Source organism: Neomonachus schauinslandi, chromosome 11 (assembly GCF_002201575.2).
Source record: "Neomonachus schauinslandi chromosome 11, ASM220157v2, whole genome shotgun sequence".
In the NCBI taxonomy this organism is placed as follows: Eukaryota; Metazoa; Chordata; class Mammalia; order Carnivora; family Phocidae; genus Neomonachus; species Neomonachus schauinslandi.
This window is the reverse complement of record NC_058413.1, coordinates 40136395-40265346: the sequence shown is the minus strand read 5'-3', so window position 1 is coordinate 40265346 and position 128952 is coordinate 40136395. Positions and strand designations below refer to the sequence as shown.

At 38.0% G+C, this 128952-nt stretch overlaps 1 protein-coding gene and 1 pseudogene across 1 annotated transcript; one reads left to right on the top strand and one right to left on the bottom strand.

The window, feature by feature from the left end:
• Positions 1-7295: 7295 nt before the first annotated feature.
• PIK3C2A (phosphatidylinositol-4-phosphate 3-kinase catalytic subunit type 2 alpha) lies at positions 7296-105603 on the bottom strand. Its single transcript, XM_021685318.2, has 33 exons — positions 105492-105603; positions 78157-79288; positions 65532-65635; positions 60050-60207; positions 58049-58169; positions 57179-57290; positions 55035-55114; positions 54841-54904; positions 49095-49238; positions 47888-47936; positions 47597-47807; positions 45742-45864; positions 44408-44575; positions 39625-39736; positions 39114-39259; positions 37128-37316; positions 36183-36276; positions 35650-35744; positions 35123-35303; positions 31082-31186; positions 29569-29661; positions 27678-27807; positions 22692-22828; positions 20056-20225; positions 18518-18674; positions 17766-17875; positions 14415-14622; positions 13087-13211; positions 11841-11958; positions 11683-11755; positions 11232-11341; positions 11022-11147; positions 7296-9165 (listed from the first exon to the last, which is right to left on the bottom strand). Exons 2-33 carry the CDS (start codon positions 79228-79230, stop codon positions 8983-8985), a joined length of 5070 nt encoding a protein of 1689 aa, XP_021540993.1. The 5' UTR covers positions 79231-79288; positions 105492-105603; the 3' UTR covers positions 7296-8982.
• LOC123326200 lies at positions 32773-33857 on the top strand (annotated as a pseudogene).
• Positions 105604-128952: the final 23349 nt, after the last annotated feature.

Sequence of the window (128952 nt, the reverse complement as noted above, 5' to 3'; positions counted from 1 at the left end):
CCATTTTCCACCTAGCAGTGATTTAAAATATATATATATATATTTTTAAGAATTTATGTATTTGAGGGGCGCCTGGGTGACTCAGTCGTTAAGCGTCTGCCTTCGGCTCAGGTCATGATCCCGGGGTCCTGGGGTCGAGTCCCACATCGGGCTCCCTGCTCAGTGGGAAGCCTGCTTCTCCCTCTCCCACTCCTCTTGCTTGTGTTCCCTCTCTCACTGTCTGTCTCTCTCTCTGTTAAAAAATAAATAAAATCTTAAAAAAAAAAAAAAAAGAATTTGTGTATCTGAGAGAGAGAGAGCTAGCCCGATCAGGGGGGAGGGGGGTGTTGCAGAGGGAGAAGCAGGCTTCCTACTGAGCGGGGAGCCCGGGGCCGCACTCCATCCCAGGACCGCACTCCATCCCAGGACCGCAAGCTCATGATCTGAGCCAAAGGCAGAGGACGCTTAACCAACTGAGCCACCCAGGCACCCTTAGCAGAGTGATCTTTATAAATTGAGGTCGGCCTGCGTGGCTCAGTCGGTTAAGCTTCTGCCTTCACTCAGGTCTCGATCCTAGAGTCCTGGGATCAAGTCCCACATGGGGGGGGGGGGGTCCTTGCTCAGCAGGGAGCCTGCTTCTCCCTCTGCCACTCCCCCTGCTTGGGCTTGGGCACTCTCTGTGTCAAATAAATTAATGAAATAATAAAAACATAAGTCAGATAATCTATTACTCTTCTGAGTAAATCACTCCTATGTTCTCAGTGCATTTAGAATAAAATCCAAACCCTTGATCTTGCCACACCCATTGGTTCTAAACACTCCAGCCACACTTACCCCTTTCTGACCCTCTGAGGTAACAGGAGTGTTCCTTTACTGTTGCGGTTGCCACTACCTGAACTGCTCTTTCCCAAGGTTTTCTCAGGTCTGCCTTTCAGATCCTGACCTCTAGGTCATCTCAAAAGAAGCCTTTCCTGAGGAAGACCATCTAAAGTAGTCCTCCCTTCCAACATAACATCCTATTATCTTCATAGTGCACAAATCTCTGACATTTTCCTTCTAGTTGTTTGGTTGTCAGCCTCCAAAAAAAGAAAAAAAACCGCTGACAATAGGCTGACTGTTCATTGCTTTTTCATTGCCTCCAGCATCCAGAACAGTGCCTGGCAGGCAGGAAGTTAGGCACTCAGTAATTACTTGAATGAACCTAAATAATTTTTTTCCCCATTTGAAGATGTCTAGACTACTAACTTTATTTCAGGAGGCAGAAAATAGTGAGAATTAAGATTTGGCAAACTAGACCAGATCACAATACATCTGTATGTGATTTGGATCAGGTCAGTTACTTAGTCACATGGGAGTTTAAGCCCTCAAGCATTGCTGGAATGATTTGCCTTGAGCCCCCTGACTTGTCATCACAGTTATGTCTTATAGTGGAATTGACTGAGGGATTGATAAAACCAACAGTAATGCTAGATAGATAGTTTTTTGAGAATGTCATTCTGGTTAGAAACAAGAATCATTAGAATCAGTTGCTAAAAAGACCATATAACTCTTCTAATAAGGAATGTTTACTCAAATATTCATGAAATAGGAATTATAACGGTTATTTCAGAGGGAGAAGCAGGCTGCAGGCAGAGGGAGCAGGCTCCCTGGGGACTCAATCCCAGGACCTTAGGATCATGACCTGAGCCAAAGGCAGCTGATTAACCGGCTGAGCCACCCAGATGTCCCGTTCCACCAGTTTTTAATTCACCTTATCTGGCTGTTTGTAGATTCAGTAATGTCAAAGGTAAAATGTAATGTGTGTGCTGAATGTTAATCAAATGGTGTTTACCTTCTATTATAGCATGTCCTATTGCCTTTTTTTTTTTTTAAGATTTTATTTATTTGACAGACAGCGAGAGAGGGGACACAAGCAGGGGGAGTGGGAGAGGGAGAAGCAGGCTTCCCGCGGAGCAGGGAGCCTGATGTGGGGCTCGATCCCAGGACACTGGGATCACGACCTGAGCCGAAGGCAGACGCCCAACGACTGAGCCACCCAGGCGCCCCTCCTATTGCCTTTATATGTGGCATACTTTGAAATCTTTTGTAAATCAAAACCTGATTTTTTTTTAAAAAGATTTTATTTGACAGAGAGAGATAGCGACAGCAGGAACACAAGCAGGGGGAGTGGGAGAGGGAGAAGCAGGCTTCCCGCTGAGCAGGGAGCCCCATGTGGGGCTCGATCCCAGAACCCTGAGATCACAACCTGAGCCGAAGGCAGACACTTAACGACTGAGCCACCCAGGCGCCCCAAAACCTGATTTTTTTAAAGACAAGAATTCTATCTAAAAAGAGTGTTAACACAATTATTAAAAAAGGGGTTCAGTGGGCACCTGGGTGGCTCAGTTGGTTAAGCGACTGCCTTCGGCTCAGGTCATGATCCTGGAGTCCTGGGATCGAGTCCCACATCGGGCTCCCTACTCAGCAGGGGGTCTGCTTCTCCCTCTGCCCTCTTCCCTCTCGTGCTCTCTGTCTCTCATTCTCTCTCAAATAAATAAAAAAATAAAAATTTTTAAAAAAATTTAAAAAAGGGGTTCAGTGATCAAATGGCTTTTAAGGATTGAACTTTTTTTATTTGAGAGAGACAGCGTGCGAAAGTGGGGGGAGTGGCAGAGGGAAAGGGAGAAACAGAATCCCTGCTGAGCAAGGAGCCCAAGGTGGGCTTGATCCCAGGACCCTGGGATCATGACCTGAGCTTATGTCAGACACAACCGACTGAGCCATCTAGGCACCCCTAGGGATTGAACTTTTATTTAAAAAAGATTTTATTATTTGAGAGAGAGAGAGAGAGAGAGCACGAGTGCTCGAGCAAGAGGGGGAGGGGCAGAGGGAGAGAGAGAATCTTAGGCAGATGCCTTGCTGAGCGCCGGGGCCCAACACGGCTCAATCCCACGACCCTGAATTGAAATCAAGAGCCAGATGTTCAACCAAGTGAGCCATCCAGGCCCCCCAGTATTGAACTTTTAGATTTTTTCTTGAGGTAAAATTCACATACTATAGAATATATTTTAACCATTTTAAAGTGTACAATACAGTGCCTTTTAGTATTTTCACAGTATAATTAATCACCACTAATTCCAGAAATTTTCATCACCCTGAAAGAAGTCTTGTACTCTTTAAGCAATTAACTCTCCAGGCAACCACTAATCTGCTTTGTCTCTATGGATTTGCCTGTTCTGGACATTTCATATAAACACAATCATACAGTATGTGACCTTTTGTATGTGGTTTCATTATCATGTTTTTCAAGGTTCATCCATGTTGTAGCATCTATCAGTTTTCCATTACTTTTTATTATTTTTTTTTAAGTAGGCTCCATGTCCAATGTGGGGCTTGAACTCAGGACTCTGAGATCAAGAGTCTACATGCTCCAGTGACTGAGCCAACCAGGGGTCTCATGCTTCATTACTTTTTATGGCCAAATAGTATTCTACTGCATGGATATACCACATTTTACTCACCCATTCATCAGTTGATGGACATTTGGCCTATTTCTACTATTTGGCCATCATGAATAATGCTATGAACAGTTGTGTACAAGTATTTGAGTACATGTTTTCAATTCTCTTGGAAATTATAATTATATTATGAATTGCCAGGTCATAGGTAACTGTTTAACTTTTCTGACAACTGCCAAATATTTTGTAGATCAGCTGCGCCACTTTTCATTCCCATCAGAAATGTATGAGGGCTCCAGTTTCTCCACATTTCTTAATTCTAGCTATCCTAGTGGGTATGAATTGGTATCTCATAGTGTTTTTTTTTAAGAATTTGTCAGAGAGCGAGCGAGCGAGCAAGCATGGGGGTGGGGGCAGAGGGGGAAGCAGGTTCCGAGCTGAGCAAAGAGCCTGATGTGGGACCCAGTCCCAGGACCCTGGGATCATGACCTGAGCCAAAGGCAGATGCTTAACCAACCGAGCCACCCATGTGTCCCTCATAGTAGTTTTTTGTTTTTTGTTTAAAGATTTTATTTATTTATTTGAGAGAGAGAGAATGAGAGACAGAGAGCAGGAGAGGGAGGAGGGTCAGAGGGAGAAGCAGACGCCCCGCTGAGCAGGGAGCCTGATGTGGGACTCGATCCCGGGACTCCAGGATCATGACCTGAGCCGAAGGCAGTCGCTTAACCAACTGAGCCACCCAGGCGCCCCCTCATAGTAGTTTTGATTTGTATTTCCCTAATGACTAATAAAGTTGAGCATCTTTTCATATCATTGTTGGCCATTTTGGAGAAATGTCTATTTAAAGTTCTTTGCCCATTTTTAAAATTAGGTTAGCTTTCTGTTGAGTTTTAGAGTTCTTTAAATACTCTGGATACCAGAGCCTTATCAGATATATGATTTGCAAGTATTCTCTCTCATTTGGTGAACTTTTTACCTTAATAGTAAAAAGTAGTAAAAACAGTAAAAAAACAAAAAACCCCAAAACAACAAAAAAAACCTTTGATGCACAAAAGTTTTTAATTTTGATGAGCCAATTTATCTATTTTTTCTTTTGTTGGTTGGGCTTCTTGTGTCATCCTTATGAAACTCTCGTTTAATCCAAGGTTACAAAGATGTCCTATGTTTTCTTCTATGAGTTTAATAATTTTTAACTATGTTTAGGTCTTTGATGTGTTTTGAATCTTTGTATATGCTGTTTATAGTCCTACACTTCATTCTTTTGCATGTGGTTAGCTAATTGTCCCAGCACCATTTGTTGAAAAACCTCTTTCCCCATCGATGAGTGACAGTCTTGTGTCTTTCCTGGTTCATGATGCAAACAAAAATAACCAAATAGTTGTTTTAGAAAATAAAAATACAACAACCCAAATTAAAAACTCAATGATGAGTTAAACAGTTGAAGAAAGAAGTCGTTAATTGGAAAGGAAGTCATAATAAATTATTCAGAACTGAAGAAAAATTTAAGAATAGCAAATCCTAAGAAAATAAAGATTTTTATACCTAGGCCCATCCTAGCTAATATGGATAAAACAAGATTAGCCCTAAGGTAATAACTATTGAAGGTATGTGATGGATTCATTCATGGAATTCATTACACTGTTGTCTAATTTTGTATATGTCTAAAATTTGCATGATAAAGTATTTCAAAAAAGGGTGAAATAGAAGGTTTTTTGTTTTTCTGACAGAAACCCAGTTTTTGATGGAGGTGATAAACCCCCCAAGAAACAGCTCTAATTGTTTAAGTTATTACTCTTTCACAGTCTTTGGGCCCTTTTGCATGTTCTTTCTAGGGCCAGAGAACCATAGCCTCACACTGGTATCATTCTGGAATGACGGAGGTAAAATACTAGAAGAATCTGCATTTCAGGACGCCTGGGGGCTCAGCTGGTTAAGCATCTGCTTTTGGCTCAGCTCATGATCCCAGGGTCCTGGGATAGAGTCCTGCACAGGGCTCCCTGCTCGGCGGGGAGCCTGCTTTTCCCTCTGCCTGCCACTCCCCCTGCTTGTGCTCTGTCTCTCCCACTCTGACAAATACATAACTAAAACCTTTCAAAAAAAAAAAATCTACATTTCTCTGTTCTGTAGATAGGTATAGAACATGTTCTTACTATACTATTATAATATTTAAGTAAACCACCAAAGGCCAGGGACCATACTTACAGAAGTCTGTAACTGTTGCATTATTTCATCATTCCAATTATATGAAATGGTGATGGGGCAAAGTGGCAACCCAGAACCATGGTTTGGTTTCAAAGAACCATAGGTAGAAGTCAGATTTGTCATTTTTAGGGGCAACTGACAGGCCGGCTTTGAAATTCAGGATTTTTTATCTAATAAACTCCTGGGTGAGATACAAAGAACACAACAGTGAGCTCATATTAAAGTTTATTTTTTTAATTTTTTAAATTTAAGTAAACTCTGTGCCCGATGAGGGGCTTGAACTTACAACCCCAAGATCAAGAGCTGCATGCTCTACCAACTGAGCCAGCCAGGCTCCCCAAGCTCCTATCAAAGTTTAGAACCAAAAATGTTAATATGTTAATGAGGAAAGAAATGATAGCAGAGTTCCTTTATTCCAGAAATAGTTTAATACATAGTACAGTTATGAGTCACATTCAATCCACTGAATATATTCAAGGTATTAATAAAAATATTATACATCTTTACTCACTATCTTAATATAATTAAAGTATTTGGTTCTTATAGATGAGACTATTTGCCATATTCATTCATATTTGCACTGCTAATCAAACAGCATGTAAATAAATCCATGGATTATGGTAGTGGGGCTTTTAGTCCTTTCTGATCTGAAGTCTCTTAAAGTATCAAAATTGAATATATTTTTTTAAAATGCCACAATACTTGAATCCTAGAAAGAACAGTCAACCAATTTAAGGCAAGATATTGAAACTTTTATACAACTTTAATTTGAAAAGATAAAAGAATACTTTATCAAAGATCATACATGCCTTAACAGTTAGCTACCTATAGTTTTTTATAAAGGCAGTAATAAAAATGTCAGTGCAAGTTCTACATTGGGTTCCTCAGTAGAGAAAATAATAGGTTCTTGGAGTAGACTATTATTTTCAAATCCCAAAACACTGCAAGAAGAAAGAATTCTGGTGCAGGACTTATATGTAGCATAATTATTTTTATTCGGTAAAGATAGGTATAAAACATTGTGATTATACATAAAAATTAGTGTCTTGGCCAGTTTGTTTAAACCTTTGCTTCAGATGTACTTTATTGCAAGCTTTTAAAAAAATGTTTAAAAAAAACTGACTTAAAATCTACTTAAAGTAGTAGTGCAAAGAGGCGCCTCTGTCCTTTTTTTTCTTTTTTTTTTGGTAAGGGCTGAAGATTAGCGTTTTACAAAGAAATAACTTATATTAAAATATATGTAAAATATGTGTATATTTTTAATGACCAAAGAAGGCACAAAATGAGTTAAATTAAGAAAAACATTACCACTTGTCCTGAACTCTGGTTAACTGTACAGTATTAATCATAATATACATTTTTAGATAAGAAATCCAGATTTCTTATAATTGAAAAGTGACATCCCATTTTCTAGTTCTGTTATTTGTGCTAAAAGACACTGCTGTAACAGACTGCAAATAGGCAGTACATACTGCGTCCCATTAATAATGACCTTTTACCAAGACAGGTTTGGGGTGTTTTTGTTTTTTTTTTACAGTGGCTAAGTGACAATTCATGGAATGGAATTAGGTCTCAAAAGCTTAAGTGAAAATATCTAACACTTCTTTATATCTGCAAAAGTACTTACACACTTTAAGGAAATGTTAACTGGATGTGGAAAAAGTAAATAAACGGTGGTGCTTTGATTTGCATTTTAATTAAATTATTAAATATACATTTGAACATTAAAAAAAAAGACATTCATATATCATACTAACGGGCTTTCCTACAAATGGACCATTAGTGTTAGGCACCAAAAATTTCAAGTGGTTTTTTTTTTTTCTAAACCTATCTCACTGATAAATCCTCAACTGTTCTATTTCTGCTCTACAGGTTTCCCATTTACATTGAACATCTGCACAGTTCATAAAAATTATGTTACGGGCGACTGAATTGGAGATTGTCCTTTACTGGTATTCTTCATTGCATATTTTGTCAGTTCTCTCACAGCAACTAGATTACTACAATCTCTATTACCATTTAAAAAGTGTCTGAAATTCCATTCTAGCCATGAGAATTAATATATCAACATATTTATTCAACTAAACACAAAATTATGTGTGCAGTTGAATGAATAATAAAAATGAATTTTATCCTTAATGGTTACTGCAGAATAATTTCAATCATGTCCCTTATGATTCTGAATCCCGCTGTATTAAGGAAAGTAATTCATGTGAATGTATAATGTTTACAAATATAAGTAAGACACCTTACAAGACCAACTTTGCTATAAAAGTCTACATTAATATTCAGTCTGGACCCTAGAATTCTTGTCCTGGGCCTCCTGTGAAGAGTCTGCCCTATTCATGGAGTTCTACCAAACAGGAATGGGTACATGAGTGAACAATTTTCACTTGCTTAATGAGTAAGTGGAGTATAGATACATGGAGGTGGATTACTGAAGTTTAATTCACACTCCTGGGAGTAAATGTAGGATTATAATGGAATGATGGCATTTAGTATACAGTTACATCGATGAATCTCATTCAATTACAGGGCAACAAAAACATAAATCAAATGTCTAAGTCACATGAGAAGTAGAAAAAAAATCATATTTCTGTGGGAAAAACATTAGTAAATGTACATAATTCTTTAGTAAGTTGAAAGTGAGTGAAAACTCCTTACTAATTATTTATCAAGTCAGGAAAAAATCAGAATGAAGTGCCAGGGAAGCATATGAAGTTAAGGCACCAGTATTTACAACTTCAGTGATTGGCACTTATTCTGAAAAGGTTTTAAAGACATGGGTGATAAAAAGCAGTATTATTTTCCCCTACTTCTATAAACTACGTAGTAGTTCTGAACATAACTATTATTTGTGCTTTGCTCTCGGCCCTGTGAATAGCAGCTGTTATTTTCTGGTAACATCCTGCACCTTTCCTTTCCTTTGGTGTTTGTGAACACACACTGTGGTAAAGGCTATAAAAGGTGCAAAACAGGAAAACATGCTGTGTCTGTGTAAGAAACAATGCAAAATAGATGGCTGAATTGACACAGTACTATCAGACCAAACTAAAGCTATTATTCTGAATTACTCAAGAAAGGATTAAATCCTTCACCAACTCAAAGTCTTTTTCAGGACTTATTATATATTAAGTTTAGGGTTTATAGCATTCTATACGACTTTAAAACAGCAATGGCTTCAACAAGTTCATAAAAGTTAATTATGTGACTGTTGGTCCAACAGATGTATTGAAATGCATTAAGTACATTTACTTTATAATTTCTGTCCAAGTATAAAAATATTATACAAAGTTCCCAAGTGTGTATGTGTGTATACATGTTTATAACTGTCCTTGCTTTCAAAGCTCAGAAATTCACCAGCTTACAAATAGGTTGCTGCAGTCAGCTGATACCACTTAACTGTCTCTTTGCTCAAGTTGAAATCTTTTAAAGGCAGGGTCACTCCACCCAGGAAAAAATTCTCCCGCAGAGACTCTGCACTGAGGACACTGAGTTGAAGTTCTCTCTGTCTTAGAGTTTCCTTGCTATATCCACTGTACACAAGCTACAGCAAAGGTAAAAAGAAAACAGTAAGTTACAAATTTTTTGTTTGTTTGGTTTCTTGGATTATTTTAAGTAAAAACAGAAGTGAGATCAGTAGTTAAAGAGATAATGACATTAATTATGCCACATCTGATAGAATCTGCCTCATACTTTAGATGCACATTTTTTATTTCAGGAGCCTTGGATTTTATTATCATCCTTCTGACTGTCTGACATAGAAATGCACAGAGTAGAAAATTATTATTGGCTAAAAACTGAAAACAAGGATTTTCTGAGATGGAAGTATGGGGAAGGGAAAAGCAATTACAAGGCGGCATGCCTTGAGATGATCTGATGACCTGGAAAAGAGAATGGAAAGAAGCAAGTGGGATAAACATAACTATTTTACAAAATATGAGGGATTAGAATTTCTTTTTGTTGTCTTTTTTTCTATTAAGATTTTATATACCATGAAATAATTTCTGATTATCCGTACTTTAAAGCAAACTCCCCAACTACCGATACGGTTTACAGCCAATCTGGAATGCTAAAAAGCTCTCTGACACACCACATTCAACACTTAGAATTTTTTTCCCAACAAGGCCTCATCATAACTTCTGAGAAACATCTCTTTAATTTAGTCCTTCTCACTGTTTGACTAATAAAAACTAAAAACTGACTACATTTTATTTCTTGGAAGTACAACGCTACTAACTAGGAAAAAAGCCAATACTACTTTTTGAGAATAACACCAAGTTGTCTTCACCAAACATTGTATATGCTTTTCAGAAGCTAAAAGGCTATTTCTGCGATTTTAACAAACTTATAACCCTGATGAAAATCCACATTTATTTTCTTCCAAATCTCTATCCAGACATTTTTGTGTGGATGTAATGTTAATGTACACAAATAATATGGTGTTTATCTTAAAAAAGTAGTTGACTAAGGGTTAGCAGGTTTTAATAGATGAGTAAGTTTATAAGTTGACCATGAGTAGCTCAGGAAAGTCACAGTTCTGCTCCATCCTGTTCAGCTAATGCTTTGCTTACTGCTTTTAGTTTAGAGCACCCTATCTGAAGTGGATTGCTGACAGATTAAAATGAATTAGAAGGAGGATTATTTTGAAACTACATCCTATCAAACAAAGGTAAAGGTAGTGAAGATGTTTTAAAAGGATAACAGGAAGCGCTTTTGAGAACTTCAGCTATCTGAAGGGCTGCTACACAGGAGAAAAAGAGTAAATTCTGTGTGGTTCCAAGCAGTACAACTGAGACCCACAGGTGCAAACTACAGGCAGTGAAGATTTAAGCCCAGTATAAAAAAAAATGTTAAGAGCTGGAACTGCCCAAGTGAAAGTGGGTGGACTGGAAGTATTTCAGCACAGACTGGACATCCACTTTTTGAAAATGTTGTAGAGGGGGTTCAAACACTGGAAAGGTGGTTGAAATAACCCCTAGGATCTTTTTAAAACCTAAGGGTCAATGACGGCAGGTTTAATTCCACAACATTTTGATAAATCATCACTGGATTGCTATTGATTGGCTTTACTAGTACAATAAATAGTTCTGCAACTGGTACCTAAAAATTTTAAATTTAGGGCGCCTGGGTGGCTCAGTTGGTTAAGCGACTGCCTTCAGCTCAGGTCACGATCCCAGGGTCCTGGGATCGAGTCCCACATCGGGCTCCCTGCTCTGCAGGGAGCCTGCTTCTCCCTCTCCCACTCCCCCTGCTTGTGTTCCCTCTCTCGCTGTGTCTCTCTCTGTCAAATAAATAAATAAAAATCTTAAAAAAAAAAAAAAATTTTAAATTTAAAGTGTTTAAAATTTAAAATCTCAAAAGAACAAATCTAGGACATCTTTAGAAATGATTTTAACTTACCATCTCATTGAATGTTGGATTCCGAGTTTTTCGTGAAATTTTGGTTTTACGTTTGGATGTTTTGTGGGTATCTGGAAGTAGGTACGTTTTGACATATGGATTTGGGTCAGCTCCATCCTCAGTAACCTATAAAGAAAAGTTTTCCCTTAATAGTAATGCTTCCTACCAAGGTATAGGTTTTCTCTACAATCATTATTTATAATCACTCACAAGGTCTTTGATGTGCATCACCATGATGAAAAGAGTACCATTTCGGTAAGAGATAGATAATTTCACTGCTCCTCCAATTTGGCCTGGAGTAGGACTGAATGGACCTGCATCTGAAAGTATAAATACGTTCATCTTTATTTTATCTTGCTGCCAGTGGTACAAACTATGACAAAACAATTTTTGCTTTAATTCCAGGATCATCATATATGGGGAAAGGAAAAGGTAAATAACCTAGTAGGCCACTGATTTATGGTCTTTAATAATCACATTCTATTAGGAAAATTATGTTTATCCAGAAATTGATGGGCTTAGAAGGAATACCCTCCTCTCATTCCCACTGGAGTATAGTCAGTAACCCCACTGTCACTCTACCACATTCATTGAGAAATGGTAACTTGCAAATCATAGGGAAGCCATGAATTATCAATAAAGAAAAAAAAAAAAATCTTACCTGCAGACCTAGCTATTCCTTCAGCTTTTTCATCACGAAGTAAAGGGTGGAAAAAAGTACAAACAAGATCACACTAAGATAGAAGAGAAAAAAAAATATTAATTTAAATATCATGTAGCACAAAAAATAGTATGTTCTTTTTCAATTAGGACAGTCACCTCTGCTACATCTGTTGAAGCACTCATCAAACTCTGTAAATAACTGTTTAACTCAATTTTCCTTTTGGCTGCTACATCTTTTATGTGTGTTCTTCCTAGAACCATCCTATTAGGAAAGCTACAAAAGAAAACACAAGTGGGATTTAAATTATTTCACTTGGAAGTATTTATAGAATTAAGCACAATATTTATTTAGAAATACATATATTTTAAAAATATATACTTAAATACAAAGTGGAATCTTAATCTTCTAGAAAGTAAATTTTTGTAATTTCTTTTCAGAGTACTGGAGAAGAAATAGTTCAAGTACGTGTTAGCCTTTTATAAACCTTGGTACAAAAGAGACACTATTTTGCTATTTATTACTTATTTTCTACTATTTTTTTCTAAAGATTAATCCATTCACAAATATTTTATGCATATCTTATCCTCCAAAATAATCATTACTCAATCAGCCAGTTACTGTTGATATCAGTCCCATACCCTGTCAATACTGTGTCCACAAGTGACGTAGGGCCCAAATCAAGAATAATCTTAACTCTACTTATTTTGCTGCCAATGAAAAATGATACTGCATGTGGAAATAAACTCTGATAATGACACTTTGTTGACTCTACTTCTGAAATCTAGTCTGAGAATATGAGCAACCCGAAACAGGAAATCTATTGGTCATTAGCTATGTTAAAAATGAGGGTTTTGAAAGGGTAACAGATACAAAACTAAGTACTAAGATTTTAACCAACAGTCTCAATGCCTCAGCTTATTTTTTAGAGGAGCTTGGTATGGCCGTAATTATTTCTGCAGTGACTTAAAATCCGACTTTTCTAAAACCAAGATTCCAAATTATTATCTTATGTTGCAGACTATGGTAGAGACAACAAATTATAAGATTCAACTAAGTTCCTTGATCTCACTTGATCTCACTGTAAAGGTAGTTTAAGTAATGATTTACCTAATCCGGTATGATTCAAAAAAAAAAAAGCTTCAACTGAAATTAGAAAACTAGAAAATCCCCAATTTTAAGTTTAGGATCTTGATCATTTATTCATTGTTTATTCATTCAATAAAACCTTATAGTTCCTTTTCTATGTCTAGTACTTTTATCAAGCCCTTGTGATACAAAGGAAAATAAGTCACACATGGTCCATTGTATCCTACTAAATGTTTACACAAAGCTTTTAACCAACACTTGGTAAGAAATTGTTTCCTATAAAAAAAGGATTAATGCACAAAAATGGGAACATACCCTGGTAACTTCCAAAGTGGGAAAATAATACTGAGCTTATTGTGAAGTTCCTGAAATTCATCAAAAGTCCGGAACACAAATGATGGCTCTAACTGTCCTTCCCTCAAAATTCGGACTACATAAATCTGAAAAGAAACCACACCCCAAACATATTAGATTAAAACAAACAAAAAAAACCTTTCCCGACAGAAAATTTACAGCTTGACCATTCTATGCAGCCCAAGTGCTTTTAACTTAGTAATATATATGTCACCGAGAGGAAACAGCATATATAAAAGTCATTGTATTTATAGACATCTAACTGTATCTAAGAGTGATATTAACCACCGTAAGATATAAAAACAAGAACCAGAAAGTGAAAGTCATTTATTTCCAGGATTAAATTACAATAAATGTACTTCCTGAAATTTATAAATTTAGTACATTTCCAATAAACACATTAATAAGTTCATTTAAGAGTAAATGAAAAAGGCAAAATTTATGGTGGCAGGAGGATGAGGGAAAACTTGTCTTACTGGATATTTAAAGTGTTATAAAGTCACAGTACTTTACAGAGTAAAATACTGGTGTAGAAAAAAGTCATATTTATCTACAGAAGACCAGAAATAAATTCACGGATATATATAAATTTAGTACATTTTAAATATGCTAACATTATAGTATCTACAACATAATGTAATATACTGTTATAAATCATTGGGGGAAAGAATGGAATATTCAATAAAATGGTGTTAGGATAAAATACTACATAAACTTACAAAAATTTACTAACAATAGGTGAAAATCAAAATAATAAAGTTGCTTTCTAAAATATCAGTCTGTCTAAAATTTAAAGACTGTGCTGCAAAGTATCCCCAAATAAAAATATTAGCACAAGGGTGAAAAACAATAATAAAACAGATAATAGTGCTATCCATGGGGTGGTGGGAAGCATAGTAAAGATCTTGTTTTTGTTCAAAGATGAATTTTATGTGTGTCTATTTAATAATACTTCAACCCTAGAAAGTGGAATGAGAACTGAAGACTTTATGTGCTTTTACCTAGGTTGAATTTGTTACAATGAGCAAGCTTTACCTTAAGATTAAGAACAAATTGAAGAAAAGAGAAAAAGCAAAATAGCACCACCTTTTAAGCCTTGTCTCTGGAAGGAAGAATATCATTTGTCCTCCATGGTTTGGGAGCAAATTTGCCAAGAAATAAATACCAAAAAACAATTAGGGATTCCTCAAATATTTATTTATTTTTGGACCATCCATGGAGGAAAGAAGTATGAAAAAAACAACAATAATGCATGCATGAGTCTCTACAAATACCAAAACCAAACTTACATAATGTTTATCTGGGTTGTATTTCTTATGATAGGTGAAAACAGAGACTTCCTTGATTCGACCATCTTGTCTAAACGAGTATGTTTTGGGTGAAAATGAAAGGATGGGCTCATCATTGGAAGGAAGACCAGAAAAACGCAACTGAGCAAGATTGTGAATGAAGAAGTTAAACTTTGTGGCAATGCTTCCCAAACTTGATTCGATAAGCCTACAAAATAATCAGAAAATATGTTAATAGTAAATATTCACGAGAAAACCTGTTCAGTTCTTTGAACATAATAAAGGATAAAAATATTTCATTCCTTTTTAAAAAAATTTTTTTTAAGATTTTATGAGCCAGCCAAGAGCCCCTTAAATTCTTGTTCTTTTTTTTAATCTATCTGTCTATCAATCAAGATATATAAATTTTCTTTTAAAGTAAGCTCTAGGCCCTTGGGGTGCCTGTGTGGCTCAGTTGGTTAAGCATCCAACTCTTGATTTCTGCTCAGGTCATGATCTCAGGGTTGTGAGATCAAGCACTGTGTCCAGCTCCAAGCTGGGCATGGAGCCTCCTTAAAATTCTCTCTCGGGCGCCTGGGTGGCTCAGTTGGTTAAGCGACTGCCTTCGCTCAGGTCATGATCCTGGAGTCCCGGGATCGAGTCCCGCATCGGGCTCCCTGCTCGGCAGGGAGTCTGCTTCTCCCTCTGACCCTCCTCCCTTTCATGCTCTCTGTCTCTCATTCTCTCTCAAATAAATAAATAAAATCTTTAAAAAAAAAAATTCTCTCTCTCCCCATCTCCCTCTGCCCCTCCCCCCCCCAAAAAAGTAAGCTCTAGGCCCAACATGGAGCTTTAACTCACGATTCTAAGGGTCACATGCTCTACTGACTGAGCCAGTCAGGCACCCCCATTTTCATTTCTTTTAAAATATTAAGCAGATTCTCACTTTGCCAAGGATTTCCTTTGTTCTTCAGGCCAAAAACCCGTGAAAAGATATTCCATCCCAACAAAACAGTTTAGCACAAGAAAGTCTCTATTCCATCCCATCCCACTGTCTCCCAAGAAATGATGCTGTATTTCTTTTTCTTTTTTCTTTAAAGATTTTATTTATTTATTTGACAGAGAGAGACACAGCGAGAGAGGGAACACAAGCAGGGGGAGTGGGAGAGGGAGAAGCAGGCTCCCCGCAGAGCAGGGAGCCCGATGCGGGACTCGATCCCAGGACCGTGGGATCATGACCTGAGCTGAAGGCAGTCGCTTAACCAACTGAGCCACCCAGGCGCCCTGATGCTGTATTTCTTGAACTCTGTGGGATCTAATACTAATATAAAACTATTAGGGATAGAAGATGACTGGCATAATGCCAAAAAAGATGATCATTATTTAATTCCCTTTTAATAAACAGGGAAGTTGACAACTAAACAAGTATAGAAGGAAGCATCGAAAGTAACCCAAATTTAATAAAATCTTCTCCAACAAATAGTAGAATCTGGTATCAGATTCCTTCTTCAGATAATCATCATTTCCCTCAGTTGGAAAAAGAAGTTTTGACAGAATAGGGAGTTTGGTGGTGATAAATCTGGAAAGCAGGCTTGGATAAAACATTTTAGGCATGCAAAAGAAACAAGAAGTCTCAGAAGCAGGATAAAGAAATCCAGAAAGAGGAAAGAGATTCAAAAAGAAAAGTCTACAACTTCACACAAAGGTTCTTGCTTTGCTATGGACTGAGTATCTGTATCCTCCAAAATTCCTATGTTTGAGCCCCAACCCCATAGGGCCTTTATGGAGTCAGTAATGAAGGTAAGATGAGGTTTTAAGGATAAAGCCCTGATCCAATAGGATTAGTGTCCTAATGAGAAGAGACAAGAAAACTTATGCTTTCTTGCTCTTTATCTCCTTCCTTCCTGTGAGGAAACAATGAGAAGGCAGTTGTCTGTAAGCTAGAGCCCTCACCAGGAAGTGAATGAGTTGACACGTTGTTCTTGGACTTCCCAGCCTCTACAATTAAGAGAAAATAAGCGTCTGTTGTTTAAGCCATGTCGTCTATCGTATTTTGTTATGGCAGCTCAAGCAGACTAATACATGCCTGCTATATAGTTTTCCCCAGAGGAACCAATGAATCTCTTTTGAAAAAACAAAACTCATCAATACCTAAATTATCAGGATTAGTTTGGAAGGCTATACAAAAGTCAGCTTCCTTCAATTCAATTCAGCCCAGACTCTTGAGACTAGAGAAGTCCAGTCCAGTTTTCTATCTCTTTTCCACTGAGAGGAAGAAGGCAAGAAAAAAAGAAAAAAGAACATGAGCTCATGGGTCCTCCCTGCTGTGGCATAATAATGAGGTGGTACCACTAGACAGTGACCAACCTGGTCACCAGACTTTTAGAACGTATTTGCCAGGAAGATCTGCTTTTAAAGCAAAAATGACAAGTTCAAATGCCAATAATTAGTATATGTGTTTTAAGTACTATGTCATATAGTAACAATTTACTATAGCAGTGTCTCAGAGTTTGCAGTTTTAAGTATTTATGGTATCCATGAAAACTGTTATGGCAAAATCCTGAAAAAGATTAGTACAGATATTATTTTAGAAAAAAACACAAAAACTTGTACTTAGCACTATCGAAAATACGCTTTGCAGAAATAGTTCATAAATAAGATGCTTATAATTCAAGTCATATACTAAATAAAACGAGTCATTTTGAGAGAAATAAATTTTTATTTTATTATTTTATTTTTTTATTTTTTTAAAAGATTTTATTTATTTATTTGACAGAGAGAGACACAGCGACAGAGGGAACACAAGCAGGGGGAGTGGGGGAGGGAGAAGCAGGCTTCCTGCGGAGCAGGGAGCCCCATGCGGGGCTCGATCCCAGGACCCTGGGATCATGACCTGAGCCGAAGGCAGACACTTAACGACTGAGCCACCCAGGTGCCCCGAGAGAAATAAATTTTGAAAGTGTTACTGCAAATCCTTTACATTTATTCAGTAAATAACCCTCTGACATAAAATATACTTTTGATAAACCCACTATTTGCTAACACTGTGAATCACAATTATTTCCTAAAAATCAGATTTTTTTTTCTTCAAGATTTTACTTATTTATTTGACAGAGAGAGACTCAGTGAGAGAGGGAACACAAGCAGGGGGAGTGGGAAAGGGAGAAGCAGGCTTCCCGCCGAGCAAGGAGCCCGATGCAGGGCTCAATCCCAGGACCCCAGGATCATGACCTGAGCCGAAGGCAGATGCTTAATGACTGAGCCACCCAGGCGCCCCATTAAAATCAGATTTTTGATATATAGCATTTGTTTAAACTAAGGAAAACAAATCAAAGCTCTGTGCCTTCTCTAATGTATTTAAATATGCCTTACCTAGTAAAGAAAATTGTAGCTTCTGCATCTGTAGTTTGCGGTTGAAGTGCATCTCTAACATATTTCAAGTCTTGAATACTTGTAAGTTCTGGTAACCCTGAAGGAATCATCTATAGAAAGGGAAAAAGAGTTTGTGAGTTACACTTTTTAAAAGTCTGTTCCCCACCCATCCCTTAAAAGGCGGCCAAGTAATTAGAACTAAAGCAAATAAAACAATCAAAGTTTTGAGGAATTTATATTAGTCTTATAAGGACCTAAGTGATTCCGTTATAAATGAGAAAAACCGAGGTCAAGTCAGTCAATTGTTGGAAGTCATGAAGCCAGTTTATGGAATAAAACCTGTGAAATCCAGACCTTTTGTCTAGTCCTTTTTTTTTTTTTTAATCAAGTTCAGCCATAATAATCCTAGCAAAAGTTTAACTTTTAACTTAATACATATCCAGAAAAGTATAGAAATCTGAACACACCCAAATTAAGACACAAAATATGTTCCAGCATCCCAGATGACTCTCTCAGGGTCCCTTTCAGTTACTTTTACTCCTCACCCCCAGAGTAGATTTGGATTATGTTTTGTATTTTATATAAATGGTGTCTGGCATATTTTACATAGCAGCAATTTTTGAATATTTTGGTAATAATATTTCTGATATTTGAGACTACAGTAAATTTTATTCCAAAATATCCTTCTTTAGATATTGAAACACAGAGCATTAATGTAAATTAATTAAAGGCTTGTAAAAGAACACAGTTACCAGTGAAAGGAGGTTAAGAAAAAGGTTTGTCTGCTTTCTTATTAAATTGTAGGCCTGACAGCAGAGGTCCACAAACAACTGGAAACGAATGGTAGGCTTTTCACCCCCATTAATGACATATGCCATATCAGAGGTCAGCACAAAAGGAGCCCGATCCCTATTTAAAAAGAAAGTACACAACACGAAGTATTATTTACAGAAGATATTCAAATAGTGCTTTTGTTACCACATGGTTATTCAACTAAGCTATCTGAGCCATAACAATTTCCAACTGGGAAATTTAGAATCAGGCAGGTTTGAATCTGCATTAAAACTTATAAATTTTGCATTTTCAGGAAAGCCATCATATAATCAATCTCATTATTTAGATAGAACACATACATGAATTTTTTCCAAGATGATATCTATAAACCCACACATTCAAATAGAGATCAAACAGTAGTTACAAACGTACAGAGAAAAATTTGGCACTCACTACCATTATACAAATGGGAACATTTCTAATATGTACCACTAACTAGTTAAATACACCTTAATTCATTTCAACAAAGGTTACTACATACACACACACACTCTTATCTACTACATGGTCAAGTCATCTCTTAGGGTCTTTTTTAATCCCTAGTCATACTCAATGGGAACTGCAAGGCAAAGAACAACAAGAAAAGAGGCAAGGTTGGGAACGTTAATTTGTGAAAAACTGCCTTTTTAAAAAAATAAGTTGTGTCCAGGGGCACCTGGGTGGCTCAGTCAGTTAAGCATCTGCCGTTGGCCTGGGTCATGATCCCGGGGTCCTGGGATTGAGCCCCGCATTGGGCTCCCTGCTCGGCAGAGAATCTGCTTCTCTCTCTCCCTGCCGCTCCCCGCCTACCCCCTGCTTGTGCTCTCTGTCAAGTAAATAAAACCTTTAAATAAAATAGTTGTGTCCACTAATTAAAATCAATGTTATGGCTAAATGTGTCAAAAGAAAGGTTCCTCAAAATACACATAGATATCAATCTTCAATAATATTCTGATCCTATCGAAATGAAAACATCTTTAGCATTACTTGAAATGACTGAACTTGAAATCAATGAATGACCTCTTGAATTAATCTGAGAAAGCAAACCAACAACTTCAGCTTTCTTGGGAAGAAAAAAGTGGACAGAGAAGGAATACTTAGATTGTAAAGAGATTGACATTAAAATCATCAAAAACTTAACCATTGTGTGGTAAGAGAAGTCTATTTCTGTTTCCTTCAAGTAAAATTATGGAAACTCTTCCAGATATATATACACATGATGGATGGATACAGATAATTTTATTAATACCTTTTGAAAAGTGATCCACAATGTGGAAATCTGCTTCAGAATTACCTGGAATACTTGTTTTTCTTTTTTTAAGGTAGGCTTCACACCAAAGTGGAGCTTGAACTCACAACCCTAAGATCAAGAGTTGCATGCCCTACTGATTGAGCCAGCCAGGCACCCCCTGGGGTACTTGTTTAAAAAAAAAATGTGCCCCCTTTTCTTTAGCAACAACAATAACAATATTAGTACCTTTTGAAGCTACCAAACATCTGTGCATGGCCCAAAAACTTTCCAAAGTCAATGTGAAACATGTGTCCTGTGCTTCGAAGCATTATATTATCATTGTGTCGATCACAGATACCTAGAACATAGGTGGCTACACAGCATCCAGCACAAGAATATATAAAATTTTCAGAAGCCTATAATAAAGATATAAAATTATTTTAGAAAAAAACCTATTTTTAAAGGAGGCAGGTTATAAAGATTAAAGTAATTCATCACCCTTTGAAAAAAGTATTGTAATTCACTTTTTCAACAACTTATAAACTGGGTTATGGTAACAAAAGCCAGCCTTGTCGTATTTCAAAAACAAAACACCCTTCTAAAGGTGGTTACTGCCCCATATCTCTAGGTATTGTCTTTTAACAGGCAGATACTGCCAGTCCCTACTTAGGGTACATGCTGCCTTTGAACATCTTTTAAGAATCATCTTTGTGGAACTCTGCTCCTCACAGGCTCTGCTATTTAGTAAAAGTGGTGGTAACACTGTGACAAAGATTAATCTGAATAAAAGAATATTTTTCCCTTTTTTGGCTTATATAGGGAGGGCATGTATGAAGAAAGTCAGCTTGTATCTTTAAACATACAATAATATAATTAATGTGTTTTGTTGACTCCTTATTTCATCTCCAAGTTTTTCAAAGCTGGAGATCTTCTTTCACTTCAGTCTTGCCTGCCCTGGGGATTAAATTACTAACATAGTATCATATAGAAGTATCATTATATACATCTTGCTGTATATAATGAGTATATATTGATGTATATAATGAGTTTTATCTAAAGCATGTGCATTTAGTTTATTCTCAAGAAACTACATTTCTGAATGGAGCAGTCACATGGCTCTATGTGTCCATGTGGTTATTTCATAACTCCCCAGAAATCATTACTGATAATGCTAAGAGCAAATGTTTACACAGCACTTATCACAAACCAGGCACTACACTACTCTTTCTACACACCTATACACACACATGCACGCATATGCACACTATACGACATAGGTCTGATTATGATTGTCATTTTACATATGAGGGAAACTGAAACACAGAAGTTCTTTGCCCAAGATCACATAATTGTTAAGTGGCAGACCCAAGATTCACCCCAAGCAATGTGACTCCTTTATGTTATATTCTCTCTTAGTAAAGGGCATTAAGAGTCAAATGCATAAAAGGCACTCAATGTGTGTTACTAGACAATTATTTTGTGTCAAACCACTTTCCCAGAACCACAAAAGAGCCAACATTACTATAAACAAGTATTGGCTTCTGCTGCACTGCTTTCCCCACACCACAAGTAAGAAAAGGGAGTGATCTTAAACAGTTGAAAAGACTAACAAAGGGCAAAATTCCTCTACCTTCTTAGGTCAACAGACAGAATTGGTACGTATCTGTAAATATATTAATGACTTGACATATAGTAGGCAGGCAAATGACATTAAAACCGAGATTTCCTTACACTGCCATTGAAAGTGTTCTTGGTGGGGGAAAAAAAGTGTTCTTGAGTCTTTCTTAGACCACTTTAGGATCATTAGAGGCCTTATGTCCTAAGAGATTTCCCTTTCCCTTTTTCCCCCATTTTTTTTTTCTTAAGTAAACTCTGCTCCCCACCCCACCCCCACTGACATGGGGCTCAAACTCACAACCCTAAGGTCATGGGGCACCTGGCTGGCGCAGTCGGTTAATTGTCCAACTCTTGGTTTTAGCTTAGGTCATGATCTCATGGGTGGTGAAACTGAGCCCTATATTCGGCTCCGCACAGTGGGGAGTCTGCTTAAAGATTCTCTCTCCTTCTCCTTCTCCTTCTCTCTCCTTCTCCCTCTACCTTCCCCTCCACCCCCAACTAGGGCACTCACATGCACTCTCTCTCTAAAAAAAAAAAAAAAAAAAAGGCACACACTACGACTGAGCCACCCAGGCACCCTGAGATTCCCTTTCCTATTACAAAATTCAAAAGTATGCTAAAACAAAAAATTGACACTTCTAATAACAGCTATCAACTACAGAATTTACTCTGTATGGGGCTTTCTATATAAACTCATCTAATTCTTACAATAGCCTTGTAGTGCTATTATTTTTTACAGCCATAATATGTACTATAATACCAAAAAAAAAAAAAAAATACTATAATACTATAATGTATACTCTTCTATATCCCAGGTCACTGAGGCACAAGAGAGGTTAATAATTTGCCTAAGGCTCAACACCTGGTGCTAAGTTCAAGATCAGAGAGTCTGGCCATAATTTTCCTCTCATCTCCACACAATGCAGCCACTCTTACTTATTTCCATAACTTTTCCCAAGATCTTTGTGAAATATAATATTCTGGGTCATAAAAATACCTCTATTTTGCTGGCCTCTAAATGCATGCTTGGAATGTTTTGGGGGTAATTTAGCATTGGTTTCACTCAGATTCTTACCATTAAGTGCACTGTTTATATATAAACAGATATATATATAATTTTTTTTTTTTTTTAAACTTAGAGAAAGACACTGTTTTCACAACTTAGACTACATGGCTAGTCACCAGAGCTGGAAAATGAAAGCGCTTATGGCCTATGTAATACATTTTTGACAAAGTTGTCTGGAATAAGGAGACTTGCCAATCACCTTTTCATATTCCTCTTCAGAAGGATTGTATTTCCTCAACCACTCTGCAAGTGGTTTATCTTTAAAGGATCCGGTCACACCATATTCCACTTGGATTTTCCTGAGGGTATCTGAAGCAGGAACTAGCTCCACCATACCTTTAACAACAAAACATTAAGCTATGCAAAAATATCTCCCCAAAAGTAAGACTTTAAAAAACTTATAGCTTTCAATCTTTGACATAAGATATCAGTTAGGAATTATTAAAAAAAAAAAAAAATCAAGTCTGGTAGCCCATCCTAGAAAATCTGAGCAATCAAAATTTTTTATTTTCAGAAGTACCCAAAATATAACAGTTGAATTTGACTTTGAGGTTCCATAATCTGTACAACCATGTGCGACCCCCCGCCAAGAATAACAATTTTAATTACAAACTAGATGATACTGACTTAGCTAATAATGTTACATAGTTAATAAACTTACTCTGATCATGTATTTGGGCAATGATGGAGTGTTTCAGAGTCCACTAAGCCCTTTCAAAGGGAAGAATAGATTAAGATTGCCCCCGCTGCTGCGCCCCGCTCGTGCTTTCAGATAAATAAATTCTACTACATGCTACATTTACTATGTGCATGTATTATTTCTATAATCAAAAAATTAGTTTTATATATTTTCAAAATCAAGATGCACTGGTGTCAAAATAAAAGATAAGGACACAGAGACCTGCTTCAGCCAAAGGACTGGAAGAAACCAAGTTGGCCAAGGCCTTCAGACCACCCCAAAAGAAAGTATGCAGGGCCAGGTTATAATCCTAGTCGTCTGGTCACACAATGAACAATGAATTCATTTGGATCTTTTACGTTGTTTTGGTTGCATTGTCTAGTTTAGAGTTCACAGTGACATCCTTTTTTTTTTTATTCTTATGTTAATCCCCATACATTACATCATTAGTTTTCGATGTAGTGTTCCATGATTCATTGTTTGTGCATAACACCCAGTGCTCCATGCAGAACGTGCCCTCCTCAATACCATTCACCAGGCTAACCCATCCTCCCAGCCCCTCCCCTCTAGAACCCTCAGTTTGTTTTTCAGAGTCCATCGTCTCTCATGGTTCGTTTACCCCTCCAATTTCCCCTTCATTCTTCCCCTCCTGCTACCTTCTTCTTTTTTTTTCCTTAACATATATTGCATTATTTGTTTCAGAGGTACAGATCTGAGATTCAACAGTCTTGCACAATTCACAGTGCTTACCAGAGCACATACCCTCCCCAGTGTCTATCACCCAGTCACCCCATCCCTCCCACCCCACCCCCCACTCCAGCAACCCTCAGTTTGTTTCCTGCGATTAAGAATTCCTCATATCAGTGAGGTCATATGATACATGTCTTCCTCTGTTTGACTTATTTCGCTTAACATAATACCCTCCAGTTCCATCCACGTCGTTGCAAATGGCAAGATCTCATTCCTTTTGATGGCTGCATAATATTCCATTGTATATATATACCACATCTTCTTTATCCATTCATCTGTCGATGGACATCTTGGCTCTTTCCACAGTTTGGCTATTGTGGACATTGCTGCTATAAACATCGGGGTGCACGTACCCTTTCGGATCCCTACTTTTATATCTTTGGGGTAAATACCCAGTAGTGCAATTGCTGGATCGTATGGTAGCTCTATTTTCAACTTTTTGAGGAACCTCCATACTGTTTTCCAGAGTGGCTGCACCAGCTTGCATTCCCACCAACAGTGTAGGAGGGTTCCCCTTTCTCCGCATCCCCGCCAACATCTGTCGTTTCCTGACTTGTTAATTTTAGCCATTCTGACTGGTGTGACGTGGTATCTCATTGAGGTTTTGATTTGGATTTCCCTGATGCCGAGCAATATTGAGCACTTTTTCATGTGTCTGTTGGCCATTTGGATGTCTTCTTTGGAAAAATGGCTGTTCATGTCTTCTGCCCATTTCTTGATTGGATTCTTTGTTCTTTGGGTGTTGACTTTGATGAGTTCTTTATAGATTTTGGATACTAGCCCTTTACCTGATAGTGACATCCTTTTTCAATGAGTACCTGTACCTTGATTCTATGACTACGTTTAACCAAATTTTTAATATACATACAAGTTTTAATTTCATAATCAAATATGCATACATATAAATTACTATGTGCTAAAACAGTGGACCAAAGTTCATAAAATATACAATATACTACTCGCTATGTAAGATATGGTCCCTACCCTGAGGGAATTTAAAATCAATCCGGGGCGGGGGGTGGGGAGATACACCAGTAAATGTCTGGTGAATATTTAAAGACAATCATTGAGCCTGAAAAAGTGAGGGATTACTAGAAACACTGAAATACTAGTAAAAACTTCACAGAAGACATGGATGTGATTTCATTTGAAAAATAAGGATACTTGTGAGATAACACAAATGAAAAGCTTAGGCCAGGGCAAGACACAAAGTAAGCACTCAACCATTAGTTAGAAACAACATAAAAAACAAGCGGAATGTGATTGCTTCCAAAGTTACATGGAATGCCGTAAGAAGAAAGAGGATGTACAACTATATGAAGTAAGTGTGGTGACAGAAAAGGCAACCTAATGAAACGGCAGGCTCTCACTGAGGAATGTTACTTAATAAAACAACTTCCATTTACAAGATTTATATGAAAAACAACCAGCAAGAATTTTTTTAACCAGCAAGAATTCTTAAGGTTTATTTATTTTAGAAAGAGAGAGCAAGAGAGTGCATGCATGTTGAGTGGGGAGAGGGGCAGAGAGAGAATGTTCAAGCAGAGTCCCTGCTGAGTGCAAAGCCTGATGTGGGGCTCCATCCCACAACCCTTGAGATCATGACCTGAGCAGAAACCAAGAGTCAGAGGCCCAACCGACTGAGCTACCCAGGCATCCCCAACCAACAAGAATCCTTTTTTCCCAGCAAGAATTCTTAAATTGACCTGATTTCCTTTTTGACAAGATAAAGCTTATACATGCTAAACTGAGACAGGAAAGTGATAAGGCTCTCATACTGTCCTGATGGATAAAATGGAGAAATGTGGAGTAGTTGATAACACAATGAAGTAGATGAGTACCCATGTACCTAAAGATTTAGCAATCACCTGAAAGGAAATCTCACATCTCTAGTGACATGACACAAGGGTTGGTCCTTGGTCCTTTTTTTTTTTTTTTTTTTTTTAAAGATTTTATTTATTTATTTTAGAGAGAGAGAGAGCACAAGAGGGGGTAGGGTCAGAGGGAGAAGCAGACTCCCTGCTGAACAGGGAGCCCAATGTGGGACTCTGGGATCATGACCTGAACCGAAGGCAGCCACTTAACCAACTGAGCCACCCAGGCGCCCCAGTCCTTGGTCCTCTTAGTAAACATATTTTTTCAATGACTTAGCAGAAGCTACAGAATATATGTTCTTCAAATCAGTTCACGACACAAACTAAGAGGTTCAATGACAGATAACAAAACACAGATTTTAAAAAGAATCCAAGAGGCTGAAAAATAATGGATCAAATATAACAAGAAAGTTAATAGGTAAGGTCCTATACTTGGGTCTAAGATACAAAATGTACAAGTACAGAATGGCCAGGACATGATTTAGCAGGAGCTAGTATGATGGTTTTATTTGTGAGTAAGTTCTGTGTGTGCAACACTTTGCCTACTTTGCATTCTACAAAATTCAGGTGCCATTCTCAGAGACTGGATCACTTGAGCCCTTTACAATGGGAATAATCAGATAATAAGGTAATCTAAAGTCATATATGAGAAATGGCTGAAGAATTTGGAACTCAGGATCTGAGGCCACAATATTCATCATCACAAAGAAGGATTTGACTGAATTATATGAAAGTCTATTAACAGAACTGGAACTGATGGGTAGAAGACACTAGGAGTCAGTTCCCATTGATCAAGAAAAAACTCTACAGCCATCAGAGCTATCCAGGATAGAAAAGATTACATTGAAATGCAGTAAATTTCCTTCACTATAGGCAGTTAAGCATAAAATGAATGGCAAATATTATAAGGATGACTAGATAATTTTTCAGGTGACTTTCTAGTGTCTATGATTAGAATCTGAGAAGCATTTCTCATTTCCACCAACTATAAATGATCTTTCCCTCCTTTAAAACCCCATGGCACTGCCTTTGTTAATTCTCTTAGAGCTCTTAGAGACTCCTGGGTGGCTCAGTTGGTTAAGTGTCTGCCTTCAGCTAAAGTCATGATGATCCCAGGGTCCTGGGATCGAGTCCTACATCAGGCTCCTTGCTCGGTGAGGAGCCTGCTTCTCCCTCTGCTTGTGCTCTCTTTCTCTCTCACTCTCTCTTGCTGATAAATAAATAAATATCTTTTAAAAATTCTCTTAGAGCTTTTAGCTTATTAAGCATCTTCAAATTACTTTATATGTCTTTAATTGCTTCCCTCTAAATATAAACACTACATGTTATTAGCATTTTGTAGATTGTAGATCAACAACAAACATTTGTTGAATAAGAGTAATGGTAATGGTTACAATTTATTGAACATCTAATACATATCACATACTGGGGTGTTTTACATTCATTATCTTTTCATTATCACAATATTTCTGTGTCTAGGGCTTTTACTATTCACACTAAACATATGTGGTAAGGAAGAAAACTTATTCAATAAAATAATAAGATGAAGCCTCTGCTAAAGTAGAAAAAATTTTTGAAACCATTTTATTTTGCAGAAATGAAATCAAAATTGGTTTAACTTAGACATCTTAATTTTAAATTAAAAGGTAAAGACCATAAAATCCTCGTTCAGTCAGTCAATGGGAACCTCTGGTTACTGCAAAGCATTTATTAGGGCTATCTGATTGTGAACAAATAAATCAGTAAAGTAACACTAAATTAAAGTAAGAAACAACTGAGATCATAGTGTGCCAGCAGCAGGACTCCCTCAGGACAGGTATACTCTGAGCTAAGTTCATAGAAAAGAAATAATAAGACACCAAGACAGAGCTGAGAGACTTACCTCGATCTCTACCAGTTGACAGGCATTTGAAAATTACCATCCTCAGATCTAGTCCTTCTTTAAGCCAGATCTTGTCCATAATTTTTATCATCTGTAAAGCTAACATATCTTGCCGAAGATCTTCACCAACCTTGAAATCAAGGAAACAAAATGAAACCTGTACCTTTCCAAAAGACTTAATACATTATGTACTATAAAAGGCAGGAGGAAGGGGAAATGATAGAAAGAGTGAAGAATGAGATGAAAATTTTCCACAGCATTCCAGAGGAAATTACTTCACCTCTTCATGTCTCAGTTTCTTGAACTATACACCTTTTAAAAGGTTGGATTTTATGGTATGTGAATCATATTCAATTTTTTAAAAGGGCAAATGGAGGATCTTTGTCATGATCAAAATATTCCTTACCTTGACTGTATCAATGCCAGTATCCTCATTGTGATATTGTATGATAGTTTTGCAAGATGTTACATTGAAAGAAACTGGGTAAAGGATACCTAGGATCGGGCGCCTGGGTGGCTCAGTCATTAAGCGTCTGCCTTTGGCTCAGGTCATGATCCCAGGGTCCTGGGATTGAGCCCCGCATCGGGCTCCCTGCTCTGAGGGAAGCCTGCGTCTCCCCCTCCCACTCCCCCTGCTTGTGTTCCCTCTCTCACTGTCTCTCTCTCTGTCAAATAAATAACATCTTAAAAAAAAAAAAAAAAGGATACCTAGGATCTCTGTATAAATTCTTACAACAGACTGAATCTACAATTATCTCTAAAAGTTTACTTAAAAAAATTTTTTTAAAAAAGTTAGCCCTCCCAAAATGAATTAATTCTAACTGGAATCACATCAATTTTTCATTTTCTTTTTTAAATTGGATAAAATAACTTTAGAACACATAATGATGAATATATTTTTTGAGACCAGTCAAGAAAATTACAAAAAAAAAAAATTAGGGGAGATTAGCCCTAACAAATATTAAAACTTAACATATAAAATTTCTGTATTCAAACAGATGGTATGGTTTTAGGAAAAGGCAAATACATGAGTAAAATATAGTCCAGAACCAGATTTATGAGAACTTGCTATATATATATACATACACACATATATAGAATATACCTACATATATACACATTTATATGTATTCATAAAGATAGCTTCTCTTGAGCTATCATTTATATGTATATACATATATATATACACACACACACATATATGAGCCTGCACTAACTGAACTCATTGAATTAACTGAAACTCTCCATTCTTTCTTAAAAATATACAAATTATGATCACAACACACAGAACTTTGGTAACAGATTACTCTGTAGTATTCCACTCCTACTGCTTCCCATAGGTAAGTTATATGTTTCCAAAAACCAGTGCCATTGCTCATGGTTTTGCAGTTTCACGCTGCACAACTCTAGGGGGTACCATTCACATCATAATCTGTGTGAAAGGCACTGCCTGCTGAAGTTACAATGGCCATATATGTAGCTCAACCAGCATGGCCATATGTAGCAGCTCTAGCCCAGAGTTGCATTTGTTCCTGGGAACAGTTTATATGAGCAATAATTTTCACATAATTATTCAATTTAATTAAATATTAAATAAAACTACATTTGCAATTTGGAAAAGGAATTTGAGAAAATAATTTTTAAAATACCATTTAAAAACAAAGTAACCTTGGGGTGCTTCGGTGGCTCAGTCAGTTAAGTGTCTGCCTTTAGCTCAGGTCATGATCCTGGGGTCCTAGAATGGACCCGCACTGGGCTCCCTGCTCAGCAGGGAGTCTGCCTCTCCCTTTGCCTCTGCCCCTCCCTTCCACTTGTGCTCTCTCTCTCTCTCAAATAAAATCTTAAAAAAAAAAAACAAAAAATAAAAACAAATTAACCTTATTTTGCTCACCTTAAACATGACGTTAATTTCTTCCCCCATTGGATCAGCATTTACCATTGTCACTTTTAGGGGCACAGCATTAGAACTGAAGAAGGAACATGACTACAAATACAACACGCTATGCATTAGAAAGATAACACTGGAATAAAAACGGGTTTAAGATTTTTTGTCCTAAGCATTTCTCCTTTCACTTGTTCTTCTGAACTGTGGCAAATGAAATAATACATGTGAACTGCTTTTTAGATCATCCAGCAAACAAGAGGTATTTAAAAATACTTTTTGAAACTTAAACATAGCATAAGTAAAATATCTACTACTCTCTAGACGAGTTTTAATTTAATTTCTAATTTTTAATTTTCTAATTTAAACAGATTAAACCTTAAAAACTTGAGACAAAAGTTATTAAAAGTTTGAGCTTTAAAAGCATCTTAATTCCTCAACAGAGCACAAAATTCTGTATATTCTTATCTTTCCTCTAAAGCAGTATGATCTGGGATGAGATCTCTACTTCTTCTATATTGGTACTCTTATAATTTATAATTAGCCATGCAATCAAATAGTGACACTAAATTTAAAAATTTCATTAGCAAAGATCAAATCTTATTTTAAAATGAAACTGGTTAAAAAAACTAATTTAAGATAGACCAATTAAGGGAAACAACAAACAAAACCCAAGGAGAAAATGTGACCCCCTGGCCCCCGCCAATGACATACAACTCAGGCACCCACTGTTAAATTTCAGTAAAGAGAAGCCATATATCAACTTAAAAAGAAATCAAAGACTCCTTTATGGATACTTGTACCCTAGCCTTTCAAAACCACAAACACTACTGGATGAATTAATTGGTTGCTTTTGCTGAATTCATTAAGAGAAAATCCACTATTTGTATAACTACTGGCCCAGTTTGAAATATAATTACTCAGTGCTGATGATTCAACTACTTTTTGATGGCTCTAAACAGTGTTATAAACCTGGGAAGAGGCTTTCTGACCATTCACATGGGAGGAAAAGAAAATGCTATCAGTGACTGGAATTACAACATATGCCTACAAGGTAGCTAATATACCATAGTAAAAAATAATTTATTTTGAGACAGCAAATAATTTTATATTGCTTTTTCTTTCAGGAAAGGTGATTAACTAAAAATATACTGAGGTAGGGGCCCCTGGGTGGCTCAGTCGTTAAGCGTCTGCCTTCGGCTCAGGTCATGGTCCCAGGGTCCTGGGATTGAGCCCCACATTGGGCTCCCTGCTCGGCGGGAAGCCTGCTTCTCCCTCTCCCGCTCCCCCTGCTTGTGTTCCCTCTCTCGCTATGTCTCTGTCAAATAAATAAAGCCTTTAAAAATATATATATATACTGAGGTAAATATGGATCTTACACAGACATCCAAGATACTTATAACCAACCTATGCAGATGTTATCCTCATTTGCCTTAAGTATATCAGCCCATCTGCTTTCTTCCTACATTTTTTTCCTACAAATTATTTTGAAGTGTAATATGAACTTATTAGTATATGTCACCTTAATATTTAATTCTTTTGCAACAAGACTTGGATTGAGAGGAACACGGCATTTATTTCTTAGAAAAAAGGACTGTACTCGTTCCATACTCCTTTGAAGGACAACCTAGGAAAAGAGAATAATACTGTAAGTACATAATGGAAATGAAGACCTATATTTAAGACAAAAAAATTATGATGTGGACCAACCCAAATTTTAAAATGCCCAACTGTCAAACAGTCAAAAACAAGTTGTTGCTAAAGAGTTCATTTTTACTATAAAAATAGAATGGGGAAAAGCTTATAAACATGGGGGGGGGAGTACATATGGTCTATTTAACATATTAATTAAAACTCTAACAGTCAAATAAATAGAAATTAAACAGAAATGAGATGCAATTTTTCATCTAACAGATTAAAAATTTAAGGTAACACCCAGTCCCAGCAACAGGGCAGGAAAAGGTATTTTGGTAATATATTGGTGGAGAAAAAGATAGAACTAAAAATATACACAGATCTTGACTCAGCTATTTCACCCACAGTAGTATCATATAAGGAAATAGTAGCAAAGGGGCAAAAACTTATTCACTATAGTTTATTGTAGGACTGGAAAAAGAAAAATGTGTAAACAACCTACAGAGGTAATGGTTCACAATTTACGCTACAATACCTTGTAATATTATGTACCCATTAAGAAACATGAAGTGTAACATGAAACATGAAGTGAAGTGTAACATAAATCTTCACACTTCTCTAAGATGAAGTAAAAAAAAAAAAAAGCAATTTGCAAAAACAAAACAAAAACTCACAAAAAAACACATAAGTGCTGAAAGAAATTAAAGATCTAGATGAATGAAAAGACATCCTGTGCTCATGAACTGGAAGACTTAGTATTATTTAAGATTGCAGTATTTTCCAAATTAACCTACAGACTCAAAACAATTCTTTTTATTTATTTATTTATTTATTTGAGAGAGAGAGAGAGAGAGAGAATGAGAGAGCAAGCACATGAGAGGGGGGAGGGTCAGAGGGAGAAGCAGACTCCCCGCCGAGCAGGGAGCCCGATGCAGGACTCGATCCGGGGACTCCAGGATCATGACCTGAGCCGAAGGCAGTCGCCCAACCAACTGAGCCACCCAGGCGCGCCCCCCCCTTTTTTTTTTTTAAAGATTTTATTTATTCGACAGAGAGAGAGAAAGAGAGAGGGAGGGAGAGCATAAGCACAGGGCGCAGCAGAGGGAGAGGGAGAAGCAGGCTCCCTGCTGAGCAGAGAGCCCAATGCAGGGCTCAATCTCAGGACCCTGGAATCAGGACCGGAGATGAAGGCAGATGCTTAACTGACTAAACCACCCAGGCGCTCCACAGACTCAACACAATTCTTATCAAAATTCCAACTTCCTTTTTGCAGAAACGTACAAGATAATCCTAAAATTCAGACAAAATTGCAAGGGACTTCTGAATAGACCAAAAAAACAAAAAACCTTGAAAAAGGACAAAGTTAGAGGACTCATACTTCCTGATTTCAAAACTTACCACAAAGCTACAACAATGAAAACAGTATGGCGTAAGGATAGTCTTATAGATCAACAGAATAGAATTCAGAGTCCAGAAATAAACCTATATGTCAATGGTCAACTGATTTTCATCAAAGGTGCCGAGATCATCATGGGAAAGAACAGGCTCTTCAACAAATGGTGCTGAGAGGTTTTGAAGATGCTGCCCAAGGGAAAAAGCAGTTCTGGCAAAGAGAGGGGAGGTGGGGAGCAGCCTCTGGGAGTGACAGTTCTGACATAAGTCTCAGCGCGCCAAAGGTGGTGGCAGACACATTCTGTGTGGAAAAACATGGGAAAATCATGGAACCTATGGAAAAGTTAAAGTCTGGAATGAGATTAAATAAAATGGCTGCACATTATAGTGAAGATAAAGTGATGTGGGTTGGATGACCAGAGGTTCCATGGTGGGACCACTTCAGAAAGCAGCATTTGCCTTGCCTTTAAGTGGGCTGGATAAGCCAGTGTTTACAGACCCTCCCCAGTTAAGACAAAATTTGGCTATCATATCATTATGAAGGGAGAAAATAAAATTGTACAAAAAGCTGGAAAAACAAAAAACAAATGGTGCTAGGACAACTGGATAATTACAGGTAAAAGAATAAAGTTGAATCCCTACCTCAAAGCATATAAAAAAATACTGAAAATGGATCAAAGACTTACATAAGAGCAAAACCATAAAACTCCTACAACACAGGTGTATATCTTTGTGACCTTGGATTTGACCACAAATTCTTAGATATCAAATGCACAAGCAACAAAAGGAAAAATAAGCTTCATAAAATTAGTAACTTTTGTGCATTAAAGGACACTATTGAGGAAATAAAAGATAATTCAGAGAATGGGAGAAAATATTTAAACAGTGTCTCTGATAAGGGTCTAATATCCCAAATACATAAAGAACAATTCAACAAAAAGACAACCCCCAAAACTTAGAAATTTCTTCAAAGAAGATTACAAATGGCCAACAAACACATAAAAATGTGCTCAAAATCATTGATCATTAGGGAAATGCAAATCAAGACCACAAGGAGATACTACTTCATACCCACTAAGATGACTGTAATTTTTTTTAAAAAGGCAGAAAATAACAAATGTTGGTGAAGATGTAGAGAAGTTGGAATCCTTTACATTGCTAGTAGGAATATAAAATGATGAAGCTACTTTGGATAAAGATTTGGTGGTTCCTCAAAAAGCTAAATATAAAATTGCTTTATGACCCAGTAATTCCACTCCTAGGTGAAGTGAAAAGAGGTATCCAAACAAAAACTTACACACAAATGTTCATAGCAGCATTATTCATAGTAGCCAAATATGGAAACAAGTCAAATGTCCATCAATGGATAAACAAAATGTGGTATATCCACACAACGGAACATTATTCAGCCATAAAAAAAAAGTGAAGTACTCATACATGCTAGAATATGGATGAACCTTGAAAATATTAGGCAAAGTGAAAGAAACCAGACACAAAGGCCACATATTTTATAATTCCATTTAAATGAAATGTCCAGAATAGGTACATCCATAGAATAGAAAGCAGATTAATGCTTACCAAGGCCTGGGAGGAGGAGGGAATGAGGAGTGAAAAGTTAGTGGGTACAGGCTTTCTTTTTGGTGTGATGAAAATGTTCTGGAATTAGTGGTAGTGGCTGCGTAACATTGTGAATGTACTAAAAGACAATGAATAGGTGAATTTTATCTCAACAACAATATGTGTGTGTGTGTATGTATGTGTATATTTCCATAAAAATTTTTTAAAAATCCAAACATTTGTGTATATATATATATATATATATATATTTAAGTGTATATATATGTGTAAAGTCATATAAAAGACCAGAAAAGACATAAAGCAAACTGAATAATAGATACCTAACAGGGAGAAAATGACCTGGAAAATTTTTAATTTTTAAATTAATTTAAAATTTTAATTAAAAAATTTTATTCTATAAATTTATTTGGATTTTAATTTTTTTTTTTTAAGATTTTATTTATTTGCGGGAGAGAGAACAAGAGACAGAGAGCATGAGAGGGAGTGAGAGGGAGGAGGGTCAGAGGGAGAAGCAGACTCCCTGCCGAGCAGGGAGCCCGATGTGGGACTCGATCCCGGGACTCCAGGATCATGACCTGAGCTGAAGGCAGTTGCTTAACCAACTGAGCCACCCAGGCGCCCCTTATTTGGATTTTTTAAACATTAGCAACAACTCATAGTTGCATTACTTTTACAGTTACAAAAAAGTAAAAAAACAAAATAATGAAAAAGAAACTCAAGAGAACAATTGTGACCAGGAAGGAATTCATAAGCATGGGAATTAAAAAACACTAATTTTCTGAGTTAGGTTGTAAAATCTTTTCCTATGGTTTTAAACAACCTTTGAATTCATCTGTTCAAAATAGCATAGGTATAGTTAGAGTCTATTGGATGCCTACTGGTAAAGAATAACAACTCATTAATACTGTAGAGTTCCTTTAACATCAAAATATTTATGTTCCCTCTTTTGGGTACATACCTGTCTGGCTGATCCACTAGCCTGCCTTACTTTTTCTGCCACTCCTCCTAAAAGTTGTACAAGTTTTGTCTGCTTCAAAAGTTCTTCTCTGAGTCCTTTTCCTCCTACTGAGAGGAGAGCACCCAAAACATGTTCGTATCGGGCACCAAACTGTGCATCATGCAGGGCATCCTTGAGGAGCCTAATACAGCAAAATATTTATGTCAGCCACTTCTGAAAACTGGATGAATGTCTCTTGAATATCAACTTAGGTTCATTTTTTGGTATCCAGGAATTTATTTTAAGCTATCTAAGAACTCATTATTATGGAGCTCTAACATGCCAAATATCTTTGCAATAAAGAGTTTTGTTATTTTTGGTTTTATTTCTAAGGACATAAAAATCTGGCTTCTTTAATAATGCCCTTAATCAAACATCTGGTATTGATAATAAGCAGTCTGAACATACCATTTAGACTTTCAGAGTATATCATCTCTATAAATACTAGGAATGGAAATAAATTACTTAAAAAAAAGTTTAAATCTTACCAATATAAATTGTGTGCTATGTGTATATTTCCCAATGCCCTGGACAGAAGGAAGCGCACTAATGAACTGTTCAAGTGAATTTCGTATTTCAAAGCCTACACATAAAGGAAAATAAAAATTACTAGTGGTCAAACCCATACTCCATTATGAGGAAAGAGAAAACACTGATAAAAATGAAACAGATGAATTAACTTATATATGTTATGAAATCAAGCAGAAAAGTGTAGATTTGGGAATAAGATTCATTAGTATGTTTAAATGGCTAGTAAAGAAAAATCAAAGAAAAGTTCAAGTCTGATTTGTTCTGAGAATCTAAAAATGTGAGAATTAAAAATCCAGGTACATATATATAATACTCAAGTGTGGCAGCTAACAATAGTGGAAAAAAATTCATACTACATCGAAACATAAGGTACCTCAACATTCCCACAGAAGTACTTTTAATCAAAACAGAATGGGGATCCTTTAGCAAGTTCCCTACTCATAAAAAATGGGTGGAGTACCGTGGACAGGTAACCTAGTAAAAAACTCACCTGTACAAACTGTGGAAGAAGATCAGTTAGTTCATCATCACTTATAGCCTCAATCCAGGTCACAGCTATGGACCTTACTTCCTGATCAGCAAATCTAGAGAAGTACCACAAAAATCAAGATTTGATGGTGATTTCTTTCTAGTGAAGCTATATTTCCTAGAAACACAATCTTCATCTATACCTGACAAAGAATATTCAAATAGCTCTATATTCAAATGCAATGTGTTTCTTTTTTTTTTTTTTAGGAAGAAAAATCTTACTGTACTATACAAATTCAACTTCAGGACTGTTCAGAAACCTTAAGCTTATGAAAATTTTGAGTTACATCATAAAAATATAACAAATTATTCAAAATTTAGAAGTTAAATCCCTCTTTAGGTTAGTTGTTTTAAGATTTTATTTATTTACTTGAGAAAGCAAGAGCCAGAGAGTGAGAGCCAGAGAGCACGAGCAGGGTGAGAGAGCACAAGCAGGGTGAAGGGCAGAGGGAGAAGCAGACTCCCCACTGAGCAGGGAGCCTGATGTGGGGCTGCATCCAGGGACTCCAGGATCATGACCTGAGCTGACGTCAAGACGCTTAACCAACTGAGCCACCCAGGTGCCCCTTTAGGTTAGTCTTTAAATGACATGTCATCTCTATTCTTTTTCTAATTTGTTTTTAAAAGTAAACTCTACACCCAACGTGGGGTTCGAACTCATGACCCCCCTGAGATCAAGAGTCCCACGTTCTACCAACTGAGCCAGCCAGGCACCCCCTGACATCTCTTTTTAATAACCCCAGCACAAAAAGTATGTTGCATTGAATTGCTATGTATATTGCATTATATTGCACTGAATTGCTTTCATGTTAAAACAAAGGGAAGTATTCCTGCAACATAATACACCTTACTGGAAAAACTGGCAACAGTAAAATAGAGCAAGTACATTCAGTCATGGTTAACTTACTTTGAGTCAAGTAGTTCCAACGCGGTCAGTGGGTGCAATGGCGGCCACTGCTGAAGCAGTGAGTAAGTTTTGGCAAGATTAACCCATTTCCAGTTTGGGGCACTTGCTAGTACTTTAGGAAGACAATTTGGGTGTTTGAGGCAATAATAGCGTTTCTCCCACAAAAAGGCTTTATCTTCTTTAGAAAGTCTGCATATATAACAATTAAATTATTTCTCAATGATATCATGAGTTATAACCTCAATGATTAAAAATACAAATAAAAAATTTATTCATTTTAGGACAGCCACTTCTTGGTAGAATCATTAATACTAATTTGGAATAGAAAAATGCAATGTACAGCAAACACTACTAATTTACTCTAATTTGGGGGATAGAAAGAAATCATTCTGCCTTGATAAAAGTCTTAGTTATGAAAATGAAGGATAATTCTGTATAATAAAAATTTATTGAGCTCTAACCAGATGCCAAGCACTAGAAATCAGAGTTGAATAAGCAGAAACCACCCTAAGAGCAAGGATTTCATCCATTTTATACAAGTAAAACAAATGTCATGCAAAAAAAAAAAAAAATGCTATTACATTTTAGAAGATGATTTTAGAAGATGATTGTACAGCTCAAATGAGGAACATTCAAAATAAGAAGTATTTGTTTGGGAGACTCTAATTTAGTCTTAATGACAAATGTTTATGTGAATGAAACAGTCACTGTTTTACTACCCATCCAACTGCTTTTGTGTATAATACATGCACTGAAGCATTCATGTCATGTGGAGCCCTGAAAAAAATTCAAATATTGCAAAAAGGTGCACAGCTTAGTCTCTCCTTCCAGTTTCCCTCCCAGTGACAACTGCCTAATAAGATTGCATATCCTTCCAGAGATAGTCTATTTGTATAGAAGCATATACATACGTATGTGTAGATTCTTTTTTCTTTATGTAAGTAGTAACACATCACATAAACTATTCCGCTCCTTGCTTTCTTCATTTAACATCTTACATATTAGTACATATAGCTATAAGTTCATTCTTAATAGTTACATAATACTCCACTGGATAAATGTACCATAATTTAACCTTTCCTGATGGACATTCCCTGTCACTTTTACAATAATCCAAATACTGCAATGAATATTCTTTACTCCATAAGCAAATATGAGAGGTTTTCTCTAAGATATATAATTAAATGGAAACAGAACTACTAGGTTACTATGTACATTGTGACCTTTATCGATTTTGCCAAATTGCTCTCCCAAAGCTCCTTTGCCAACAGTTTAATTCCTATTTTTCTGTATCCTCATCAACACTTTATATGATGAGACATTTTAATTTTCAACCAAGTCATGTGTGTTAAATGTTATCTTGTAGTAATTTTCCTTTTCTTGATTACTGAGGAGTCAAACTTCTTTTCAGATATTTAAAAGGCACTGTATATTTCTTCTCCAAAATATTATCTAGTCATATTCTTTGTCTATTACTAAGTTGTTGGTTTTTCTATTGCTATAAAAAAGTTTATATACTTTTAAAAAATACATTCATATTTACTGTAAATTTAGTTCTCAATGTTTGCCTTTTTTTTTTTTAAGATTTTATTTATTTTTTTGACAGAGAGAGATACAGTGAGAGAGGGAACACAAGCAGGGGGAGTGGGAGAGGGAGAAGCAGGCTTCCCACTGAGCAGGGAGCCAAATGCGGGGCTCGATCCCAGGACCTTGGGATCACGACCTGAGCCGAAGGCAGACGCTTAATGACTGAGCCACCCAGGAGCCCCTTTGTTTGCCTTTTGATCATGTAAAAGTTTGACTTGTACAAATTTTGAAAGTTTTATGTAGTCATATGGCTTTTTTTATAGAATTAAAAAACAAATAGAAAACTTTCCATACCAAGATTACTAAATCATGAACTAAATCAGGGCATATAATAAACTATTAACTTGAGATTCACAATGTAAGAAATACCCAGGCAAAACAAAAATCAAAGGAGCATACCCAAGTGATGAGTCTCTATGAAGAATATCAAGAAGTTTCCCTTTTGTATCATTCCCCAATGTTTCTAAGTTGTGTTGCTGTATAATGCTTCTGTCAACTTGAGGAGTAGTATAAATGACATCAAATGTAGGAGAAGGAAAATCAACCTTAAAAATTTAACAGAGGTTGATCAGATTGCAGCTAAATAGTCCACATATCTACCACATTGTCTTTGAGAAAACTGATTCTTAGCCATCAGGGTGACTATTAGATTGAATATTGAATTAATGTCCTTTTGCTGAAAGTGATTACCATCACTGCTAATACACATATATTACATGGGATGGATACAAGTTCATTTTTTTGCTATTTCTCAGAAATAGGAAATGGTTTATTAACATTTAAATTGAAGACAGGTCCTAAGATCAAACAAGATCGATTAGGCTTCTTTAGTTAACAATCCAAATCATGGAATACATATACATCTTAAAAAGAAATTTCAACCTCCCCATGTATCAAGAAGTACCATTACCTGTAACACTATTCTTTCCATCACATACCCTTTTCTGGGTACTGTTCCGGGAACAGGATTTGTATGTGACGAAGTCCAAAGATACAGAAGCTTAGTTCCACATGTTAAAAACCTTCATGAATGTAGACAGAAGAATACTGTAGCTTTCATTTTATTTATTTTTGTAGTTTTCATTTTAAAAATTGCTTCAAAACTCACATCATACACACACACAAAACAAAAAATTCACATCACATGGTAATAAATTTGAAATGTTTTTCCAAACATTTATTAAGCATCCATTAGACAAAAAGAGACCCTCTCCATAGTGTATTAATACTTCAGGTAAATGTATTGAAGAGTGGGGGTTGGGACAAAGGGAGGGGAGAACGAAATAATATATCTTGGGAGGAATGGGGTTGAGGATAGAACACAAAAGGGTAAAGACTCAGAGTCACTTGTCCCCAAAGCAACTTTTAAAAGAGATCAAGAGTTGAACGCTCTTGCAACTGAGTTAGCAGGCGCCCCCACCCGCAAGCAACTTTTATAAATAGGAAGGTGAAGAACAGTCTTTGAAGATCATCTACAATGGAATACATCTCAAGGTAATAGTTTGGATTACATAACTCCTCAGTGACTTTCACCTTAAGAACAAACCACATGCCAAGGAAACCAATACCCACTTTATAGTAAAACACTAATCATTTCAGATGAGAAGTTGTATCTGTGCTCTAAACCAGGGGTCAGCAAGTCTTTTCTGTAAAGGGTCAGATGGCAAATATTTTGGGCTTTTTGGATCAATCTCTGTTGCAGACTCAACCCTGCTGTTATACTGCAAAATTAGCCATGAACAATACATAAATAAAGGTGTACTGTGTTCTAACAAAACTGTTACTTACAAAAAACAGGCAGTGCGCTGGAGTATGCTGACCTTTACCCTAGACTACCAATTTATGGTCTACTTAAATTAAAAACATTTATCAGTAAGACATTGATATATCTTTACACAGAATAAATTTCTGAAAAATAACATGAGATACATAAAAGCAGGAAACTATAAACTTCATCAAACTTTATTCATTTTATTCAAATAGCAAATAGCCTTTCCAAAACTAGACTCTAGTCTTAATGTTTTCTCTTGAAAGTTAACAGCCTTTAAATCTTCGACACATTATATTCTTTTCAGATCCACCCTCACCCCCAACTCGATTTTAAGGCAAATTCTGATATTATTTCATCTGTAAATACTTTTATATCTCTCTAAAAAAAGTTTTATTTTAAAATAAGTATACCACCATTATCACTCCTAAAATAATTAACAATAATTACTTAAAATCATCAGTTATCTAGTCAGTATTCAAATTTCCTGGATTGTCTCACAAATTTATTTACAGTTGGTTGTTCAAATAAAGATCCAAGCAACTTCCAACATTGCATTTGGTTGACGTCTTTCAAAGTATATTTTAATTTAAGGGCCTAACTGGAGGCCTGTCACCTGGTTTTGTAAATAAACTTTTATCAGAAGGAAGCCAGACTCATTTACATATTGATTATTGTTGCTTTTTGCCTTTGCTTTTGCATTTGTGAGAGAGATTACAGTTAACCCTTGAATAACACCCTTGAACTGCACAGGCCCACTTGTACAAGGGTTTTTTTGATACAGTACTATAAATGTATTTTCTTTTATGACTTTAATAACATCTTTTCTCTATCTCACATTATTATAAGAATACACTGTAATACATATTAATATACAAAATACGTGTTAATTAACTATGTGTTATCAATAAGGCTTCTGGTCAACAGCAGGCTAGTAGTTGAGTTTTTGGGGAGTCAAAGTTATTTGCATGTTTTTGACCGCATGGGGGGTTGGGTGGAGAGGAAAGGCACTGCTAACCCCCATGCTGTTCAAGCATCAACTGTATTATGACCTGCAAAGCCTAAACTACTATCTGGTCCCTCTTTACAGAAAAAGTTTGCTGACTCTTATTTTTACCTATACATTATTCCTCTCTTTTTTATCCCCGCCATTTGTTGAGGAAATCAGGTCTTTTGTTCTAAGAATTTTCTATATCCTGGATTTTACCGATTGCATTCCTCTAGTGTCATTTAGGATGTCCCTTTATCTCCTACATTTTCATAAAGTAGTAGTTAGATCTAGAGGCTTGATCTGATTCAGGTTTAGTTATCTGGCAAGAATACTTAATAAAGGTAGAATTGCATACTACTTCCTATTATATCAATCAAATAAAAAGGCACACTGTTTGGTTTCTCTCTCTTTCTGTGAAGTTAAGAGAATCAGTCTGTTTGGGCCCAGTCAGTCTAAACTACCCATTATAAAGTTCCAGAAAAGTTAATCACTTAATGGTGTTAAGCAAGCATTGATAATCACTGCTTAAATCAATGGTTTTCAACCAAGAGTGATTTTGCCCCCAGCAAGGTCTGGAGGCACTTTTGGTTGGTAACTAGGGGGTACTATTGGCAAATAGTGGGCAGAAGACAGGGATGCTGCCAAACATCCTACAATGCACAGGACAGTCTCCCACAGCAAAGAATGATCTGGCCCAAAATATCAGTAGTGCCAAGACTGAGGAACCCTGCCCAAATCTATTATTTCAGTAGGAGTTACAAAATTGTGATATTCTATCATTTCTTGAGAATCTATTAGCTGGAATTTTTCTATTAACTTTCTCACATCAATTATTTGGTAAGCCTGAGATACAACTGTAAAGGAAAGGCAGGTTAAATGCTTGATTCTGTTTATTTAAAAATGAGTTAAGAACTCATTTGTTATTGAGGCTGACTGAAATGCCTCTACGTTTTTTGGCTTCCCCCTGGGAGTGACTTCATCAGGTTGTATGCAGGTTGCACCTTAAACATAAATTATTTTTATTTTAAGATTTTATTTATTTGTTTGAGAGACAGCATGAGCGCAAGAGAGAGAGAGAGAGAGCATACAAGCAGAGGGAGAGGGAGAAGCAGGATCCCCTGCTATGCAGGGAAGCCCAACTCGAGGCTCCATCCCAGTACCATGGGATCATGACCTGAGCCAGACAGACACTTAACTGACTGAGCCACCCAGGTACCCCAACATAAGTTATTTTTAAAAAGAATTTCAAGATCGAGCCCCACACCAGGCTCCCTGCTCGGCAGGAAGCCTGCTTCTCCCTCTCCCACTCCCCCTGCTTGTGTTCCCTCTCTTGCTGTGTCTCTCTGTCAAACAAACAAACAAACAAATAAATAAATACATTTAAAAAAAGAATTTCAAGACCAGGATTTCTGATCACTATACTACAGTAAGCTAACTGAATTAAATCATTAACACTTTATATTAATGTTTAACCATCTTCCCTTTGAATATTTTTTGAATGCTAAGACCTAACATGACCTACCTAGATCAACTACACTACTTGGCAAAGTCTCAAGCTTAATGCCATCTGCTCACTGTTTTAACAGCAGAGTGCTGGATGCAAACTATTTGTCTAACAAAAGTCAACTGCCCTTCATCTTACTCTCTTGAATTTTTAAAGAGTGTTATATCATTCATCAAAAAAACCCAAAAAATAAACAAAAAACAACCCATTTATTACTAGACAATAAAAGTGGCAAAAAGTGATGGTACTTCTTTAATGAAGCAAAGATCCCTGGTTTTCAGAATTGCCTTATTTTTAAAAATTTATTTGAAGAGTGAGAGAGAGAGAGAGAGAGAAGGAGCAGGGGGAGGGGTAGAGGGAGAGGGAACAGCAGACTCCCCGCTGAGCAGGGGGCCTGAGGTGGGACTCCATCCTGGGACTCCGGGATCATGACCTGAGCTGAGGGCAGATGCTTAACTGACTGAGCTGAGCCACCCAGGTGCCCCAGAACAGACTTATTTATAAAAATTAATGATAATGATGCAATTACATTTAATTTTCTCACATAATTGTTCCCGGACACTAATTTATCACAATTGAGAACACAATTTCCCTCCTTCACATAGCATAGCATAAATGCTATGCGTTTGTCATCATAGTAATACTGTTATTAAACACAATAGGCTTCTTGACTGCAGAACTTTAGAGATACTTTAATATGCTAATGTGCTATCACTGGGCAAAATGTTACTGTGTACTGTATGAAACATATCTGGAGCTTATTCAATTGATTTTTTTTTTCCATTTAGATAGACGCTTGACAGTCTCATGGAACATACTACTATTTAAAACATAATTAAAATAGTCAGTTGAAAGGCCAGTTAGATTACACTACCCCAGTGGCTATTAGACACAAGGCTCAAAAGGAATTCCTTACCCCTAAAGATCAATAAGGTTTTGTACATGAGAGGCTTTTGGAGATTAAAGGCCAGGGGCCCACAGCAGTAAGGGTATATCAGTCAGGTAAAGAGAAGGAAATAAGGTATAGTTGTAGACTCTGAAACTGGAGAAGAATGGGGAAAAGTATGAGAAGAGGAAAAATGGTAATTGTTTTATTGGTATCAAGGAAACTTATAAGACCATGACTATTATGTCAATAACATAGTACTTTGCATAAATGACAGAAAGTGAACTGGCTGCTGCTTTTCTCCTGGAATAGTGAGTGGCAAACAATCCTCTAAATACCCAGATAGATATGTTCAAACTATAGCAAAATAACTTTGTGATTTCTTCTGATCTGTGTCTCTGAAATAACCTCCTTTTATCACACTGGAAAAACTGAGAAGCAAATTATCTCATATATGTCATTGTTCCCCACCCCATTCTCTAGCCAATTCTGATGTTGCAGATGTGTACACAGTAACTCACCATCACAATTCAGTAACACTTACCGTTTAAAGTCAAAAAGAGGTAAAGAAACTTTGCCCAAAGCTTCTGGCCCCTTTCTCTGCTTATTAGAATCAGGGGAACTTCCACTGCTCTGATTTAAAATTCCAAAAAGAGTAAGGTGAAGAAGTGATTCTAATGGCAATTGTGATATCTGGATGGGAAAAATGATTCTAAGGGGGGAAAAATGTATTAATAGAAAAAAACAAATTAGATCAAATATGAAATTTAACCATTTAATAAGACTGACAATTTTAGGTATTTCATTTGACTTACTAAAAAAATCTTTAATCCCAACTAACTTTTACTTAAGTAGCAAACTTGGCCAATACGTACTATAAAAAAATCTTAAATAAATTTCATTAAAATTTCAAATATGTAATATTTCTTAAGAAATTTCTTAGTGCCTTTACTCAAGACTTGATAATGTCAATTTCTAGGCAAAATAATAGTCATTTTTATTTCCTTTAGGGAAAACTAGATGAATGAGTATTTCTGATTCAGATACATATGTACATATATGTGTGTGTATATATATATGTATATGTGTGTATATATATGTGTGTGTATATATATACACACACACACATACACACAAGCAGACATATATGTTTATCTTTTTAAATTTTATTTTTAAGTCTGAAAGGATACATTGGGTCAAAAGTGGTCACTCTGAGGAGTCGTAAGACGGTAAGTGTTGGAAATAAAATGACACCCTTTTTACCCATACATATTTTTGTATTATTGTTTTCAAAGATGCATTATTTTTGTAATTTAAAAAGATAAAAGAAAAATAGGAAAACAATAAATGCAGAATAAAAAGTTCTGCAATTACATACCTGCCTAAATAGTGAAAGCATTCCCTTAGTTTATTTATTTATTTTTTTTTAGCATTCCCTTAGTTTAAAAACAGTATTTTAAAAATATTAACAGTGCAAAAAATATTGTACATGGATTTAATTTTCTAATGTTAACCAAGAACTACGCTTCATATATACAGTATTACAGAATAAATACTAAACTAAGCAATGTTATGAAAACCGTATTTCTATGGTTTGTATGTATAATTATATGTAAATTTACAGTTTCAACTTGACAAAGTCTAAGAATAATTAATGGCATGTTCTGTAATTTTAACAATATGTAATTTTTCAGAACAGTATTTCAGATTTTTAAATGAGAATTTGTCTCTTCTATAGAGTATCTAGAAGAGACCTTAAGATGTAAGAATTTAGTGGATTTTAATGGAAACTGTGATAAAAACAAAAACTAGGATGCATACATAGAAAAAAGTAAAGCAGGCATACTGAAAAAATAAAAAGCCAAAACTTTCACTTACAGTTCATCCCATTTAATAAGATAGAAGAAATTCTTATAAGTGCCAACCTTCTTTGATTGAATAGGTTTAAAAAGATCCTTTCCATTGTGAGACAGGGAACATATCAAGTAGTATTTTTCATAACTGAGAAAAGAAAGATTTTTTTAATTGGATAATACAAATTCGTTAACTAATACAAATGCATTTCATTAGCCATTCTTCTCTAAAAGTGACTATTATCTGAAATTATTTGGTCACCATTCATTTGAATTTTTGGAAAGCATCTGAAATTGAACTATTGCAAATTCTACAAAAATAAAAAAAAGTATAGCAGAGGGAGTACAGAAGGAAACATATATCCCCAGGTGCCAGTCTAAGGGGGCCATGCTAGAAACCTTATCACAATTTTGTGCTCACTTAGTTACTAGCTTTAGATTTTAGCTGAATGGCACTAAATAATTATTTATTTCTAGGTAAATTCTTAGAAGAAAAAGTACAAACATTATCTTCTGTAGGTGCTATTTTCCTTTGCTAAGTAACTGAGTCAGTTAAGCATATTAATGGTGCATGGGCCTGACTTGCACTGAGCCCGTCTTTCTAATCTATTAGGAGGCTTCTATCCATGGAATACATGCTGTTGTATTCTCATTAGACAGCAATGATTTAGCCCCTAATTGCCACAAGTACAGAGCTGGTTAGATACCGTCAGGCAATCTTGCAGGCTAGGAGCCTTAGGTTCAATAAAACTGTGTTCTCCTGGATTCGAACTTACTGCTAGGCTTACACATTAACCATTTTGTTCCTATATACAATCTATTAATCATTCGAAATATATTTTAAATCTGATCTCACTGGTTCACAAAACACCTCTAGCTAACTACTTGACTACTTTTCAACCTCATTCTATTTGTCCTTCTTTTCTTTAGCATTTTACTTTCTTTCCATCTTATCACTGCCGTTTTCTGTATTGTCTTCTACTAAGTATTTGTTTTCCATTAGTGTCCCCAAATTTGTGTGTGTATATGAAACTGTATGGAGGATGTGGAAGGTATTACCCCTGTAACATTTAAACGAATCAAATATCTTCACATAGTAGTAGTACCCATTTAAAGCCAAGTTCCAAGAGGGCAGAGATTTTTTTGTTGCCTTGTTTACTGCTGAATCCCTAGTATGAGGAACATTGCCCAAAGATGGTATTCAGTATTTATTAAATGAGTTAATATATCACTTTCAAGTAATTATGTATTTTATTATATTAATCTAAAGCTCAACTTAAGCAGAATTTATGTTCGGTAACTCTTCACTAGTCTTTATTTTACTTTATAGCATTAAGTTATTATGGAACTATTTCATTAAAAACATTCAGACTTTTCAGTTTATATGTCATTTCATAAACTGAAGTTGGCAAACTTTGTGGTATTGACAAAAAAATCAAAAAGGAAAAACCCATATTAAAAATTCAATAGAAAAAATATACTCTTGTAGACTTCAAAGCCTAGCAATCAGTAAACTGTAAACTATTAAAGAGGAAAAAAAAATGCGCTAGAGCCTAGTGCCATCACACTGTTTCAAATTACCCTCATTCTAAAGGAAAGGCTGAAAAACAGTCATAAATTGACTAATTTATTAATTAGCATTTGCCTTTATAAGTTTAAACATATATTTTCCTGCCTGTTTTTTGCATGTAGTGTGAGTGATATTTTTTATTGCAACAGCTTCAAACATCTCTGTAATTTTTATGAAAACCACAAAGGTATCTGGTGATTCTTATATCATCCATTTAAATATTAAGAGAACAGTGGATGGCTGACATTTTATAGAATTAGAACAGCTTCTGGGTAAAGTTGTACATATTCTGGTTTAAACAGTTACTTACTTTGATACCCAATTACTTGAAATTCCATGTGCAGCAAAAATTGTAAACTGAAGCTGTTCTGTTGTTGTCCACGCTTCCTTGATGTTCCTATTACTTTGGGCACAGTTTGCAGGACTCCTACCACAATTTGCATGGAGTCTGAGAAGATCATAAATTGCTGCAGTTAACTGGTCCATGCTTACTTGAACAGGATTTTCAGGATTTAGAGATCCTAGATTTAAAGAAATTGTTAATATAATTCCCTGAAAAACCAACAGTTATTGCTAAAATTTAAAGAACTTAAAGACATACCCCTAGATGAACTCTTACTAACATCTCCTTCTCCAGACAGTGAAGTCACCTGCATACACACATAGAAATTAGTCAGAAAATTGCCCATGATGTACTGAAATTAAAGGTAAAAATTAAATGCTATATAAGGAAACCTCCCAAAAATTTCTGTAGAATAAAACAAAACAAAAATGCAAGAAGAAAGTGAAAACCCCAAACCAAATAAAGATGATTTTTAGTTATCAAGAAAACCAGAATAACTGAAAATTAGTGCACAATATAGAAACTCAACAAAATCTGCCTCATGAAATCAGTCTAGTAATTAAGATTTGAAACCCAAAAGTGATAAATACACTAATATGATAGTTTATATTCTTAGTAATAGTTGCTTTACTATTAGTATAATATCTTTGGGGCGCCTGGGTGGCTCAGTCGGTTAAGCGTCCAGCTTAACCCCTGCCTCTCTCTCCCTCTCTTAGAAAAAAAAAAAGAAAAAAGAGAAGAGACCCAAATCTCTATATACCATATAGATAGCTTTATCCATTCATTCTCACAGAGAGCCTATCTCTTAGATATCTGTTGAAAGGCATACCATCAATATAACTTTTCCTTCCTTTAAATTTATTGTCTTGTAATATACCTTCTCTCATCCTTTCATCAGAGCTATGAACAACCCTATGAACAGAGGTACTTAAATCCCCATGGAAATACCATATGGAGAGCTTTTTACTAAAAGCAACAGTATGATATCAAGAAAGGACTCCCAATCTGGTTGTTTCTGAGGTAATAAGTCACTATTAGTGAGACTTCTGGGTATTTTCAAGAGGAAGAGGAATTCGCCAAGGCAGAACTTCTCCCATGGACAGTCATGGACGTTTCCATCCAGAAGGACAAGTGGTAACTATTACCACCCAGGTTCTGAAGCTCAGTATCCACCTTGAACCCTCCAACCAACTTTCTTATGCCACAATTCCTCCTCCACACATAAAAGGTTCACAGTTTGATATCCATGTATTCAGTATCAACCCTCACAAGCTCTTCCAAAGCAGCCCATTTCTTCTTAGGAGTTCCCAACTTTACCAAGTGACCAAATCAACTCAAAAGTGAAAGCCAAGGTTAAAATAATAACACTTTGTCTGGAAGAAGCAAAAATCTCCCAGTTTAAGTGATACTCACTGAAATACATATTTTCATTTAACAAAATGCTAATTACTGAAAGAATACTCACATCAGCACTTTTACTCCTCGGAAGATTAACTGCTCTCTTTAGCTTCTTTACTGATTCTGTAATGGCAAGAGTCTCTACACCATCTAAAGCGCTACAGATTTTTCTTACAGCTTTAATTACTTGATCTACTGCTCGGTGCTGGTTCTTTAAAAATAAAAAGTAGAAGTCAGAAATTAGACATTTTAGATGTGCTTAAGAACAGATATCCTTTCCTCTTTTGCGATGAATAAGAAATAACCTTTTCAATTATCTATTTTATTCTGAATAGGAAAAATCGGGTCTGATTTTTCACTTTGCCTGAGACAATTATTCATACACAAATGCCATTAATTTCATATTAGAATAATAAATTATTAACAAATTACTAAGTCATTAAAAAAAACTGGAGTTATTTTTTACTCTCATTTGAGATTAAGTTCCACATTAAAAACACCAATCCTGCCTGCCAAAAATTTGGTATCAAAAACCAAGTTCTTGGGGCACCTGGGTGGCTCAGTTGGTTAAGCGACTGCCTTCGGCTCAGGTCATGATCCTGGAGTCCCTGGATCGAGTCCCGCATTGGGCTCCCTGCTCAGCAAGGAACCTGCTTCTCCCTCTGACCCTCCCCCCTCTCATGTGCTCTCTCTCTCTCTTGTTCTCTCTGTCTCAAATAAAAAAAAAAAAAAACAAGTTCTTCAGAGGTTGGCCACATATTAATAACAATGGGCAACAGTTATTAGACGTAATCAACTTTTAAGCATCGTTTACATCTGTATAACCATCACTTTTTAAGTCTTGTCTGATGAAAAAACTTCCTTGAGGACAATTCCTCCACAGTATTCAACCACAGTTGATTTCACCATGTTTCAAAAATATACATGTACAAATATATTATAAAATCATTTACCTGATGAGAATATTTAAAACTTCCTCCCCATTCCTCCATCATCATTTTAAAGTATATGTCTCATTAAGAAACATTCTTACAGGGGCGCCTGGGTGGCTCAGCCATTAAGCGTCTGCCTTCAGCTCAGGTCATGATCCCAGAGTCCTGGGATCGAGCCCCGCATCGGGCTCCCAGCTCAGCGCGAAGCCTGCTTCTCCCTCTCCCACTCCCCCTGCTTGTGTTCCCTCTCTCGCTGTGTCTCTCTGTCACATAAATAAATAAAATCTTTAAAAAAAAAAAAAAAAAAGAAACATTCTTACATAATGAATTCATCAAACATTTAAGCCAAATTTATATGCCAAGTACTGTTAGAATGGGCTGAAACTTAGTACTGTACCATCCCTTAAAAATTTAAACTTTTCCACCCTTGAGGCTTGGCAACCATAATCTAAATGCTCCCTGTACCTTCATGCTTAAATGAAACTACCTCATTTTCTCAAACACCCAATTACCCTCCAGTCCTCAGGGCCTAACAGTCTATTTTCTAGCTCCCCATTTTTGCTTACATAACTTATATTTCTGCTTACTTTTACTCCTACACCTTCATGCAAAAACCTTTCCAATTTTGAGGCTCAGGTCCCCATCATTTTTTACATGCCAGTTATCAATTTATTGTCTATCAATTCCAAATCCACCCTTCTTTGCTCCACTTTGTGATACTGAAGCTAGACCTATAAACATTTCTCCTTTGCCAGCTGACACAATGTTAGGTTTTGTCAATAGAGGGCACCGAAGAGACACTCACGCAACAGCAGCATGAAGACACTTCTCATCAAGGTTCTAGTCCTCCATTTTTTACTTCAGCTTCAGATCCCAGTGATCCTCAAAGACCAGCTTCAGCTGCCCCCCCAGGCCATGGTCTCCCAATCCGACAACTCTATCAAGTTTCTTTGCTATAAGCAACCTATGTGTTCCTGTGATAGCCAAACCTTCTTAGAAGAGGCTGGGTTTCAGCCCGAGGTTGGAGGGGAGGTTCTATCATAACTCCTTAGAATTCCTTCACTATCCATTGTTCCTCCACCTAGAGTTAACAGCTGCTTTACCACACCTATTACTTCTGGACCCCTCAGAACATGATTGGCAAACTTTTTAAAGGACAGAGAGTAAACATTTTAAGCTTTTTGGGCCATACAGTCTCTGTCACAATTCAACTCTGCTATTATGGTGTGAAACAGATACAGATAAAATGTGAACCAATGAGCATGGCTGTGTTCCAATAAAACTTTATTTACAAAAATAGGCAATAGGCCAGATTTAGCATGCAAGCCATAATATGCCAAACCCTGCCTTAGAATCCTTTCTTACCCTTTATAGTAATTAACTACCTTTTACTAATTAATGACTCTTTAAATTTCCCTGTTCTATACTCACCTTTCTACCCTATATCCTATAATAAGCTTCAGTTATATAAATGTCCATGTGGAAAATTCATAGCATCTTCAACCCCAAAACTATACCCTATGAGAATATTAACTACAATATCATACTCTTAGCACAATCTCCTTTGTTCTCACACATTCATTCTGACTAAACTAAGTCTTTGAGCTCAGATTCTATTCTCTGCCTCTTCTACCAGGTAGTTGAATACTTTCAAAGAAAATCTCAGAGCTGTACAGATTCAACATTCCCTAATTTCAGCAGGAACCTGCATGCCACTTAACATTCCTTTTACTTGTTCTTGGTCAAGTCTCTTTCCCATTCTTTTTAGAATATGAGGCCAAACCATTATTCCTTGGCTCAAAACCTTTGCTGCTACCCTAACTTCATTTTAGTAAAATAACACCTTATCTCTAGAAAATTAAGGCCAGTCGGAATCAAAACTTCTGCAACTTCCTGACCTCCCCTAAAACCTAATTAAAATGTACAAAGACTTCTACATGAATGTTTATAGCAGGATTACTCATAATAACTAAAAACTGTAAACTGTCAAAATGTCCATTATTTGGTGACCAGATAAACAAAATATGGCATATCCATACAATGGAATTATTTAGCAATAAAAAAAGTATCAAATTGTGGATACACACTACAACTTATATACAACATGGACAGAGCTTAAAGACAGTATGGTATGTGAAAAAAAATCAGATGTAAAAGATTCCATAGGGTATGATTCCATTGACATGAAATCTCCATTAAAGGCAAATCTATCAAGCTGGGAACCAGATCAGGCATTATCTGGGGGTGGGTCTGGGAATGGGGAATGACTGCAAAGTAGCAAATGGAAACTTTTGGGAGTGATGAAAATGTTCTAAAGAACTGGATTGTGGGGATAATTATACAAATCTATGCATTTACTAAAAGAAATCACTGATTTATATACATCCAATGGGTACATTTTATGGTATATAAATTATACCACAATAAAGCTATAAAAAATGTGGGTAATAAATGATAGTCACTATTTTAAAAAATTTATTTTTAGTCACTATTTCAGATAAGATGGTCATGAAGACATCTGTGATAAGACATTTGAGTGTAGACCTTAATAAACTGAAGGGTAAGCCATGCAAATATCTGGGGGAAGAGCATTAAAAGTAAAGGGAACAGGGCGCCTGGGCGGCTCAGTTGGTTAAGCGACTGCCTTCGCTCAGGTCATGATCCTGGAGTCCCGGGATCGAGTCCCACATCAGGCTCCCTGCTCAGCAGGGAGTCTGCTTCTCCCTCTGACCCTCCTCCCTCTCATGCTCTCTGTCTCTCATTCTCTCTCTCGCAAATAAATAAAAAATAAAAAATAAAAAAAAAAGTAAAGGGAACAAAGAGGCGCCTGGGTGGCTCAGTAGGTTAAGTCCGGTTAAGTCAGACTCCTGACTTCATCTGACTATTTGACTTCAGCGCAGGTCATGATCTCAGGGTTGTGAGATCAAGTCCTGCATCTGGCTCTGCCTACTTAACATTGCTATTAAGGTGAATAAAAGTCGGGTGCCTGGGTGGCTCAGATGGTTAAGCGTCTGCCTTCGGCTCAGGTCATGATCCCAGGGTCCTGGGATCGAGTCCCGCATCGGTCTCCCTGCTCGGCGGGGAGCCTGCTTCTCCCTCTGCCTCTCTCTCTCTCTGTCTCTTATGAATAAATAAATAAAATCTTAAAAAAAAAAAAAAGGTGAATAAAAGTCATCACAAAGATAAAGTCCAAAATTAAGTTCCATATCTTCCACCCAAATCTGCTCCTCTCTTGGTTTCTCCCTCTCCCACCCCTCTTTCCCCCACCCACCCTCTGCAGCTAGCAAAACATTTTCCTAATTGATTTGTTTCCATTCTCTCCCCGCTTCTTCACTCTAGTCTAGCTAGAAAGACAGACCTTATATATACCAGGCACCCTCCTCCTCCCCTAGATAACCAGATAGCTTCTTTCTCTCCTTCAGTTCTTTGCTCAAATTCATCTTCTCAATGAGGTCTTCTCTGAATAAAATGTTGAAACTGCAACATTACCCTCCTTTATTTTTCTCTGTAGTGCTTACTATCTGATGTAGCATATGTTTTGCTAGTTTTATTGCCTGTCTCATCCAACTGGAGTGTTAACTAAGAGCTGGGATTACAGTTTCATTTGCTCACTGACATATCCTCAGCACCTACAACAGGCCTCACAATGAAGAGATATTCAGCAAATATTTATTGAATAAATATGTCTATATGCTGACAAGAATGCATTAGTAGCTAGAAATTTGAGAGTCATCCTATACTATTTCTTCTCTTATATCTCATTACTTACAAAATCTTACCAATTTTATCTCCTAAATATTGTTAATCAGATCCCTCCTTCTTGCCTTGGCCACTCATTATCTTTCACGTGGACTACTATAAAAAACCTTCCTAAGTAGTCTCCCTGAAACCAATCCTGCCAGAACTAAATCTAACTTCCACAGTATGGCCAGAGTGATTTCAAAGCTTAAGACTAAACAAGTCACCCACCCCATCCCACCCCCTAACCTCAGCTAAAAATATCTTAAATGCCTAGAGCAGGGGTCAGCAAACCTTCTCTATAAAATAGCAAATAGTAAATTGTTCAGGTTTTGCACAATATACAGTATCTGTCCCAACTACTCAACTCTAGTATTAGAGCACAAATGCGGTCACAGAAAATATGTAAACTAATGGGTGTGTCTGTGTTCCAAAATCGGCCCTCTAATCTAGAGGACAGAGTAAAAGTTTACATGGATTATAAGGTGGTAACTTATATCTGGTATCTCCAGCGTCCTCTCCCAATCTTCCTGTCACACACTGTGCTCTATTACAGAAGTGCATATATTTCCACATAGGTATCACGCCTGTGTGCTTTTGTTCACATGCCCTTCCCAACTATCTTCTAGCTAACCCATACTGTTGACTTGGCTCAGGTAAACTCCCTTCCTAGAGACTTTCCATGAACTCTCAAGTTGGAAGAAGTGCCCTTCTTTGATGTCCCAAAGAACCCAATGTATACCTCTATACTACATTTACTATACTATATTGAAATTTGGTTTAAATCCATCACTAGTTTTAAGTTCTTGGCAAGTGGGGACTAGGTCTTTCATTTTCATAACTCCAGCATCTAGCATATAGTAAACTATAGTAAACATATAGTAAATCCGTTAATGCTTTTTTGAATTGAACTAAAGGCTCCTCTTAGTAATAAAGCTTTAGTGAAGTGAAGTGCTGACTCAGGCAATATTGAGAATTTTGGTTAACAAGATGGGTCAGAAAAAAAGTCATCAAACATCAACATCAAGAATATAGTTTAAATCATCCTTCTAAAATATTTCCTCGAACACCACACTAATATTTAAGATAGAAAAAAGACAAGAATCCTTAAGTCATCATGCCAAAATGTGAATTAAGACTTACTTCAATTTGAAGAGCCAGTTCCACTTGGTTGTGATAAGAATCTAAAAGTTCATCAACAGGGTATCTGAAATAAAGAACAGTTATTATGACTGAAGGATACTATACACAAATGAGTGTTTTATTCACCAAAATGAAGGTATTCACATCCAAAAGCAAAGTTTGAAAACCTGGAATTAATGCTTTAGATGCCACACCTTGTCAAGACTTCTTTATAAGGTTTTTCCATTTGATGCAAGTGTTTGTTTAAATCCACAGGTGTTTTATCATCTTCTGCCTAAAAAAACATATGTATACACACATTTTTAGCAAAAAAATAAAATCCATTCTTTGGTCTTTCTATTGCCAAATTAAATATGGTTAAGCGTATGATAAATTCTTGAAACTAAAGTGATTTTTCAGAACAGAGGCTAAAATATTATCAAAATTAAATACTATTTATAACTGAGGAAAAAAGTAAATCAATATTCTGAAAAATTTTATAAATAAAAAAACATAAATGCTTTTAAGTCTAGTTTCTTTTTTTTTTTTTTTTAATTTATTTATTTATTTCAGAGAGAGAATGAGAGAGAGCACATGAGAGGGGGGAGGGGCAGAGGGAGAAGCAGGCTCCCCGCCGAGCAGGGAACCCGATGCGGGACTCGATCCAGGGACTCCAGGATCATGACCCGAGCCGAAGGCAGTCGCCCAACCAACTGAGCCACCCAGGCGCCCTTAAGTCTAGTTTCTGATATATAAGTAGCTCCCAAAGTAATAACTACTGCTGTTCTATAAGGAAAGAACAGAGAGCTTTAAAAAACAAAACAATTTTTATTTATTTTTATTTTTTAAAAAAATTTTACTTATTTGAGAGAGAGAGAGCACAGCTGGGGGAGAGGCAGAGGGAGAGGGAGAAGCAGACTCCTCGTTGAGCAGGTAGCCCGATGTGGGGCTCGATCCCAGGACCCTGGGATCATGACCTGAGCTGAACGCAGCCACTTAACCGACTGAGCCACCCAGGCGTTCCAAAACAAAACACTTTTAAAGATGGCTGGCAGCTAAATGAGAACGTTGGTGAGGTTGGAGCAGATGGGGAAGAGATCATCTGAATGTCTGCATTATTTTTCTAATGATAATCAAATGTCCCCCAACCTTACCCCCAATAAACAAGGTACTTCTCTTCTACCATACTTAGTATGTAAATATATTCTACCATATATCTACTACCATACTTAGTATGTAAATATATTCAAAAACATCATTCCTTAAAAAACTGAAGAGAAGTCACTAAAGATTGCTAAAATGTACTGAATTTCATGAAATAGTTTTCACCCAAGTGAAATAAATTCTATGAAACATAGGAGCAAAACCTAAGAAAATAAAGTAGAAATGACTGCTATTTTTCCATCCAAGTTCTACCAAATGAAGAATAAAGATTAAAATTTATCAAGTGTTCATACAGTAATAAAACAGCCTAATTTCCTGCATTCTAATTTGCTTTAACTTCAAAAGAAAGTACCGTATTTTATTTTTATTTTTTTAAGATTTTATTTTATTTATTTGAGACAGAGAGATAGAGAGAGAGCACAAGAGGGCATAGGGTGAAAGGGAGAAGCAGACTCCCTGAGAGCAGGGAGCCCGATACGGGACTCAATCCCAGGACTCCGGGATCATGACCCGAGCTGAAGGCAGTCGCTTAAGCAACTGAGCCACCCAGGTGCCTGAAAGTACTGTATTTTAAAAAGAGAAGGGGCGCCTGGGTGGCTCAGTTGGTTAAGCAACTGCGTTCGGCTCAGGTCATGATCCTGGAGTCCCGGGATCGAGTCCCCACATCGGGCTCCCTGCTCGGCAGGGAGTCTGCTTCTCCCTCTGACCCTCCCCCCTCTCATGCTCTCTAATAAATAAATAAAATCTTAAAAAAAATAAAATAAAAAGAGAAGTAGTTTTCATTTGGTGCAGAATAATGTATTTTTCTCAGTTTGATGCAAAAGTCAATGTGGATCTTTTCTTCCCCCAAACCATATTTAGTATTCAAAATCTTTCCTCCTTCCTCATTTCTCTTTGACTGACCCCAGTGTTTTCATTCTTGTGTAAAACCATTACAAATCAAACTTTTATTTCCTCCACTTTGATTTTCAAATATGCCTCCAGCTCAGAGTAGTATGTTACTTAAGACTCCATGATTGAAAAGCTCCTCCCATCTGCTTTAAAACCCTTGTTGTGGACAGAATTAGTTCTTCATTCCAATCCATTCACCAGTCCAACCCAGATATCTTAGAGAATGTACAAACTGCAAATTGGCTAATTAGCAGAATTACTCAGATTCAACCAAATGCAATTCAGTTATAAGGTACATACTTACTGTTCGGGCCAGATTTTGGCACATTGCGCTGAAGGTCAAAAGTTGTAGTTTAATCTCTGTGTCCCATTTTCGGCAGTTTTGAATATATTCATGACTTCCAAGGCAATAGTTACTATTAAAATATATTAATTATTCATCAATGTTATTCTCAAACTAGAAATTACAGAGGTAAGAGTAAAATATAACTTGTATCTGCATCAGAAATTGAAGAGAATGGTAAAATGTAGAGATAGTTTTTTAACCAAGTGTGGGCACTTAAATAAAAGAATAATTCTACATGAGAAGAGTCACAGCACAGAAGAAAGAAGATGAAGATGAAACAGAAAATAAGAAAAATAAGGGCAGGGCATTTTAAGTAACCTAAAATAATGAAATCCATAAAATAACTAGACTAAAAGCTAGATACAATAAATTATCTGGTTCAGAAAAAAATTATAATGATTATTTCAGGCAATTAAAAGGAAGTCACAGCTGACCACTGTGTGAAAAGTAATAGTATAAAAAAAAAAAAAGAAAGAAAATAGTACATGCTACAAAAGGAAAATGGAGTCTATAATGATGTGACTATCGACTCTTAGCAGAAAGAAAAAAGCCATTAAATTCACTTACCAACCAATTACCCACCATTCTTCCCATTTAAGACTATAAGCTTAAGGGCAATACGACTTCTTATTTATGTCTGATAACCCTCCACTGACTTAAACACATCTTAAAACAAAGTATATCTCAATATAAGCTTATTGATCAATGAATCAATTTAGTAGGACCCAATGTAGTCTTAGATTACAAATTTAACTTGAAATTTTTCTCATTTAACTCCTTAAAATTAAATTTCTGAAGATGTTGCTTAGTAGTTAAACGAATACTTACTTCTGCAGCACTTCCTCTTGACCACAAACTTTCAGAACATAGCTGCCAACATCTACTTGATTCAAGTCATCATGTACCCAGCAAAGGGCTTGCATTATAATGATTTCTACAGTAGAACTCACTGTAAAAGAGGCATCATTTTCATTTTGCTCATTTCACTCTATACACTTACTGAGAATGTAATTCTTATCATTTAAGAGTGTACTATACAACAGAAATATAATGTAGGTCACATACAGAATTTAAGATTTTCTACTAGCCAGATTAAAAATAGTAAAAAGAAACAAGTGAAGCTAATTTCAACATGTTTTATTTAACCTAATAAATCCAAAATGTCACTGCAACATATAACCAGCATTTTAAAATTACCAATGACACATCTTATTTCTTTTCAAATTGGTCCTTGAAATCCACTGTGTATTTTACACGTACAACACATCTCACTCTATATTAGCCACATTTCGAGTACTCAATAGCCACATTGGGCTAGTGATTACTGTCTTAGATAGGGCAGATCTAAGCTACGAAAGCCACCTCCCTATTGGAGTCTTCTTCCAAAAAGGTTGACATTTAGCAGTATCTAGCAAACGATGATTTAAACCAAATCATAAGGGAAAAAAAATCATTTTAAATGTTTGACATGTTCCTGATAAATTTTCCAATGAAGACTAAAAATACAGCAAGTAGGAAGTATTGTTCAATTATCATTCTTGACAATAGCTGGATACTAAGATTACAACACATTTAGAAAACTTAAAGTAACCTCTTAATCTATTTCGTACTTAGAGCTCCTATGTTCAATTTAGAAGACATTACTAAGTTCAGACTTCATGAAAATCAACAGATTGGCAGAAAAGGCCGTAAAATATCCAATGCAATGGGTACATTTCTGAACAGTCAATTGTATGGTAACATTTATCATTTGGACACACTTCTGCCATAATATGGTTACGTTTCTTAACAGAGATGTGCATTGTAAATGTACACATTTATGAAGAACCAAACAACAGGCATTTTGAGATATTTTCTCGAAAAGTAATCATATCTTGATAAATCAAGTCAAAATTTGATACAAATTAAAACATCTGTCATCAATGCTTACTATTTCTATCAAGGGGCCTACTGACCTTTCTTTACTTCAATTTTAGTAGTAATTCTTACAACATATGGGTTTTAAATAATTCCCCAAATCAAAATTTAAAGTATGCTTTATAAGAATAGTTCTTCCTTTAGAAACTAAAAGAATGATTGTTATAGTTGGCTAACATTTTTGTTTCAGATTCATATTTTTTTCAAAGAGCCTTGAAAAGTGCAAAGCTACAAGAAAGTATCCAAATATTGGACATATTCCTAGTCATAACCATTACAGAAAAAAATGGCATCATTTTTAGGTCAAAGTACTGTAGAAATAGAGGCTCTTATTCTACTGTTGGAATCCCATTAAAACAATATACGTCATGAGACTCAATAAACTATGACAAAAAATTTCCTACAGACTTAAGGATACATTTCTAGAAAGGATATCCACACCAAATTTGGAAGAGAGAGTTAGAACCAAAGGAGAATTATCTTCTTTGAGGAGCTTAGCAAAATACCTGGAATTTCAATTTCACTGACAGCTCTTTATAAACAAGCATTCTTTTTGCCATAAAATGAAAAAAAAAAAAAAAGCATTGGACTATAATTAGCCTTTCAATCTCATGCTTTGGGACCTTGGCCAAGGGCCATCAATTAATCAAAACTACTCAGCATTTTTCAGAGAAATATGCAGTAATAAAGGTAAACTATTTTCCCACTAGTCCTAACCAGAAAATTATCCAAATGAATGCCAATTTTTTGAAAAGGGTAACTAATGAATGTTAAGTATTTTACCACACACACAACACAAAATTTTTAAAAAGGATACCTAATGGTAACAGGGTCAAGAATGATTAAAATTAACATTTTAAACATTTCTCCCTATCAGAGCAAAACAAGATCGTTGGGAAACTATCAACCTACCATCACATGTAAAAGTAACTGGCAACTGAAATCCTTCAATTTCAATGGAGACCTTCACGCTAGCATTTTCTCCACATATGTTTCTTTGTACTGTAACTGGACTTAACAAATAGCCTGGATTTGTGCAGTGATTAGTATATGGAAAGTTGGTCTTCAATCTGTTCACAAGAAAGAAGGAATAAAAAAAATTTTTAAAGCTGCATTTGAGAGCCCTAAACAAAACTTTGCATGCTTACAGCCATTCAGTTCTGTGTCTTTGTTCAATTCTAGAGCAGCTCTTGAGAACTGTAATGAATGGACCCCAGTCAAACTCCAAATACCAGCATTTGCCTTTTATTTATTTATTTATTTTTAAGATTTTTATTTATTTGATAGAGAGAGACACAGGGAGAGAAGGAACACAAGCAGAGGGGGTGGGAGAGGGAGAAGCAGGCTTCCCACTGAGCAGGGAGCCCGATGCGGGGCTCGATCCCAGGACCCCAGGATCACGACCTGAGCCCAAGGCAGATGCTTAACGACTGAGCCACCCAGGCACCCCCAGCATTTGCCTTTTAGATAAAAGGAATCCAAGAAAAGAGATTAAGTACTGCCAGGATATCTGTGGTAACATTATCAACATTAACCAGGCATACACTGGATACAAGGCATTAAATGAGGTTTTCTGCTTCAGATTTTTTGGCTATACAGTATCATTACACAAAATGTATACTTTTAATGAATCCACTGAGAGTATAGGCAAAGTAACCTTCAACTGCAATTGTGAGAGGGACAAAAAGTCTGTTGTCTTTTAAAAATCTTTTCCTTAGAGTCTTTTCCCTACATTTTGGGGGCAGAGGGTTGTTAGACAACAATAAAAAATCATTACCAGTTTTTACAGTGCTATAGGCCTTTATTGTCTCAAAGTGATTCTAAAACTTAGGGAATGGCAAGAATTGCCTGTGAAGGTATTCACAGGAACAACACAGTTGGTAAATTGAAATACAGGAGTACGGTATATATGGCTCTTCTCCAGACAGCACTTCTGTTACCAGAAAACAAAGGAAAATTTGATGCCTTATTTAAACTTGTAGCCTTCCTTTAACTGACTTTTTTCTGGAGGTTAGAAGACAAGGATCAAATCCTCCTATCTGCTTTTCATAGGAATATAAATGGAATGAATGCTTGAAGTGTTGTATATTTGCTTCTGTAGAGATTAAAATAATCAAGTCACAGGAATAGAATAAAATAGTTTGAGTTGACAAAAAGAAAAGGATCAGGAGAGGGACACCTGGGGGGCTCAGTTGGTTAAGTGTGTGACTTTTGGTTTCAGCTCAGGTCATGATCTCAGGGTCCTGAGATTAAGCCTCTCGACCAGCTCCATGCTGAGCATGGAGTGTGCTTGAGATTCTTTCCCCCATCCTATCCCTCCCCCTCTATTCTTCCCCCTGCTTGAGCTCTCTCTCTCTCTAAAATAAATAAAATCTTGGGATGCCTGGGTGGCTCAGTCAGTTAAGTGTCTGCCTTCAGCTCAGGTCATGATCCCAGGGTCCTGGGATTGAGCCCCTCATCAGGCTCCCTCTCTCCCCTGCTCATGTTCTAGCTCTCGCTAACTCTTTCTCAAATAAATAAATAAATAAAATCGTAAAAAAAAAAAAAAAAAAAAAAACCTGCTGGGGCCCCTGGGTGGCTCACTTGGTTAAGCGTCTGACTTTTGGTTTCAGCTCAGGTCACGATCTCAGGGTCCTGAGATTAAGCCCCTCGACCGGCTCGGCTCCATGCTGAGCATGGGGTGTGCTTGCACTCTTTCTAAAGTAAATAAGATTTTGGGACGCCTGGGTGGCTCAGTTAGTTAAGTGTTTTGTTTGCCTTCGGCTCGGGTCATGATCTCAGGGTCCTGGGATCAAGCCCCGTATTGGGCTTCCTGCTCAGGGGGAGTGTGCTTCCCCCTCTCCCTCTGGCCCACTGCTTGTTTCTCTCTCTTTTGCTCTCCCAAATAAGTAAAATCTTAAGAAAAAAACTAATATAAGTAATAAGCTTACACTGATATTGGAAATGCACCTTTATACATGGACACAGTATCTGCAGATATTTGATTGTTTTCAAATTTACCCCTCCATAACATAATACCAAGACCTTTATTGGACCTTGCCTAAGATTCTTGTTTCTTATTTACTAGATATTCTCTTGTTTTCTACAGTATAAAATAGATGCTCATAGCAAATCACATAATTAACTAATCCAGGAAATATTAGAGACTTTTGTCTATATCCAAGCAAGATTTCAAGTTTCAGAAATCCTTAAAGATGATGAAAGGACAATCAAATTCCTGATAATAGCTCAGAAAAATAGTTCAAGAATTTAATTAGACAAAATTTCCAGTGATAAAAGTTATATTCAATGAACTTGATTTGGTAGGGGGGAACCCTTCATTTCCTTTCCTTAAAGTGAGTCCTTTTTTGAATACATGCACCCCAATGTTTATAGCAGCATTATCTATAATAGCCAAATTATAGAAACAGCTCAAGTGTCCACTGATACTTATATATATATGTGTATATATATGTATATATATACACACACACATACATACATAGTTATATATACATATATATATAATGGAATACTGGAATATATAATGGAATATTACTCAGCCATAACAAAGAATAAAAGCTTGCCATTTGCAATGACATGGATGGAGCTGGAGAGTACTATGCTTAGAGAAATAAGTCAAAAAAGACAAATACCATGATTTCACTCATATGTGGAATTTAAGAAACAAATAAATAGGGGAGGGGAAGAGAGAAAGGCAAACCAAGAAACAGACTCTTTTTTCTTTATGTAGGTTCCATGCCCAGCATGAAGCCTAGCATGGAGTTTGAACTCATGACCCTGAGATCCAGACCTGAGCTGAGATCATGTCAGACCCTTAACTGACTGAGCCACCCATGTGTCCCCAAGAAACAGACTCTTAACTATACAGAACAAAGTGATGGTTACTAAGAGGAGGTGGGTGAGGGAATGGGTTAAATAGGTGATGGGAATTAAGGAGTGCACTTACTGTGACGAGCACAGGTGATACATGGAAGTGTTGCATCACTATATTGTACACCTGAAACTAGTATTGTACCTATATGTTAACTAACTGGAATTTATTTTTTTTTTAAAGATTTTATTTATTTGACAGAGAGAGACACAGCAAGAGGAAACACAAGCAGGGGAAGTGGGAGAGGGAGAAGCAGGCTTCCCACTGAGCAGGGAGCCCGATGCGGGGCTTGATCCCAGGACCCTGGGATCATGACCTGAGCCGAAGGCAGACGCTTTAACGACTGAGCCATCCAGGCAGCCCCATTTTAGCCCTTTAAACTAAAAGAGACTCTTGAGATCACTAATCCAACTCCCTAATTTCACACAAGAAAAAAAAAATGTATCAGTCTGTTACACAAGTAATCTTAATTGTAAACAAATACCTGACAAATCTTTCATAGCTGAGTTAAAATGACTAAATGAATCATTTTAGGAGATTTCAAAACGTAAGGAGTTTAAGGAGTAAGAGTGTAAATTCCAGTGCAGAAATGACCATACTGGAAAAAACAGAGCCATTAATTTCTTCAAGGGACACCTCCTGACCCCAATCTCCAAAGTCACACGGGAAAACAGGAGCCTAGAACATGGCTTCAAAAACACCTCTGTTTCTTACTTCTCTGAAATATTTGTTGCAATCACTCTCTACTAATGGAAATAAAATTACAAAAAGAAGACATTCTCTCCTTAGTTCATCTGGGGTTTCAGATTACGTAAGCCACTGTGTGCATAAATAAAAATAATCATTTTAACTTAGTGGCAGAGTCTGTAAATAACTCTAAGATTCAAATGGGGAGAAAAGGTAGATATCAGCCTTATTTCTCCACCTGCAAAGCTTAAATGCCATAGTCACTCAACACAGTCTAACAGAAAGCATATAGGGCTTATTTAGGGAGAAAACTGAAGGAACTACATAAACACGTAACAGATTACTTCCAAACAATTAAGGCAAAAGAGTATTTCCAAATTATTAACCACACACACACGGTATAATCACATGAAGGCATAGGTAACTTATAATACACGTAATTTGAATACTAAGTCACCTAAATGTCTCTTCCATCTTAAATGCCTGCTGAAAAACCGGATTTTAAAAATCCAGTTAAGATAAACTTTGCAGGAAAGAAAAAGTGGCTCTACTGATATTTTTCTTCTTTTTCTCCCCTAAGGTATTCTGAAGAAAAGAAATGCTGGTTAAGAGGTAACAAAGACAGAATTTTAATGAAATACTACCAAAAGTCTAGAAAATCTAGTTAATAAGCTCCTTAAACATTAAAATGATGTATATACTCAAAAATGATTTGGGAACCCCAAACTCTGTTTTGCTTAAAGCAGACCACACTGAGGAAAATAGTGAATTCAGAATAAATCCCTCAGTAGTGATATACTCTCTTTTGATAATAGATTTCAACCCCTTGGCCACAATGTTTGTTATTCCACTCTTTCCTTCCGTGGGATTTTTGTATCTGGTGCGGGCTAAGAGGACTCCCTTTCCTCTCTGATAGCAAGACCATTAGAATATGAAGTCTAAGCTATCAGTGGCTATATTCCCTGCCTTCAAAACCCCATCTGCAGTAGTAGAAAATGAAGCCAACATGCAGGAAGGAAGGGCAGGAAGAAGGAAAGGATGAAAATGGGAAAGGGGAATGCAAAGGGAGGAGGGATCAATTCAAGTGTGTGAATTCCAAGATCTTGCTGTCACTGAGTTCTGCTCCATCCTTCCTCTTTTTGCTATAGGGGTTTATGAATCAATATATGACTGTTCTTGATTTAAGCTCGTTTAAGATGGGTTTCTAGCACTCACAACAGAAGTCCAGACTAATACAGTGATACAATGGAAAGAAAACACACTGAATCAGAAGCAAAGGAGACCTGGCTCTCTATGCTGCTGGCTAGCTGAGTAAATTTTAGTAGGTAACTTCTCTGAGTCTCAGTTTCCTCATCTATAAGAAGTATTAGACATATTTAAGATAAAAAGAATATTTTAGAAATACATTTTCCTAACCTTCAGAAAATGTATTTGCTCCTGTAATCTTTTAAAGCATCTCTTAAAGGAGGACAGTATTTTGAATGTCAGAATGTTTACAGAAAATTGTCTCCCTAAAACAAAAACAGGCATTTTCTAAGTGTACCAAAACTTATATATGTTTAAGGCATGTTTTCAATGGTTAATAGTGAAATTAACAGTCTGACCTCAATTTTTTCTTCTAAATACTCACAAACTAAACAGGTAAAGATACAGGTTCAACTGCAGTTGGTGTTAATGTGTTAATTAATGGTCTTGAAATTTTAGCCACAGGGAAAACATAATTAAAATTTTAAAAATTTTAGAATTATTAGTACTAAGCTTGTTTGCAAGTTAACTTTTTCAAAGCAAGTATTTAATAAAAAAATCTTTAATTTATAAAGAAAAATTCCTTACTTTGTAATGGACTGACAAAAAGCTGCCACTTCCTCATTCTGTACTTCAATTTCTTGGAGAAGAGAACTTCCAGTTGACAAACTACTGGTCCCATTTGGGTCTTTCTGTAACCAAAAAAACGTTTTTATTTTAAAAGTAAAAGATCCCCAAATGCTAAATAGAAGCATAGCACAAACCCATTTTTACAAAAGTATGTACAAAGATATGGAGAGAAAATAAATCATATCAATAACAAAGTTTTATATAATAGATTTCTATCTTTGTAAAAGTAATACCAGCTAATAAGCCTTGAAGTTCATTGGTTTTACTTGCTCAAAAGTAGAAGTGGGCTATACTCTGTACTGGTCAACAAGACTGGAATGCTAAAGATATTTCCATTCAAAATCTTCCCGAAATAAATGCTTCAGAGAGTTAACAGCTGAATAAAATTAAAGGACTATGCTGTTTTAAGAAAGTGGAAAGATCAGGCCCATTTGGGACTCCTCTAGTAACCAGGAATTCTATTTTTTCAACTTTGGCCTCAAATTCCAAGAAAGCAGCTGGTTCTTTATGTAAGACAATGAGTTTTAGGAGTGAGCAGGCATTTTCCATGTTAATAAACTTATGCAAACATCCTGACAGTCCTTTAAAAGTTTATGTCTGATCAAACTCTGTGTGCAATGCTTTAACAAGATAAATTCACTACCCAACAGAGCCGAACAGCAGAGTCCATTTGGAAGTGTCTTTTTAAAAAAAGATTTTATTTATTTGAAAGAAAGTACGCGTGCAAGTGCCTGAGTGGGGAGGCGCCGGGAGTGGAGGTGGGGGCCGCAGTGGGAGCAGAGGAGGAGGGAGAGGAAGGGGGAAAGAATGTTAAATGGACTCCACGCTGAACGCAGAGCCCAACACAGGGCTGGATCTCACGACCCTGAGCTCACAACCTGAGCTGAAACCAAGAGATACTTAACGGACTGGGCCACCAAGGCAGCCCCGTTTAGAGGTGTTTTGACTTATTACATAAAAATACTTACTCTGACACAAATTTCAAATGTAAATTTCCTTTGAAATTAAATTGAAATTAATTAAATTAAAATTGGAATATTCTCAATTCAAAATTAAGTGAATGAGAATATAGTACATACATTTCAAGAATTCTAATGGAGTTCAATGATCATGGCACACAAAAAGACCTTGTCAGAAAAATTACTGAAAATTTAGGGCAACAATTCCTTTATGAATTTCCTTCTTTTAAAATGTGTCAGAGCCCTTTCTCCTAGAATGTGATATGCACATGTAAGGGGAGAACAAAAAAAACACAAAACAAGCCTTGAGTTCTAGAAAATCACAACTAAAAATAACACAGCTCATGGGAAAAAACAGAGTTAAGGCAAACTATTCAAAATCAGCGTAACTTTGTAATCAAGGCCTCGACTACAATAACAAGTCCTTATAAAAATACGTGCACAGTTATATCTCCACTTGAATGTGCACCGAGCATTATGGTCTTAGATCCTCTGAAGCCTTAAACCCTGGAACTCCTGCTTCCTCGTTTGTGATATGGATTCTTGAGGGCATCTGCTTCTAGTCAAGACCAATTTCAGTGAAGTTAAAAATATAATCTAGGAACTTCACGAAAGTTCTTAAAGCAAAGAGAAAGGTCTTCACACCTTCTTTGTCTGCACTTACTGCTTCACCAGAGAGCTTAACACTGTGGAATATGGAGTCGTTCTTGAAGCCACTCATTCAACCACAATCATCACTAGAAGACAACACTTCTGCAGGATTTCCAATGTTTTCCTTAATATTTTCTCATATTACTAAGGCCTTCTCTTTAATTGTGAGAAAGTTTGTTCTTGATTGTTTTAAAATGTTACATGCTGGAAAGATTATGTTTGAACTAATGCCACTTCTCCATTTTACTGACATCAAGCCAATATTTACCAATTATGTAAGTTAATTTGTGTTACAGAAACGAGCACTGTAGCAAATAAACCATACAACCCTGAAAATGGGATCTGATATTTCTATAAATTCTCTGGTCTGACATATCAAGTTTGCCATAATCTAATCCAACCTCATTTCCCAGAACTTACCAAATGATTTCTATGTTCCAATTAGCTTAAATCATATCCTGTTCCTATAAAACACAAACTGAACTATCCTGCCTCTGAATCTTTTAGTCTTCAATGCCTTCCTCCTAACCTGCCCTCACAACCCAAGTCAAAATCTGTTATTTTTTAAGGCCCAACAAAATGCTACTTCATCTACAGTGTCCTTTAATACTCAGCATGAAACAATTCTCCCCTCCTATCACTTCTAAGTACTTAGTCTGAACCAAACACCATCTCATCACATTGTTTTATATTTGTCGTAATGTGAAAGCCCTTTGAAGATAATCTAATTTTATTGAATGTTACATTCTTGTAGAATTTTATATCAGGTGCCCCTAGGTCTTTCCTTTCAAGAAGGTTATAGATCATAGATCACACAGATCACTTAATTTCTGCAATTTTCTATGTAAGTTTCAACTGACAGTGACAGAAATAGACTATAACTAATTCTCTAGTCACACATCAAGATAAAAACACCTGAAAAGTTCTGTTTTTATTTTGTTTTTACAAAGTAAAAAACAGTTGCGTTGCAAATGTGTCATCTTATACAGGAACATTAGGTTTTTTGTTTTTCTTCATTCTTTCTGTAACAATTTTTTTTTTTTTTTTTACATTTTACACTTTAGGGGTGGCTGGGTGGCTCAGCTGTTAAGCGTCTGCCTTCGGCTCAGGTCATGATCCCGGCATCCTGGGATCGAGTCCCACATCGGGCTCCTTGCTCCGCGGGAAGCCTGTTTCTCCCTCTCCCACTCCCCCTGCTTGTGTTCCCTCTCTCGCTTGTCTCTGTCAAATAAATAAGTAAAATCTTAAAAAAAAAAAAAAAAAAATTTTTTTTTTTACACTTTACACCTATTCCCTCAACTCTTGGCCCCAGTCTTGCCCTTAAATTCCACTCAAACAACCTAGGCATCAAATCATCTCTTTTCTCCACTGATTTTGCACAAACCTTTATGTAGCATTCAAGGCTTTCTATTTTGTACTGCAGTTATATGCACACACATGGTGTCTCTCCCTTCTAACCCAAGTTCTTTAAGGATTAGGTCTGTGAATGATTAATCTGTAACCCATACATTGTATCCTCAAATATTTTTCAACCAATGAAAGAGACAAATAAAAAATTGCTAATGCTATTATCTAATATATGTAACAAAGAAAGAAGTCTGTGGGGGGAAGATAGTGAGTTTTCTAGTAAATATTTTACGTTTGTAAATTCATGTAGTTGTTTGGTTACCATCTAGAAGTATTCGATTCCAGAGCTAAATGCATAGATTTGAAGATCATTTAATTTCTGCAATTTTCTACTGGGAAATTTCTCTCTGCTAATGGCTGTAGGCATCCATTAAGATCAATGAGAGAGCAATATCCCATATATACACACATGTAAAGAGATTTACTATAAGACGTTGGCTCCTGTGATTATAGAGGCTGACAGGCCTCAAGATCTGTCAGCTGGCAAGCTGGAGACCCCGGAGACAATGGTATAGTTCCCATCTTAGTCCAATAGGCTCAAGACCCAGGAAGAGCTGATGTTTCAGCTGGAGTCCACAGGCAGGAAAAAAAAAAAACCCATGTTCCAGCTCAAAGGCAGCTAGGCTGGAGGAATTTCCCCTCATTAGAAGTAGGGTCAGCTGCTTTGTTCTATTCAGGCACTGAACTGGTTGGATGAGGTCCACCCACCTTAGGGAGGGCAATCTGTCTTTACTCATTCTATGGATTCAAATATTAATCTCATCCAGAAACACCCTTACAAACCTACATTAACGTTTGACCAAATGTCTGAGCACCCCAAGGCACAATCAAATGGACACATAAAATTAACCATCAGAGCATCTCAACCACAGAGAACCAAGGAGTCAAATCATTGCAGGAGCGTAGACCAGTAGCTTTCAAACTATCTTGGAGCCTCAAAATTAAGCACCGACCAAGAGAGTACAGGTAAGAAATATTAAAGGCAACTAGAGCAAAACCTTGGAGAAATGCCTATGTTTAGAAGCTAGACAAAGGAAAAGGAGTCAAAGATTACAGAAGGGAAACTAGGAAGTAGATTTAACTAGGGCCACAGAAGAGAAGTTTCAAGGAAAGGATGCAGTCAACTGTTGCAAATGAAGCAAAAGAGCTGGACAGTGAATACGGTCACTAGATTGGCAATTAGTATTCATATTACCAGAAACAAGTTTCTGCAATATGATGAAAACAGGAAGAGGATGGTGAGAGACTGGAAAGGCAGTAACTACAAATTCCTCTTTAAAGAGTAATGGTAGAAAATACTCTGGGGAGACAAGAACAAGAAAAGAGGTGAGGGCGCCTGGGTGGCTCAGATGGTTAAGCGTCTGCCTTCGGCTCAGGTCATGATCCCAGGGTCCTGGGATCGAGTCCCACATCGGGCTCCCGGATCAGCGGGGAGCCTGCTTCTCCCTCTGACCCTCTCCCCTCTCATGCTGTTTCTCTCTCGCTCGCTCTCTAAAAAATAAATAAAATCTTTTAAAAAAAAATAAAAATAAAGAAAAGAGGTGAGAGAGTTAAGTTTCGAAAAGTGAAGGAACAGCCCTTCCATCCAAACCAGAAAGAAGGTGGGAAATCTGAGGTAGGAAAGTGCATACAAAAAACGGCCTTAACCTCAGTAGGGTGGATTAAGGATAGTGATGAAGGTTTGAAATAATTCACAAAACTCTACCAGTATATACTTTGTAAAGCATTTTTTTTTAAAGATTTTATTTATTTTATTTATTTGGCAGAGAGAGAGCAGGAGAGCACAAGCAGTGGGAGCAGCAGAGGGAGAGGGAGAAACAGACCCCCTGCTGAGCAGGGAACGTGATGCGGGGCTTGATCCCAGGACCCTGAGATCATGACCGGAGCCGAAGGTAGATGCTTAACGACTGAGCCACCCAGGTACCCCAAGCAGTTTTAAGAATATGGGAAAGCTTTACATCTATAGATGCAAGGTTCATGCCATACTTTCCCAGAAATTAGACTGAACACAATACCAAATTTTCAATAAATGTACTTTAAGCGTTATATGTATATGTGTGTGTGTATATATATACGTTATATGTATATATCGGTTACTATTTGAACAAAGTTACTTATTTGAATTTTTAAGCAGTTTTACAAAGAGACTTCACTAAGCTATTCAAATAGTTTACTACGTTCAGCTAGACAATGAAAATTATTTTGTTCAGTATTGCCTCTTGTTTAGGGGCACCTAGGTGGTTCAGTTGAGCATCTGACTCTTGATTTCCACTCAGGTGATGATCTCAGGGTCATGGATCGAGCTCCAAGATGTGCTCCAAACCCAGCGTGGAGTGTGCTTGGGGTTTTCCTCTCCCTCTGCCCCACCCCAACAAAATAAATAAAATCTTAAAAAAAAAAAGATTACCTCTTGTTTAAAATTAATGATAGACCTTCTGCCAATGGGGGATATAAATGTTTATAATGTTAATACAGTTGACTTTTAGAAAGAACCAATACCCACAGAACTTTGCAAAGCCAGTTCTTTGAAATAATTTATTACTAAAATCTTTGCAATCTGCTCAAAGTAATTAAATTTATAGCTATTAACTAAAAGTCTGATTTAAACTTAAGTTGCCGTAAGAGAGTTTTAAATTCCATGCTGCCTTTTCCTGGTACTGGTCACAAAAATTTGAACCAAAGCATTTAGATTATTATTAACAAAAGACACTAGAAGGAAACAGGAAGTAAGCTTGCTGAATGAGAAGAAAAACACTCTTTTAACACAAAGCATAAAATTCTTATAGGAAATGAATACTTAAGCATGTAAAGTAATTATAAAGAATAGGCACTGCAATCTTATTTTCCAAAAAAAACTATGAATCTCAGGGAAAAGTTTTTAAATAACTTGACAGGAACCATCATTATTAAATGGCTATTTGTTAAGTTCCACTGTCAATATTTAACTATAATACCTGCCTCCTTGAATTTTCTTCCTCATTGGTCCTTGTTCTATTTTCTGGAACAATGGACTTTATTATTTTTTTTAAAGACTTTATTATTTTTTATTTATTTATTTGACAGAGAGAGAGACAGCAAGAGAGGGAACACAAGCAAGGGGAGGGGGAGAGGGGAGGCAGGCTTCCCGCGGAGCAGGGAGCCTGATGCGGGCTCGATCCCAGGACCCTGGGATCATGACCTGAGCCAAAAGCAGATGCTTAACGACTGAGCCACCCAGGTGCCCTGGAACAATGGACTTTAAAATTAAGTTACTAACTTGAACTTCTCAATTCACATCAAAAAATATAAACAGGATTTGATTAATTTTAACCTTTCTATAAAACCTTCAGCACCTGCTACCACTTGTCTGTTTTAATTAGCACAAAATGCTACTTACTGTAGCACAAGGGTAACATACTTAATATATTGTGAAATTTAGTACATCACTATTTCATCTTTTTTACAAGAATACTATCGTTTTCAGTTATTCTACTTCCTGAATTGGTTTGAGAAACTATGTCCAAAATACAAAACTTTATTTTTTTTAAGATTTATTTGAGAGAGAGAGAGAGTGTGAGAGAGTCAGAGTGAGAGAGAGAGAGAGAGAGAGAGAGAGAGAGAGAGAGAGAGAGATCATGAGCAGGGGGGAAGGGTAGAGGGAAAAGCAGACTCCCCGCTGAGCAGGGAGCCCGATGCAGGACTCAATCCCAGGACCCTGGGATCATGACCTGAGATGAAGGCAGATGCTTAACCGACTGAGCCTCCCAGGCACCCCTAAAATGCAAAACTTTAAAAGAAAAAAGACCACTTCCTCTTACATGGGAACTTCCCAAACTTTAAATATTATTCCTGAAAGGAATCCCAGAACTCATCCAGTCTAATTGATGAGGGACAGAAGCAGAAAAATGTTCACCTTCAGCCCAGAAGGCTGACCGATACCTGCATAGTTTTGATAAGGTTGCTACATTCTTAAAGGGTCTCATGACTGCCTGTAAATCTCACCGATAATTAATATCAAACTGAATGATAAGCACCAGAGAAATATTATTTTTACAAGTAGAAATTCAAAGACATCTATGATTTAATACTCCCTGCATATCCCCTCCCCCTTGAGCACTAAGCATATAACCACCAGCTTCATACAAGCTCTTTTGCCCATGGGTCCTGTCCCCGTTCTAATTAAATAAACTAAGTTGCACCATGAAACATCTTAAGAATTCTTTCTTGATTGTCACGCTCAACGATCCCACAACATAACCATCTTTATTTCATGGATGATGAAACTCAGATCCAGGGAGTGACTAATCTCCAATTAAAATTCTCTTCAAAAAAAAAAAAAATTCTCTTCTCAGGCAAAACATTTCCAGTCTTTTCAACAGTTCCTTAAAGGACATAGCTTCTAGATCCTGAAAACTGTAGTTGTCTCTTTTCAAGACACACTCTAGTTTGCCAGTGGCCCCTCTTAGAATGTGGTGCTCACACAAAATTATTAGATGGGATTTTAATAGAGCAGAGTATAACGGAATGATTAACAACTGCATTCCTCAGCCAGGCTGCAGTTAGACACCTTAAGCCTGGGCACGTAGCCTAAGCCACCTCAGTTCAGAAATTGTGCCATTTAGCAAAGCTGTTGACATATATATTCTAGTAATCAAGCTCCAATCTGACTACTCAGCTGATCAAGTCATGTTATTTTTGCTTACCTGGTTTTGCATACTCATGTTTCTCAAAAACAGTTTGCTTACTCCTTTATACTTACCCCCCCCAATACTTAAAAAAATTTTTTTTTTTAAGTAGGCTCCACACCCAGCATGGAGCCCAATGTGGGGCTCAAACTCATGACTCTGAGATCAAGACCTGAGCTGAGATCAAGGGTAAGACACTCAACTGGCTGAGCCACCCAGGTGCCCCGCCCCATACTTAAAGCAAAATCTAACAGGTTTCTGTTAAAACTGATGCTTCGAAGCCTAGTTAATTCTTAGAGTCTCAGCAACTAGCAGTTCTCTGCAACTTGCATGTGATCTGATTTCCCAGCTTGCTAGGGAAACTTCTATTTTTAGGAAAGTACCTATCCTCATTAGTCCTGCAAGATATTCTCTGAAAGCACTGCAAATATGGAAAATATCAAGATGGTAATATGACAAGTATTAAAAATAAGGAGAAGATGTATGCACAGAGACAATGAAAGGTACATGGGTATCACAGTCCTGACCCCACCAAAAGAAAGGGTGGAGAAAACAGTAGTTGAACTATAAGAGACCAGTCTAAACTAAAGAAGGGAAAAGGGAAAGGAAGCAGGGTTTTTGTAGCAAAAGTATTAACAACCTAAGTTGCAAAGAAACTATTTCCAGGGTACTTTATTTTTATGTTTTGCTATTCGTCTTGTCATCTTCCCAATTTCACAGGCTCCTGAGGTATGAAGAAACTAAATTTAAAGTTACCTAATCAAAGAGGTTCCAAATGCCAGTCCAAGAGAACAGGTTAGCTGTATCAGAATCACTTAGGGAAGGAAATTTTTGAAAAAAGTTATCTTTCCCCTCAAATTCCAAAATCTTACCTCCTCTTCCCACCCCCAAACATACAAAATCAGGACTGAATAAGCCCAAACTCCTCTGCAGGGCACTGTGACATACAAGTTCGGGAAGCTGATTATTTCACCCATGTCTGACTATCTCCTGTAACAGGAAACTTATTACCTCCAAAATAGCATGTTCTATTCATTAAGGGGGAGGGGGGTAAGAACAATTTTAGATTTTAGAGTCATACGGGTCTGAATGCCAGCCAGCTTTTCTTCTTACGAATAGTTCTATGGCCTTCTTCTTAACTTCTAATGTATTATTACGGAAATTTTCAGACATACAAAAGTAGAGGAATATAATAAACAACCACGTATCCATCATCAGCTTCAATTATCAACATATAGCCAATCTTGTTGCATCTATAAGCACCCTATTCCCAGCTCCTCATTCTATTAAAACTATAATTTATTACATTTCACTTGCAAATTCTTCAGTATACATCTCTAAAACATAAGAGCTCATTTAACTGCAATACCATTATTACATGAAAAAATTAGTAATTCCTTAACTTTTTTTTTTTTGAAAGATTTTATTTATTTATTTGACACAGAAAGAGAGATAGCTAGGGACGCCTGGGTGGCTCAGTCGGTTAAGCGTCTGCCTTCGGCTCAGATCATGATCCCAGGATCCTGGGATCGAGTCCCACATCGGGCTCCCTGCTCCGCGTGGAGCCTGCTTCTCACTCTGCCTCTGTCTCTCTCTCTGTCTCTCATGAATAAATAAATAAAATCTTAAAAAAAAAAAAAAAAAAGAGAGATAGCTAGAGAGGCAACACAAGCAAGGGGGAGTGGGAGGAGAAGCAGGCTCCTGGCTGAGCAGGGAACCTGATGCGGGGCTTGATCCCAGGACCCTGGGATCATGACCTGAGCCAAAGGCAGATGCTTAACGACTGAGCCACCCAGGCGCCCCAATTCCTTAACTTCTTCACATTTCCTCAATTGTAAAATAGGTATGGGTTTTTCTGTCCTCATAGGATTCTTAGGAACTCTCTACTGTCTCTGTGATTATTTAAAAAAAAAAAAAAAAAGTGTAGTTTGAACATCTACACACAGATAAAAAGAATGTAGCTCTTAGGTTCTGAGTTCTGATCTTGGATCACTAGACAGTAAATAATTCCAGTGGTCCAGAAACCTTAATTTAAGATGATAACCACAATTCATCTAGAATGGTAATCTCAGCTCACCTGGAATAATGTTTCCCTTAGTGGATAAATGACTTTCCAATCCTGAGAAAGTTAGAATTTGAGACAGATAATAAAATAAACCAGTCATTTATAAATATTTTATTAAATTCAAGGTAATCTATGTATTGTGGTCACAATGCATATATTGTAGAGATGTGAATACATACATACAAAGGTGTGATGCAAGGAGGATTATTTGAAAGTGACCTGGATGCTCATTCTGAACTGAATGGACAATCAGGGGCTCTCTGTCTTCTACCAGTGGGAGGACTGAGCCTACACTTAGCTCCCTACAGGACTACGAGCTTCCTTTTCTCTGATAGCAGAGACTGCAACTTTCCATAGCTCTAAGATCTCCATAGATCTTCAAGTTCTAGGCAGTTGCCCTTCCCAAACAACTCCTGAAAACAGCTGAAATCCCTAATTCAGACTACAAGTGTCAGGCACCATGCCCTCATGCTGTGATGCTTCACCGGTAAAAAGGAGACCCATACTTAGGGAGGGATCTCTCCACTGGAACACTGACCCAAATGTGAATGAAGCAGTGACCTGACCTGAGCAAGATCGGAGGATCAGGTGACTAGTGCCTTTTTTTTTTTTAATTGAAGTAAAATTCACAGAACATAAAATTAGCTGTTTTAACTATTTAAAAATGTACAATTCACTGGCTTTCAGTACATTCACAATGTTGTGTGGTCATCACCACTATGGTAAGAACACTGAAACGGTCTAATTCTAGAATATTTTCACCACCCCCCCAAAAGCAATCATCCTCATTCCCGCCTTCCCCACTCCTAGAAAATACTGATCTGCTTTCTTTCTCTATGGATTTGCCTTTTCTGGACATATGATATAAAATGAATCATACAATACATGGTCTTTTGTATGTGGCTTCTTTCATTTATAATGTTTTTAAGGTTCATCCATGTTATAAACCAGGACTTCACTCTTTTTTTGTAGGTAATATTCCACTCATTCCATTCATCAGTTGATGGGAACTTGGGTTGTTTCCACTTTGGGGCTATTATGAATAAATTTGCTATGAACAATCCAATTTTTAGAATGAGCAAAATGACTTAAGTAGAGATTTCTCCAAAAAAAATATACAAACGGCCAATTAAGCACATGAAAAGATACTCAACATCATTAATCATCAAGAAATGTAAATCAAAACCACAATGATACCGTTTCATATCCATCAGGATGGCTATAATCCAAAAAAAAGGAAAATAACAAGTGCTGGCAAGGATGTGGAGAAACTGCAACTCTCATACGTTGCTGGTGGGATGTAAAATGATGCAACCACTATGGGAAGCAGTTTGGTAATGCCTCAAAACGCTAAACATAGAATTACCAGCAATTCCTCTTCTAGGTATACTCCCCCTCCGCTCCTGCCCTTTTTTTTTTTTTTTTTCTGGATGACTCATGGCTTAAAGTTTCCCCTTCTCCTTTTAAATACTTTAGAAAATGACTGTTATTTTGTAAAAACAAAAACCACAAGATGACAGAGATATTAAGAGAAAATAATTTAACATTATATTTAGGATTCCAATTTAAAATGTATAATTAACTTGTGATTTCTGAAAGTATTAAGAGATTATGTGACTAAATTTGTAAATACTGAAAAGCTTAAAAGAACATATTCTTAGTGTGAGCTGTAGTCAAAATACACTTATAAAACATTGTATTAGTTAAGATTTTCCTCTTTTCTGATAACATCATCCAAAAATATCCTCATCTCTTTTTCTAAGTCTCCTTACTACCTGCTTCTTTCTCCAAAATGGCTTTTCAAAGTCACAATTCAAGATATACCCATCAAAAATCATGCAAAATTTGATTATTTGTGGGTGGGGGGATAGGATAACTGGGTAATGGGCATTAAGGAAGGCATGTGATGTGATGAGCACTGGGTGTTATATGCAACTGATGAATTGTTGAACACTACATCTGAAACTAATGGTGTACTATGTGTTGGCTAATTGAATTTAAATTAAAAAAAAAAAATTCGCTTCTCCTTCCCTAAAGGCTAGTTGATTCCTAGTGCCTAGAGAGTAGTTAAGTGCTGATCTAATTAGCTGAATGCTGTAATTCACATTAAGGGGAGAATGAGGCTTAAACATTCCCAAGATCCACAGATATTATAAGAGCAAAATAGAAATCTGCAATGATATACTGTATTTGCAAAGGAAAAGTCTAAACCCTGCTGCCTTTCTTCTGAGGGAAGAAGATATCCTTTCCCAGCTACCCTTAACTAATTTTTACAGATAGTAAGACAATATGAACTCAGCAACTACACCACATAGGCTATAGTTACATTCTTGACTTTCATCAATATAGGTGTTTAAAGAGAGTCCTTTAATGGCTTTTATTTCCCTCCCTCCCTTTATTCCATTCATTCATTCATTCATGGTTAAAATCAACAAAACATTATATGGGAAAATTCCCATAATTGGGTTAAAACCCAAAATTCCTTGTTTACCCTGAAAAATTAAAGAAATAATGAAGAGAAAGTAGGACCATATATAATGAGAGGACATGGAGAGACATAAAAATTATCTTAAATGCCTATCAGTGACAGCCAGATCCTTGATTAGGTTTTTTAAAAATTTATAATCCTATTAAAAATATTAATAGCAACTAATTGTTCAATTGACCTAAACACATTTAATCCTTTCCCACACAATCTAAGATTCACAGCACATTTAAGAATAAAGAAAACAAGATTCAAAATGAAAAATAGTTCTTTTACCTAATAAATTATATACTTAAACATGAATTCTGTGTTATACTACTAAGTTTGAGAAGTTAGTAAGAAAAGACTATACCTGAGATATCTGGCCCTGGACTTTTGTAAACTGAGTTGTTCGAATATTTAAAGACTGGCTTCTTGTTACTGTTGCCCCAGAAGATTTTCCATTCACCTTTCTTTCAAGGTGACAACTTGCTGGTGATCGCTCTTCAAGAAGAACAGCATCCCAAGGATCCTCTGCTAGTAAACCTGGAATATTTTTCTCTTCTTCATGGTCTAATACCTCCACATTGTCCACCTTAGGTTTACTTAGGGGATCTAAGTCTAACCAGTCGAATTTACTTATATCTTCAGACTTTGGAGATATCTGTAGATTGCTGACTGTTGCTTTTGAATTTGTTATCTCCAAATCAGTTCTCGCTTTTCCATTTTTTAAAAATTCTGATGTACTAGCTATTTTGTCAAACAGCTTTGCCATGTCAGGACTGACTACCGGATGATAGAAAGGTAAGCTTCCTTGTGGATGAAAGGGCGTGGCAGGTGTCAAAGGGTATGGAAAATATGGAGACTGTCCTGGAAAAGTTAAATATATAGGTTCTGTGGACGGAAAGGTAGGCATTCTTGGATTGAAGCCATTTTGGAATGCAGTCTGTTTACTGCTATAAGTTGACTGATAAATAGAAGGTAAAGTATAAGTGGAAGGCCCAGATAATCCAGATGGCCACTGTCCTCTCTGAAGAGTAGGTCTAAGATAGACCTGTGTTGAAAATGAAGGGCTCAGAACAGGAGTAACTGGCAAGACAGGTGTTTTCCTGGTCTCGAAACTGTCATCCAGCAGTAGTTTCTCAAGTTCAGCTTGGGTGAGCTTTTCTACATCAATATCTACTGCTCTTTTTTGGGTATCCGATTCAGGAAACACCATGAGATCATAATCCTGTTTGTTATAAACTTGTGCTTTCTGTCTGGTGTTGCTTGACAACTCAAAGCCTCTCTGATTATCAGTCACTCGTCTATCCTTTTGCAGTTTTGCTAAAGCCTCTGCTTCCATCTGTAATGCTTCTTCTTTGTCCACTTCTTTTGTTCTTGTTGGTTCCAGATGTGATGAACATTGCTTAAATCCATTATTGTTGGATATCTGAGCCATGTCCATTTAAAAGACCAAACCTTCCCTAATCTATTTTTTCTTGAAGCTTCCAAAATAGCAAGACCTATACATAAAAATAAACATAACACTCAATTAGATTTTTTTAAACACAAATAAATTTATTTTGTTTGTAACTTACCTCCTATGATTTAGGATTTAAAGCCACTTACAAATAAACAACCAAATCAAAATAAAATGAACAGTTGTGGGAAATCTGGGTGAAGAAACATTTTTAAAATATCTTAAACACTGCTGGGTTAAGGGATATGTTTAGACATACATGACTTTACCTCATTCCCTGACCTAACAGGAAAGCTAGCACTGTAAATGAACTCAAGAACCTTTCAGGGCGCCTGGGTGGCTCAGTATTAAGCCTCTGCCTTCAGCTCACGTCATGATCCCAGGGTCCTGGGATCAAGCCCCGCATCCAGCTCTCTGCTCAGCGGGGAGCCTGCTTCTCCTCCCACTCCCCCTGCTTGTGTTCCCTCTCTCTGTCAAATAAATAAATAAAAATATTTAAAGAACCTCCCATTTCAGGTGTCACAATGGCTGCTGTTAACCAACAGCACTTTTGGCAGGACTCTTGGCACAAAATGGCTAAGTGCTAGTCACATATTTTCAAGAGTCTGAACAGGGTTTACTGTTATGCAAACAGCAAGTTAAAATGGTTTCAATCTTTTGCTATTTGTTAAATAACTCATAAGCCAATTAGCAATAAAAGTACTCAATATCTAGTCAACGAAATCAAGGAACTATTATCAAAACATCATATGAAAAACTGATTAAGGGTTTATAATATTCTACAACTATTAATGTATAATGTAACATAAATTAGAAAAATAAGAGTGTTAAAGCTACAAGAAGCTGCAATACTCCACTCAAAGGTTAAATTACGGCTGAATTTGTCACAGTTTTGACCACACTTCTATTGGATTATATGTAGTTAAATCATTACACTACTGGGGTACCTGGCTGGCTCAGTTGGTGGAGCATGTAGCTCCTGATCTCAGGGTTATGAATTCGAGCCCCACGTTGAGCACAGAGTTTAAGAAAATAGTTATAATACTAAAATTTCTCCTTTTTAAATTGCTAAAATATTTATTCATAAACCAGAATAGTTCATTAAACTTTCTCATCGATCAGTTCATAAAAATTTGTAGTCTTCTATTTAAGATAAACACATTTTAGATCAAAATTACCCTTTGAATCAAGATAACCAATTAAAGGGTTAGCTACTGTGTAACAAGCCACATTTCTTGCTTCTAATCAATATGATTCAGGGGTTAATTTTGGGTTCTGGAGTCACATCAGCTTGATTTAGGAGGCTGTAAGAGCTTGGGCAAGTGAAAACATTTCCACAAGCCTTAGTTTCCTAACTTTTAAAATGAAAAAGTATCAGGCGCCTGGGTGGCTCAGTCGTTAAGCGTCTGCCTTCGGCTCAGGTCATGAACCCAGGGCCTGGGATCGAGCCCCACATCAGGCTCTCTGCTCCGCGGGAAGCCTGCTTCTCCCTCTCCCATTCCCCCTGCTTGTGTTCCCTCTCTCGCTGTGGGTCTCTCTCTGTCAAATAAATAAATAATATCTTTAAAAAAATAAAATGAAAAAGTATCTATCCCCGATATTATAAGGATTAAATGAAACAACGCAACTAAAAAGTGCTTATCACTGGCTTTGAGCATAAGCATTAAATAAATCACATTATTAATCTAACTGATTTGAGATTCACCTAGTTTGAACACCTAGAAATCAAGGGAGCTCCTACTTACATCCTTTTTCTAGCAGTGCTTCTCTAAAGTATATACGGAATAAAAGTTTAATGACAGGAGGTAGGGAAACACTCAAAGTGAATTCAAATTAATGTAACACAAATGAAAATCCTAAGTGTTGAGGTAATACTAATGAAAAATTATTAGTGATGAGGACATAAAGAAATATTCAAGGAAGGCAGCCTTTGCAATTCTTTTATATGACTATAGTTGAACTTCTGAGGCATTTCACTGAAAAGCTTTTCCAAATTTTTCCCTTCTGTGGTAGACTGCAAAACTAGGCACAACATACACTTAAAATTTGTATACTTCATTGTATGTAAATATTTCATCTCAAGGAAAAACTGTAAACAGATGCTTTTACTAAATATACACAAACTACTTAGAGGAAAGTACTGATGTCTACTATTTACTCTGAAATTCATTAAAAAATAATATAAGTTGGGGCGCCTAGGTGGCTCAGTCGTTAAGCGTCTGCCTTCGGCTCTGGGATCAGGCCCCACATCAGACTCCCTGCTCAGTGGAAAGCCTGCTTCTCTCTCTCCCACTCCCCTTGCTTGTGTTCCCTCTCTCGCTGTGTCTCTCTCTGTCAAATAAATAAATAAAACTTAAAAAAAAATAAGTTAATTAGCTGTGAGAGGGATAGATGGATGAATGTGATAAAGCAAGTACAGGAAAATATTAATAGAACAATCTCGTTGGCGGGCACGCCTGGGTGGCTCAGTCGGTTAAGCGTCTGCCTTCGGCTCAGGTCATGATCCCAGGGTCCTGGGATCGAGTCCCGCATCGGGCTCCCTGCTCCGCGGGGAGCCTGCTTCTCCCTCTGCCTCTGTCTCTCTCTCTGTCTCTCGTGAATAAATAAATAAAATCTTTAAAAAAAAAAAAAAAAAAGAACAATCTCGTTGGTAGGCATATGGGTATTCACTTTGAAATCCTTTCAACTTGGCTGCATGACTGAAAATTTTCATAAAATGCTGGATGAGGAAGAAGAGGTACAAATTCCTCCCATTCCAGTACACACTTACCCTTTATAAAGTTACTTTGCTTCTCCTCCCATAAAGGGGTGGGGTCTATTTCTCTACTTGATCTGAGCTGGCTCTGTGACTTGCTTTGACCAATACAATATGAAAGAAGTGACACTGTGGGAGTTCCAAGTTCATGAGAGCCTGACTGCTTCAGCTCTTCCTGAGAGCAGCCACTGCCATGTGAATGCTCACAGAGGATGAGAGAGCACTAGGAGAAAAAGGTCCAGCCGACAGTCATCACCAACCACCAAATATGAGTGAAGCCACCACCTTAGACCATTCATCCACAGTCTAAATGACCACATCCACATTAGTGACCCAAGGCAAGACCAGCAGAAGAAACCACCTAGCCTGAGTTCAAGCCAAATTGCTAACCCACAAAATCATTTTGGAATGGTTTGTACATAGCAATAGATAACTGGTCAACCTTTTCTTCTCATTTTTAGAAAGCAAAATTGAAGCCACTTACCAGTTTAACAGCAAATTTGTTTTAACTTCCACAGCCACCACTACCACCTTCCTTCAAGTGTCCTCAGAGAATGAACAGTTCCCTTTTCCTTCCTAAATCTGTCCCCTTCTACATGATCCTTAATCTTACTGACTACTTCTTTATCAGTGATTGCCTCCTCTGCATTATTTTCTCTTACTTGCTTCTGCTCCACTGCCATAAAAATGCTCAAATTTTCTACATACTGAGGTGGAAAAAAATCTTAACATTCCTCTTTAGACTCCAGTAGCTTCCATTTTAATATTCTCCTTTCACTGCCAAACTTCTCAAATGAGTGACCCAGAAAGTCCTTTCTTTACTCATTCTGCCTTGGAAAAATTGTAATTGTCCTTCAGGGCCCAATTCAAATACAGCCACCTGTCTGAAGCTTTTCTTAAGCAGCTCCTATTAGAAACTATCTTTTTAGCTCAAATAAAACTTTTATCTTAATTTTCATAGACTTTATGCTGTTTTTGTCTCATCAGTATCGTTTCTTCTGGTAGTAGAATCTGTACCTTCCTTTTTGGAACCTCGTCACTTCCCTTTTGTTCCATCTAGTTCAAACAGGCCTGGAACATCCTATTCCCCACTCTCCTACCCCCAACCACACCAGAGGATCCAAGTCTGGCCAATTAGAGTTAATCCCAAGACTTCTGAAACTATTTGGAAAGGAAGCCTATCATTGAAGCTGCTAAACTTTTGGGATATAAGCCTAGCATTGCTGTGGCCATCTTTGCCTCCACTCACTGAAGAAGATGCTGCCTGAGAATGGATTCAAGCCAGAAGAGAGCAGAGCTATGATAAATAAATTGAAATAATTTCTGGATATTACATTAAGTGTCTGGATCCAACCCATGTCCAAGGCCAGTCTTTTCATTTATGTAAGCCAATAAATTCTTCTCTTTGCTTAAGCTGGTTTAAAATTACTTTCTCCCATAATAACCAGAACCTCTTAACACAGACTCTATGTCTACCCAACAGACGAATAAGCTTCTTAAGTGCAGAGACCTACTTTCTTTCTTCCCTACAACATTTAAAAGCACCCAGCTTAATTAATATGGAGCTTAATTTAATGAACATGTGTTTTAAAGAAGGAAATAAGAGCTATCACACAACTTTGAAGAAGAGATTTCAGATGGCACATGACCGGAATATATGATGGGAGAAATTAAGTTTAACTGCCTATTATTGAACACCACAACATGGTCTAGTTTTCACAAAATCAGATGGATTAGAACAAATTTTGCAAAGGGAAGAAGATACTGAACTGCAATTAATCTTCCACAAGCATATTGCCAATTTATTTAACCATTTTCCTGGCTACCATATTTGGTAATGATATGACATCGTTCTGAAAGAGGGAATCTGGATTTTTTTAAGTGAGTTTGAGATACAGTTTGTTCAATAGCAAATACACTTATTCTGAATATTTCAAATTAATGTTACCTCTTATTTACTGACAAAGGTATAAAATAGTTTGAAAAATATTTTAACAGTGAATGTGGCATTTTTTCACATCATCAATTCATTTGCTTGCTCTATCCCCAGTATCAACCCAAAGCAGTATATGCTAAAGTAAATTCAACTCTAAGTAGTAAGGGTAAGCTCTCTGTTAACAGTTGAATTACCATATTTTAGCTTCCCAAAAGATTATCATGCATGTATACTCAAATGGTAATAAAGGACTTAAAAGGTTGTCCAAAAGTAACCTAGTGCTTCAGCTATTTTTCTGAGGCTGCTACACTGACATGCTCCATTAATTTTTTGAAATAAAACATCATTTGATGACAAACATTTAGCAGGAAACAATTTCACACATGCTAATTCAAAATGCAAACTTTAATACTAATGTTCTCCTAATTCAAGCTGAAAAGACAATATAACTAGTTTTTGAATGATGATTGTATGCCATCTGCCAAAATGTCCCAACATAGAGTAACCCAGTGATGATCACAAGGCTGTAGCTACTTTAAATTCTTCAAAAGAGGGCAATTAAATTATTCAGTTCAACTTTGGGATACCATTTGCAGACCCAAAAGAATTAATTTAAAAGCTCTTGGCTTCTTCTGTGGTAGACATTCATTTACAATTTAAATTTAAATCTCAGAAAAAATAAAACAAGCCAGTCCTGTTTCCCATCTAAATATTTTCTGATCTTAAAATTCAAGATAAGTAAAAAAAGAGAAATAATTTGAGTTCAACAATGCAAATATTTCTCATCTAAAATGAAAATGAATCTAAAAGAAAATTAAATAATGGCACCCCATGGAACTGAATACTATGCCACCATTAAAAATAAAATTATGAACAGTGCATAACTGTGGAAAATATTTGTTAAAACTGTAGCAAGTATCTACATATCTCTATGCATACAACATATATAGGTGTAGGTGTATGTATAGATAGAGATATGTAGATACTAAATGCCAAACACTGCTTAAAGCAATGTATTAATTTAATCCTCAAATTACATTAAGTAGCTATTATCTCTAGTATACAAATGAAAAAACTCGATACAAATTATATAATTTGCCCAAGTTCATAGTAGCTAGCAAGTGGTGAGAGAACTCAAATCCAGGCACTGCTAATTTACTATATTTTTATGTTAACAGTTACCTGGAATAAGTGTCTAAACATACCTTATCCTGTATTAATACCAACTGTCTTCCTCAAGGCTAGTTAACTCATCTGCATTAATAAATTTTATTGTTTTGTTTAATTCTATCATGAAGCAATTAATGCTATTTAGTTATAACATGTGCCAATTTATTAGTTAATTTATTATCATATGACTAGCAAATTTATTTCAATGAGGATATGAATTCTTATTTTATTCATCCCCTTTTTCTACTCTACTGTAGTTGTTAAATGAATGTCTCAACAACTAGGGAACTTAAGACACTGTTCTTTTTATCAAAGAGAAGCTCAAATTCTGCAACAAACAAAAAAACAGACTAAAAGAGCTTATTAATAAGTCAACTAAAACTGGGACACCTGGGTGGCTCAGTCAGTTATGCGTCTGCCTTCAGCTCAGGTCATGATCCCAGGGCCCTGGGACTGAGTCCCACATCAGGCTCCTTGCTCAACGGGGAGCCTGCTTCGCCCCCTGGCTGCCGCTCCCCCTGCTCGTGTTCTCTGACAAATAAATAAATAAAATCTTAAAAAAAAGCAAAAACTAAAACTGAAAAATCATGTGGTTGAGTTTAGAATGAACAAGTGGGGCAGAAAAAATTATCTTGGAAACTAGCGGGGAGATGGCAACAGAAAACTAAAATTAGGAGAGGAGGAGGTACCTGGCTGACTCAGTCAGTGGAGTGTGTGACTCTTGATCTCAGGGTTTTGAGTTTGAGCCCCATGTTGGGTGTAGAGATTAAAGGAAAACTCTCAAATAAATAAAAATAGGAGAGGAGCTTCATCTGTTCTAAAAGGAAAAACTCCAGTAAACAAGATAATATTCTCCTATCTCTATGATTCATGGAGGGAAAAAATTCATCTGACCAAAGTAACCAAGTACTTTGGTATTAGGCACTATACAACTTCGTAAAAAAAGATAATATGGAAGGGGCGCCTGGGGGGGCTCAGTCGTTAAGCATCTGCCTTCGGCTCAGGTCATGATCCCGGGGTCCTGGGATCAAGTCCTGCATCGGGCTCCCTGCTTGGCAGGAAGTCTGCTTCTCCCTCTCCCACTCCCCCCTGCTTGTGTTCCTGCCCTTGCTATCTCTCTCTCTTTAATAAATAAATAAAATCTTGGGCGCCTGGGTGGCTCAGTTGGTTAAGCGACTGCCTTCAGCTCAGGTCATGATCCTGGAGTCCCAGGATCGAGTCCCAGGATCGAGTCCCACATCGGGCTCCCTGCTCAGTGGGGAGTCTGCTTCTCCCTCTGACCCTCCCCCCTCTCATGATCTATCTCATTCTCTCTCTCAAATAAATAAATAAATAAAATCAAAAAATAAATAAGTAAATAAAATCTTAAAAAAAAAAGATAATATGGAAGAATGTCCAGGTGTTTGTTGGGTGAGATTAGGTTAGCACTATTCAATAGGAATGGAATGCAAGCCACACACTGAATTTAAAAATTTTTACAACTACATTAACGGAAAGAAACAGATGAAATTAATGATACACTTTATGTAATCCAATATATTCAAAATACTGTCATTTCAATAGGTAACCAATATAAAAATACGAGTGGGACATTTTATCTTTTTTATATTGTCTTCAAAACATATATTTTACACTTACACATTTCAAACTTAGACTCGCCGTATTTCAAGTGCTCAAAAGACAAAGGTGGCTAATGGACAACTTACGGTTAGAATTTATAAGGAAAGGAACAAAACGCATCGTGAACAAACTCATTAATTTCTGGATGGTAAGGAAAAATTTATCTTCCCAAAGGGAAGTCATCCCTTCCCTCAAGTCAATAAAATATCTCTAATGTCTATTAGTTAATTTTCTGGGGAAGAAAAATTTTGTTTAAGTTCTGTAGATGACATATAGCCTTTTAACTAAGGTCTGTCTTACCATTCTTGATAAATTTTTCATTTTTAAAGTATACAATTTCTAATTGTTCTACAATTAGCAAACTATTAACATTTCATAGATAAATGTGTTTACAATCGACCACACAGGATTACAAAATTACAAAAAGATTAACTATTTAAGTATAGGGGAAAAAAAATCATAAAGCCAAAATAACCCATGGAATTCCTAGTTAACCTCAGCATAAAGAAGCCCATCCTAATAGGATTCAAAAGCTAGGAAGAGAATATTCAAATATGTATTTATTAAAAAAAAAATTTTTTTTGGTAAACAAGCACCACATAATTTATTCATTTCTTCAATAAATATTTATTATTGGGTGTATACTAGATGCTGAAAAGCAAAATAAAAATAACTTAACCATTAGGGGTGCCTGGCTGACTAAGTCAGAAGAGCACGTAGCTCTTGATCTCACGGTCCTGAGCTGGAGCAACAGATTGGGTGTAGAGATTACTTAAATAAACTTAAAAAAAAAAAAATTAACCATTAAAAATATCAATGAAAAAACAATAAACTTGGGGTGCCTGGAAGGCTCAGCCTGTTAAGCGTCTCCTTCAGCTCACTCAGTTCATGATTCTGGGTTCCTGAAATGGAGCCCACACAGGGCTGCCTGCACAGCAGGGAATATGCTTCTCCCTCTGCCTCTGCCCACCCTCACTCATGCTCTCTCTCTCAAATGAATAAATAAAATCTTTAAAAAATAAAATAAGGGGGGTGGGAGGATGGGTTAGCCTGGTGGTGGGTATTGAGGAGGGCACATTCTGCATAGAGCACAGGGTGTTATGCACAAACAATGAATCATGGAACACTACATCTAAAACTAATGATGTAATGTATGGGGATTAACATAAGAATAAAAAAAAGAAAATAAATAAATAAATACATCTCTAAAAAAATAAATAAATAAAATAAAATAAAGTTATACCTAATATACCAAATTGATAATATACAGAGAAAGAGAAAAAATACTCATCACACCAAAACCTGTTAAGATACAGTAAGTAAATAAAGGAAAATTTAGTTTTTTTTTTTTTTAAGATCTATTTATTTATTTATTTATTTGACAGTGAGAGGGAGAGAGCACAAGCAGGGGGAGCGGCGGGCAGAGGGAGAGGATGAAGCAGGCTCCCCGCTGAGCAGGGAGCCCAATGTGGGGCTCCATCCCAGGACCCCAGGATCATGACCTGAACCAAAGGCAGACGCTTAACCAACTGAGCTACCCAAGAGCCCCGAAAAATTTAGTTTTAAATGATACTAGAAAAGTGGAAAGGTTGAAAAGTGAATGAAATAAGCATCCATCTCATGATGCTTGTGTTCCCTCTCCAGCTGTCTCTCTCTGTGTGTCAAATAAATAAAATCTTTGGGCGGGGGGAAGAAATTGAATTAGCAGTCAAAAATATTTTCAAGAACACTGCAGGGCCAGACGGCTTCACTGGCTTTATATAAGGAAGAAACAATAACCTTTCACAAACTCTTCCAGAGAACAAACAAGAAGGTATGCTCCCCAAACTTTTTATGAGACTACTATAACTGATAACAAAACCAGGCAAGGATGAGAAAATTACAAACCAATCTTACTCATGAAATACAATATACAAAAAGTCCTAAACAAAACAGCAAACCAAACTTAGCTGTAAATACAAAATTCAATTTACCACATCAATAAAGAATTAAAATAGAAAAAGCATATGTTCATCTCAATAGATATTCTTAGCCAACTACGAACAGAAGGGAAGTTCCTTATTTGACCGTGAGTAGCAACAAAAATCATACCTAATGATAAAACCTTGAAAGTTTCCCCCTTTGACCATGAACAAAAACCAGGATGCCCACAATCACTTCTATTCAACACCTTATAGACTCCTAGACAGCACAGAAAAGAAAAAGAAAATTTAGGGTCAAAAGGAAGAAACAAAATATGCAGATAAAGTAAAAATTCCAAAGAATATGTAGATAATAGCAATGCTAGATTTTAGCAAGATTATTGGAAATGATTCTAATTTATAAAAATCAATTGTATTTCTATATATCCACAACAAATGGTTTAAAAAGGCCATTTTCAACACAATAATATTTACAGTAACACACAAAACCCACTAACGCAATACATGTAACAGGAAGTTGTGGGGGAAATTATAAAACTTTACTGACAAATACTAGGAGTATCTGAATGTAAGGGATATTTTTCCATGTTTACAAACTTGAAAACTTAATTTTATGAAGATGCCACCTCTCCTGAAATAGATCTATAGGCTTGATGAAATCCCAATCAAAATTCAACAGCTTTTAAAATAAAATTTGACAAGGTGATTCTAAAATTTATTCAGTAACCAAAATGGCCAAAATAGCCAAAACCCTCTTGAAAAAGAACAAGGTGGGAAGATTTGCTCTACCCAATAAAGACTTACTCTAAAACTAATTTTATTTAAGATAATATGCTATTTATGCAAGAAGAGATAAATCTAATAAAGAACAGGCTAAGAGGTCAAAAACAGAAACACACCTGCACAGACACCTGATTGAAGACAAGTGGTGTATCAGAGCACAGGGAAAAGAACTGTCTTTTCAATAAATGAAGCTACAACAAATAAAGGGAATATGAGATGGATTCCTACTTCTCTCCTTAAGCAAAAATCGACTCAAGGCAAACCAAACATCTAACTGTGAAAAGAAAAACTAGAATCAGAGAAAGGAAAAACTTCTTAAACAAGACACAAAGCACTAACCATAAGAGAAAAAATAAATTTAACTATAATCCACAACTTTTGTTTATCAAAAGACACCAAAGAGGATGATAAAAATAAGCCACAGAAAGGAAGAGATCTTTAACATATAACCAAAGGACTCAAATCCTAGATAAATAACTTCTACAAATTAAAAAGAAAGATAATCGTAAGAACCTTCAAATAACATTACCCACCACAGTCCCTAGTAGGAACTAACCTGGAAGTAGTCATTAGCTCAATCTCTAGTTCCGCTCTCATCTCCAGAGGTCAGGGGGTGGGGTGGGGGGTGTGAAACTGAAAGTTCCAATCCTCTAAACATGCCTCAAGTCTTTCTGGCGACCAGCCCCATTCTGAAACTATCTAGGGATCTCGGACACTATTAATCTCATTAGCATACAAAAGAAACTCTAGAAATTCCAAGGGCTTTAGGAGTTGCATGACAGGAACCGGGCACAAAGACCAAATATTTATTTTTTATTACATCAGAGTTCATTCAGTGGAATTCTATACAGTAATGCCAATGAACTACAGCTATAAGAAAAAAAATGAGTAAAACGTAGAAACATGACAAGCACATGGACACAAAAATACATAAAATGATTCCATTCACATAAAATTCAAAAACATGGGCGCCTGGGTGGCTCAGATGGTTAAGCGTCTGTCATCAGCTCAGGTCATGATCCCAGGGTCCTGGGATTAAGTCCCGCATCGGGCTCCCTGCTCCTTGGGAGCCCGCTTCTCCCTCTGCTTTTCTCTCTCTCTGTCTGTCTCTCATGAATAAATAAATAAAATCTTAGAAAAAAAAAGTTCAAAAACATGAAAAACTATATTGTTTAAGAATGCTTACATAACAGTAAAACTGTGAAGAAAAGGAAAGGATTCCCAAAAGTTAGGATAGTGGTTACTCATGGAGGGAGGCAGAGATTCATGACCAAGGATAAGTACATTGGGGACTTCTGGAATACAAGCAATGTTCTAGTTCATTACCTATTGACTGGTTACACAAGTGTTTATTTTACAATTACTTGTTAAATAATCATATATGCTTTATGCACTTTTCTGTGAGTTATTTCATAATAAAAAAAGAATCCACTACCCACATTTTTTAAATTTAAATAGTTTAAATATTTTCATATCATATTATACATGGTATGTGAAAATTACCACCACCTGCAATTAACAGTATGTGGGGGTTTTTTTAAAATTCACATGTGGCAAATTATATGAACACAAGAAGCTCAACTTTTTAATAATGTCATAAAAAATACAAATAAGAGCAATATTGTCCCTTTTCGTTTGCCAATCTTTAGGCTAAATTAAGGACACTACTCACTCATTAAGGGATATGGAGAGGGACACCTGGGTGGCTCAGTCGGTTAAGCGTCTGCCTTCAGCTCAGGTCATGATCCCAGGGTCCTGGGATCGAGTCCCGCATCGGGCTCCCTGCTCCGCGGGGAGCCTGCTTCTCCCTCTGCCTCTGCCTCTCTCTCTCTCTCTCTCATGAGTAAATAAATAAAATCTTTAAAAAAAAAAAAAAGGGGATATGGAGAAAGGGTAATTAAGACTGCAAAAGAAAACAACAAATATGGTTTCCCAAATTTTTACCATCTGTGAATCACTTAATGGGCATTGCACATAATATGATTTATGTCAAAAAATTCATTGCATTTTAAAATACAACATTTAAAATAGATACTCCTACCAGCGAGAGATGATTGCACACCCTCACCATTTATGTTATATCCAACAAATTTATTTTTTTCTTTTAAGATTTTTATTTATTTGAGAAACAGAGATAGCGAGAGAGAGAGACAGCACGAGCGCACACGAGTGGGGAGGAGAGGGAAAAGCAGGCTCCCCAGTGAGCAGGGAGCCCAACGCGGGGCTCGATCCCAGGACCCCGGGATCATGACCTGAGCCAAAGGCAGATGCTTAACTGAGCCACCCAGGCGCCCCTCCAGCAAATTTATTTTATTTAAATTGAATTAGAAAATCCTAATTAAAAAAAAAAGAAAATCCGAATTATAGCTTGTCAAGAACGCAACAATGTTTGGGCGCCTGGGTGGCTCAGTCGGTTAAGCGTCTGCTTTCGGCTCAGGTCATGATCCCAGGGTCCTGGGATCGAGTCCCACACCGGGCTCCCTGCTCGGCGGGAAGCCTGCTTCTCCCTCTCCCTCTCCCACTCCCCCTGCTTGTGTTCCCTCTCTCGCTGTGTCTCTGTCAAATAAATAAATAAAATCTTTAAAAAAAAAAAAAAAAAAGAACGCAACAATGTTTGATGGTAACTCCATCAGATAGTTATTGATATGTACATAAAATCTGATAGGCTCCACCTTCAAATATTTCTTGAATCTGAGCATTTTTTCTTTATATTCCTACTACCATCCTATACCAACCATCATCTGTTGCCTGGATTATTGGAATAGCTACCCAATCTGTTTCTGCAAACCCTCCACCCTCTACCTTCAGACTACTCTCAACACAGCAGACAGAGTGATATTGAAAAACTTTGATCTTCTTACCCCTCCACTCAGAACTTTCAACAGTTCCTATCTCACTCAGAAAAAAAGTAAAATCCTTATAAAAGTCCACCAGGCACTCTAATATCTGGTCCCCCTATTACTTCTCTCCCATAACTCTCCTCTCTGCTACTGACCAACTAGCCTCCTTATTGTTCTCAAATACATTATCCTTCTGAGAGCCTTTGCTCTTCAGTTCCCTCTAGACTGCTCTTCCCCTGGATAGCTGAATGGCTCACTCTCTCACCTTCAAGTATTCATTGAGGAGGTGACATGTGAGTAAAGTCCTCCCTGATAATCAAGTTAAAACTGCAACTTTCTCTAACTCCACTGTCTATGCACTTTACTTACCTTTTCCTTAGTAATTAGTACCATCCAGTATACTACAGATTTTACTTATTTTATTGTCTAGCTTTCCCCCTCTAGACTATAAATTTAATGAAGCTGGGATTTATCTGTTAGACTCACTCCTATATCCCCAGCACCTAGAACAATCCTAGAACAAGCAAGCTTTCATTCAAATGTTTGTTAACAAATAAATGAAATTTAATCTAATATGGACCAGATTAGGAAGCAATTCTTCATTGTAGAGTGCCTCTGGTACTCAGTAAGATACTTAAAATTACATAAAAATATCTTACTCAAAATGAGTATTTTAAACTAAGAGATACCATAGATTTTTCTAGTCCATTCTTGTTGCATTCATTTTCATTTAAAGTATTTGGAAGTCATCTTAAATGTGCCAAATTATAAACCATTAATTTCTTTCTCTGAGGGAAATTAATAAACCATTAATTTCTTAACAGAAGTGTGTGTTACTCTCAGAATTGTTCTTCAGAGCCACATGGTCCTTTCTAGTCAGACCAAAAGACATCACTATTTTGAAGTACTTGTGAAAAATGTAGTTCGTGTCTGCTTGTTGATTAGAAATATAGGCCTTGGGGTCAGGAGAGCAATTTTGCTAGAGATGAATCTTGAGGCTTTACCTATATAAAACTAAAGACCTGAAGTCATGACAGTAGTTGCAATTGCCCTGGGAGAATGTGTAATGTGAAGAGAAAAAAGAGAGACAAGGAGGAAATCAGAAGGGCCACTAATACCTAAGCAGGAAACAAAAGGTCAGAGGAAAATAATAGGTGTGAAGACTGGTATCAGAGAAATAAGGAAATTCAACATCCCTTTAAGAAGGATGTGGTTAGTAGTGTTGGAAACTACAGAGAGGTGACACAGGATAAAGGTTGAAAAAAAAAAAAAAAACTCAAAATCTAAGAGCTCGTTTTTGATTATTTTAATAATAGTTTCAAGATACAATTAACTTATAAAATTCACTATTTTAAAGCATACAATTCAGCTGTTTTTATATATTCAGAACTGTGCAACCATCACCCCTAACAAATTGCAGAACATATTCATCACCCCCAAAAGAAACCCTTTACCCATTAGCAGTCCCTCCTCCTTTCCCCATCCCACAGACCCTCAGTAGTGATTTTTCAAAGAAAACAATTTGGAGAAATGCAGAAAACTGAAAAAGGAATTGCAAATGGCAAAGGCATATTATTATTATTATTTAAGATTTTATTTATTTATTTGACAGAGAGAGAGACAGCGAGAGAGGGAACACAAGCAGGGAGAACGGGAGAGGGAGAAGCAGGCTCCTGGCTGAGCAGGGAGCCCGACGCGGGGCTCGACCCCAGGACCCCGGGATCATGACCTGAGCCGAAGGCAGACGCTTAATGACTGAACCACCCAGGCGCCCCAAGGCATACTATTCTTTCAAGTCATTGACAGTACAGGGAACTAAGAGAGACAGGAGGTGTCAGGAATGGCTGTTTAAAATGGTTTAAAAAAGGCCTTCAACATATAGTAGATTGAAGACAAGAATTCAGGGTACAAAGACAGAAAGACACCTAAGACGAGATTCACACTAGCTTAGATACTGGGTACAGCTGGATATGAATCAGAAGCATAGATGAAGGGTCTGTCTTGAAAAGGAGAAGACATTTTACAAAACAGAGGTGATAAAGGTAAGGAACTACTAGGTCAATAACTAAAAATGGAGGACTGGGGGAGCCAATGGTGGAAAGCAGATTTTCACTACCCAAAGTTTGGTAGAGTTTTAAATACTTCATCATTTGTAAGCTAAGCTTTACTATTTTAAAACAAAGGTAGGGAAAGGGATTTTCCTGTTACTAGGATATACAGAGTGGCAAGATACTGTCTCACTTCAACAGTGAAAAGCAAGCTAAATGAGCTTTAAAAAAATATTTTTAAGAAGACATCAGAGAGCAAAGGACACACATTAAAAACCCTAATGAAGGGGCGCCTGGGTAGCTCAGTTGCTTAAGCATCTGCCTTTGGCTCAGGTTGTGATCCCTGGTCCTGGGTTTGAGCCCTATGTCGGGCCCCCTGCTCAGTGGGGAGCCTGCTTCTCCCTCTCCCTCTGCCCCTCTCCTCTACTTGTGCTCTCTGTCAAATAGATAAATAAAATCTTCTTAAAAAAAAAAACAAAACCTTGGGCGCCTGGGTGGCTCAGTTGGTTAAGCGACTGCCTTCGGCTCAGGTCATGATCCTGGAGTCCCGGGATCGAGTCCCGCATCGGGCTCCCTGCTCAGCAGGGAGTCTGCTTCTCCCTCTGACCTTCCTCCTTCTCATGCTCTCTGTCTCTCATTCTCTCTCTCTCAAATAAATAAATAAAATCTAAAAAAAAAAAACAAAAAAAACCCCAAAACCTTAATGACTTAAATTCCCAAAAGTGATAAGCTTCTCATAGGAGAGGCGGGTCCATTGTTATTCTCATCCCTGGTACAGAAGAGCAGACAGGGATAAGGAAAAACACCTTAGACTTTTGATAAACACTTTTAACAGCCACGTGTAGGCTACCATTACAGATTAGAATTCTGAGGTGTGATGGAGGTAAATCTGAGTGGCCTAAAGCCCTGGATTAAGAATTATAAGGAGCCCCAGGCATGGAACAAGTCTGTACCCTTCCACCAACTCTTTCCCTCAGGTCTTCACTAAATGCATAGGTAGCACACTGAAAGCTGGGGACAGAGCAGAAGAGCTGAAAGAGATCCCCCCTTAAAGTATGTGGGCCTCCCTGAAGTATAAGAAATCCACTTGAGGCACTCCAAGCTTTTAGCTACCAATGGCTGGGGATGGGGCAGGAGAGCTGAGAAAAAAGCCCTCCAAAGCATTCTAGGCCTTTATGAAAGATAGGCGCCCTCCAGAGGCTGGGCTAAGGGCAGCAAGGCAAAGATCTCCCGAGACACAGAAGCCAAGAACAGAGAAAGTAGAGAACAAAGGGACTTCCCGGCAACCTTAAAAAAAAAAAAAAAAAAAAAAAGCCAGCAGCTAGGCTACAAAACAAATCTCTAGAATCAAGTCAGTGGGGGTGCCTGAGTGGCTCAGTTGGTTAAGCGCTGCCTTCGGCTCAGGTCATGATCTCAGGGTCCTGGGATCGAGCCCCACATCAGGCTCCCTGCTCGGCGGGAAGCCGACTTCTCCCTTTCCCACTCCCCCTGCCTGTGTTCCCTCTCTTGCTGTCTGTGTCAAATAAATAAATAAAATCTTTAAAAAAAAAAAAAAAATAGAATCAAGTCAGTGTTCAGATCCCAAATCCTTCTGAAGAGAAAGTCATCACTGCCACCCAAAGTACTTCAACCCAGTGATAAACTGAGTCAAATTAAAGTTGCAACAAAGCACAGACCCATCTTACTTATAAATCAGACTTTCTCAGTTCAGTGGCCTGACAGAATAAGGTACGTTTAAGTTGTGCTAATATATAATCCAAGATTATGAGACAAAGAAAATGTGACCTGGAGCACCTGGGTGGCTCAGTCGGTTAAGCATCTGCCTTCAGCTCAGGTCATGATCCCAGCGTCCTAGGATGGAGCCCCACTTTGGGCTCTCTGCTCAGCAGGGAGCCTCCTTCTCCCTCTCCCTGCCGCTCCCCCTGCTTGTGCTCTCTGTCAAATAAATCAAATAAATAAAGAAAACCTTAAAAGAAAAGAAAATGTGACCCACGGTCAAAGAAACAGTCAAAACAAGCAGATACAGTGATGGCCCAAATGTTGGAATTCTCAAACAGGAACTGAGGATGAAATTACTAATTAGGATGAAAATACTAAATGATCTAGCAGAAAAAAATGAAGGAGATGCATGGAGGGAGGGGGTGGCAGTTTCAGCAGAATGATACAAATTACAAAAAAGAATCAAACAGAAATACTAGAAAAATAAATCAGAAATGAAGAATTAGATCAACTGAAAGCATTAGAAAAGACTAATAAACTCTAAGACAAATCAACAGGACACATCCAAACTACGACAGAAAAAAAAGGAGAAAGATAAATCAGCATGCCTGTGGGACAATTTCAAATGGTCTAACATTTATAACTGGAGTCCCAGGAGAGGATAGAAGAGAATAAAAGAGAAAAAATATTTGAAAAGAAAATGGCCAAGAACTTTCTGCAAGTAAAGAAAGACATCAACCAGGGCGCCTGGGTGGCTCAGTTGGTTAAGCGACTGCCTTCGGCTCAGGTCATGATCCTGGAGTCCCGGGATCGAGTCCTGCATCGGGCTCCCTGCTCGGCAGGGAGTCTGCTTCTCCCTCTGACCCTCCTCCCTCTCATGCTGTCTCTCATTCTCTCTGTCTCAAATAAATAAATAAAATCTTTAAAAAAAAAAGACATCAACCAAACAAATCTAAGAAGTTTAGAAGCCCGAGCAGAATAAAAATATACTAGAGAATGAACCTAACGGGATCACAGAGTACTGTAAACAACTACTTGGAAAGAAGTGGCTTCAGTTCTTACTAATATTCGTGAAGTCAAATGAATCTAATATACAGAGTCTAGTCCTAAAGAAACCAGGGAGGTTTCTATAACGACTTGTAAATTTTAACCTTTTCTCCAAATTTAGATATGTTAGATATACAGCTATATTTCTAGTTTCTTATTTAAGAAACTTTCTTATTTAAACCTAATTTTAGGGTATTAAGGAGGGTACGTGTTGTGATGAGCACTGGGTGTTATACGCAACTAAGGAATCGTTGAACACTACATCAAAAACTAATGTACTATATGTTGGCTAACTGAACATAATAAAAAAAAATTAATTAAAAAAAAAATTAAACCCGGGGCGCCTGGGTGGCTCAGTCGTTAAGCGTCTGCCTTCGGCTCAGGTCATGATCCCAGGGTCCTGGGATCGAGCCCCGCATCGGACTCCCTGCTCAGCGGGAAGCCTGCTTCTCCCTCCTCCACTCCCCCTGCTTGTGTTCCCTCTCTCGCTGTGTCTCTCTCTGTCAAATAAATAAATAAAATCTTTAAAATAAAAAAAAAATTAAACCTAATTTTACTCTGGATTTTCAGTGAAACTTTTTTCTTTGGGTTGGAATGTTTTCTGATAAAAATTTAAAATAAGCGGGGCGGGGCACCTGGGTGGCTCAGTCATTAAGCATCTGCCTTCAGCTCAGGTCATGATCCCAGGGTCCTGGGATCGAGCCCTGCATTGGGCTCCCTGCTCAGGGGGAGGCCTGCTTCTCCCTCTCCCACTCCCCCTGCTTGTGCTCCCTCTCTCACTGTCTCTCTCTGTGTCAAATAAATAAAATCTTAAAAATAAATAAATAAAAATAAAAATAAGCGGGGCGCCTGGGTGGCTCAGTCAGTTAAGCATTTGCCTTCAGCTCAGGTCATGATCTTGGGGTCCTGGGATCGAACCCCACGTCGGGCTCCCTGCTCAGCAGGGACTGCTTCTCCTTCACCTTCTCTGGCCCCCCCTCTCATGCTCACTCTCTCTCTAATAAATCAGTAAAAAATCTTTAAAAAATTAATAAGCTAAATCTCCAAACTCAATTATCAAAAATCAAAAATATTCTCAAAAAAAATATCTAAAACCTACACCAATATGAACTTTCTATAATTAAATATTTCCAAGGAGGAAAAACACTAGTATATTCAATTATTAGGTGTGATAGGAAAAAAAAGGTGTCAGAGACAGTCACGTGAGCTTCACAACATTCAAAGATATCTATCTGCTTTGCAGAAAAAATATATAAGGAAAACCAAAATGGAAACCGGGAGACCAATTAATAACTGAAATAATCTAGAAGAGAACTGGTAGGGCGCCTGGGTGGCTCAGTTGGTTAAGCGACTGCCTTCGGCTCAGGTCATGATCCTGGAGTCCTGGATCGAGTCCCGCATCAGGCTCCCTGCTTGGCAGGGAGTCTGCTTCTCCCTCTGACCCTCCCCCCTCTCATGTGCTCTCTCTCTCATTCTCTCTCTCTCAAATAAATAAATAAAAAATCTTTAAAAAGGGCGCCTGGGTGGCTCAGATGGTTAAGCGTCTGCCTTCGGCTCAGGTCATGATCTCAGGGTCCTGGGATCGAGTCCCGCATAGGGGTCCCTGCTCCTTGGGAGCCTGTTTCTCCCTCTGCCTTTCTCTCTCGCTCTGTCTCTCATGAATAAAGAAAAAAAAAAATCTTAAAAAAAAGAGAACTAGTAATTACTTGAACTAGGTTGGCAGCAATGGAAATATTAAGAATGGTTTTCTTTTTTTTTTTTTTAAAGATTTTATTTACTTATTTGACACAGAGAGAGAGCACAAGCCGGGGGAGCCGCAGGCAGAGGGAGAGGGAGAAGCAGGCTCCCCATTGAGCAGGGAACCTGATGTGGGGCTCGATCCCTCCTGGGATCATGACCTGAGCCGAAGACAGCCGCTTAACCAATTGAGCCACCCAGGCACCCCAAGGATGTTTTTTCTTAAATAAGCAAACAAAAACATTAAGTTTAGACAGTAAATGAAATGAGGGGGAAAAGAGTGATGTGATAAAGAATGATTTAGTTGTGGGTAGGGGGATACTATTTTTAATGGTATAGTCAGGGAAAAGATGAAATTGTAGTGATAACCTGGACATAAGGGGTGAGTCATGGGAAAAGCCACGACTTCCTAAGCTTCACAAGTTTAAAGATGGGATAAGCCTAGCCAGCTCCCACATTCTTTAACCTCCATACCACACTTTATAATTATGCTTTGCCCAAGTACTATAAGCAATTAATAAAGGGCTTGATTCTCCCTGACAGTCATTATACTACTTTCAGCTCTTAGGAGCAACATTCTATACATAAAAGATTCACAACAGGGCATTCATCAAGAATGCATTCTATATCTGTATATATGTATCACTGTTTAGGAGGGGGACATGGAGGGGGGAATACAGTTACAGCAAGAGATTGCTGTTGAAAAGACATTTTACAGACAAAGCAGTTTTCAATCTAACTCAAAATCCTAACAGTAGCACTGCTTTGTGAAGATAATTACTGAACTTTGAACCACTTTATTGTCCATTCATTTAACATGAATCATTAAATATACTCTGACATTACCCTAATTCCAACATGACAAATAACAGTAAGCTTTTGTGCTAAATGTTATGGTATATTCCTCCATTTCCAACATAGCTTAAGATAGGAAAACATAAAACTGAGTTACAACTGAGAACCCCCCAAAATGAAATGATGAATAATGAATAATGAAAAGCTGACATGAATTATTTCCAGAATTTTCCCCCAAAACTCCGTAATTTCTATGGCTAACAAAATCTTGTTTTCAAATAACACCAACTGCATTAAATTGGTAGTTTTATAGAACAGTGATAACAAAGAAGAGAAAATGATGTAGTAGCAAGACTTGAGGCTCAAATATCAGACCTCTTAGTAACTGTGTAATCTTAAGCAAGCTACTTAATCTCCCTTTGTCTTAATTTTCTCATCTGTAAAAGATCCTGTGCTGTCAGGCTTAAATAATATACATAATGACTAGTTTATACAGACATCTAAAAAAATATATATGTATTACATCTTTCCAATTACTGGAACCACCAATATATTCATACCACTAAAAAAGGGCAGCTTATTGGGGCGCCTGAGTGGTGCAGTCAGTTGAGTGTCTGACTGGTTTCAGCTCAAGTTGTGATCTCAGGGTCATGAGACTGAGCACCCCCCACCTCACCCCGCCCTGCACTGGACTGCGTGCCCACTGTGGAGTCTACTTGAAATTCTCTCTCCCTCTCCCTCTACCCCTCCCACTTATGCTCTCTCTCTAAAATAAATAAATCTTGGGGTGCCTGGGTGGCTCAGTCAGTTAAGCGTCTGCCTTTGGCTTGGGTCATGATCCTGCTCGTGCTCTCTTTCACACGGTCTCTCTCAAATAAATAAATATTTAAAAAAAATAAAATAAATAAATCTTTAAAAAAAAGGAAGCTTATCACCAATAATCACATGGAAAGATGTTCAATATCATTACTCATTAAGGAAATGCAAACCAAAACCACAATGAGATACCACTTCATATCTACTAGAATGGCTAAAATTTTAAAAATGGAGAATAAGTGTTGATAAGGATGTGGAAAAACTGAAACCCTCATACTTTGTTGATGGCAATATAAGATGGTGCAGCCACTTTGGAAAACACTTTGGTGTTTCCTCAATAAATTAAACATAGAATTTCCATATGACCCAGCAATTCCACTCCTACATACACCCAAAAGAATTAAAACAGAGTAACTGTACACTAATGATCACAGCAGTACTCACAATAGCTAAAAGGTAGCAGCAGCCCAACTGTCCATCAAAAAATGGATATACAAAATGTGGTTTTGTTTTTTTTAAAAGATTTTATTTATTTATTTGACAGAGCGAGAGAGCACAAGCAGGGAGAACAGTAGAGGGAGAGGGAGAAGCAGGCTCCCCACCAAGCAGGGAGCCCGATGTGGGGCTCGATCCCAGGACCCTGAGATTATGGCCTGAGCCGAAGGCAGACGCCCAACCATCTGAGCCACCCAGGCGCCCCAAAATGTGGTGTTTTATTGAATCTCAAAAGCATTACGCCAAGTGAAAGAAGTCAGACTCAAAGGCTGAGGCACCTGGCTGGCATGTGACTCTTGATCTTGGGACTGTGAGTTCAAGCCCCACGTTGAGTGTATATAACTAAAAACAAAAACAAACAAAAACACCTTTAAAAAAAAAACAAAACGGGGGAAGTACGACTTCCCCAGAGTTGCAGATGACCATTTTTTTAAAAAAAAAAAAAAAAAAAAAAAGGCTGAATACACCGTATGATGCCAATTTACAGGACTTCTGGGAAGGCAAAACTATAGGAATAAAAAAAAAAAAATCAGTTGTCTGGAGGGGAAGTGAAAGACTGATTATAAAGGAGAATAAGGATACTTTTTGGAGTGATAGATTCTGTATCTTAATTGTGGTGGTGGCAGTTAAACGCTGTCACTCTCTTCAACTCCTAGAGCTGATACCTAAAACAAATGAATTTTACTCTAAATTATATCACAATAAACCTGATTTAAAAAAAAAAGGCTCTAAATAGTTACAGGGTCATGTCATACATTTCAATACAGGCAGAATTCCAGTCTGATAGATGTCATTATGAGATCCAGGCTACATTCCCTGGAGCCAAAGACCACCTTTTCCCAACTCAGCACTGTAGTCTAAAAGATATGTACACACTAAACTAAAAAGAGAGGTCAGAACAGTTATAAATCACGTTATGAACACATATAAAGGGATTTAATAAAGCAACTTGGTTACGGATACTCACAGCACTATGGTTTTGTTTATAAGTATACCTGGGTCTCCTTTAGAGCTTATCTTGGGGGGAAAATACATGCTTCGCATAATTCCCTAAACTGCACATAAAACATCTGAAAAAAATGTTTTCCTGTTTCCTAATTAGACAGGTGTTTTTTTCCGTGTCTATCACTCCAACATCCACATTCTTTTCCGACCTCACCAGAAGGCAAAGTACCTGCATTGATTTCCCTCTATTGTCTCCTCTCATTTTCCCTGCCCTTTTATCTTGAAAGAGGCTTTTGTCTTTGCTTTTCCCTCTCATTCCACAAAACTATTAGTTTTTTCTTTTAAGTAGGCTCCACACCCAAAATGGGGCTCGAACTCACAACTCCAAGATCAAGAGTCAAAAGCTCTGCCAACTTAGCCAGCTAGCCCCATAACAGAACTTTAATACTTAATGTCTCCCTGCCACCACTGATATTTTCTGAAGATAAACCACCAACTTCTGTTTTTATAGGAAAATAATTAAAAAAAAAAAATAGCCTGTTTCAATTAGGATTTCCCATACTGCAAATTTTTTTAACCAATATTCCTAGCACTGCCTATTCCTTTCTCTTCGCATACTCAAATTCCTTATCAAATCCCTACTCATTTCACAACAGGAACTAACATTACTCTGCTGCTCGTTTATAGTCACCCTGGGTCATGATCCCAGGGTCCTGGGATCGAGCCTCACATCGGGCTCCCTGCTCAGCGGGGAGCCTACTTCTCCCTCTCTCTCTGCCGGCCGCTCTGCCTACTTGTGTTCTCTCTCTGTCAAATAAATAAATAAAACCTTAAAAAAAAAAAATCCCACTTGCTTTTGTACCCAAATAGCTAAATTAAAAATTTTAAGAAACCCAAAAAGTAGTTTAAAATTGTACAAATCTCCTTATTTATTTTTTAAAAAGATTTTATTTATTTGACAGCAGGAGAGCGAGCGAGAGAAAGCACAAGCAGGGGGAGCAGCAGAGGGAGAGGGAGAGGGAGAAGCAGACTCCTCGCTGAGCAGAGAGCCTCATGTAGGACTCAATCCCAGGATCGAGGGATCATGACCTGAGCTGAAGGCACTCAACCGACTGAACCACCCAGGCACCCCTACTCCTTTTTAACTGCCTAAAAGGTCAATGTGCACTCTCCCATTGTGTTTTTAATCCATCACTTGTAAATAACAGATTGCAGACAAAAAGAAGGGATACAACATATACATAAATGTACAAAATAAAGGTATCAAAACTATAACTCCAGCAGAGAACAGAGAAAACAATTTTTCTTCTAGTCTCAACCTTAAGCCTGTGAACAACCTGAAAGATATCCTATAGCAATCATTCCCAAGTATGACCATAATTCCAATCAAAAAAGATTCGTCTGAATACCATCAAAATGATAAGAAATTATCAATTACTGGTAATACATTTCTCATAAGAGTTGCCTTTCCTTTTCAAGCAGGAATCCAAGATAGAAAAGCAGAATTTTCATACTGTATATCTGCATTGTTCAATATCGTAGCTACTAACCACAAGCAGCTACTGAGTGCTTGAAATGTGGCTAGTCCAAAGTGAGATGAGTTTTAAGTGTAAGATGGACACCAGATTTCAAAGATGTACCCCCCCCCAAAAAAGTAAAATATCTTACATATGTGGCTCCCATTTAGTATTTCTACTGGACAGCATTTATTTAGATATAAAATCTCAAAATTAAAAAATGGATACCAAAGTAAGCAGCTTGCTTAATATCTTACTGCTTGGTAGTATCACAGGTGATACTTTTACCTGCCTTAATTTATTCTTGAAACATGAGAAATATAATAAAATGGATAATTTATGTTAGCAAATTAAGTAACAAGTTACAAAGCATTAAAAAAAGTGCTTTGCACAGCTGCTCTGAAAAGTTTGGTCTGATGCTCTGATAAGAACTCTGAACTCTTGGGAAATTCAACACCCTCGTTAGGTATAAGTTCACTTATTGAATGTGCTTACAAGTGCAAAAACATTGCGCTAGATTAAAGAAAGATTCCTGGACATGGAACTGATGCAACAATCTTCAAGTGAAAATTTTAGAAGCATTCATGGCAGAAGGGAGAAACAAAGAATCAGATGCTTAATACACAGCTAATTACTTATAATTTTATAGTTATATATATAATATATATTATAGTTTCTAACTCCTAAATGCAAGCACATCAACTTTGATGTTGTGAAAAGGTTGTGAAACCTATGGATGAAAACATTAAAATACACTGCCTGCCAAGAAAAACTGCAAGCAACATGCTTTTCAGTACTCAAAAACGGTCTTACTATTAAACTAGGAACTGTATAGACCTCAGCTAGGTCTAATTTGCCATGGTGAATAAGAGCACTAACACCGAGTACAGCACAATGCTAAAAGGAGCCTCCTGTAGAAACTTAATCACAAGCCAAGGAGGCAAAAGTACAAAGTCTCTTCTGGAATCAGCGTTCCCGGACCTCCAAACAGGCTTCCCCTTTATACTATCTCTTCACAGCTCTTTTAATAGCTTTCTTTTTCCTACATCTCTTTTAAGCTGTGGCTTTGATACTCCAATATATTAAACAATTTTCCCAACAGAGCTTTTCTGACACCCACCTGGAAAGATTTTAGGGTACCTCTTTAATAGGTAATCTTGTTCAAAGACGAAGACCTCCTTCCTTACTCTCAACACTCACTGTTCAAAATAAAAATATAATTACAACCTCAGCTTCTATCAGGCTAATTAACAGAAGGGAAGGAACTACCACAGGCTCTCTTCCACGTTTTTTATTCCCAGACTTTCCTCCTCACTTAGTTTTCTTCCTCATTTCCCTCCTCAATCCCTGCTCCCCCCGAAAAAATTTCCACTAGAGAATTTTTTAAAAATCCAGCTAGAGAATCTCCTTTTTAAAGCCAAACCATTTAGTTAGGAAAATAAGTATGTACTTTTTTCTTCAATTATGTATTGTTCCTCTGTCACTCAGGAAGAGTTAAGCAAATATTTTTAATCTGACTGCACTCCCGGAAAGATGATGCGTTAAACACACACTTAAATAATACTGTTTTCCCGAATCAAGTGGATTCGCGGCAAAAAGGCAAACCGGGAGAAGTGAGAAGAAAAAAATCATTATCCCAAAAGCTGGAGATGGGACAAGGAGGTGGAGGGGGAGGGGGGTTACACAACTGAGAAGTGCAACACAGTTCGCCAGAATCTAACAATTCAACAAGAGAATAGAACCGGCCACAGTGACTCCGGCCCCGTACCAAAGGACAAGGGGGTGGTCTCCCCTCCCCCTTGGGACAAAACTAACTCCCAGGCGCACCACCTCCCAGCCCCAGCCAAGAGGGGTCTAATGGGGGCGCGGGCCCCTCGCACCTTAGGCGGGGCTGTCAGAAACCGTCTGGGTGGAAGCAAGGCCCGGGGAGGTGAGTCCCGCTGGGGAAACGCCAAAAGTACCAGATAGGGGGTCAAAGGCGAACACCCGGGGACTGGGGCCGCAACAAGGGACCCTCCCAGCCGGGCTCCCCGGGGTCCCTAGCTGCCCTTGGACAGCAGGGTCCCAGGTACCGGCCTCCGCCGCACCTACCACTCCTCACCTCACACTGCCCGAGCCTCTGTCTCCACCACAAACCGAGCCGCCGCAGCAGCCGCGGTCCGAGCCATTTCCCTCCCAGCCGCCTCAGCCGCCGCCAAGAGTCTCGACGGACTCCGCGGCCAGCCAAGCAAAGCACGTCACTTCCGACCAGGGAAGCACCGCCTTCCGCGCCCAGGCTTCTGGTGGATTGGCTGGTACAGACGGCCTACCTGATGTAGTGGGCGGGGCTTGGGCGCGTCCCGCGAGGCTACAGCTCGGGTAGTGGGGGCTTGGCTGCCGCTTCCCCTGGGCAGTGCCGGGTGGCCTCAGGATGTCTCTCCCTGTAGCACCAGACCAGGGGGTGGGGGTGTACCTTCGGGGACCCCAGCCGGCCACTTCTCCGGCCGGGCGTCCGTCAACCACCGAAGTACTGTATTGTTCCCGTGCCCTCTCCAGGGACTCAGCAGTCTCCTCCAGCCTGGCTGTAGTTCCCAAATTCGTGGTTTTGGCCCCAGGCCAAGGCGAGGTTAGTTTGTGACTGGAAGACTGAAAGGAACAGGCAAGATAGAAAATCATGCACTCCAGACATCATTTACCGACTACTCACGGTGGATCAGGTGCTGTGGGGCGTGTTTTTAGCCCATCACGTGGATTGCGTAAAGCTCTTTCACATTGGTGTCTCATTTAATCCTCAGCAGCCAGGTAAGGAAGATAGCTCAATGATAACTCACAGCTGCACGGCCCTTCTCTACATTACGAAATATCTTTACATACAATCTCCAAAATAATACCTGCCTCATGAGAATTGAATGAGATTATGCTTGTAAAGTTTAGGCTTTAAATGTCTGATTTTAAAATTACATAATCATGTCAAGCAGATAGGAAAATTATCCCCATTTACAGATAGTGAAGCTAGGAGCAGGATTCAAATTCAGTTCTGACTCCAATCTGTAGCATTTTACAACAGATTGTCCCTTAAACAGTAAAGAGAAGGGGACATGCTCCTTCCACAGGCTTACAATCTAATGTGGTAGACTGATTTGGGCTTCAATTCTCAGTAAAAAATAACCACAACAAAAACTATACACTTTTTTTTAAATTGTAAATGCTGTAAATAGAACTTCCCTCCAACAAATAATGGGAAAGAAATCTTTTCTCTCTCCCTTTTTTTTTTTTTTTTGGTAAGGTGGATGTGAAATGGATGAAGCCCTCCAATCACTCTAATAAACATGCCTACACCTCCCAGGAAATGAGACTGGACAGAGTTGCTACTCTATGGAGAAGCCTAGAAGCAACTGTATTCCTTGAGGCTGTGGCTACCAGCTCTTGTCCACCCACCCTTCCTACTAGAGCTTTCCATCTCTTCCTCCCCTCCCCCCCCCACTTCCAGGCAGACTTTACACACCCTAGAAGAATGTCCCTTAGGAATCTGTTTAGTTCCACACCATTGTTCTACTTTATCTTCTCATCAAAGGAGGAATTCCTAGAATTGGCAGCTCTTTCACAAGATTAAAAGGGGAGGGGAAAACGATTTATCTCAGCTGCTTTCCTAGCTTCCGCTCCAGAACTGAGTGTGCCTTCAGAAAAGAAGAGACCTTGAGAGAACACTGTGTCTTGAGGGAAGATTAGCTGTTTGACTTTTTTTTTAATCTTTCTTATATTTTTTCTTATGAGAAATATTTTCTCTGGGTCTCAGCAGCACAGGGCCCTTGATGAGTGAATTTCTTGTAGTTCCAACTTCATTATTTTATTATGCTTCTCAAATGGCCAATACTTAGTAGCCTCTGATCAACCAGAAGGGTCCCAATAAAAAGAGAAAGGGAGTTTGATGGTTCTCCAGTTTCCAAAAAACTAGCATTCACAAATTGCCAAGTGTCAAGAATTGAACTAGTAGCCCTCTCTTAGCAGCTCATCTCTCTGGCAAAGGGTGTATGAGGATGGTTGTGTCAGCAGGAGAAACACAAATTTCTAGGACAGACTGGTGCTGCTGTCATTTGGAACCAAAGAAAACATAGCTGGCAGCCATTTCTCCCTCTCCTACCAGGTTCAATATTAAGATTTGAAAGTAGAGAAAAGAATTGAGGAGGCATTATATTTTTAAGTGTTCCAATCCTAACCTCCCACAGAGTACTTAACAGCACCACAAATATTCCCAAACTTCTTCTAGAACCAAATGAGAAATGGGCAACCTTTTTTTACTACAGGTTAAAAAAAATAGAGAGAGAGTGGCTGATATTTACTGAGCGTTTAAGGTCAGGCCCTCTTCTTAGTGCCTTACAAGTCATTGAGTTCCTCTAACAACCTTAAATAGTGGTGCCATTATTATATCCTCATTTTGTAGCTGAGAAATTTGAAGAACAGAGAGGATAAGGAATTTGCCTGTAGTCACACAGATACGAAATGGTACAACTGGGATCCAAACGCGGGTCTAACTGTAAGGCCCAAGCTCTTTGACCTTCACACTGGCCCCCAAAAGGCCATGGAGATTTTAACAGCAATAACATAGCTATTAAAGGCCATTTATCAGGAAACCTGTTCTTCACCTTCCTTTCCCAGTGCTGATCCCCAACCCTGCTGGGTCCTATACCACACAACTTAAAACCTATGGTTTTTACTTCTCAGAGATCATTACCTAAGGCAGGTAACACTGTCATAGAGAAATGACATTAAGAACATTAAATAGCCAAACTATAGAAAGAGTCCAAATGTCCATCAACTGATGAATGGATAAAGAAGATATGGTATATATATGTGTGTTTATATATATATATAAAGATATGATGTGTATATACATTTATATATATGAAGAAGATATGGTATACACACACACACAATGGAATACTACTCAGCCAACAGAAAGACTGAAATCTTGCCATTTGCAAGGATGTGGATTGATGGAGCTAGAGTGTATAAAGCTAAGTGAAATAAGTCAGAGAAAGACAAATACCGTAGGATTTCACTCATAGGTGGAATTTAAAAAACAAAATGGATGAACATACACTATGGGGGAAAAAGAGAGGGAAACAAATCATGAGAGACTCTTAATGATAGAGAACAAAGCCAAGCAAAGCACGTCACTTTGCTTTGGTTGATGGGGGGGATGAGCTAGATGGGTGATAGGTATTAAGGAGGGCACTTGTTACGATGAGCACCGGGTGTTCAATGTAAATGATGAACCGCTGAACTCTACACCTGAGACCAATATTGAACTGTATTGTCAACTAACTAGAATTTAAATTTAAAAAGACCACATTAAATGTGTAGATAATGAAAGGATGTGAAGTTTGTAGAAGGAATATGAAATGTTTGCCTTGTAATTCATTCAGCAAAAAAAAAAAGTACTGAGCCCCTGTTTTCAATATATCAAGCACTATTGTCTGTACTGCGGATACAGTAGTGAGCAAGATGAGGTGTCCCTGATCTCATAGAGCTTAGAGTCCAAGTCCAACAGGGGAGACAGACATTAAACACGTAATTAATTAATCATTTATCTAAATTGTAGTAAGTGGTATGAAGGAAAACTATAGGGTTCTTTGCTTTAAAATGGAAGGCAGAAAGGCCTTCCCTGAGGAAGTGGTGTTGAGCTGAGATCTAAAGGATGAGTAGAAATGACTGAGGATGAAGTAAGCAGAAAGCATCCCAGGCAGAGGGACAGTGTGTACAAAGACATTGAGGGAGGGGCGCCTGGGTGGCTCAGTCGTTAAGTGTCTGCCTTCAGCTCGGGTCATGATCCCAGGGTCCTGGGATTGAGCCCCGCATCGGGCTCCCTGCTCTGCGGGAAGCCTGCTTCTCCCTCTCCCACTCCCCCTGCTTGTGTTCCCTCTCTCGCTGTGTCTCTCTCTGTCAAATAAATAAATAAAACCTTAAAAAAAAAAAAAGGACATTGAGGGAGGAAGGAGCATAGTTCAACTGAGGAACCGAGAGGCCAGTGTTGCTGTTGTACTGCGAACAAGAGGGAAGTGGCTTTAGATTTGGTGGTGGAGCAAGCAGATCATGCCGGGCCTGGGAGGTTATATTAAGGATTTAGGTCTTTATCCTAAGAACGAGGAGAAGGAGTTTGAGCTCTCAAATGATCCAAGTTGCATTTTAAAAAGATTTCTTATGGTTGAACGGAGCATAGAGCATGTATCAGAGTGAGGCTACAGAGGATTTAGGCAGCTCAGTTTGGGGGTTATTGCAACAATCTAGGGAAGTGATGATGGTGGCTTGAACTTTGCATAAGACACAGTAAATATAGAGCTGAGTCAGGGCTTTTGTCCTTGGAGACAATCAAGTAGAGGAGAGAGATTTAGAAATAAGTATGATGTAGTAAGCATTACTAGAGATATTTTTAAGTAACTTTGGAAGCTTGGGAAAGAAGAGGGGAGGATGGAAGGTAGTTATCTATTTCTGCATATCAAATTACCCCAAAACTCAGTAGCTTAAAGCAACAAAATTAACTATCTCATAGTTTCTTTGGTCAGGAATCTAGGTGTGGCTTAGATGAGTAATTCTGCCTTAAAGTTTCTAGTGAGGTTACAGTCAAGCTATCTGCTGCCAGTCTCACCTAAAGGCTTGAATGAAGAGAGATCCACTTTCATTTTCACTCATGTGGTTGTGATCTCTTGAAACATGGGTCTCTCCACAGGGCTGCCTCACAACATGGCAGCTGGCTTCCCCCAACATGAATGACCAAGAAAGCGCAAGAGAGAACAAGAGTGTGTGAGAGAAAGCATCCCCAAATAGAAGCTGCAGTCTCTGTAATCTAATCTCAGAAGTGAGGTCCCATCACTTCTGCCATACTCTATTCATTAGAAGAGTCAATAAGTCCAGTCCACGTTCAAGAGGAGGGGAATACACAAAGGTGAGGCATACACAAAGACTTGAATACTAGGTGGGGGGTCACTGGGTCACCAGAAGCAGGCTACCACAGCAGGTTTCACAGAAGAGCTACCTCTTCTGTGGTTATATTGAAGTGGTTATATTGAAATTTTTTAGGAACATCTCAGGAGGAAGGGCACTCTAGGCAAAGAAAAGGGTATGTGAAAGATACAGAGATATCTTTCTATAAATTTACTTCTATGATTTCTACCTGTATACTTGCATCTTTGTGAAAAAAAGATATACAAGGATATTCATTGAAGCATTATCGTATTAGTTTGCTAGGGCTGCCATAACAAAGTACCACAAACTAAGCGGCTTAAACAGTAAATTTATTGTCTCACAGTCCTGGAGGCTAGAAGTCTGAGATCAACATGTTGGCAGGGTTGGTTCATTCTGACAGCCATAAGGGAAGTATCTGTTCTGGGTCTCTTTCCTTGGCTTGTAAGTGGCTGCTTTCTCCCTGTGTCTTCTTATCATCTTCCCTCTTAAATGTCTCTGTCCAACTTTCCTCTTCTTAAAAGGATACCAGTCGATTGTATTAGGGCCCACCCTAAATGACCTCATTTTAACTTGATTATAAGGAACCTATCTCCAAATAAGGTCACATTCTGAGATATTAAGGGTTAGGACTTCAATATTTGAATTTTGGGTGTAACACAATTCAACCCATAATAATTATATAGTAGGAAAAGAGTAAAAGCAACCTAAATTTCCAACAATAGGGAATGGGTTAAATAGGTTATGGTATGTCATAAAATGGGAAATGGAATACTATGTAGCTGTTAAAAAGATGGACTGATAAGATAAAAAATTCCAGGGGCGCCTGGGTGGCTCAGATGGTTAAGTGTCTGCCTTCCGCTCAGGTCATGATCCCAGGGTCCTGAGATCGAGCCCTGCATCAGGCTCCCTGCTTGGTGGGGAGCCTGCTTCTCCCTCTCCCTCTACTGTTACCCCTGCTTGTGCTCTCTCACTCTCTCTGTCAAATAAATAAATAAAATCTTAAAAAAAAAAAATTCCAATGTGGAATAATCTTCAATATTCTGTTAAAGGAAAAAACCAAGTTGCCAAATAATTTGTGAAATGCTAGTATTTATGTGGAAAAACTAGAGTGTGTTGTAACAAAATAGGATACCTTGGGAAGGATACCCAAGAAATTGATAGTAGTGTCTGTGTCTATGAAGAACTGAGAGGCTGGAAGACAGCATATAGGAGGGAGCCTTCCTTTTTACTATAGACTCCTTTTGTACAGGCTGATTTTGTTACCATGAGCATGTATTACTTTCAAATTAAAAAAGAGAAAAATATAAGAGCTTAGTAATTTTGGCATGAAAAATGGATGCTAATAATTTTTATTAGAAACTGAATGACAAAAAGATAAGTTGATTTGGACATAAGTATGTGGAGTTGTGTAGATTCAGAGGGTATGATGAAGGATGGGGGTTGTGATTAGTTCATATGTTATAAACCTATTTTAAGATTGTGGTGGGGTGTTTTAAGTTATCAGTCCTTCAAGGATTTTCTAGTCCAGGGTTTTCTAGCATAATCCTAATATCAGATTCAGTTGGGTTCAATAAATGTTCATTGAGATCAGCCAGAAGCCAGGCTGGGTACGAGGGAAACAAAGATGAATACAATATGATCCTGCCCTTGAAAAGCCTATGGTCTCGTAAACCCAAAAGCAGAAAAGAAAAAAAACACAAAAGGTACACAAATAGAAAATGTCAACACGCTGTGGTAAAAGTTATGGTAAAATTGCACACTGGTGCCAACAGAGGAGCACCCAGCCCCACTGGAGAAGAGGAAATAGCTCTGAAGAGTGAGTAGCCATTAGGTAAGGGTAGGAAATGATGCTTCAGACAGAGGGAAAAGCATGAGGACTGGTACAGAGGACTCAAAATGGCTCAGAATATTTGGGACTACATGGAATTTAAATATTTCCAATAAAGGCAACTGTTTAAGTCAGTGGCTGAAAGATTTTTAAAATCTGTAGAGCTTTGGGGCACCTGGGTGGCTCAGTCGTTAAGCGTCTGCCTTCGGCTCAGGTCATGGTCCCAGGGTCCTGGGATCGAGCCCCACATCAGGGCTCCCTGCTCCGCGGGAAGACTGCTTCTCCCTCTCCCACTTCCCCTGCATGTGTTCCCTCTTTCACTGTCTCTGTCAAATAAATAAATAAAATCTTTAAAATAAATAAATAAATAAATAAAATAAAATCTGTAGAGCTTTGTAAACTTTTTCACAGATTTTTTTAACCCATTGTCCCATATGATGGGTCCTGATTTTTAATTATGGTCACTGAGCTGACCGTAATCTCCTTGTCTTCTGAAATCCTAACATCTAATTACTTAGTTTAGCCCTCAATTACCTCCTATTTTAGAGTGTTTTCAAATTATTTTATAATTATAGCTTCCTTCCATCTATTGAGTTCTTACTGTTAGGCACTGTATTCAGCATTACAGATACTGTTTTATTTAGTCCAAAGCCTAAACTTTTTACCACCACCATCCTCAACTTCTCCCAGACAAGATCATAAACTCGGTGAGGGCAGAAAGCGAAGTGTTTTTTTTTTTTTTTAATTTTATTTATTTATTTGAGAGAGAGAATGAGATAGAGCATGAGAGGGTCAGAGGGAGAAGCAGACTCCCTGCTGAGCAGGGAGCCCAATGCGGGACTCGATCCAGGACTCCAGGATCATGACCTGAGCCGAAGGCAGTTGCTTAACCAACTGAGACACCCAGGCGCCCCCAGAAAGCAAAGTTTAAATGTTTTCCCTTCTCATAGTTTCCCTACTCAGTCTCTCTCCCACTGAACTCCCTGCATGTATAACTTCCCTTGACCTTATACCCTCTCCAGCTTCTACCTGATTTCTTTGTTTCCCACTATAACAAAACTCAGAAGAACTGTCTATACTTGCTGGCTTTCTCACCCCACTGGGCTTTCATCCCCTCCATATACTGAAGCGTCTGCTATCAAGTCACTGCTGACCTGCATCTTGCCAAAGTCAGCTCAACTCTTTGTCCTCATCCTTCTGGACCACTCAGGAGCTTTTGACATTAGTGATCACTCCCTCCTGGAAACACTTTGCTCTTTAGGCTTTCATGATGTCAGGTCCACTGCATCTCAGTCTCTTTTCAGCTCCTTCCTCTTTATCAGACTTCCAAAGGTAGGAGTGCTCCAAGACTTAGTCTTCAACTCTTTTTTCTTCGTTTATACTGTCTAACTATGTGATCTCATCAAGTCGCATGATTTTAAATACCATTCCTAGGCCAGTGATTCTCAAATCTATATCTCCAGTCCCTGACTTCTCCCCTGAAGCCTAGACTTGTGTAACCGTGTACTCGATATCCCCATTTGGATGTTGGATGGACAACTCAAAATTAAGAAACAGATTAAAAACTCTCAGTTATGGGACACCTGGGTGGCTCAGAATGTGTCAATTAGAAAGGTAAGAGTAAGTGTGGTTTGAAAGATGGGGCATAGGGACGCCTGGGTAGCTCAGTCCGTTAAGCATCTGCCTTCGGCTCAGGTCATGATCCCAGTGTCCTGGGATGGAATCCTGCATCAGGCTCCTTGCTGGGTGGGAAGCTTGCTTCTCTCTCTGCCTGCCACTCCCCGTGCTCGTACTCTCGCTTTCTCTCTCACTCTCTCTCTGGAAATAAATAAATAAAATCTTTCAAAAAAAAAAACAGAAACAACCCTCAATTATTACCCCACATCTGTTCCCCACCTCCCCATCCCCTCATCCATCTCCATAATTGGCACCATCGGCCCATTTACATAGGCCAAAAGGTTAGGAGTTATCCTTGATTCCTCTCATTTCCTCATATTTCAATCAGTAAACTCTACTTGCTCTACCTCCAAAATATACCCTACTGCCTAAGCTGACCCTCCTTGCCATCTCATTGCTGTCATCTGGTGCAAGCTACAATCTTAACGGGCCTTCCTTTATCTAGTCTTGCTCCATTAAGTTTGTTCTCCAAGCAGTAATTGGAGTGAGTTTAAATGGTAAATCAGATCACCTTACTCTTGACTAAAACTGTAGTAGCTTCCCATTGCACTGAGACTAAACCTTGCCTTTACTTACAAAGCCTTGCACTATCTGATCCCCATTTACCTCTCCTGAGTGGCTCTGCACCTTGCTTACTGTGTTTCAGCAGCAGTGGCCTTCTTCCATTCCTAAGTAGATAAGAACAGGTAAGCTCAGTCCTGCTCTAATGACTTTACACTAGCTGTTCCCTTTGCCTGGAATGCTGTCCTTTGGGTTTGGCTGGCTCCTTTTTGTCATTCAGATCTCTGCTTAAATGTCACCTGGGTAGCTCAGTTAGTTAAGAGTTCGGCTTAGGTCAGGATCTCAGAGTCAGGATCTCAGGGTCATGAGATCAAGCCCGGCACAGGGCTCTGCACCCAGCATGGAGTCTGCTTGAGATTCTCTCCCTCTCCCCTTGCCCCGTCCCCTGCTCACAGGCATGTGTGCGCTCTCTCTCTCTCACTCTCCCTCTAAAATAAAATAAATAAAATCTTAAAAAAAAAAAGTCATCTGCTTAGAGAGAACTTCCCTGACTGCCCAATCTAAAATAGCCATCTGGTCCTCATGTATATAACATCACTTTATCTTAATGCTCTGTGAAGCATCAATCACCTCCTGATACTTAAAAAAATTTATTTTAGTTCATGTTTGTCTTCTACACTAGAAGGTAAGCTCAATGACAGTGAGGGCTTTGTCTTGTTCACCACAAATTCATATACATTTAGAGCAGTGCCTGGCACAGAGCAGGAATTTAATAATTATTGATTGAATGAATGAGTGAATTTGCTTCTATTTATATTGAATATCTCCCCCCTTCTGGTTAAAAGGACAGTTAAGACCCATGTCTTAAAGGACTTAGAAGTGAATGTGAATTATGAAAGAAAATATTATTTAAATGGAAGTCCTGCTTTGTAAACCAAGGGTGGAGAGCATTTATACTGCCACTGAAGCATTACAAAAGATTCCATTGAGAGTTACTATATAAAACATAAAATTAAGTTGGAAATTTTCAAGGAAGAAATATCAACTCTTTCCTTCATGTGCTTCAAAAAGGGTATCAGTTTTGTGCATCATAAAAGTTATATGTGTAGGCAATGACTCACAAGAGGAATAGCCAACCTACTCTTTTTCTCTCCTCCTCTCCCCTCCCTATAAATATCATAAAGAAACAGCTATGACAGACACTTGAAAGAGCAGCTAACATTTTCTGAGAGCTCACTGTGTGGTAGACTCTAAGAGTCTAATGGATTAGTGGATTAACTCATTTATTCTTCACAACAACCCTATGAGGAAGGAATAATTATAATTCCCATTTTACAGATAGGAGGCACAGAGAGGTTAAGGAACTTGCCTGGGTCATACAAGGAGTGGTAGAGCAGGGCAAGCTGACCCCAGTGCCCAAGCTCGTAATCATCTACCATGCTCTCCTAGGGGATGGCATTTCAATATGCATGACTGTTTGTCACCACTCTAGTCCTCTTTGAGACTACAGAGGAGGGTGAGGAAAAACACATGGGGGTGTGGAGGGAAGTGTCAAACCAGATAACCCACAGGTTTTTCGTTTTTGAACCCTGGACCCTTTGCCAGTCAGGTGAAGTCTGTAGACTCTTTTTTTTTTTTTTTTAAAGATTTTATTTATTTATTTGAGAGAGCGAGAATGAGAGAGAGTACATGAGAGGGGGGAGGGTCAGAGGGAGAAGCAGGCTCCTCGCCGAGCAGGGAGCCCGATGCGGGACTCGATCCCGGGACTCCAGGATCATGACCTGAGCTGAAGGCAGTCGCTTAACCAACTGAGCCACCCAGGCGCCCCTGTAGACTCTTTCTTGAACTAATGTTTTTATGGGCAAAGCTAAAGTACAATTGGAAACCAGTTACATTGAAATATAGTTCTCAAAATATTAAGTCAGCATTTGCTATAATAATATACATGCTTCCTTATTAATGTACTAAGTAAGAGCTAATACCAGGTCTAGTGACTACTATAATTTCATAGTAGTATGAACATATATGATATTTCAAGATATTTTTTTTAAAGATTTTATTTATTTATTTGAGAGAGAGAATGAGATAGAGCATGAGGGGGGGAGGGTCAGAGGGAGAAGCAGACTCCCTGCTGAGCAGGGAGCCTGATGCGGGACTTGATCCCAGGACTCCAGGATCATGACCTGAGCCGAAGGCAGTCGCTTAACCAACTGAGCCACCCAGGCGCCCGATATTTCAAGATATTTTTAACTGCTATACTGTGACATAGAAATATTTCTTGGGATATCTATTGGTGAGAAAGTCACCGATACTGCTAATGCTACAGTGACTTGTTGCCCACATTAGTAATGGAAGGAATTGATACATTTCTGTTAGAGGTTAATAAAAATAAAGATGTCATTTTTTCTTAAGTTTTTATTTAAATTCTAATTAGTTAACATACAATGTAACATTAGTTTCAGGTGTACAATATAGTGATTCCCTACTTCCATAAAACCCAGGGGGCTCATCACAACAAGTGCATGCCTTAATCCCTATCACCTATTTAATCCATCCTCCCCACCTCCCCCTGCACCCCCCACACACCCCTGGGACCCTCAGTTTGTTCTCTATAGTTAAGAGTCTGTTTCTCGGTTTACCTCTCCCTTGTTTTTCCCTTTGCTCATTTGTTTCTTGAATTCCACATATTAGTGATTTATATGGTATATGTCTTTCTCTGACTGACTTATTTTACTTAGCACAATACTCTCTAGCTCCAAAGTTTATAGCAGCACTATCTACAATAGCAAAATTATGGAAACAGCCAAGTGTCCATCGACTGATGAATCGATAAAGAAGATGTGGCATGTATATATATATATATATATATATATATATATATATATATATGTGTGTGTGTGTGTGTGTGTGTGTGTGGAATATTACTCAGCCATAAAAAAGAATGAAATCTTGACATTTGCAATGACGTGGTTGGAGCTAGAGAGTATTATGCTAAGAGATCATAGTTTTTATTTCATTTTTTAATTTTTTAAAAAGATTTTATTTATTTTAGAGAGAGAGTGTGCATGAGTGGGGGGAGGAGGCAGAGGGAGAAGCATACTCCACTCTGAGCACAGAGCCCAATGAGGGGCTCAATCCCAGGACCCTGACATCATGACTTGAGCTGAAATCAAGAGTCTGATGCTCAGGCGACTGAGCCACCCAAGTGCCTCAGGGATCATAGTTTTTTAAACATAAAACTGGCCAGAGTCCCAATTGGGAAATAGATGCCACCCTCAAAGCATTTTGATAACTAAGACTCCAATTCCTAGAGGTTTTTCTCTAGAGCAAAGAGAAAAATTCCAAAACAGCGCAGTTTCAACAAAAACAGCCTGGATCCAGAAGGAACCAGACCAAAGGCCAGCACAGTTTCAGTAGGAGCAGCCTGGCTGTGAAGGAAGCAGACCAAAGGGTAGCATAGTTTAAATAGGAAGGGTCTGGTTCCAAACAAGAAGTGAAGAAGGCCAGCACAGTTCCAACAGCAACAATCAGATTGGGTAAAGGAGTCAGAACAAATGCCAAATGAGTACTCTTAGGAAAAATAAAAATAAAAATAAATAAAAGCCTTAGAACAGATCCCAAATAAAACCTGGAGAGCTCAAACACAAAAAGAGTGGCTCTTGAAAGGCCAGGAGAAGAATCACCCTCAAACTCCAAGGTTGGTGAGAAACCAGGGAGCCTAACTGGCTCTGTGGGTACTGGTATTGGCACCTGTTTGCTCACCAGCTTCAGAGTTGTCGGGGGTCTTCTCTGAATCCCTTTTGATCGCCAAGTAATGTCAAGCTTAAAAATAAAACTGTTATTTTATAAGTAAAAAAAAATTTTTTTCAGGAAAAGCAGTGATTTGAAATCTAGGTAAGCAAGCTACAGCAAAACCATAGGCATGTCTGGAGAGCAGAGGAGAGGACTGCTCTTTTATAGAGGAAAGGGGGGTGAGTTGGGAAGGCTGTCAGAAACAATAGGTCTGGGGTGCCTGGGTGGCTCAGTTGGTTAAGCGACTGCTTTCAACTCAGGTCATGATCCTGGAGTCCCTGGATTGAGTCCCGCATCGGGCTGCCTGCTCCACGGGAAGCCTGCTTCTCCCTCTCCGCCTCCCCCTGCTTGTGTTCCCTCTCTCACTGTCTCTCTCTCTCTGTTGAAAAATAAATAAAATCTTTGGACGCCTGGGTGGCTCAGTTGGTTAAGCGACTGCCTTCGGCTCAGGTCATGATCCTGGAGTCCTGGATCGAGTTCCGCATCCGGCTCCCTGCTCGGCAGGGAGCCTGCTTCTCCCTCTGACCCTCCCCCCTCTCATGTGCTCTCTCTCTCTCATTCTCTCTGTCTCAAATAAATAAATAAAAATCTTTAAAAAAAAAAATTATAAAAAAAAAAAGAAACAATAGGTCTGCCAGTGTAAAGTGGGAGTTCTAAATATAGTGGCTTTTCATTGTCTGAGTTGTGACCATCTCTCATTGGCTGGGCTGTTCTGCTTGGCTCTTTTCCCTTCTGCTGGGGTGTTAAGATGTGCAAGATGAGTCTTCCTGGTAAGTATGAAGCCACAGGCAGGTTCCCTTGGATTGGTCCCAAGGTTTGGACCCTTCAGGGCTCACTGGGCCTCAGGTGGGGACTAGGGGTGGTAGAAAGACAAGGCAGGAGGTATGGTGATAAACAAAGTGTACATGAGCCTGCCTTTCCCAACCCACAGGCAGGTTCCCTAGGATCCGTCCAGTATATGAACACTCTGTGCTCTTCAGGGCCAAAGGTGGGGACAGAGGGCCAGCGGAGAGTGGGCAGGCACTGCTGCCAAGGGCCATGTGGGGCAGGGACTGGAATGGTAGCCTCCGTGAGGGCTGGGCTCCCGTGGGTGCAAAGGCACCACCAAGGCCAGGACCACCCCACGCCACCCGTGAGCCCTGATGGGCCAGGCACAGGAGGGTCTTTGCTAGCTGCTGCGGGCTCTAATGTCATTCCACCAACCCGAAGATGTAATTTTTTTTTCCCCATCCTAGGCCATCATAGGCTTTCTGAGTTCTACCAATGGATTTCTTGTGGGTTACTTAGGGGGAGGGGAGGTCTCTGGATCTCAGTTTAAGAATCACTGTCAGCCAAAGTTAGGAGCAGTTTCTGGGTATACCATGGTAACCCAGTGTATGGATAAGAAGTGGCTAAAGAAGAGGCTAGGCAACTGAGTGGGACTTTCTGGATTCAGCAGTGTGGACTGATCACTACCTCCCATAAGCCTGTTGATTGACAATGCAAAATTAAATGAATTAAAACTTGTTCTGTGATATCTGAGAATAATTTTTTAAAAGATTTTATTTATTTGACAGGGAGAGAACACGCAAGGACGGGGAGGGCCAGGCAGAGGAAGAGGGAGAACAGGTTCCCCGCTGAGCAGAGAGCCTAGGATCACGACCCTAGCAGAAGGCAGACACTTAACTGACTGAGCCACCCAGGCGCCCCTAAGAATAATTTCTTAAATGTGTTTCTAACATTTCCTGAAATAGAGTTAATTATTACCTGAGTGCCTTGGGTTGATCAGCACACTCATTCTGCCACTCCCTACTCCCCAGGAACTTCAGAAGTGGTAAGCAAACAACAATATGGAGATCAGAGAAGAACAATTTCAGAGTATGTGTGGGACAACCCATGGTGACTAGAAGTATATTGAAGCCCTACAGTGATGGGGCCACAGATCAGCACAATGTGGATAGTAACATAAATGTGACGTCATTTACTACTAGAATTTGAATAGTCAGAAGAAATTTAAATTATACTGAAACTGCATCTTCCTATTACTAGGAAGCTTTGTAATAATAACAATTTCTAACATGAGTGTTTACTATGTGTCAGGCACAGTTTGAAGCACTTCATGTGCACTAACATGTTTAATTCTTAAAGCAAACTTAGGAGCTAAGTGCTATTATCTTCATTTTACAGTTGAGGAGATGGAGATACAGAGACGTAGAAGTATATTCTTGACTCTACTTAAATGCTATATTGACTATATCCTAGCTGCTCTAACATAAACTTTGAAATCTTGGTGGCTTTACACAATAGACAGTTATTTCTCTCCTGCATAAGCCCAATAAGAGCGGAGTGTTGAGGGACCTAGACTGATGGAAAGATGCACCATCTTCAATACCTCACATCCAAGGTCACTCTGAGGTGTCTTGCACCACACTAAAGGTGAATTACATCCAATTCCACTGGCCGGAACTCACTTGCCCATACCTAACTGCAAGGGAGGCTGGGAAATGTAGTTGAACTGTGGGCCCAGAGGTAAAGGAAACTGGTTTAATAACCAGCTAGACAGTCTCTGTTATGCCAACAATCATATAAGTCTCTTGGTTCAAGCAGAGAGCTTCCCATTTGTTTTCAAAATATGCTCCTTCAGGAACTAAAACCACTTTTAGATGAGCTTAGTGCATGGCTTTTTCTTAAGGGAAAGATAATTATCTGCCTCTATGCTGACGACGTGGTGTTATTACCACTCAGCAGGCTCTGAATCTTTCTGTATCATTAGGCTTGAGATCAACTCATCTTACATCCAAATGTTGTTTTTGGTAGCTGTCCTCCAACATTTAACTGATTTATTGCCAAAAAAAATTTGTACAGCACATAAACTATGCAGTTATCTGGAAAGTTAATTTCTTAACTTAATTAACTAAGGTATTCTCTTAACTAATAGAGGCTAGAATGATTTTTTTTTTTTAAAGATTTTATTCATTTATTTGACAGAGAGAGAGAGACAGCAAGAGAGGGAACACAAGTAGGGGGAGAGGGAGAGGGAGAAGCAGGCTTCCCACAGAGCAGGGAGCCCGATGCAGGGCTCGATCCCAGGACCCCGGGATCATGACCCAAGCAGAAAGCAGATGCTTAACGACTGAGCCACCCAGGCGCCCCGAGGCTAGAATGATCTTGAACACACATGTGTGAAAGAAGTTTAAGGCCTGACATAGACATCTGTCTGTGTGTTTAAGTGGGTCCAGATCTATTTTTTGAGGACAGTCTTAGACCCACTTCCAAATGGCAGTAGGATAGCTTACCTTTCACACTATCACACTGTAAGATTTCTTAGTTCTCTGGAAGAATGTCAGTCCTACCTTCAGCTCTATTGATTGTTGAAACAACTATTAATTAGCAGCAAAGATCATTTCCATTCTAGTTTCTTGCCAGAGAACCAACTTCAAACTCTACTGCACATTATTCATAAAAAACTTAAGTGAAAGGAGTAATATTCTTTGAGGATTACTTTTTTTTTTTTTAAGATTTTATTTATTTATTTGAGACAGAGAGAATGAGAGAGACAGAGAGCACATGAGAGTGGGGAGGGTCAGAGGGAGAAGCAGGCTCCCCGCAGAGCAGGGAGCCCGATGCGGGACTCGATCCAGGACTCCAGGATCATGACCTGAGCCGAAGGCAGTCGCTTAACCAACAGAGCCACCCAGGCGCCCTTCTTTGAGGATTACTTGAAGAATAAGTAATCCATCCATTTCTCTAGACATTCTAAATGTTATCCCTGATTTATAGCTGCTAGAATAAGCTGTGTGGCTGGACTGGTACTTGTAGAACTGCTTTTACTGAGTTGCACTTTGGCTTTATACACTGAAGTTAGTTATAGGCAATGACCCTAGAAATCTTGCTGTTGTATTTATTATAGGGATATTGTTGAGGACTTTGACCATTATGTCATAAGGTGACACATAATGAAGAAACATTTTTCTCAGAGCATAGTACAAGGAAGCTACATATTTTCTTAAAAGAACTATTTCATTTTTTATTATAGGGACATTAAATTTCATAATAGTTCACATTTTCCTATTGCTTTGTTCCTGGAAGCTCAGAATCAAAGATTCAGCCCAGATCTAGCTATAGTTTAGAACTGTATACATGAATTTTTTTGAATGTCAATTCTAACAGTTGACTTTAGTAGATTTTCCTTCTCCTGTTTGCGTTTAACTTCTCACCTCCACTCAATTATTTAACTCATTTATTTCCTGTTATATTTCTATAAGTTTCTTTGAATCCTTTTGGGAACATAAAAACTATTTACATGTTTGAGAATGTATTTGCATGTATATGTCTGTATATAAAGTAATGCTCAAGTATTTGGAATAGCACACAAAAGATGTTGAGCCAGATGTTTGCCTAAATACTATTACTGAATATTTTTCATAAAAACAAGTTTTGCATTGGAATTTATGTTTCTTTCCCTACACTCCACTGTCTCTAACATTTGTCCTCCAAACCATGCTGCCAACCCCTGCCACCCTTGCTTTTTCTTAAGCTCTTCCCCACCTCTTCTGCTCCTCATTGCCAAATCTTCCTCCAAGGCTGCAGAACTTGCTGCTCTCTCAGCCTGGAACGTTCTTCTGTGATGAGCTCTTTCTTCATGTCTCCTCAGAGAGGCTTCCTAACCCCCATTCTCTTTAAAGCTGATGTTTGTCCCCTGCCTACCTCACCTCATTATTCTCCTTCATAGCACCCTGTGTTTTTCTTCATAGCATCACCTTGTCTTCGTTTTATTAATTCATTTGCTACTTATCTGTCTCTTCCACTAAAGGGTGAACTCATGAGGGAAAGTACTGTGTTGTTTGCTTCATCTAGGTCTTAAGATGAATGAATGAATGGTCCAGCCCAAGAAATGCAGAAAATCTCTTCTGACTCTTTTATACTCTAAAGATAGTTCCCTTTTATGAACTCCTGAATTTACTCATGTCTGACCACAATCACTCACCACATTTAAAGGCTTTGATTCCTCTTTGTTTCCTGTTTCAGGATGGATTTCCTCAATCACATTGTGAGTTTTTAATAATTTGGCTAATGGATTAGAGGAACACTGAAGGTATAGTCAGTAATAAATGGATTTCAGTAAGGGATTTAAATAATATCTTGTGATATTCCTGAGGGCAATGGTGGCAGAAAGGCAAGAAGGGGAGGTAGAAAGGGAGCTTACATATATTGAGAACTGGGGAGGTAGAAAGGGAGCTTACATATACTGAGAACTGCTTAGATTAGGCAAGACAAGAACCAGTGAATGCAAGTGATAGGAAGGCGTGATTTCAGCTCACTTCTTTAATAATAAGGTTAAGTCAGGAATAGAATGAGTTTCCTTGGAAGGGCCATTCACTCAACAAAATGTATTGAGCACAATTTCACAGGCTAGGCATAGTCCTGGGTACCAGAGATGGAACGTAAATAAGACCTAGTCCCTGTTCTCACAGTATTGACAGTCTAGTGGAGGCTGGGAGGAATCTCTTTCAGAAAATGTTCTATTGGGCCTGGAGTCAGGGATTCTAGCCCTGGGCAGAGGCAGAGTCAAGGGATGGGAAAAGGAAAGGAGTGAACATTTGTTGAGGGCTTACTGTTTGTCAAGCACCATTCGAAGCACCATACACAGCCTCCCCGTTCCTTAAGACCTGTAGATCTTTTTTTTTTTTTTTAAGATTTTATTTATTTATTTGACACAGAGAGAGAGATAGTGAGAGAGAGAGATCACAAGCAGGGGGTGTGGCAGGCAGAGGGAGAGGGAGAAGCAGGCTCCCCGCAGAGCAAGGAGCCCGATGCGGGGCTCCATCCCAGGACTCTGGAATCATGACCTGAGCTGAAGGCAGCAGCTTAACCAACTGAGCCACCCAGGTGCCCCAAGACCTGTAGATCCTTGAGGGGAGAACACTGTAGTGCTCTTGGGTTCCCTCGGGCACTGAATGTTGCTGTGCACACAGGAGACATTGGGTACTCGATTATGATATCATTCAAGTGCTTCAATGGTAATGAGACAGTAGTAGCATTCTTTTTTTTTTTTAAGATTTTATTTATTTATTTGAGAGAGAGAGTGAGAGAGAGAAAGAGCACAAGAGGGGGGAGCAGGAGAGGGAGAAGCAGACTCCCTGCTGAGCAGGGAGCCCAATGTGGGACTCGATCCCGGGACTCCAGGATCATGACCTGAGCCGAAGGCAGCCGCTTAACCAACTGAGCCACCCAGGCGCCCGACAGTAGTAGCATTCTTATGCTCATTACACAGATGGTAAAATAAAAATTAAGAATAACAAAAAATGGGGCACCTGGCTGGCTCCGTTGGTGGAGCATGTGACTCTTGATCTTGGAGTTGTAAGTTTGAGCCCCATGTTGGGTGTAGAGATTATTTAAAAATAAAATCTTAAAAAAAAAAAGTAACACAAAAAACAAGCTAAATTTTTTGCCAGAGTCCACTTTTTACAGTTGTCATCAAAGCTGGATTTACACTTAGGACTTCTTGGCCTGTAGTCCCCGGCTTAGATTTCAAAGCCACACCTCTCCTTCCAAATCCGTGAGGTCACTTGTTGCTACGTAGCCAGTCATTATAGGAATGCTGCAAAGCTGTAGCGACAACTATGGCACCTGTAATAAGAACCTTGATGGAGGGCGCCTGGGTGGCTCAGTCGGTTAAGCGACTGCCTTCGGCTGAGGTCATGATCCTGGAGTCCCAGGATCGAGTCCCGCGTCGGGCTCCCTGCTCGGCGGGGAGTCTGCTTCTCCCTCTGACCCTCCTCTCTCTCATGTTCTCTGTCTCTCATTCTCTGTCTCACAAATAAATAAAATCTTAAAAAAAAAAAAAAAAGAACCTTGATGGAAACTCTAGATACTATTTAAATAGGCCACAAGTTTTGTTTCCTCTACCTTTACATAAATGACTTGATTTTTTTTAAGAAACAGGGAGATATTTTATTACATTTGATAACATTACCATAAGCCTTAGAAATGCTCAACTCCTGTAAGCACACACCCAAGGAACAGTGGCAAATAGGAATTCAAAGTAAAACTGGATGTTAATATGATGTCCGTCCCCTTGTTGCAAATCTGCACGGTTGGGTTAGAGGGTGTCAGTGCTCACTCCATGCCTCTTCTCTGTCAGGAACTTCCCACTTGTTGGATGCTTCGTGCTCGTATGGACACCACTGGCTCAATGGACACACACATATTGCATAGGAAGGGTAGACTGGAAGGAAAATACCCTATGATTGATAGTGGCTATTTTTACATGGCAGGATGTCAGTGTTTTCAAATCTTCTATATTTGATTTTCTTTAAGACAAATGATTAGTGAATAAATACAATAGGGTACTTTGCCTGGGATAGAATATGTACCCCTAATAAAGTTTGCTTTAAATAATGTACAAAGCCTTATGAAGGACATGATGAATACAGTAGCAGCGTATGTGGATCCTGAGAGAAGAAATGGTCTTGAGAGAAGTCAAGAAAATACTGTCACTTTACCTGATCTTCAAACAGGCAGGAAGGGTCATGGGACTCTGATTACAACATAGCATGTATTTTTAGTGTTTGCCCTTTTTTAGATCCACTGTTTCACATTGATTAGTTTCTCCTTAGTTGGAAAGCCAAAGGCTTTGTTTCTCATTACTTTCCTGCTCCTCTCCTTTGCCTTACCAAGGAGGATGGTGCAGCAACAGCTCAGTCCATACGCATTAACCACCCACATACATACCCTTTTGCCCCTGCCCATGTAACAAGCTCCCTGAGTAATGCCTGAGTAGCATCACCACTGTCCTGACCATTACTCTGTATCTCCTTCAGTCTCTGCCAAGAAGAACTTTCCAGTTCCAAGGCAGAGGAAGAAGCCCCAACTCTCCCCAAGGTCCACTCACTTTTCTTTGTCTAAGGTAGAAACCTTATGTCATTTCTATTTTAATAGAATTAAGATATGAAAATCTGAGCTTATACATCCCAGAGGATATATAGTTTACTTGGTGCAGAGATTTTTGAGTCAGTCTATTACCAACTGATACCTGATTTGAAGGGCATTAAAGAAATGGTGACATCAGTTACAAACTGTATGGTAGCCAGCATATTTCTCAGCAGGAACTTTTCCTTTGAAAAAGAATTTTGTATTTGCCAATCAAAATGGATTTGAGAGATCTTCCATGAAAAGCTCAAGCCTTTTTCCATAGGTGTTTCTTTCCTTCCTTCCTTCACTCCCTCCTTCCTTCCTATTATTTTTATTAAAGTATAATTAACATATAGTGTTATATTAGTTTCAGGTGTACAATATAATGATTCAACAATTCTATATATCACTCAGTGCTCATCAAGATAAGTATACTGTTAATCCCCTTTGTCTATTTCACTCATCCCCCCCCCCACCAACCTCCCCTCTGGGAACCACCAGTTTGTTCCTGCATTTAAGAGCCTGTTTTTTTGTTTGTTTCTTTTTTTCTTTGTTCATTTGTTTTGTTTCTTAAATTCCACATATGAGTAAAATCATATGATATTTGTCTTTCTCTGACTGACTTATTTCACTTAGCATTATACTGTCTAGGTCTATCCATGTTGTTGCAAATGGTGAGATTTCATTCTTTTTTATAGCTGAGTAATATTTTGCGATATATATACCGCATCTCTATGTATACCACATCTTCTTTAGCCATTTATCTACTGTTGGATGCTTGGGTTGCTTCCGTATCTTGGCTATTATAAATAATGCTGCAGTAAACATAGGGCTACATATATCTTTTTGAATTTGTGTTTTCATTTACTTTGGGTAAATACCTGGTAGGGGAATTACTGGATCATACGGTATTTCTATTTTTATTTTTTGAGGAAACCTCCATGGTGGAGGTTTTCCATGGTGGCCACACCAGCTTGCGTTCCCACCAGTAGTGCATCAGGGTTCCTTTTTCTCCACATCCTCACCAACACTTATATTTCTTATGTTTTGATTTTAGCCATTGTGTAAAGCAATATCTCACTGGTTTTAATTTGCATGTTCTTGATGATGAGTGATGTTAAGCATCTTTTCATGTGTCTGTTGACCATCTGTCTTCTTTGGAAAAATGTCTATTCAGGTCCTCTGCCTATTTTTATTTACATGTATTTTTAATTTAATTTAATTTTGTTTTATTTATTTGAGAGAGTGAGCGTACAAGCAGGTGGAGGAGCAGAGAGAGAGGGGGAGAAATAGACTCCCTGCTGAGCAGGGGTGATCCTAGGACCCTGAGATCATGACCTGAGCCAAAGGCAGATGCTTAATGGATAGAGCCACCCAGGCAACCCCCCTGCCCATTTTTAAATCAAATTATTTGTTTTTTGTGGGTTTTTTTTGTGTGTGTATGTGTGTGTGTGTTGAATTCTCTTAGTTCTTCATATATTTTGGATATTAACCCCTTATCAGATATAACATTTGCAAGTATTTTCTCCCATTCAGTACGTTACCTTTTTGTTTTGTTGATGGTTTCCTTTGCTGTACAAAAGCTTTTTATTTTGGTGTAGTCCCAGTAGTTTAATTTTTCTTTTGTTTCCCTCGCCTGAGGAGACATATCTAGAAAATTTTTCTGTGGCCAATGTAAAAGAAATTACTGCCTATGTTTTCTTCTAGGAGTCTTATGGTTTCAGGTCTCATACTTAGGTCTTTGATCCATTTTGAGTTTATATTTGTATCTGGTGAAAGTGGTCCAGTTTCGTTCATTTGCATATAGCTCTCTAGTTTTCCCAGCACCATATGTTGAAGATACTGTCTTTTCCCCATTGTAAGTATTCTTGTCTCCTTTGTTTTAATTGACCATATAAGTGTGGGTTTATTTCTGGACTCTCTATTCTGTTCCACTGATGGATGTATCTGTTTTTGTGCCAGTATCATACTGTTTTGATTACATAAAGGAAGTAATTTTTGAAGCAGCATTTTACTTTAAATCCAGCAGGGGGAGTCAGATCCATGTTGATTAAAAACAACCCCCCCCCCCAATCCCTAAAAAATGCCTTCTAATTTCCAAAGTATTCTATTTCTACCTTTCTTTAGTGTCCCTGGACTGTTCTTTCTTCTCTGAGACCTTAGGACATAAAAATAAAGTTGAAACATGTCACAAGAGAAAACTTTCACTTTCTTGAGTTCTTTTGAAGGCACAAAATGTCAGTATTCCATTACCCATTTATCTAGTGTTGCTTACCCTGCCTGCTGGTCTGGGGCAGGAGAGGAGACAGCCAGAGCAGGAAAGAGTCAGACTAGTGATTGGTGATTGGGCAGCAAATAGGAGAGAGCAACTACCTTCAGGGAGGAAGAGATCTTTGAATTGGATCTTAAAGGACAGCATTCCTCAGCCAATCATGGTTGGAATTGGCACTCCAGACTCTGGGAATAATATTAGCAAATAACAGATGCAGTGTATTTGTAGAATTATAGATAGTAAAGGAGCATGGTTGTGAGTAGGTAAGATAATTCTGGAAAAGCAATCTAAGTGGGGTTTATTTCAATGGTGTTGGATAATAGCTAACAATAATAACCAATATTCATGTTAAACAGATATCTAATATTCCACAAACACTTATATAGCACATACTGTTCCAAACGCAGCTGTAAGCACTTTACAAGTATTAACTAATTTAATCCTCACACAATCTGATTATTGTCACCATTTCTAAATAAACAACCTGAGGAAAAATGAGGTTGAATAACTTGTCCAAGGTCACACAACTTGAGAGGAGTAGAGCCAGTGTTTGAGCCCTGGCAGCCTGGCTCCAGAGTCTGCACCTGATCTAAATAATGGATCTGTGTTCTCTCCTTTAATTCTCAACAGCCGCTCTGTGAAGTCACTGTGCTATCA

Excerpts from the sequence above, each read along its gene's own strand:
- PIK3C2A (XM_021685318.2), bottom strand. The coding sequence starts at position 79,230 with ATGGACATGGCTCAGATATCCAACAATAATGGATTTAAGCAATGTTCA. Across the intron at positions 36,277-37,127 it reads TTGGAACTACTTGACTCAAA|ATTTGCTGATCAGGAAGTAA; the intron begins GTAAGTTAACCA and ends GTACTTCTCTAG. Across the intron at positions 17,876-18,517 it reads TTCTTAACCTCCTTTCACTG|ATGATTCCTTCAGGGTTACC; the intron begins GTAACTGTGTTC and ends CCCTTTCTATAG.